The sequence below is a fragment of the Macrobrachium nipponense genome, chromosome 23 (genome assembly GCF_015104395.2).
Source record: "Macrobrachium nipponense isolate FS-2020 chromosome 23, ASM1510439v2, whole genome shotgun sequence".
NCBI lineage: Eukaryota > Metazoa > Arthropoda > Malacostraca > Decapoda > Palaemonidae > Macrobrachium > Macrobrachium nipponense.
Window position 1 is genome coordinate 63223113 of NC_061090.1, and position 107500 is coordinate 63330612.

A 107500-nucleotide genomic window follows, 5' to 3' on the forward strand; every position below is an offset into this window, starting at 1 on the left:
TAAACGTGTCATCTTTCTCAAACTTCTTCAAAGTCAGCATATATAACTGGGTCTTTGATTTGGCATGAATAAGGATACTGCCTTTTTTACCCATATCAATACACTCAAACTTTTTGAATGTATCTGCTAAATTTGAAGTAATTGTAATTTTCTTCCCTGGCAGATACTACCAACCCCACTGGAGGTTTAGGAGTTCTTTCAAAAGTGGCATTGTCATCCAAATTTGGCTGAGCCACTTGTACCCATTGTGACAGTGTATACATTCGTGTTTTTAGGGTCTTGTCAGACAATGCTCCTTTGACAGTCGATTTACAAATCTTTATATTATTAATTTTGCTGTTGGCTTTGAGTGCAGCTTCATGTTTTTCAAAACTTACCCATGCTTCCCATTTTCCTTCATTTTCATTAAAGTTCATTCTTACCTCTATTATATAACCATAGCTACTAAACAAAAGCTACTAAACACTGACGAGTTTTCAATTTATGATGACTACCCTGAGAGGTAGTACTACCACTGGTGCATTCCATATCCATGGTCAAGTTTATGTCATTGGTTGTCATCTGTGCCAAATCATCATCAAAGGGTCCACAGGTACTAGAATCCTTAAGGTTACTAGTCATAGAGCATAGGATTGAAAAAAACAGGAAAATTAAACCTGAAAATATCAAAGTCATCATCAGCCTTTCATGAAGTTAATTCTTCCACCAATGGCACAAGTGAGAACTGACTTCCAAATGTCAGCTTCCCTACCCTACCCCACAAGGGATGGTACAACATGAATAGAGTGGCGAAAGTGTAAGCCAAACCCGCTTGCTAGGACTGAGAGTATTACAAGAATACAATCATCCCCACCCTAATCATGGTATGGGCAAATCAGAAAGAATGCCGAGAGTCCTATCCCCAGAACCAGACCCCACTGGAATCCGTGGTCCAGCCCTGAAGAATAGTTCCGCCCTTGAGCTATCGACCTGATACCTCTCAGGTCTGAACATTACCTAGTAGTTGATGACCCTACCACTGTCCCCACTATTTAGCTTCAGATATAAACCCATTTACAGCTATGATATCTTTTCCTATTTGTCAAGTCCAAAAAATTTTACAGCAAGTGCAAAATCCCATGAAAATTAGTCCAAAACAGATATAGCATGCTAATATATGAGACTCTTGGACTCAAACCCGGGAACAAATTCCAGGGGTTCAAGAGCCCCCTCACCACGTCAAGGTAGTCTCACTTCGAGGGGGTAGATACTGTATGAATTAGCAGAGAGCTCTTATCAAATCTAGTAATATTACCACTTTCTATGCCACCTACATTTTGCTGTAAGTATCCACTAAACTTATAATAATTAAAATTGTCCTCATTGGCTTTTGCTACCAGCTATTTAGGAGGTTGGGGAATTCTTAATTTGACAGTACTACCATAAGGGTATATTAGATTCCATTCTGCAGGTTTATAAATATCTAGGTTTCTTTGAGCTTTATTTGTCAAGGCACCTTTAACTAATGATTTACATCTCTTCTAAGTACCAAAACTACAATTTCCTTTAAAAGCATCTTCTTGTTAGTTTTCCCTCTATATCATGAGAGTTTATATGAATCTCTGCTATACTACGAAACATATTCAAAGAAGTCGAGATATCTTCATAGTTACACTAAAGCGGAATATTTTCCACTTGAACTTTCAAATACATTACTGTATTAATGACATATGAAGAGTTTAAAGAATGGTCTTTTTTCGAGCTAGAAGTCGTCAATGGTGCCTGTGAGTCCAGTTTTCCAGGTGACATAGGTATGTATTCCGAATCCTTATTTAAGGTAGAGGGAAAAAAAATTTCATACACACACACATATATATGCTCTTATATACACATACATATAGTACTTATATGCATGCATACATATATAAATAAACAGTAATACCCCGAACTTAAGTGATTCGAGTTGCGCGAATTCACAATAGCATGAGCATTTGCGAATCCTACAGAAACACTGCAAAAACCTGCAAATGTGTTTATGCTAATTTATTATGTAAAATTTTGTTTAAAAGCTTTTCTGTATAAAATCTTTATTAAAAATGCATTATTTTCATTTTTGTACATGCATAAATATGATAAAAAGATAATTACAGCACCTTCAGTTAGTGTATATATGTACTTTTTTACAAGATGCGATACCCATTCACAAAGTTACTACACTTTTCAAAGATAGTATCCCTTCAGAAACTGTTTAATTTCTGAAATACGTACTAGTATACTACATTTAGTATAAATTTTCATGCTTTCAAGCGTAAAATCAGCATGGAAATTCTGTGTACGCTATTTATATTTTTGAAAATATATACAAAGGCAGTACGTAATTCACAGTGTTTGTCACTATATAAGACCTTCATGATCAACTAGTAAGTACTTGCATGTGTTCTATATTTCATTGAATTGTGTACCCTCGTTATAACAGACTTATGAAGTTTACCTAGAGACAGAAAGAAAACTTCTTTTACTCTGATAGAAAAAGAAAATAGCATCCCATGAATTAGGGGTGACATTAGTAAACGTATGAAAATAGATATGTATGTACGTATTAGTTACTGTAACTATATTTTTTCGCTAACCAGTTATTTCTTTTTTAAGGGTAGTGTATTAAACTAAGTTTTAAATCAAATTACAGTAACTTTAATTTCATTTAAAAGTTAGCTTAATACTTTGGGAACATGATTAGGGTCATATTTAGTGTTCAAACTCTAGAAACAAACATTGATTAGCACTTTCAGAGACCGTGCCAAACTTTCGCGAAACTTCCCCTTACGCAAGGAGGTCTGAAACGTAACCTCGCGTAAGTTCGGGGTATTACTGTATATATTCATGCACTCACATAGTTGCACATACATACAAGTATTTCCATGTACTTGGTTACATCAAGAAAGTATTGTGGATAACTCAGGTATTCACATTCTCCACCAATGACACAAGTGAGAATTGACTCCCAACAGTCCACCCCATACCCTACTCTTTCAGGATAGCACCAATGTTTTTGCGGTGGCCCAGGTATGAGCCAATCTGCCTGCTGGGAGTTCTGCCCCAACTAATGGGGATGGACTCCCCACCCTAAATGCCTTGGTGGGCTTCTGGACAAAAGTCAGGTGTCCCATCTTCAGAAAACCAGCCACTCCCTGGAGATGGTTCTGCCCTTGACACAGTAATGTGAAAATCCCAGCACTATCTATCGGGTCCAAACCATATCAAGTGGTAACTCAACCACCACAACTCCCACTATTAGCTTTAAGTGCGAACCCTTCCCAACCCGCCATCCCTTCTCAGACTCATCTAAGTGGTTAAATTAGATGAAAGTGGAAATCTCCACGCAAGTTAATGCCAAATATTTTGTAGGTGTTCCGTCAGGATCCAGCCTTCGTAAGAATGTAGGCAGGATTGTAGAGGTGAAGGAAATGGGTGAATGGTCCCTGGCACCCTCACCCAACCAAGAGAAGACCAGGACTTCCTCTGGAGAGGGAGGCTGTATGGGTCACTAGCCCAATGACGAAATCCTCACTGGTCAGAGAGAGCCATCTCACTTAAGCAAACATGGGCAGGGGCTGTCTCTTGAATGTGCCACACTCTTCCAAGAGGCCAAAACCTCTACCGATGGGGAGGGCAAAGTGAGGAATCTTCATTTGTCTCTCTGCAGGAAAAGAACCAATTACTGGGACTCTTCCAATACTTTTTACTAAGGAATGAAGCATCCTTCTTCCTCTTTGGCTTACTAGCAGTAAAAGTCGAAGGGGAGGATAAAGAAGCACAAAATGTAGACAAAGATGAAGTATATGGTGAGGTTGACTTCCTCTTGTGTTTGCTCATCTTCTTCTTCAGGTTCTCTAAGGTCAAGTTCATGGTCAAAGAACAAAAGAGAACCACCCCTACCTTCTTGGGACACATTACAGGCAGTCTCTGGTTATTGGCGAATTTGGTTAATGGTGATCTGGTTTTTCCCGTAAAATCGGCGATTTATGGCACCATAACATGCCGAGTTCCGGTTATTGGAGCCATAAGGTCCTGATAATAAAGTTATGGCATCATATCATAAAGAATAGAGGCACCATTAACCAGTTATTGGCGCCATTAACCGGATATCGGAGCCATTAACCGGGTAACAGCACCAGGCATTTTTCACTCATCAGCAGCCCCACTGAGAATGGTACCCCTGCCGATAACCGGGGATCGCCTGTACAGTGGAGGTGTAAGCAGGTACCATATACACAGGCGCAGTGAAAGAGCTAGTGGATATGGTAAACATCAAAGTTGTCATGGTCAACTCAGTCATAGTCACAGGAGTCATGGGAGTCATAGAAGCAGCAAAATGGTGATTCAATAAAACCTTCACACTGGTCTTCCTCGAGATCCCCAGGGATGGCCATACTCCAGGAGTCTCTTGGTCTCCTCCTAAATTGCAAAAATAGTCAGGATAGCAGTAGGATTTTCTTTCTGCCCTGAGGGAGAATGTCTGCACGCAGAAGACTCTCCCTCTGAATGAGCCGAAGCCTCCAACAAGGTGAAAGAGTGAATGTCCTCTCGATCTTGCTGACTCTCCACCAAACGATCTAAGAAAACAAAGAGGAGACAGCTCCCTTGGAGCTGAAACAGCAGGTGGAAGGAAGGTGCCAAAGAACTAATTCAGTGTCACTGGAGGAGCATTCCCATCCAATGACACTGAAGAGGTCTTCCTATCTTTAAACTTTACCAACTGTTCTGTTAGCCAGTCATAACACTCAGGACAGGGATCCTCTCAACTAAATAAAATATTTTCTGCAACAATAGCATATGCATGTCAATTTCTATTCTAGACAGAAAGCACTTACAGGGTTTTAATAAGGCAGTACCTGATAGCGAGTGATTTCCTTAGAGTAGAAGTAGATGGCCAAAATGATTTATGGCTTTGACCCATTTTGTATCAAACAAATCTCAAAAACAGGAAAACATATAAGAGCAAAAAACCTAAAACAACAAAGAGTATGTATAAAGTTTATAACAGCGAAGATAAGTGCGGAGAGCTGAAGAAAAGATGTTTGCATCTGACAGAAGCTGAGTAAAGTGGAGTGCAAACCAAAATGTGGGCAGGATTTCCCCCTATTCATCAACAGTTAACTACCTTGTCAGTACGTTTTTAACAGGCACTCCAACTCAGTTCCCACACTAATCCTAATGTAAAGAACAAAGGTCTGTTTATATTTGCGTAGGAACACAGTAGAATATTTTAGTGTTAAAAAATAAGACTATGAGTAAGAGGAACCTTTATTATCATTGTTATGTACATAATTTGCACAAGTCTGAAGAAAAGTAAGTACATGTAATTGTAATAGGAATTATTCCCATTCAAAACTAAATTTCAACAGAACATACACGTAAAAAGTTTGCATCAAAGAAAACTACATGGATTGATATATCATCTCTAAAATACCTACGTACTTCTGGACGAAGGGTTAATGAATGGGAAAGACGTCCATGGTCTAAGCCTGTATCGCAACCTCCTAATGCATAACGAATTAAATGGGTGGCAGCATTAGTATCAACTGGCTTTAGGCTCAAACCTCTCAGTCTTTGATCCAAAAGTTGTGAAACTTCACCAAGAGTAACTGCCTGTCTAGGAAAACAAACTGGCTGAAGTGTTTGACGTCCTGACATATATTCACCTACAAGAGTAATGCAATCTACAGCACTCATACTTTCCCATAGTCCATCTGACCCCATTATCATGAATCTGTCAAATGGCCGTAGTCTGTGGTAAGTGACCTCTGGTACACAAGTGAGATACGGTGGTGTGAGGCAATTGCGTATTATATTACCTGGCCCTACATACTGCTCTATTATATCAACCTGTACATCCCTGTCCCATTTAAACCGAAAATCTCCAAAAGCTCTGAATGGCATTAGCAATCCTAAAAGTCTCTGATCTTTTATGACGGTATCACCTTCAGAAGGAGGGTGTTCTGAGAGCACTCGATTAACCTCTGCTGAGTTTTCCCATGAATGATCATTGGTAAGGCGAAGAGCACGCCAACCCCCTATAACATCTTGTAATTGTACACCCATTACAGCACCACAGTCACCAGTATTAGCTATATGAAGATGAGGTCCATCTATATGTGCAACACATGCAACGGATCCGGAGAGAGCTACACGAAGTAAAGGCTCTAGCATCTCTGAATCCTGATTTTCTTGAACTTCACGACTAATATCTTCATCTAGCTGTTTAAAAGCTCCTATTAAAGCCTCTTCCATGCTGAAATCCTGAGTGACAGTGGTTAACAATGTACGACAATAGTTTAGCAGTGAAGCTTCATATATTTCTTGTAATCCTGACACAAAATGTGACGGATCATTAAAGACTTGAGTTAAAGGGACATGAATACCTGATTCCCATTCCGATACTAGGCGGCGCAATTCAGCACGAGGCACTAATGAGGCTGCTATGTAATCAAACAATCTCTTTGCCACTACTTGACTACATTCTGGGCCTCCATGACCATCAAATACTCCAAAAAGATATCCTGTAAAATAATTTAATTATGTTAGGAAAAGGTTTTCAATTTCAAAGCCAAAGTATGATCATGCTATAATAATATTGCACCACCATAAGTAATATATAGTTTGGATCATGTTTCTTGTTATAATGTGTATATTAATATAGAAAATTCTTTATATGAATCTTACCTACTGTTAAAGATAGATCACATCTCCCTGCCAATAGGCGAGGCGACAGTCAAACAAAGAAAAGATCAAATGGCTGCCCGAAGGAATGTTTTGTGCGTCTATCTTCCGCTACGTGTATTTTGAATGTTTTAGCTTGTCAGAATTCTTCCTGCCACCATTGTGTACAGTTGTTCTTGGCATTTCATGGTTTTGCCTGTTTGCTGTTATCATTGTATGTACAGCATATTTATTTTTTATGGAAAATGGAAAATTCTACTCACAAAATTTTGGTATGGCAATGGAAAACCCTCTGTCCCCAGTGCTAAGTAATTTATATATGGAATTTTTTGAAAAGAAAATTTTAAATAATATAATTCCACGCAATGTACCTTGGTTTAGATATGTTGACGACATAATTTGTGTATGGCCAGGGAATGAAGATGTAAATAATTTTTTTGCCAGGTTAAATCAATTAGTACCATCAATTAAATTTACTATGGAAATAGAAAAAGATGAATGCCTACCCTTTTTGGATGTCCTCATACGGAGAATTAGTAGTGGGTTTAAGTATAGTGTTTACAGAAAACCTACTAATATTTCTTCCTATGTACATTTCTATTCTGGACAAAACAATAAGGTTAAAAGATCAGTGTTTGCTTCCATGTTTTTAAGAGCACTACGGGTATGTAGCCCAGAATATATAGATGAGGAAATAGATAAGATTCGGAATACAGGCAAGAAACTGAAATATCCAGATCATGTACTAAACAATGCATTAAAAGTGGCAAAAAAAGACCATGTATCAAAATAAAAAAGAACCTTACAACAACAAAAATTTGCTTGTACTACCTTATAATAGTAATATGAAAGATATCCCACATCTCCTGAAGAATTTTGGTGTTAATGTAGTTTTTAAAAACAATAAAACAATGAAACAGGTACTTATTAAGAACTCCCCCGACAATGCTAAAGGATGTGTATATAAAATCCTGTGTAAGTCTTGTGACAACTTTTACATTGGTCAAACGGGGAAAGCACTGGAAAAAAGAATAGAACAACTAAGAAGGGGCAAAAAAGCTGGTGTGTTCTAATAATGCATTGGAAAGGAATATCATTGAATCTAGTTTTATAAAAGAAAGTTACAACAATAATATGAACATCAGTCAAGGAATGTATAAACTTGATCCTTTAATATCAAAAGAAATTTGTAAACTGTTTAAATTTTATTTTGGTTGGCTGTAGAGATATATGAAAAATAGGATTATTATATTTGTAAACACAGTAAAGGGGCAGTAGTGGTAATGAGATGTTCAACCCCGCCTCCCTGACACCTGTCAGGTGTGGACTTGTACCCTAAGCGGTAGTATCCCTTGAGAATTTATTGTAAATTTTAGCCTAATGATTTTTGAAAGCCACTCCTACCTTGACACCTGCCTGTGGGTGGATCTGCAGTCTCAAACGGTTGTGTGTATGTTCGTCAGTACTGTCTTGTAGTATATATACTCGTGAATTCTAATACTATGTATCAGTCCTTTGTCAATGGCTTGAAAATAAAGCCGAAACCGGTCAGGACCTACACCCTGTCTCTTATTTTTCACCTGTGGATATGTGTTTATATATATATATATATATAATATATATATATATAAGTATATATATATATATATATATATATATATATATATATATATATATATATATATATATATTATAACTGAATCACGAAAGTTAGGAACGTGATAAATCCATAAATAAAGATATATGCCACAGAGGAAAAATAAACGAATGAATAACTGCGAGACCTTTCGACGTTCCCACGTCCTTTACTGAGCAGAACTGACATACATGGGACAAAAGACAAAACAAGAAGATTCGTATAACTGACAGATAGGGATTATAAAGAGATTAGTACCTAGAATCTGACACACTTGGAAGGGAGTAACCTTCCCAAACAAGCATAAACAATGGGTGCGATTAAAAGTTTAAGATAAACATCTCAGATACAAGGACAAGACAATTAAAGAATTATAGGTGACATCTGTTCAGAACTTTGGTAAACAAAACCCTGTTCACAATACATATTCACAATACAGGTTAGACATACATTACAACGAAGATAACTCAAAGGCAACTAATTTTTATTTAAGTCTGTAATTATATCTTTGAGGTCATTCTTAAACATGTTACAAATACAAGGGTCTAAATGAAAAAGGCCACGACTAACATTGAAATTACAATGAAAAGTAAGTTGTATTAAAGCAGATTCTAAAAGATTTTGTGATAAGACATCTCTTGACTTTGCAATTACTGAACTACCAACCCAATTTATTCGGTGGTTGTTTTCACTTAAATGAATGAATATTGCATTAGATGTTTGCCCATTCTAAAGGAATTTTCAACACCTCTACCCCTGTAGACATCAATGTTTTTCCGTTTTCTTAGTTTTTCACTGTCTACTTTCAAGGTTTTTGTCCTATGCTTTCCTCAGTTTTGCATCACGTGCAATGGGATCTGGCTAATGATTAGCACCTAAAGTGTTGAGATCAGTAGACTGAAACCCTTACAATTAAGTACCAGTCTCTCTGGAATTTAGATGCATTTCTAAAATTTTATCTGCAGATCCTTTTAAGCCTTTGGAATGGGTCCCATTTAAGTATTTACTATGAAAACATTTTTTAAGCATTTTTGGAAGTTAATAGAGTAAGTTTATTGCAAGCACTCTCCTTAAGGCTGTTGTAAAGGGAATACTATTTTATCTTTTCGCCTTAGAACTGAGAATGATGTCGATGCTAAGTTTTTCCAAGAAATGTCAGACTTCCAATTCAACCTCATTGGTGGGAAAGAAGAGGAAAAACTTCTCTGTCCTGTTGGGGCAATTATAATTTGCTTGGATAGGTGGAAGAGACAAAGTTAACCTTTTGTTTTGTGTCTTTAGAAAACCTTGAATGCATCTGTCAAAGGTTAAGTCTGGAAGAGTAAAGTTAACCTTTTGTTTTGTGGTTTTAGAAACCTAGAGTGTCTTTGTCAAAAGTTAAGCCTGGAGGAGGCCAAATTAACCTTTTTTTTATATTTCAGAGAGCCTAAAACGTTTTTGTAAAAAAACACAAGGTTTTCTGTGACGTATTTGATTAGGCTAGTGCATGAGAACTAGACCCATACCTTTTACCTTTATTAGAAGTATATACATCAATAATGTGTGTGATTGCATCTTCATTTGGTTTTAAGACAATCTGTTGCTTGAGGATGTGATTAAGGCAGCACAGTAGAAGGGCAATTTGGTTTTTCCCGCTCACTATCTTAAGTATGCAGAATTGTGTCTGAAAATGGGAAAGCCCTTAGTATGCTACAAACTAGGTCTTTCATGAACAAAAGAAAGAGCAATCTTTAAGGTTTTATGTTTTAAATCGTGGGTTTTGATAGTGCGGGGACTAGGTGTTTCCTCATGCCTCTTTTGTTTCATTCTGGCTGAAGCGAAGCAATTTTTACTGCAAGGCTGCCCTTCACTGCACACATATGAGAGCCTTGCTCCCTGGATGGAATCCAATCTCTGGAAACAGTAAGATTAAGAAAGGAGCCCAAGATCAGGTAAGAATGCTTGGAGTTTCACACAAGAAACATTTTGGCTCGACTGGCTAAGTGGATTTTGCTTGGCTGCTCTACCCATCATCCTCTTCTCAACATGGGAATCGGCTATCTTTAACAGTAAGATAGATTTATTCTAAATAATTAAAGTTTTCTTAATAAAATCTATCATTTGGTTACTTACCTACTGTTAAAGTAGACCTACCCAGGCTCCCCACAACTTAATGGGCTGTTAAGATCTTACTAGAGCTAAAATATTTGAAACACAACTGGTGGGAACAAGTCCAGGCAGTCCCCAGTTATTGGCGGGGGTTCCGTTCCGACAGCTTGATGACAATCGAAAATTCCAGATACATTTCGGCATTTTAGCCTTAGACAACTGCCATAAAACCTGATTGCCGATAACCATGAACTGTATGTACTATATAGTTATCCAGGCAGCCATTTGATCTTTTCTTTTTTTGAATGCTGACTCGCCTATCAGCACCAAGATGTGAGCTAACTTCAACAGTAAGTATCCAAATAATACATTTTAATAAAAAATTTAAAGTACACAAGTATTAGGGATATAAATAAAATATGAAACCAAGAAAATTCCATGTTCTGTGCAGGTTTTTTAAGTATCTTGTCCAATTATCATGAAATATTTTTCTTTCTTTTTTAGATATGTACATGCTCACCAACCATGTTACCAGAGTATCATCTTTATTATAGACCTTTCCGTAAAAAGAACATTATCTTATGCAAACAGAACATAGTGGGTAATACAGTTTGGCATATCTGACGTTATCAGATTATCATCTGTTTATAGATCTTTCTATTATAAGAGTATTATTTTAAGCTGGCAAATACGATTTAATCATGAAAAATATCAGTATTATTTTAAGCTGGCAAATACGATTTAATCATGAAAAATATAATTTATAAATTCCTTACTGAAATTATATACAGTTGGGTTGACTGAAAAATGGTAAAATGCACTGAAGTATGAGGTTCGGTTGGCATGCCTGCATCGCTAAATGTTGAGCAGACCAGCTTCAATGCACAAAAACATACAACTTACATATTGCCACTTTTCTTTTTAATACTACTCTTATTTTTAATAAGTGAAATCGAATATTTTTACAAATAATATGAAGAATTCAGGTCCATCAAATAAGGAAATTGGGAATATACTACTGTATTGTTATTTTGGTGACATGTAGCGACATACATGAATGAGTTATCAGAGCTTTTGGAGGTTACACTAAATATCAGGATGTGAATAGCAGACATAAACTGAAACTGACTAGAGTAGCCACTTTTTTTTTTAATATAAGGAATAAACATAATTTCCTGTTGCTTTTCTTTAATTATGTTTGAAAGGATCTACCAATTTATCTTTGGATGTTGTTCTTTAATTGTATTCAAAAACATTCATTGAAGATTTATTACTTAATTTTCTACTAACCAAGAGTTTTACTGTTACTTTTCAATTTGACTGCTTACTCACTATCAATATTATCTACCATCCATTATTGATATCAATTATATATGGAAATAAATTACAGTTGACCTGTTATGTGGGGGGGGGATGCAAACCACAACCACCCCCCCCCTTAACAGCTAAAATCTGCAAATACTTGAAAACCCTCTAAAAATGTATATAACTGCCTATTTTGGTAGTTCAAACACCAAAAAATGCTTATGCCTAAGTATTTTAATAGTTTTATCACAAAATATGCATTAAATCACAAAAATTATATGAAAATACAGTAATTAGTGAATATTTCTATATATAAAAAAAACTGCAAATAGGCAAATTTTTATGAATAATGGTCATATATGCTCCACAGAAAAATTCACAAATAGGTGAAGGTCAAATGTATTTTTGTTTTCCTGTTTTACCTCAGCATGAGGGGTATAAATATTTTTCTCTCCAGGAGTGAATGAGTTAAGTCCTCCAGCATATGGAGTCTGAATCATGCCAAATGGACAATTCAAGAAGGCCACTCGACAGTGTAATGATTAGCTATTTAACATATACATATATGCATATTGGCTATACATGAATACATTATTGATTACTATCAAATATAACACCACACAATTATCAACAAAACTCATAATGCATATTAAAAGACACATAGGTTTTCACAGATCAGGCAAGGATCAATAAGCCAAGCCAAACATTTATAGGTTAATATTCACCATCTTTCTAAATTTTGACTATGATAAATATAGTAAAATTTAAAAAGTAATTAGTATTTTTCATTGCATACAAACCTGACATTCTTTACATAGGATTTAGCTTGTGAACGCAAGCTGGAATGGCAATTTAAACTTACTGACAAGGTAGTAAGTTACTAACAGGCAGGGGGAGCCCTACCCACCAGTTGGTCTGAAGTGCATTTTGCCTTCTGGCCCAGGTGTCCGAGTGAGGGGTGGCTGAAGTGGGCTTTTAGGGCAAATACAAATTATTTTAAAAATTTGCTATTTGTTCCTGTGCAAATACAAACCTTTATTCTTTACATATATGAAAGGAATTGGGGTACTCTCTGAACCAACTGGTAGGTTAGCCCAACCTGGAATGTTACCTTCCTGGTCCATTTAGGAGCAGGGGAATGGACTATGCACCATAGAATTTTGGTATAATTCTGTGGAATTCTCTCTCTCTCTCTCTCTCTCTCTCTCTCTCTCTCTCTCTCTCTCTCTCATCTCTCCTCTCTGCACCTCTCTCTCTCTCTCTCTTCATCTCCCGCTCTCTCCTCTCTCTCTCTCTCGTCTCTCTCTCTCTCTCTCTCTCTCTCTTTATGAAATGTGAATTATTGTATCATAGACTACTTAACAAACTGAAACTGTTAAAAGAAAATATGGCTGTGACTGAATATAGGGGTAACTTTATTAGTTTTCACACACAGGGTAGCCGTATGCCATATATGTATTTTTTTTAGGGTAATGTTGGAAGATGACTTTGAAATGATATTAGTGTTTTAGGATGATAGCTTAGGGTATATTTGGTATGTGAACTATTAAAATAGGCAGTTATAATTATTTTTTAAGGGGTCTTTGGTATTTGAAATATTAAAATCACAATTTTTGAATGTAAATTGTATTTTTCCTAACTATACAAACCTGAGGTCCTTTACATTAGGAATTGCTTTACGGCAAAGCTGGAACACAGCTGTTAAAACTCTTGAACAAGGTGGTTAGGCAGTAATTACTGTCCAGTAAGTGGGAAGACCTGCCTTGATGTAAATACTCCACTTTGCCTTTCAGCCCAGGTTTAGATTGAGGGGTGGCATGTGGTAGGCTTTAGTGTAATGGACCTCATGTTTTATATATAGTCAGGAAAAATATAATTTACTTTAAAATATATTGTGAATTGTTCCTACATGATATACAAACACTCTGTTCTTTACATTAGGAAGACTCACTTATTGAAGGGAGGAATCTGAGTGAGTCCCTAGAACTGACTGGAGTTCAGCTCACCTGGGCTACTGCACCTGGTCAAAAGAGTGAGGAGGAGTGCCCTGCCTCTGACAAACTGATTGGAACATAAGAACTGTAAGATCACGAGCCAGGCTGGGAAGAATATTAAGAGTCAGAGACATTAATGCAAAGATCCAAGAAGGGTTTGCCTTATTGCTAGTCTCCTTCTTCCCCTTGCTAGAGGAAGAAGCAGGATTGCCTCTATGATTCTAACAAGAAAAATTGAAAGGAAGTTCGATGTGTCGATTTACTGCAACAGGTGCCAGGCAGGCCAGCAAGTGTAAGTTAGAGTCCTATTCTCAACCCAAAGGAAGAGAAGTAGGACGAGGAAGTAGGCGGAGGAGAGGCCAGTCATAATTGAATCCTCCTAACCTCAAGAACCACACACCTTGGGCGAGATGCAACCTGTCCTGTTAAAGGAGCAACTTGTTGAGCAACCACCACAGGACCAAAGAAAAAGGTTCCATAGACTTGAGGGCAAAGACCCAAAGGAAAAAAGCCATGAATGTAGTTCTGATGAGCCCACATCTCTCTTCCAGTCCAACAGGAAAAATATAATTTATTTTAAGGGTATCGGCGGCCTGTAATTTTAGTGATATTAGCTCAAATTCGTGAAAACGAGTTATCATCATATTTCCATACATCTGTGTCCTGGCCGTTGCCACATGTAAGATAATATCGATACGAAGCTTTTTAAATGGTTTAAAGGCCAATTTAAAGGGCGCATCCAAGTAGAGAATCAAAGGTCTGGTTAGGGGTGGTTTTACTATTTCATTTTGCATTTATTCTTTAAGTATTTGAGTTTCTTTTCATTGCATTTTGTTTCGTATGCCGTACAATATGTTTTCCTGATAGAGATGGCAACTCTTCCCATGACTGAATAATGTGAGCCACTTGTCTCGAGAGAGAATTCTTGTATCTTTTTTATGCAATCGTGTATTTGTTATTTTCAATCAATTGCAATACTTTCTCAGACTTCTGGACATCAATTGTGTATTATATATACTACTAACATGCCAAAAAAGACGTTTAGTAAACGAAGGGAAACAAGCTCTCATAATATCAAAACTTATCTTGAAACTAAAAGTATAGAGAGCTAATATAGCTTCTCGCATGTCGCCACCAACCATGTGTGCTGAAGAGATGCCAAATACTTCCTATTACGAAGCTTTGAGGGAAATCTATTATTCCATTGCACAAATTTATCAAGATGATGATGATGATGGCACCGACGACCTTGTTTTGAATTTATCTGATAATGAGGAGGGGGAGGAGGAAGAGAATGAGCATTTTCAAGATGCACGTAATTGCTGTTTCTGACGTAGCAGGTGATGTCGGTGTTTTTCAGGAGCCAACCTAAAGAGTTTTTTATTGACAAGTTATATGACTGAAAAAGAAGACGTTCTGAGTGTAAGCAATGATGGAGAAATAGTTTCATTACCCTTGAAAGCTCTAAAAGACGCTTTTAGTTCGACGTATTGTGGGCAGTGTGACAGCAATATAACACTTGAAATTGATAAAAACAGTTTTGAAGTTGACTTGAAACTAAAGTGTATATACCAAAGTGCAAGCTAATGAAAGTGTGAAAACAGAACATATTGGTGAAACAACAGCTTCATTTATATATCAAAACATGGAACATAATATCGGCTATGCACCAAGTTCATTGCTGCCTATTATTAGAAAAACAACAGGAGAAAGCCTGAAAGGCCTTCAGATGAAAGAGAAGACCAGGAAACGAATGTCTGCTATGCATTCAAGAAAGCAAAAGAAGCAAAGAACATCAAAAGGAGTATATGAAGGAGGGGCTCATTAGCCTTCTAAAAACTTGGCAGCACAAGAGTAGAGTGGTGTTCTACGATAACCCCCCAAAAATAATATAAACTATTTTCTTTAAGTGATAAATGTTTGTTTTTTTAGAGGGAATAATATCTCTTATAAAAGAAAAGGAAACAGACGCCATGTAGGCTTTTCCAAGAAACTTTATATGCTTCTAAAAGCAAAATAAATGGTTATCAAACTTTAACTGCGTTTTTCTCAAAACATACATTTTCTACATTCAAATTCTAAAAACTCCCTTATTAATGAATGGATTTTAATAATCTAAAAAGCAATTGGAATAAAGATAGTGAGAGAACACATTGGCAAATTTTTCTTTTTTCTCTCAAAAAATTATTTTTTACCAATATCTAATACATAATTTTATGGTATTTTATTGAATTTTTTAAAAAAAATTTCAAATAGCACATATCACATGATTTTGCCGTTTTATTAGATAGGTATTAAACTTTCTGCTATTACTTTTTTCTTTAAATTGAATCATAAATAAGGAAGGAGATATACTTTAAAAAACAAATAAAAAATGCTATGTTTAGAAGAAAATATTTGTCAAAAAAACAGTTTTTATCTAATTCACCTGAAATTTTGTGTGCATCTTTAGTCAAACTAGAGGTAACACCTGTGGAGTTTGAACACCGTCACTCAAAATTAACCCCCGACCCCGCCGATACCCAAAATATATTGTGAATTGTTCCTACATGATATACAAACACTCGGTTCTTTACTTTAGGAAGACACTTATTGAAGGGAGGAATCTAAGTGAGTCCCTAGAACTGACTGGAGTTCAGCACACCTGGGCTACTGCACCTGGTCAAAAGAGTGAGGAGTGCTCTGCCTCTGACATATTGATCGGAGCATAAGAACTGCAGATTTAAGAGTCAGGCTTCTGAGCCTTTTTGAAATAAGTGAGGAATCGTAATTCGTACAAAAAAGGCTGGGAAGAATATTATGCGTCAGAAGCATTAATGCAAAGATCCAAGAAGGGTTTGCCTTATTAATAGTCTCCTTCTTCCCCTTGCTAGAGGAAGAAGCAGGATTGTTTCTATGATTCTAACAAGAAAAATTGAAAGGAAGTTCGATGTGTAGATTTACTGCATCAGGTGCCAGGCAGGCCAGCAAGTGTAAGTTAGAGTCCTATTCTCAACCCAAAGGAAGAGAAGTAGGACGAGGATGTAGGCAGAGGAGAGGCCATTCATAATTGAATCCTCCTAATCTCAAGAACCACACACCTTGGGCGAGATGCAACTTGTCCTCTTAAAGGAGCAACTTGTTGAGCAACCACCACAGGACCAAGGAAAAAGGTTCCATGAACTTAAGGGCAAAGACCCAAAGGAAGAAAGACATGAATGTGGTCCTGATGAGACCACATCTATCTTCCAGTCCAACATATTCTTTGGAATGTGAGGAAAAGACTAAGCCACTGGAACTGTGTGCTCTTGGGGAAAGCGTACAGGTGATGTTGTTACCAGCTGCAGAGAAACTCCTACTGAACACTCAAGATCAGGAGAAAGATGTATCTTTAGACACTTCTCTCTTGTTGAGTCAGTATTGAAGAAAGGTTATTGATATCCAAGTCAAAGGTGTCAAGTCTTCCACACGTACAGCAACACCTCAATTGGACAAAGTAATGATTGATCTAGATCGTCAAATACTACAAAGTCCAAGGCACAGCGGATCATGAAGGAATCGTACCTGTTGACAGATGCTGATATTTGAGATGGAGTCAAGACATGATACCTGCCTTTTGAAGGGTGATGCTGAAGACATGCAAATCGTCCATCCTCTTCATCAATGCTGGAGAGAGACGAGATGCGGTCTTGAAAAAATAACTGATGATTCTCGCTAGGGCGTGTGCACCATAACAATAGTCAAATGCCATCTACAAACCTGAGGTCCCAGTGACGACAAGACAGAGAGAAGTTTCTCATCAGTAGTTAAATCTCAACTGAGGAGAAACAATGCTACTTACATGAAAGACTAGGGTGAATGTGGACCTACGTCTTTCACAAATGAATCGGAGAGGAGTTAACTCTCGTGATTCTGATCAGATGAAATGCCCTGTAAAATACAACCAGTGAAGACGGCTCCAATCCCTGGAGTGTTACAGAGGACTGAATGAGTTATTTAGCTATTTCATTGCTGCTCAGTGAGAAGGCCTGTGCTTGCAATGAAGGCTTTAAGTCTTTTAGCTGTGAAAACATAGGGATTGTACAGCCTGAAGAACTGCTTCTTGTGTCACTAACACCAAAGGTTGGTTTTGGGAGGAACTCTTCTTTTTACCCTGGAAGCAGAGCTAGCAGGTGAGGTGACAGGCAAGGTCTTACGTCCTTCATTTTCAATTCAGGGTGAACAAATGTTAGCTGAACACCTTACAAATAGAAAAATTAAATGTATATACAAGACAAAACTGTTGAGTTTGTCTGAAAAAATTCTTCTGAGTCATCACAGTGGTCCATGGGACAGCTGGAATGGAGCAGAAGATTTACAGACTTCTGTTATACCGTGGGGGTAAACAGAAAGATGATAATGAGTTTATTGAGACATATCCCTGTCTGATGATTCTTGCAAAGATGTGTGCGGTGTACAAGACAAGAACTTAAACGAGAATCAAATACCTTAGGTCTCTGATGGTCAGACAGAAAGGTTCATACTAGTAATTCTCGACTGACGAGAAACAATACTAAGATGAACAATGTCTCCATGACACAGCCTGAGTTGCTTGGTAGTATATTCCAGATTGGAATGTGTTCAGCTTACAGAGCTATCGAGTGCACTACAGTTACCCTCGAGCATGTGTATAGTAACTGAAACAGGAGGGAAATGAAACCTTCTTGCTCAGTAAACTCTTGGGAGGCCTAAAAGGCCGCCCCAGGTTTCAGGATAATTACGAGGAGGCACTTATTGTCTTGGTCACACAACTGAAGATGACAGTCCTACAGGTATGCACTTATAACTCGATCAGTGCCTCTGATAACAGACACATGTCATGAGGAAAATATACAAGTACGTATATTTAAAGGCTCCTATTGATCGAGCACCACCCTAATTCCTTCCTTATCCTTCGAAATAGTAAAAGGAATAAGGACGGGTAGCAGACCTCCTTCACTCTCTAATGAAAAGAGCGAAAGCAAAGCTGTCCCGATGGGAGGCTTCTATGGTGACAACAGGATACGAAAAATGACTTGCTTTGGCTAAACTGGTTATCCGAAACGGGAACATTGGAGAGGTGGAAGTTTGATACTTCCTGAGTGATATCCAACCTGAACAGCTTGAGCGTATATGCGTTGCAGCCGAACTCTGGGAAGAAAACTCCGTAGAGTTCCTCTAATTTTTTTCGCCCCTCCCGGTGTAACCCACAAAGTAAACATGATATTTTTATAATAAAATAAGGTTTTGTATATATTTACCCAGTAATTATATAGCTATATGTATAGTTTCCATCGTTCGGCAGCCTAATTCAAATTTCATGGGTAGCGCTCCGATTGTTCAGTGTAGACACAACATACCATCCCCCAAAGGCAATACTAGGAACAACTTAGCAAAGCACTTCATTCTATTTCATGCATAATGTCCCTTAGAGGGAAGCCAGGTGGGCTCTGATCATATAATTACTGGATAAATATATACCAAACCTTATTTTATTATAAAAATATCATTTTTGTATATGAGACTTAACCAGTAATTACATATACAGCTGACACCACATTGAAAGGAGGTGGGGTCATGGACATATGCTACTCCAAAGCATTATGTCATGTAATGAATTTGAAAATAGAAAAGTTGCTAGCATTGAAAAAACAACGCTTGTTCCTATTAGTTATGAGAGCTATGCAGATAAACACTGACTCTGGTTGGCAGTTGTCTTAAATCCTAATGGCATGTGGGTAGAGCCAACGGTCGCCTCCTACTTAGGGGAAACTTTGCAGCGAGGGGAATGCCCCTGTGGCTAGCAAAGTATGATAGGTGCCTGCTCTTGCCCTGGACATAGCACCAAAATAAAATAACCAGAAAACACTGACAATTACACTGAAATGAGATCAAGACCCATGCACTGAGAGTAGTGGGTACTCCAGATATGCTGTAGCCCCTGACTCTCCAAACTCAGCACCTTACTATAAAGGTGAAGAGATAAAAGGAGAATATCCTGTGCTTCCTTCCTAATGCCATACCAGTCACTAAAAATGTCTCGAAGTACTGAAAATTTTTGGCATTTTTTTAAACCTACATAGAAAATATATTGAGCACAAACTGCTTACGCCTCCGGTAGCTTGATGGCAGATAAGGCCTGAAAACTAAGGAAGTAAAGGCTGTTCTTACATCCTTAGCTTTGCTGCAAAGTAGGCCAAAAAACACTTGACAACCCTGTGTCTTAAACATGAAGTCCATATAAACTAAAAGACAACACGTTTAAACAGAGGAAGAGACAGGTTCTGGGAGGAACTCTTCCCTTCACACTGACAGCAGGGTTATCAGGCTACATCTTTTAACCTCACTCCAATTCAGGGTGAACAAACTAGTAATTGAACACTTTACAAATTAGAAAAAAGAATATAGAAATAACAAAACCACAGTGTTTGTCCAAAAAATCATTCTAAATCATCGCAGTGGTCTATGGATCAATTGCGACAAAGCAGAAGACTTACAGATTTCTGTTGTACTGTGGGTAAACCAAAAGAAATAATGAGTGTAATGAGACATCTCTGTCCGATGATCCTTGCAATGGCAACTGTGGAGCACAAAATATCAACCATAAGCGAGAATCCAGAGCTAACCAGAGACTCAAGTCTGTGGTGGCTGGGCAGAGATCCGAATTAGAAGTTAACCCTCAACATAAGAAAAAAAATACTATGACGAACAAAAACTCAGTGAGAAGACAGTACTCGCAGTACTCTGCTCCTCACTCGTTTCCGAGGCCAAGTTGCCTGGTAGCACATTCCCCCTTGGAATACCTTCGTCTTACAGAGCTATCGAGTGTATGACAGATACCCTCGATCACCTACATGTAAACTGAAACTAGAGGGAAAGAAAAAACCCCTTTGTTCAGTGAAAATGCCAACCCTGTGGTGTTGCCAAAAAAATACCACTAGTCTTATCAAATTCAAAATCAAAAACTCTTGGGAGGCTCAAAAGGCTGTCCTGAGTTCCAGGAAATTAAGAGATGGTTACTATTTTTGTCTCGGTCACACACCAGAATTAACTTACAAGCATATGCCTGCACTTGAAAGGTACAAATGATAACAAACATATGTCGCAAGGAAAATACACAAGTACGTATATTTGTAGGCTCCTGTTGACCGAGCATCAGCCTAATTCTTCACTTCGAAGAGAAAAAGAATAAGAACGGGAAGCAGTCCTCCTTTGCTATCTAATGAACAGAGCTTCAGTGAAGTTATCCCAATGGGAAGCTTCTACAGCGAAAACAGGGCACCGATGATGACTGATTCATGCCGAACTGGTTGTTCTTCAAAAACGGGAACACTGGAGAGATCCAAAGATCGCAACCAGAAACACAGTCTCTTACATCCCAACTCTAGGGAGTGTACTTCGTAGAGTTCTGTAACCCAAGAAGCAGAGGGGAAAAAAAATAAACAGGATGACTATTCTTGGCCTTTCTTCTCGGAGCTGGCGGGAGCGGGCAATAACTGATGCCATCAACTTGTGGTGATGATAGCAAACCAAAGACTTAGGATAACGTATTTGCCTAAGCAAAAAAGATGCTTCCTGAAGGGAAAGCAGAGGTTTTCACCCACCAAACAAAGCATTTGCTCTCTACCTACAACTGGTTTGATTGTAGGAATGCTTGCCATTTCTCGCCACATATCTGTCTTAGTGATTGAAACTTCCTGTTCGAATGGTGGCTAAAAAAAGATCCCCTAGTGTCGAAGAAGATGAACGAAACGCCAGACTTCCAACAGCTGGTGCCAGGTCAGGCATGGAAAATGCCAAGTGAGCTGATGCAAGGGAGCAGACGCCTCACATAGCCCAGAGCGGCTGTATAAGGACTGACACTCGACAAAAAATGCCCGATACAAGCAAGATTCGAGCGGCTAGGCTCTAAAACTTCGTGTTCATCATGAGAATTGATACTATTCTGATGAGCGTCTATGACAAAAGTATTTGAGAAGGCTCAAATATACAAACGCAGGAGCAGAATTCTAACTCACTTCCTCTTCAGCAGACGAAACTGTGTCTCCACCTTTAAGAGCATTGTGAGGGCGAGCGAGTCGACACATCTGGCTGCAAACGCCTGGGAGAGGAACGGCTAATGGAAGCAAAAAGTCGCTTACGGTGCTTCCAATGTCTAGGTGCTAGCACAGGGTGTTCAATATACATAGTACTAATTAGGTAGAATAAGTAACCGTCCTTTAATCTGATGCCTACTGAGTACCACTCACTAAACGCCTTTCCAGTGGCATTCAGTTGAAACCTAATAAATCGGTCTCCCTTCAGTTGAATCAGCTGAGTTGTGAGTCGAAAAGCGACTGAGTTGAGTCAGCTGAGTCATGAGTCAAACATCAATTGTGACTGATTGATCATGGAATTTAGGGCATAGCCCAAGTGCTGGAACCTGCAAAGATAATTCAATGGTGCAAACATCGATTGTGAGTCACATCAGCCGATTTGTGAGTCGATAATCAACTGAGAGTTGGAATAGCCAAGTCGCGAGTCGAACATCGACTGTGAGATGAATCAGACGAATCACCAGTCGAAAACTGACTGAGAGTCGGATCAGCTGAGTTGCAAGTCGAACATCGATTGAGAGTCTCGAACATCGATTATGAGTCTCGAACATTGATTGTGAGTCGACTCAGCTGAGTCTCGAATCAAACATAGACTGTGAGGAGTCAGACAAACATGACTGCAAGGGTAATAAGCTTCATCAACTGAATAATATCTCTTCAGATGTCAAAAGACAAAAGAATCATGCCATTGACGCGATTTGTTGGGTGACGAACCACTGGAATAGGATGACAGCCTTTTCAACGGCGTTCGGTTGAAATCTATAAGCTCACAACAGGTTCGACCGAAGGGGGAAAACGGACCCTCCTCACTACACATCCAACAAGACGCCTTTTCAATGGCTGTCTGCCGATACCTGGAAAAAGTTACAGGTTTGACTGAGGGGGCAACTACCGGGGCAACCTCCTCGGACTCCCTTCGACTACCAGTATATCCTCTTCTAGGCAGTTGTTGGCCATGAGAAGGAGCAGGACAGTAACTTAAAGTCTAGAAGATCTGAGGGGCGAGATAGTCACCTCCTCTAACACAAATCCAGAAAGACGCCTTTCCAGTGGCTGTCTGTCGATACTTGGGACTGACAAGCAACAGGTTCGACTGAGGGAGCGACTATCTGTATGTAGCCCCCTGACCTCCCTTGGACCTCCGGTATGTCTTCTCCCAGGTGTGGGGGAGCAGGACAGTGACCTTTGTCTAGGAGAATCGAGCGACAAGTAGCCGCCTCCTCCACTGCACAGCACTTCACTGTTACATTGGTACTTCATGATAATCGAAATAAAAGCTGGCAAAGCCATGGGAAGAAAGCAATGGAGCCAGGCGTGGGAGCAAATGACGAAGATCGGATGAGTAATAGGAGAGAATTGGTGCTAGATTTGGGAGGCGAAGGGAGTTGGCAGACGGGAGGCAAGATGAGAGACACAGCGCATCTGGCAATCTTGGTTACTGATTACTTTTCATGAAAATAATCGATAAATAATCAATCACTAACTACATATTTTATATATATCACTATAGGGAATACTGGCATCAAGGCCTGAAACATTCATAATACTACATGAATAGTACATCAGCCTTTCATATATGTTAATGGGGGGATTCCCCCCCCCCATTATTCATAAGGTAAGCGTGACACGAAACGGAAGGCAAACCACACACAACATTACACACACAGCCTCTCTCTCTCTCTCTCTCTCTCTCTCTCTCTCTCTCTCTCTCTCTCTCTCTCTCTCTCTCTCTCTCTCTCTCTCTCTCTCTCTCCGGCACCGACACCTCTCTCTCTCCACCTCTTTCTCTCCATTCTAACAGGTAATGAAAATGAGAGAGTCGCATCATAACATTAACGTTTATTAACAACGAATAAATAAACTAATCAATCAAGTAATCCAGTCTTACAGAATAACTCAAAAACCCCGAAATCGTACATTGTCTAGTCACCAAAAAAGTCTACACCCCTCTGGGAATTCTTTGTCCCCCTGCATTCCAGAACCGTCTGTTTCAAAGATACAGAACACATCCCGGTAAGTACACACACAAGATTGACAATCATAGGTGAAACATTGGATATTATCATAAAAATGTCAAACAGACAACAAGCCAGTCTTCGGCTAAAGTAACTCAACACTCACCCAAACAGCCGGACACTAAAACACTATGTCACAAAAACTCCCCGGCGAATGCCACGGCATCTTTGCCTGTGACTTGAAGACCCTCTGTCAAAATCTTCCCATAGGCTTGGGTATGACACTCTTTTAACAGAAAGAGGCGCACACGCACATACGAACACACAGTTCGTTAGCGCCTCGCAACACTAGTTGCATCCAGTTTCACAAAGGCACTTTGAGAAGAGTTAATAAACTCAGTACATTGACTTGTTGAACTAAGCATTTTTATCTCACGCCACCCCTAGAATCTCATTGTCAGCTACTCTCGGGTCGTTACCTCTGCACTGTTCTCCACATTCCATAGGTCAAAGGGAACACATGGACAATATATTATTAATCAAAAACCCTAGGCCTTACAGATGCTCGGCCACCCCATATGATAGCCCCCGCCTAGCAAAATACAAAACACACTGGCCGGCTTAAAATAAAATATACGAAATAACTGCACGTCTCTGGCATTATAAAATAAAATCTGTTACTCTTATATCTCCAAATAACACTAGGCGCATTTTCTCTCATTTTTTCTGCATTTCTTGAATATCCCTCTTCGCTTGTCTGCAACTAGCTGCACAGACAGTAGACTGTAGGAAGCTGTAGGAAGACGGAATGCCTCCCTCATTGTAGAAGACTTCTCACGGCTTCTGCAGATCCCCAAAAGACACGCTGTAGAACTCTCTTGATCACCATCATGGAAATTCTTGTAATCACCCTGGGGTAAAATAACAGCAACCTCTCTCACACGGCTGGTGGACGTCTTGCTGGAGTCGGGAAACAACTTTTGGTGTTAGTATGTCAGTCAAGTCACTGGTCAATCCAAGAAAATTAACCCAGACATACTACTTCTATCAAACAATGATCTCAAAAAGTCAGAAATACTAACTGAACGTCTCCCAATTAACTCCCTTAATATGACTACTAAATCATAAGTCATTATCATAACTCTCTAAGAAAAAAAAAATATCAAGTTCTCCAACTCAATTCTCCAAACTCACACATCAGCACACACACAACTCAGAAATCACAGCAACTCCACGGACTTCTGTACTCACATTTCAAACTCGAATGTGCTCACAAGAAAAAAAAAAAAAAAAAAAAATCGTAATGAGCCCAAGGGAAAAAAAGAATCTCGTAACACCCAGACCCAAAAAATGTTCTCTCAAACTCTGATATTTGAACAACCCACAAAATCAGTAAAAATCTCCAACTTTTAACAGCAAAAACCCCTTTACTGCTCAATAATTAAATACAATGAGACTTAATGTCAAACTCCCTTTTACGTAAGTAACAACCCCAGAAAAATCACATCTCCCATCCAAAAAGAAATGCTATTTAAACTCAATCCCCAAATTACATCTCTCACAGGAAAAGGAAGAAAAATAATAAAAAAAAGGATAATCACAAGAAGATTTCCCCAATCACAAAATATATAATACATGTATAATATGCATAACTCCCGCGTTTTTCCCCAAGAAATGCTCCATGTAAAGTTATGGAATTTGCCAGAAAGCAAACTCTCACACATGCGCTTTCGTGAAATGCTATTGTCAACATTTCCAGATATTGCAAAAATTCTGATCTATCATCATCAGAGGAAAAAAGTCAGCACACGGCTCATCACATCGCTTGTCAGCAGAAAAATCGCCTGCGGACGTATGCTCTAACAGTAGCATAAAAATTGTCTAGTCAGACACATAAGTTTGGAAAACTCATGATTCTCAAAAAAACGTCTAACAGACACATTTCACAGAATTAACTCCAGGATATGACTAATGTGTTCAAAGATTTGTCTCAAAGACTTATTCTCTCAACATGACTTTACCCCATTATATGTCTCCAAAAATAATACACTTGTGAACATAAAAAATGCACACATCTCCAAATGACTCGTAATGCAGTAATGCCATTCGCCTCTAAATAGTCACGAAACCAAAAAAGAGAACAACAGAAATCTCCTCTTTGCTCAAAAAAACTCCCATAACCACAAAAAAAAGGTCACCCGCCAAAGATTAATTCCAACTCCATTATGAGACACCATATTAATAATAACACCACTCTGGTTATAAAAATATTTCCTCCATTTGGTTAAAAACCAACCCCCTTATATTTCTCTCTTATTTCTCCAATAGCCACATGTCAACAAAAAAAAAGACACCACTCCAGGAATAGAGAATAATCACCTCTATTTCGGCAAATACAAAATATTTACCTCTATTTCCCCAATAACTCCATGTGGAACAAAACAAGGCTCCAAAAAATATATCTCCAGAAAATGTGCACTCAAGGCAACTAACTCACACACTCACAAATATTGCCCCATAATCTCCTCAAAAATGTGTCTCCATTTGCAACAAAGATGGCTGCAAAATAATTGAACTAAACATAGCTCATATCACATTGGCAAATATCAAAAATGGCCAAAAATATATCTCCAATATATTATCTCAAATTATAACTCCAAAATAATATATACCTCCAATTATAACTCCAAATATATCTCAATTATAACTCCAATTCTCCAGAGAATAACTCAATGTTATAGTCAAAAACTATAAAAACTCACTCCATTTAGCATAACTGCTAAAAAAAGGGCTAAAACTCGGCAAATAAAACTATCTAGAAAATTCTAGAAAAAATCACTAATGTGCCACAACTCATTATAACAGAATTCCAAATTCACAGTGTCTTAGCCAAGACTTCTCCATATGCACTACGACATAGGCCACTAGAAAACTTATCCAAGTTTCCTATCTCTCACAAAGTTGTCACAAATACAACAAAGGTATTGTGCAAGAAAACTCACAATTTCTGGAACACAAATATCCAGAGAAAAAATGTAGTGCCATTACGTATGCATTCAAAACGTGCAAAAAATTCTCCCATATATTTCTCTATAGCATCAAATAGCTAAAACACGAACACGTTCCCGAACAATGACTCTAAGTCACGAACTGAGATATTAAAAAATATTCACACCAACTGGAGAGAAAAAATAAATTCAAATTCACCCATGATAAAGAAAACTTGTGTCAGCGATGGCTAATTTCCAAAAAAGGAGAAAAGAAAAATCAACGGCCTTGTTCACTATCTCCCGTAACTCACCAGATGTCAAGCAATTATCTGCTGAACTCATAAAAAAAAAGGAAAAAAAACTAAAATAATCTGTTGTTAGTTCCTCCCATATTCAAAAAAAGGATTTCACCTCCCTTGATAGCATTACAACGCCCAGGATTAGTATAAAAAAAATCAGTATCAGAAATATCATTATCACAAAATCACCAAAAAAATTGCTATCATCAAAATCATCAGTATCAGTACAAAAAATATCACCAATGTTAATGCTTGTCCATTCTCCAAGGAATTCAGCACAAAACTCAGCAAGAGTTCAACAAGATTCAACACAATTCACCAAGATTCAGTCAGATTCATCAAGATTCAGCAAAACTCATCCCCAGTGAATCACTGAAATATTCTCCAAAGTTACAAAAACTCAACAATTAATGAACACAAGACTTCTCCCATTAATTCATTGTAATAATTATCCTTGAATAATTATCTGTAATAATTATCAACTAATCTCCAATGAAATATCTCAAAATGTATGATAACTCTAAAATAATAGTAATTTTATATCAACCAGTCATTTTCACATTAAGTATTAAAGCCAATTGGACTCTAGTAATGTAAAAACACTGCTTTTGTTCTCCAATTAGTGATAAAGGAATAAAACAAATATTATTTACAAAAATATGAAATAGCATTTCATGTATTAAGATGTATGAATTATAAAATATCTTACCCTTCTAAATATATCTATACAGTATACAGGGAGTCCCCGGGTTACGACGGGGTTCCGTTCTTGAGACGCGTTGTAACCCAAAAATCGTCGTAAGCCGGAACATCATAAAAAATCCTAATAAAACCTTACTTTTAATGCTTTAGGTGCATTCCAAACTATGTAAACTGCATTCTTATTGCATTTTTCATCGAAAAAAGCTTCAAAAATTTATTATTTTGCATTTTTGGTGTCATATTTCTTCTGCAAGATGAGCATTGTATGCGTCGTAACCCTGGAAATAATTTCTGATGAATATAATTGAAAAGTGCCTTAACCTCGGAACGTCGTAAGCTGAACCCATCGTAACCCGGGGACTGCCTGTATATGTTTATATCACCAAACGTTTTCATATTAAGTCTCAAAGCAAATTCAACTCTAATAGTATAAAAGAAAATTTACGAATAACCGATTATTAAAAAATAAATCATTATAAAATTATCAGGAATGAAACTAATAGCAATCAGTAACCGCTTATGTGCCCCGCTAATTGACTTGAGTGGCCTGTGCTCAAGTCTAAATGACTCAAGTGGCTGCCTGTGCTCCAGTGTGCCAAGTGAGCTTGAGGCTATTGGCTTAAATGTGAAACGTTCACAATTGCGTGACGCCAGGAAATACCTCCGTATGCGGCGGCCATGTAAGCCTTCTCTCCCAAAGCCTCTTGTAGCCAAATGTTAACATCATTCTCTCCATAATACTTTCAACCTCCACATTTTCAGTTTCTGCAAAGGAAAGTGATGAATGTTGCAAGCAACGGTAAACAAAACAAAATGTATTGGCCCAATGCAAGTGTTTGGCCTAAAAGAATGTCTCAACATTCACAAATTACTTTAAAATAACTATATTTACTGGCGGCTTGTGACTAATAGCCTATGGCTGGTAAACGAAATCCCAAAAGCAAGGTATAACCTAAGGGAATTATGTAATCTTCACAAATTGCTTTTAAAGGTAATTATAAACTGGCGACTTGCACGTAGCCTAATCCCAGTAAGTACATAACAAATGCAAAGGTTTTAAGATACGAGAATGGAATAACATTCGACAATTATTTTAAGGTAATTATTTACCAGTGTCAGACTAATGACCAACGGTCGATAAACAAAATCTAAACAGAAAAGCTTGGCCTAAAGGAATGATGTAAAATCCTGCTTAAGGCAATTATTAACCAACTAATTGTGCATAGCATAAGCCCAGTAAGTAAAACTTGTATGCAAAAGCATTAGGCCTAATTGAATGGAGTTATATTCAAAAACTATTGGAGGAGAATAAAAATATCCAGCTTGTTGATAATCTGAATAAAACAAAAAAAGGACAAATTCATCCTGATCGAAGGCTACAAATGCGTTTCAGTGGTTGTGTAACTACTGAAATCCAGTGATATAACCAGAAAATAAGAACAAACGGTTGTAAGCACTCGATGTTAAGTCAAGCATCGCAGGAAATAGAATTAATTGCTCTGCTAAGTTGTTCCTAGTATTGTCGTCAGGGGATGGCATTGTATGTCTGCACTGAACAATTGTAGCACTACCCGTGAAATTTGAATCAGGCTGCCGAACATTGGAAACTATTGCTATATAATTAATTACTGGGTAAGTCTCACATACGAAACCAGCATGAGGGGCCGACTGTGTGCAATCATCAACTTGTGGTGATGATAGCAATGCAAGTCTAGGAGAGCGTCTCCGCCTTGGCAAAAACACTTCCGGAGGAGAGAGCGCTCATTTCCATTGGTTGGCAAGAACTTGCAATGTCTTTGCCATACATCCATCTTCTCCGAGGTCGAAACCTAAAGTGAAGAAGACTGCTCAGAGGACCTCCTCTCAGACTCTCCTGACATTCTGTCTTGAGAGACAGGCACATCTGCATTGAACCTGTAGCAACACTATGCTAGTGTTGACAGGCAGGTGTGAGTCACTGTATGACTCGTGCCCTTCTCTTGCCCTGTGCCAGAATCGGGACAGTGAGAAGTCTCTCAGGCACCAATTCTTGGATGCACAATCCTCCATAGAGTTTGCACATTCGGAGTGTCTAGCGAATGAGCTCCCCCTACCTCCCACACCACCCCCACCAATGCAGCACTGAACGCTATACCCAGGGGTAAGCATAACTTGTCAGGAGAGCCTACAGAAGAACCAACTGTTTCTTCTGTGTAAAGAGGCAGACCCTTCAAAGTCCTGTGACGGGGCTTCTCAGGGGGAGGAGAGGCTACCTTCTTCCTAGACTGATGAAGGGGAGGAGGCAGCAGAAGACGATGACGATGACCACAAAGATGAAGACGACACCTTTCCTCGACTACTAGAGTGTATGCCGAGATGATCCAAGGATTGATCTCGAAATACCAATCATTGTAGCCGAATTCCAAAAAAGAGAAACACTCACTTGAATTCTCCCTGTCCACCTTCTACTTCTAAGCAAAACCAAGAGGGTCCAGCAACCAGGTAAAGAATGTGCAGTCTACCTGTTCTGCTAAGAGAACCAACTGGAGGGGTAGATCGTGGACGATCATCAACCTGTGATGACTGCAGCTTGGGGAGGAAGGTGCTTATGCCATGGAAAAGAACCAACCTGAGAAAAGCAGAAAGTTCACATGGACAGTCAAGCATGCGATTAGGCCGTGCCAAATCGAGTGAGCTGAGCAGATCACAACAAAACAACTAAGATTGGTAATCATCAGCTAAGAACTATCACTTCCTCCCACATTCACTATTCTCCTTCAAGGCTGAAGCCCCTCGAGAAGTACAAAGAGGGATTCTGTAACCTGACCACGCACTTAAGAAAGTGTTGGCAAGCAGTGTCGAAACACAACACCCCTAAGTGTCTCAGCACTTTACCATGTGCCCACATCAGACTGGAGAGTGATCTCCCCTGTACTGGTAGAGACTTCTCTTGTCCACCGAGCACTTGTGATTTCAAAGAATCCAAGTGCTCAGTGAGCGCCAGAACTTCTGATGAATTCAAGCACTTGGCAAGACTCCAGACTCTTGGAAGAACAATCATCGGGAGTGTCTTGTCTCATCTGAGTGCTCGGAATTCCCAAGAATCTGAGTGCTCTGCAAGCGCTAAAAATACCAAGTAGTAATTCAAGAGCTCGGTGAGACTCCCGAGTTCCGTAAGAACAGTCATTGGCACCATCATTTCTGGCCCCCCAAGAGCTCGTGATTCCAGAGAAACTGAGCGCTCGGCAAGGGCCAGAAATTCTAATGAATTCAGGCACTTTGCACAACTCCCAAATCTCGTAAGAGTAAGAACAATCATCGGGAGTGTCTTGTCTCACCTGAGTGCTCGGCGAGACCCCCGAATCTCATAAGAACAATCAGTCTTAGAGGTAGACATCTAAGAACTGGATTACGAGTGCAATTTTTATAAAAACATGCACCTTAGGCTCCCAAAATCACGAGACCCCATAGGAAAATGCGAATTGGATCCCGCCGGAAGAGCCAAAGAGGAACTACTGCCTCCTCGGAGAGAGGCACTCCCTTAGAAGTTCCGTAGAACTTTCAAAAAGAACCTCTCATCTGCTTCTCGAGATGTCTGAACCTTCAGAATCAAGTCACCAGGTGGAAACCTGCTTAGCATTGGCAAGCACTCAGTGAGTGCTAGCGATGGTGCAGGCAGGAGGAGATGAAACACATGAATATCTCACTCTTTCTCTCACCCTGTGCCTGAACTGGGACTGTGAGAGGTCTCTGTCAGCAGTTCCGGATACTCGGGAATCTTTAGAAACATGAGCTTTCGGAACAACTCGTGAACGAGTGTCTGACACAGACTGGTGACTGGAATGCAAATCAAACCTTGCACTCCCACAGCTCCTGAAACACAAAACCCAGGGGCCTGCAAATCAATTCCCAAGCCTGAAGGTTGGGAAGAGCCGACAAGAGATCCCACAGCCCCTTAGAAATCCTGCAGGACTTCTTAGGGGGAGATGCAGTGTTCCTCTTCTTTGGCTGAAGAGGGTAATCCAGTTTCCCAGGACCTCCTTGAGGCTCAGAAAAGGAAAGTGAGGGCAGTGTAGGATGACGTTTCTTCACTCAGGGCTTCTTCTACAAGATGACAATCAGACATCAGCAGCAGTAGAGGCAGGAATCACAGGGCAGCTGGGAGTAGAATTTGTCATGAACAGCACACACACACACACAGGGAAGTGCTGCAGCATGCTAGTATCCCAGGTACACTCCTGAGGGTTAGGATAACCAACACGGTGAGATATCTAATAATCTAATGCTGTGTACTATGACTGCTAACTGTCAACCTGAATAAAAAAGAAAATATATGATCAATAAAAGGAGACTCCTCTCATTCCGAAGGGCACTGCCCTCCGAAACAAGAGAAGACCTGAGAATAAGTCCCAATCGCCAAAGGCCCCCCTTCTCACCCAACATTTGAGGTGATGAGGGCAAAGGAGAAAACACCACAAAGAATGAATACCGAGAGGGAAAAACGAGGGCAAACACATCGAAGATTTCTCCTAGAAATTCATTAATAGCGCAAGTGCAAATGTTTGTTTCAATAATTATAACAAATATACTGTCTTGCCCTTAATACCAAAGAGTGTGACGATGTAATTAGGGTGCATATTACGCCCTTGCTGCTGACCCCAAGACACACACACTCTGGGGTAAGGTGGCTTGCAAGGCCATCACAAAAAATGGGTTTGAATATTAATAAATATTAAACAGGGTTTCAATATTAATAAATATCAAACAAAGTATATTCAATAAATATAAAAATAATGCAAGAGCTCACAAAAACACATCTGCATTAGAAAATGGCTGAACACAAAGTGGATTGTTTACATCCAGGCAGGTGGGTCTCCCCGCATACTGGACAGTATTAACTGCCTAAAGACCTTGTTCAAGAGTTTTAATGGCTGTGTTCAAGCCTCACTGCAAAGCAATTCCTAATGTAAAGGACCGAGGGTTTGTATAATGTGTAGGAACAAATAGGAAGTTATCAGCATTTTTCAGAGGGGGGGGGGGTGTCAAGTATTCACGGATTTTAGCTATTTGCAGGCAGTTGTGGTCCCTCTCCCCCCCCAAAAAAAAATACCGGGGGTTGACTGTACATCATGGTGCATCAAATTTTGTCATACTTATGTAAAATTTTTCAACTCGAGCCTCTTGAGCTGAAATCCTCCCCTAATATCAGTAGCTAAAACCTATGCACACTGAACAAGAACAAAGGGGCCACTGATTGAAATTCAAGCTTCCAAAGAATTTTCAACCTCCCACTGCAGATAGCTAATTGCAGCAGTAACTGATTATGATACAGAATCAGTGATTTTTCATAGACCTGGGGGAGACACAAACCCTTCACATCTGAGTGGCATTCCACGACACTAACCACTATACCAATGGACCAGATAGATACAATACAGTAGTATTTAGAATATATTTGATTACCTGTAGTATGGAGACAACGTGCAGCTGAAAGTTTATCTTCAATTGGAGAATTAGAGGCCAGCTGATTTGAATCAACTGCTACCACTGAATATGAACTTGTAGAGCCTTCATCCGATAACCAATTCACCTCCTCTCCACCACTTATTTTAATGACGGTTTCATTTTGCCGAAGAACCTGAGACACCTGTTTAGAATACTTTGCTTTAAAAAATGAGCAAATAATATTTTAAGTGCGCTTTCTACCTACCCCAAAAAGTATGGGTAGATATGATTACTTTAACTGATGAGCTTTGAAAGAAATAAATTAAAAATATTCAAAATGTGAACTAAAGAGAATTCCTGTTTTACAAATACAAACCACAGCCTTACTAGAATGCTAAAGCCTATCATTTTAGAACAAAAAGAGGACCAATACATAATACTTTAATTATCTAGATAAATAGAAACAAGGGTCCATCGGATAATGGTGAAATCCAAATAGGGGTGAGTAAAAAATGTTACAAATTTTTTAAGTAAATTGTATTTTTCCTAACTATATAAACCTGAGGTCCTTTACACTAGGAATTACTTTCAGCATAGGCTGGAATATAGCCGTTAAATTCTTGAACAAGGTGGTTAGGCAGTAACTACTGTCTGGTAGTGGTTAGGACCACCTACCTGTATGTAAATACTCAACTTTACCTTTCAGCCTAGGTTTCAAATTGAGGGGTGGCATGAGGTGGGCATTAATGTAAAGGACCTGAGATTTGTATAGTATAGTTAGGAAAATTGCACTTTACTTTAAAAAATTGTGATTTGTTCCTAAACGATATTCAAACCCTCGTTCCTTTACATTAGGAAGACTCACTGATTGGTGGGAGGAATGTGAGTCTCTAGAACTGACTGGAGTTCAGCACACCTGGGATATTCCTCCTGGTCGTAAAAGGGAGGAGTCCCCTTCCTCTGACAACTTCATCGGAGTATAGGAGCTGCATAATCAAGAGTCAGACTTCTGGGCCTTTTTGAAATGTGAGGAATTGTAACTCATCCAAAAAAGGGCTGGGAAGAATATTTAGTCAGAGGCATTGAGGCATTAATTAAAAGTTCTGGGAAGGGTTTGCATTATTGCCAAGTCTCCTTCCTCCCCTTGCTAGAGGAAGGAGCGGGATTGCTTCTATGATTCTGATAAGAAAAATAGAAAGGAAACTTGATGTGTAAGCTACCGCCTTAAATGCCCGACCAGCAAGTGTAAGTTTGAGTCCTATCCTTAACCTGAAGGAAGAGGAGTGGAAGGACGAGGAGGGGAAGGTGGAGAGGCATCCTTCCTACCTCTAGAACTGCACCCCATAGGCGAGATGCAACTTGTCCTCTTGAAGGAGCTGGGTAAGCAACGGTCCAAGAAAAAGAGGTTCCAAGGACCTATGGGCAGACCTGAAGGAAGAAAGATATAATGTGGTCGTAATGAGACTACAGTGGACACCCCATATTTGCGTTCTCCAGATTCGCGGACTCACACATTCGCAGATTTCTCTTGGGAACGTTTCCCCGCATTATTCGCGGAAAATTCGCACATTCGCGGTATTTTTCTATGAGAAATACTATCCACAAATTCCTGGGGTCTTTTTTATCAATTTCATCATAAAATGATATTGTTATGATACAATAAAGTTTCATACATACTTACCTGGCAGATATATACTTAGCTAAGACTCCGTCGTCCCCGACAGAAATTCAAATTTCGCGCCACTCGCTACAGGTAGGTCAGGTGATCTACCGGCCTGCCCTGGGCGGCAGGACTAGGAACCATTCCCGTTTTCTATCATATTTTCTCTCTTCCACCTGTCTCCTGCGGGGAGGCTGGGTGGGCCATAAATCGTATATATCTGCCAGGTAAGTATGTATGAAACTTTATTGTATCATAACAATATCATTTTCATACAATCAACTTACCTGTCAGATATATACTTAGCTGATTGGCACCCTTTGGTGGAGGGTAAGAGACAGCTAAAATGGAATAGACAGGTAAACAACATATGTTGTAGGTATATAAAAAAAACCTTGGTTCCTACCTGATAGGTGGTAGACTTCGTGGCTGTTGCCCAGGAGTCTGCATCACCTCAAGAAACTTTAGCGAGATATATGATCTATGGCCAAGAGTTCTTGTGGGTCTGCCGATGGGGTCTTATCCGCTTACTCGGCAGAGCCTGAAAGGACTTTGTCAATGGGTGCTGATCCACTTATATGACAATACACCTTATGAAAGAGCACACAACCAATCCCGACCACCTGATCCTAACCCCCATGTTAGTAATAAAGATTGTTCCGAGTTATCCCCAAACTCTTCACAACAACCATAACTCAAAAACACAATACGCACACATACATAAATTTTCAAAAAAAATTAATACTCATCTAATAAGATATCACAAGAGTTCCTTACTGAACAATAGTGACTGGCCGCCAGTGCGACACCTAGCCCTTTTTGTTAGCAGAAAGTCTAGAACATATCTAATAGAAGGTATGTACAAACTTAAGGATCGGTGTTAGCTCCTAAACCCAGGATCGTATCCGCAGACACGAAAGGACCTAGAGAAAAACATTTCTCGTAGGTCACACGAACATCTCTCAAGTAATGAGATGCAAATACTGAGTTGCATCTCCAAAATGTCGTTTCCAAGATGTTTTTTAGTGACATATTCTTTTGAAACGAGAGAGACGTCGCTACTGCTCTCACTTCATTAGCTTTCACTCTTAAAAGTCGAAACTCTTCGTCAGGACAGATCTTATGCGCCTCTGTAATGACGTTTCTCACAAAGAATGCTAGAGCATTCTTAGACATCAGTCTTGTGGGGTCTTTTACCGCGCACGAAAGACCTTGTCTAGAGCCCCCCATCTGGTGTTTTCTCTGAAGGTAGAACTTTTAGAGCTGTTACAGGACAGAGAGATCTCTCTGCTTCTCTACCTACGAGACTTGATAAGCCTTGAACCTCGAAGGTCTTAGGCCAGGGATTCGTGGGATTCTCGTTTTTAGCTAAAAACAAAGCTTTAAACGAGCAAATGGCTGAGTCCCCCTTGAATCCTACTTTATCCTCTAGAGCATGCAGTTCACTAACTCTTTTTGCTGTAGCTAAAGATAATAGGAATAAGCATTTTCTAGTTATGTCTCAAAAAGACGCCAGATGAGGAGGTTCGAACCTTTCGGATGACAGGAATTTGAGCACTACATCTAGGTTCCAGCTAGGAGGAACCAGTTCCTTAGACTTCGTAGTCTCAAAGGATCTTATGAGATCGTGTAGATCCTTATTATCTGCCAGATCTAATCCTCTATTCCTGAAGACTGCCGAAAGCATGCTTCTGTATCCCTTTATTGTGGATACAGATAGATGAGATTCTTCCCTTAGGAACAGCAGGAAATCAGCAATCTCCGTTACAGAGGTAGTGGAGGAGGACAACTTCTTAGACTTGCACCACCTTCTAAAAACTTCCCACTTGGATTGATATACTTGTCTAGTGGAGGCTCTGCGGGCTCTCGCTATCGCGCTTGCAACTTTACGAGAAAACCCTCTCGCTCTGACAAGTCTTTCGATAGTCGAAAGGCAGTCAGAGCGAGAGCGGGGAGGTTTTGATGATACCTCTGGAAGTGTGGTTGTTTGAGAAGATCCATCCTTTTTGGGAGGGATCTGGGAAAATCTACCATCCACTCCACCACCTCTGTGTACCAATCTTGTGCCGGCCAAAAGGGGGCTATCAGGGTCATCCTTGTCCCCTTTGAAGCCACAAATTTCTTCAGAACTAGTCTCAGGATCTTGAAAGGAGGAAAAGCGTAGACGTCTACATGAGACCAGCCTAGTAGGAAGGCGTCGACTATCAGAGCTCTGGGGTCTTCTACCACCGAGCAAAAGACTTCCAGCCTTTTGGAGAGGAACGTGGCGAAGAGATCCACATGAGGAGTCCCCCAAACAGACCAGAGACCTTGACACACTTCTGAATGGAGGGTCCACTCTGTGTGAAGGACCTGGTTCCTCCTGCTGAGTCTGTCCGCCCTTACGTTCCTTTCTCCCTGAATAAATCTCGTAAGCAGGGAGATGTTCCTCTGGGACGTCCAAAGCAGAAGGTCTCTTGCAAGCTCGTAAAGGAACAAGGAGCGAGTCCCTCCTTGTTTCCGAATGTAGGCAAGTGCTGTGGTGTTGTCCACATTTACTTGAACTACTTTGTTCGACACAAAAGGTTCTAGACTCTTCAGAGCCAGGTGTACGGCAAAGAGTTCTTTGCAGTTTATGTGCCAGGACACCTGTGCTGCTTCCCAGGTGCCTGACACCTCCTTCGAGCCTAATGTTGCTCCCCAACCCTTCTCCGACACGTCAGAGTATAACACTAGGCTTGGGTTCTGAATCTTCAGGGAGATTCCCTTGTTCTCCTTCAACGGGGGCAACCACCATTCTAAGTGAGGTCTCATCTCCACTGGAATGGGAAAGGCATCTGAAAGATGTCCGGTCTTCCAACTCCAAGACCTCTTGAGGAAGAATTGAAGTGGAAGTAAATGAAGTCTTCCTAGAGGAAAGAACTGTTCGAGCGAGGAAAGGGTCCCTAGAAGGCTCAGCCATTCCCTCGCCGACGTCCGTTCTTTCCCTAAGAAGAGAGAGACTTTCTCCAAGCATTTGCGAGTCTCTCTTGCGAAGGAAATACTCGAAAACCCCGAGAATCCATCTGAATCCCCAGATAGACTAAGTTCTGTCTGGGGGTCAGCTGCGACTTCTCGAGGTTCACGAGTAATCCCAACGATTTGATCAGGTTTAGGGTCAAAGTAAGGTCCTCCAAGCACTGTCTCTCTGATCTGGCCCTGATGAGCCAGTCATCCAGATACAGAGAGATATTTACACCTTTGAGGTGAAGAAACCTCACCACATTCTTCATCAGGCTTGTGAAGACCTGAGGAGCTGTGGACAGGTAGAAACACAAGGCCCTGAACTGAAAGATCCTTCCCCCCGTCATGAAACGGAGGTACTTCTTCGATGAAGGGTGAATCGGGACGTGAAAATAGGCGTCCTGGAGATCCAGAGACACCATCCAATCTCCTTGGCGCATAGCCGCAAGGACTGAGGCCGAAGTCTCCATAGAGAACTTCTGAACAAATTTGTTCAGAGCGCTGATGTCTAGTACTGGCCTCCAGCCCCCCGAGGCCTTTGCAACCAGAAAAAGGCGATTGTAAAACCCGGGGGAGTTTTGATCCAGCACTAGTTCTATCGCTCTCTTGTCCCACATCTGATCCACCATCAGTCGAAGAGTATCCCTCAGCACAGGGTCCCTGTATCTGGCTGACAATTCCCGCGGAGTTGAAGTCAGGGGAGGACTGTCCAGGAAGGGGATAAGGTATCCCTTCCTTATCACAGACATTGATGAGGCGTCCGTGTTGATACGTGCCCAGGACTCCACAAATCCCAGGAGCCTGGCACCTACTGGTGTTTGGAGGTGAGAAGCATCACTTTCCCTTCTTAAAGGGACGGAAGGCAGATCTACCTCTCCTCTCAGGAGCCTTCCTTTTTGAGGGCGAAAGGGCTGAAGAGACGTACTCGGCCCTTTCTTCTCAACTATTGCTGCAGGTCTCTTCTTCCTAGATGACTGAAGAAGAAGGTCTTGAGTCGCCTTCTCAGTTAGTGATCGGGAAATGTCCTTCACCAACTGAGAAGGAAACAAAAAGTCAGATAAAGGAGAGTACAAAAGAGCTGCTCTCTGAGAGTGTGAGACCGCCTTGGTCAAGAAAGCACTGAAAACCGTCCTCTTCTTAATCAGTCCCGCTCCAAATAAAGAGGAGACTTCTAAGGAGCCATCTTGTACTGCCTTGTCGATGCACGACAGTATACAAAGGAGTACTTCCGGGTCGAGACCCTCAGCGTCATGCGCCTTCTTGGACATCACCCCAAGGGACCAATCTAAGAAATTGAAGACTTCCAAAACGTGGAAGAGTCCATTGAGGAGATGATCCAATTCCAAAATGCCCCAAGTCACACGGGCAGAGTTCAGTCCGTGTCTTCTAGACGCATCCACTAAGGTAGAGAAGTCTGCTTCGGCTGAGGACGGGAGAGAAAGACCCATATTCTCTCCCGTTTGGTACCAAATGCCCCTTCTGCCAGCGAGTCTCGCTGGGGGCATGCAGAAGACCGTCCTGACAAGCTCCTTCTTAGTATCCATCCAAGTATTTAGTGACTGAAGAGCCCTCTTCATACAGATAGTAGATCTCATTCTAAGGAAAGACGAGGATTTAGGCACCTTTGCGCTTGAAAACAGAGAGCGCGGAGAGGGAGCGGCGGGAGTTAATGCGTCCCCATATTCCTCAAGAAGAAGGGCTGTTAAGACTTTGTAGCTAGAAAGTCCTTCCCTACCGCGAGCCTCGTCTTCTGAATTCTCGTCTATCTCGGGGTCCAAAGGAGAATCCGCAGCAAAAACAGGAAGTCTTCTATCCGAGGGAGACAAACTCCTGATAGGAGAGGGACTAAGAGAGTGTACAGAGTCCCTCTTGACAACAGTAGGCGCCTCACGTCTGGTTGGCGCATCAAGTCTGGTAGGCGGATGGCGCTTGTAGGACGCCTCGCGCTTGGTTGGCGCCTCGTGCCTAGCTGGCTCCTCGTATCTGGATGACGCCTCGCGCCTGGCTGACTCCTCACATCTGGAAGACGCCTTGCGCTCGGCTGGCGTCCTGGCTGGCGCCAAGCGCCTGGCTGGTGCCTCGCGCTTGGATGACGCTTCGCGCCCTGTTGACGTCCTGGCTGGCATCTCGCGCCTGGCTGGCTGCACGTATCTGGAAGACGTCTCGCGTCCGGCTGGCGTCCTGGCCGGAGCTTCACGTCTGTCATAAGCTTCTCTTGCACTTGCTCTGAAATGCAAGTCCTCTTCTACATGCTTGGAAGAGGAAGCTTCATGCCTGGAAGGCGCCTCGCGCCTGGCAGGGGAAAGAGGACGAGACTTCTTGATAGGAAGAGCAATGTCCTTCTTGCGCGTCGGATCTCTAGTCAGAACTCCTACCAAGGAGGCTAGCTGCTTTTGAACAGCAAGTAGGATCCTCTTAGAAGCTTCCCCGGCGTCCTCCTCAATGGGAGGAGAGGGAGACCTCGAAGGAGAACGATCCGCTACATCCATATAGGGGGACGTCGACACAACCTTCACCTTCTTGATCGAGGAGGAAGCTTCATCAGTAAAGCGCTCTGGGCTCAAGTTCAAAGAAGGTTCTTTCCAATGCCTTTTCAGGGGCCTGGAAAGATCCGAATCCTTCCACCCTCGTTTAGGTGAAGGAGAGGGAGAAGAGGAGAAGCACTCTCGCAGGACGCTTTTCCTAAAGCGGTCTTGAGCAGTCTGATGCGAAACAGAACCTGCTGAAGGGACGTCTGACCGTTGGGGATTCTCCACGACCTCCTTAAGGCTTTGGACTTTCCTTCTCTTCTGGGCATGGGAGCTTGGAAGCGGCCTAGGCCTGGGAGCGTTGCAGAGACGATCAAACGCCCCCTCCACAACACTGGGAGCACTCACTTCACTGTACACGTCACTGTCACTATCCTTACCTTTTAGGGCCGCCATTTTGGACCTCATCTTGTGGATAGTAGCCTTCAGGTCGGCGATTTCAGAGGCCAATTCTGAATGCAAAGCCTGTGAAAATCCCGATACAGAGGGAGAATCAAAAACATTAAGATTAGGAGAGATAGACTCAATAAAAGGCTCAATAGGCCTTGAACACACACCCTTTGATGCACGCCTCACTCTATCCCTTTCTAACTTCCTCAAGTAAGAAGTTAGAGTCTTCCATTCTTCAGCATTAACAACCCCTCACATTCATGACAGGTATTAGTTGAAGAACATTCAAACCCCTACATTTACGACATACAGTGTGAGGATCAACCGAAGCCTTCGGTATCCTCACCTTGCAGCCTACATTCACACACATTCTCACACTAACACTTGAATCAGACATACTGAGAAAAATCCAAAAGCAATTCCAAATTCAGTCCACAGTAGCGAATGCCAAAAACACGATCCAGGTACGTCACCAAAAAGTCAGATGAAACGATGATCAAAAGCTTTGAAATAAGATTTCAGATCAGGAGGTAGTAACAAGAATGTTGATACCACCGGCGACAGAGAAAATATGATAGAAAACGGGAATGGTTCCTAGTCCTGCCGCCCAGGGCAGGCCGGTAGATCACCTGACCTACCTGTAGCGAGTGGCGCGAAATTTGAATTTCTGTCGGGGACGACGGAGTCTTAGCTAAGTATATATCTGACAGGTAAGTTGATTGTATGAAAATGCACTTTTTGTGATAACAGTTAAAAAAACCAGGTATGAAAATTTTGAGTGTTTTTTCTTGAGTTTTAACTAATGAAATAGGAGGTTTTAAGCATTTTTATAGGGGTTCCAAACATTCGCGGGTCCTAACTATTCACGGGGGGGTCTGGTACACATCCCCCGCGAATACGGGGCGGGGGGGGGACCACTGTATATATCTTCCAATCCAACATAATTTTCAAGGTAATGAAAAATGACAATTTGTCGAAAATTGCATTTTTCCTAACTATACAAACCTGAGGTCCTTTAACAATAGGAAGTAGCTAGCGGCAGCTGGAACGGTCGTAAGCTTCGAACAAGGGGAGAACGGTAGTTAACTGCTTGTCCGACAGTCGCGCGGGAGGTAAACAAATCACTTTTGCTTTTGGCCCATGCAAAATACGCAGAGTGAGGGGTGGCATGAGGAGGGACTATATGTAAAGGACCTCAGGTTTGTATAGTTAGGAAAAATGCAATTTTCGACAAATTGTCATTTGTTCCAATACGTAATACAAACCATCGGTCCTTTAACAATAGGAAGACTCACTTCTTGGTGGGAGGAATCTGAGTCTTTGATGAACAGACTGGTGTTCGTCCATCCCTGGAATGCCTCCCTGGTCGTAAGAGTGAGGGAGGGATCCAAGCCTCTGTCCTATTGATCGGGGTGTGGGCCGAGTACTAAGAGAGAGGCAAGCGTATCTCTTCGTACCAGCAAGCAAGAACTTGTTCCTGTTTTCAAGAGGCAACATAAAGTATGGGTTTGTCTCAAGCTGGCATCCACTTCCTAACCCTTGTTGGAGGAAGTGGTGGATATACGCTCCTATCCCTAGTGAAAGGGATAGGATGGGGCTCTGTTGAGTAGCTCACCTGCATCTTGTCCTTATCCAGCAGGGTGACGACCGTGTCCCTCTAACCACAGGTAGAGGGGAAGAAAAAAGATGGGAAGAGGAGCCAGTCACACTCTCATTCACTCATCCTTTCTTACGGTCACACCAGGACTCGATGCTGTTCAGCCTGCGAGGGTCTGGGTTCGCTACACAACGTGTTGAGCAGCCACCACGGGTCCCAAGGAAAAAGATCCAAGGACCTGTGGGCAATATCCCGAAGGTAGAAGGAGGGGCATGTGGTCTGGTTGGACCAGACCCCTGCCTTCAGTACCTGCGCCACGGAGAAGTTCTTGCGGACAAGGCAGCATCTCCTTCGCATCGAAGGCGGTGAAGTCCATTAGGGAGGGGATTGTGAACGACTCGAACCAATCGTCAGGGACCGAAGGGTTCTGAGTCTTCGCTACGAAGTTCGGTACGAAATCGAGCGTCACGGATCCCCATCCCCTGGATGCTTGACTTCGCAGGAGAAGTCATGCAGTTCCTCAGAGGAAAAGAAGGGAATAGTCGCATGACCTATCCCTCTTCTCTACTTCGGTGATGTCCAGTACCCATACTGGTCTGTCCGTTTGCTACGAAGTCTCTCGCATCCTCCTATCCCCATGCAGCGAAGTTCTCGGTAGTGGATAGGACACCGACACTCCATGGTGGGTGTCGATGGTAAGGGTACTGTGACAAGCTATTAAAACGAAGTAATGATTGCTCTGTAACAACCGAACTAAGTCAACAGCGTAGTTCGTAACTGACTCGGGCGCTATGACAGCTGCCGACTGACTGCGTTCGGTAGGAGGCAAGTTGTCCAAGCATCCGAGTAAGTCACATGACCTTCGCCTTTAAAGGGTTATGCCGAGAGACCAAACAATTAATGTATTTCTTTGTCACCAATGCCGGACAGCGAGGTGATGATTCTCTTAAGGCATGTGCCCAACAGGCGAAAGTCAATTGCCTTCTAGAGACCGAGGTCCCTGAAGGCAAAACATCTCATAGTTGTTGAATCTCAGCTAAGGAGAAACAACACTATGTACCGTTGAAGACGGTATGCAACCTACGTCTTCACAGACGAATCGAGAGAAGGATTCTCAAGATTCATAACCTGTGCTTACAAATGACTGAAAACGCTAACCGCTATTTCATTGCTGTCCGGTGAGAAGTCGTAGTTGCAATGAAAGCGGGGCGTTCTTCAGTAATGAAAACACAGGGGAAAGCCGCCTGAAGAACTGCTTCTCATGGGCTGAACATTTGGAAGTAGAGCTGTCAGGTCGGAGAGTAGGCGATGTCTTCTGACAGATCTGTTAATTCGGGTTGAACAATGAACAATTGTACACCTACGAATACGAGATATTTTGAAGACAAACTCAGATGTCTGCAAAATCATTCGCATTATCCCAGTGCGATGCAGCGGAAGACTTGTACAGACTTCTGTTACCGTGCGGTAAACAGAAAGATGAAAGAGTCCTAGAGATATCTCTGTTGAAAATTCTCGCAATGTCGAAGGCGATGGAATCTAGCGTCACATCAGTAGATGGTCCTTCATTATTGCGAGAATCCCCGTTAATCAGAGACCTAAGTCCATGATTGTTGGGCAGAGATACGGTTCGGTAGTCAATCAAAGCAGGGGAGAGAGAGACATAACTGACCGTGCATCTCGGAGGCCCAGCTGATACTGAGCTGCTATCAGGCAGTTCAATACGCAGTAGCTGAGCCTGGGCTCTCGCTGACTCGTCATCCTGAGTTGCCAGGTAATCCATTATTCCACGAAGGAATGCGTTCGGCTAGAACCACCGAGCATAAAAGATATGCTCGAGCAATTATATTTAGGCGAAACGAATTTCGGTAAATATAAAAGTTGAAATGGTGTTGTCGTGACAAAACCATAAGTATATAAAATTGAAACTGAAACCTCCTGGGAGGTTGCAGGCAACCCCGAGTTGCAGTTCAATTAGAATACTTCTCGTCTAAGTCGCAATCCGTAGATTAACTAGGATATGCGCCTACCCCTCGGACAATTCAACTGCTTAGCAGAATCATGTCGCGAGGTTAATATACGTAGTATATTTGTAGGATTCTGAACAACGATCTCCATCCTAAATTCTTTCCTTCAAGAAAACAAAATAAGGATTGGAGATCGACCACCTTCGATCTCTATCAAAGAGTGAAGGAGAAGTCTTCCTCGAAGGAAAGCTTCAATGGTGAACAGAATACTAAGACGATAGTTCAAGCCAAACTGGATATTCCCGTCCGTTCTTCTCTATTCCAGGTTGGTCGCCTACTGTGAGATAGTCTTCTTTCAGCAGCAGTCTTCTTCCCAATGCTAGAAATTCCAGGAATTCGAGCATAGACGAGGTTCCCGATTATCGTGTAACATATCGGGGATTCTCGTCTCGCTCACTTTGGACCGTGGTCTCGCCTAAGTGTTTGGAGATCGTAAAAAACTCGAACACTCTGAATACACTAGAAATTCCGTAGAATTCTAAGCAGTCTGCGAACCCCCCACCGAATTCGTCAAACGATATCGGCTGGTGGTCCTCTCGATTCCCGTAGAAATCGAGAATGGGGCAGGATCCCTCCTCAACGACCGGGGCTTACGTCAGGTAGGACCCGAAGGTCCCCCCCGGTAGCGCAGTCCCCAACGTGGGATCCTACAGAGAAATCTCTGTAGGATCCCTCCCCTTTCCCTCGTAGCCGTAAGGAGAGAGGGAATGGGGGAGGAATTGGATACTCGCTCGCCTTCCCAGTGGAACTAGCAGTTGGAGAAGAGTAGGAGCAGCCATCGCCGCTCAGAGTCTGGGAAAACGTATCGTCAGGAGAAAACGTTTTCCCGAGGAGGGTTACGAACTCTCACTGTAGGTAAGGGTCTGCCGCCACTGTGAACGTCGTCTGGGTGGGGCTGATCGACACCTGACAGGAGAGAGCCGATACCGTCCTCCGACTCATTCCAGTCCTCGTCGAGGTCGAAACCTCTCAGGAGGACCGAAGGAGTATTTAAATACGGTGTCCGAAGACACGTAGAAACGCCGCTGTCGCAGTAGAGGAGGTGGAAGTAGCTTGATCGACCGGCCAGAACTGAGAGAGCCTTCTTGTCCGGAGACGAGAGACTCTGGTTCAAGACAGAATCAGCAAGCTCCGATCGCGGCAGACCCACCGTCGGTTTGGGTTCCCTCTCGGGCCCCAAAACGACTCTAGCAGAGACGTGGGCTCTGCTGGTGGGAGCGGCAATCCTTCCCCGAGGTCGTTGCGCTGACGAATCAGCGCCATAACCTCGACAAAGTTCCTCTGGATCTCAGAAGTCATAGCATCTTGCAGAGTAGGACCGTCAAGCCCCTCGAACAAGAGCATTCCGAGAACCTCCCCCTTAAGGAGGAGGAACTGCGATAGACCCCTCTCAGATTCCTCCTGCCACTTGCGCGTACGTCCTGGTCGGTCCGAAGATCGTACCTGGTACTTACGGCGTCGTGACGGGATCGTGCGGGGTATGCCCCTCACGATCACCCCGCTGTGCCTCGCTCTTCCTGGTGCAAACCGAGGAAGTTGCAGGCACGGGAGAGGAAGACATGACGCTCCTCTTTCGCTCGCTGGCAGAACCAGCGGGCTTGGAGGGCTGCAGGCGATCGCCACTTTGCAGGCCTAGTCGAGCCGTTTCCCAGGGAAACGGCTGGACCGAGAACAGCGGCCCCTATCCGCCCGGTCCCTGTGGGAGCGGCGGTCAGGTGACCTGCTAGGCTCGCTGTCGCGGTGAGACCGGTGAGCGTCCTCTCGGCGCGTCAAGCCGCTGGTACCAGCCGAGGCTGGTACCGACGGCCGTGGGGACCCCTTCCTCGCCTCAGCGCGTGGCCGGTCGGAGACCGTCACGTCAGCCCGAGCAGCCGGCTGGTCGCTGCGAGAGCGTCCGCTGGCCTGGCGAGAGTCGTCTGCACGACTCTCGCCAGTCTTCTGCTCCGCGCTTCGGTCTTGACGGCGAGCGAGCTCAGGCGTCAAGACTTTGGCTGGACGGTCTCCCGCGGGAGACCGTCCACTCGGTACTTCTCGCGAACGAGAAGCCGAGGCGGATCCTGGTTTAGCAGCGAGAAGCTAGAACCAGGCGAGGAAGTGCCAGCCGAAGCTGGTACTCCTCTGGTCCCCGTCTTCTTCTCCTTGGTAGAAGAAGAGACGGGCCCTTTTTTTTTTTTCCCGAGGGAGCAGGAGGACCAGCAGAAGAGCTCCCCGAATCGCCGGAGCGAGACGGGCCCTTAGAAGGTCCCGAAGGAGCCTTCTTAGGGGGGAAAACCCGGGTTACCAGCTGGTCGCTGCAAGAGCGGCCGCTGGCCTGGCGAGAGTCACCTGAGCGGCTCTCACCAGCCTTCTGCTCCGTGCCGCCGAAACTTGCCTGCACGGTCTCCCGAGGGAGAACGTACACTCGGGATCTCTCGCGAACGAGAGACCGACCCGGAACCTGGCGTAGCGGCATCGCCGCTAACACCAGGCGAGGAAGTACCAGCGCTAACCAGTACTCCTCTGGTCCCCGTCTATCTCTTCCTTATGGAAGGGGAGACGGGCCCCGCTCCCGAAGGAGCAGGAAGACCAGCAGAAGGACCCCCCGTCCCACCAGGGTGGGACGGGCCCTTAGAAGTTCCCGAAGGAGACTTCTTAGGGGGGAAGGCAGCCTTCTTCTTCTTCGGCTTATGGGCCTTAGAAGTCGAAGGGAAGAGGCAGCAGCAGACGATGAAGACGAAGATGACACCTTCCTCTTCTTCCTCTTCTTCGTCAGCTCACGCAGGACAGTCGTCAGGTCCTCCATCCAGGCCGGAGCCGGGGCTATTGCCGAAGCAACACGGCCCGACTGCACCTGTCCGGAAGGACCTGGGACTGGGGTAGACACCGTAGGCAGGACCAGCATGGACAGGCTCAGGAACCAGGAGCGACAGGAACAGCAACCAGCTCAGGAGCGGCAGGAACAGCGGCAGCGGTAGACCCAGAAGGGACAGCCAAGCCAGCAGCGGGAATCACATCAGCGGCAGGTACGGCAGGCCCAGCGATCGCCTCGTAGAATCATCGGCAGCCAGCGGGAACCTGGGTACTGGCGGCCGGTCCAGGGGCGAGCTGCTGGAACAGCGGAAGTCTGGGGGAGGCAACACGAAGAAAACAGGCGGCGGCGGCGGCAACCCCCCCTCGGTACGACGGCGTCACCGACACAGCATGGGGAATGTAGACCAGGCGGGGGGGGAGCAGCATAAGCGGCCGTGGTAGTAGTGGAGACCGCCCCAGACCTCGCTAGACGCTGCAGCAGCCCGTGGATGCTAGGCACGCCCTGCCGCCGCGGTGGTCCATACCTGTCCAAGGTCGTCTCCCACGGATGTAGCACCTGCGGTAGCACAGATAGATTAGTAAGAGGGGTTCCCTCACGCACGGGGGGAAGACATGCCCCACCCCGAACGCAAGGAAGACCCCAAATACAAAATACAACGAGGAAGCTGAGCGGGGGGCAGGAAAGAAGACGAAGAATCGGATACCAAGGGAGTCGCGGGAGAGCTTTCCGACGACTTCCTGGCAGACCTTCGCTTCCCCTACCCCCGCACAGCAGTGAAAAGTAATATGAAAATGAAACAGAATACTGCCCTTGCGATTCACTTCATAGAACTTAAAGGGGAAAAGATCAATTCCCGGGTAAGAGCGGAAACTTGATCCAAATAATATGATGCTATCATAAAATATATATGAAAATGAAACAGAATACTGCACTTGCGATTTCACTTTCACAGAAAATAATCGTAAGGATCAATTCCTGGGTAAGAGCGAAAATTGATCCAAATTAAATTTTATGCAAATAAATAAATGAAAATGAAAAGAATACTGCAATTGCGAATCCACTTTCATTGCATTCTATCATACAAAATAAAAGGCTCGTGCCGAGCGCAATCACGCTCTCGGTAACGAACGCACAGGGCAAAAATATAATGAAAAGAGTACTTACATTTTTCAATTACACACTTTCGCCCAAAATACATGACTCGGCGCGAGCGCCCCCGCCCTCGGCACCGAGACATAATTCAAGGGTTCAATTCATGAAAAGAGAGGAAATCGCCGCATCTACGGCGATAGCTCCATGTTGGTTCATAATTAAGTAATGAAAATGAAAACAGTGTACTTACAGTTTCATTTTCAAGTCAAACAAACCATTAGTAGAAAACACAATATAAACAAAGCATACGACGATGAAGCGGGCAGAGAGCGATGACGAACACGTCCTTCACACCCGCGGCCGAAAGCAAAAGTGATTTGTTTACCTCCCAGTCGCGCGCGTCGGACAAGCAGTTAACTACCGTTCTCCCCTTGTTCGAAGCTTACGACCGTTCCAGCTGCCGCTAGCTACTTCCTATTGTTAAAGGACCGATGGTTTGTATTACGTATCGGAACAAATGCCAAGCCACAGGTACTGCTCATTCTCAGAGAGAATGTACAGTGGACGTATCCAACAGCACATGAGTTCCCCACGATCTTGTAGTACTTGGAGGGAAACGTGTCGTTAGACACTTCTGCATTGGAAGTTAGCAGTGGATAAAGGTATCAACACTCAATGAAGGGTGGCAATCCTTGTAGGGACAGCAAGACACCAATAGAACAAGGTAATGACTGACCTGGATCAACCAAAACAAAGTCCAAAGCGCAGGAGATCATGAGAGATTCAGACACGTCAACAGATGTCGAATGATTGCGCATCCGAGACGGAGTCATGACATGACACCTGCATTTTGAAGGGTGATGTTGAGAACAAACCATGCAAATCGTCTATCTTCCTCACAAATGATGTTGAGACACGAGATGATGATTCTTGCAAGGTACGTATGCATCAGATGAGAGTCAAATGCCTTCTAAAGACTGCGGTCCCTGTGATGGCAATACAGAGAAGTTTCTCATCAGTTGTTGAATCTCAACTAAGGAGAAACAATACTTAGTGAATGACTAAGGTGAATGTGGACCTGTGTCTTCACCATTGAATTGGAGAGAACTGAATTTTCACAATTTTCATCACAGAAAAGGTCCCGTTGATGACACCAACCAGTGAATATGGCTTTAATCCTTGGTGTTTTACAGAGGAGTGAAAAAAGTTATTCTGCTATTTCACTGCTGCTCAGCGAGAAAGTGGGTGCTTACAATGAAGGTGAAGAGTCTTTCGGTAATGAAAATATCACAATTTGTTGTAAAATGTATTTTTCCTAACTATATAAAACTGAGGTCCTTTAATACAGTGGACCCCCCGTATTCGCGTTCCCCAGATTCGCGAACTCACACATTCGCGGATTTCTCTTGGGAACGTTTCCCTGCATTATTCGCAGAAAATTCGCACATTCGCGGTATTTTTCTATGATAAATATCCACAATTTCCTGTTTTTTTGATGAATTTCATCATAAAATGCACTTTTTGTGATAAAACTATTAAAAAACCAAGCATAAAAATTTTTTAGTGGGTTTTTCTTGAGTTTTAACTAACAAAATAGGCTGTTTTTAGCATTTTTATAGGGGTTTCAAACATTCGCGGGTTCTAATTATTCACGGGGGGGTCTGGTACGCATCCCCCGCGAATACTGGGGGACCACTGTATATGGAATGTACTTCAGCGCAGCTGGAACCGGTCGTAAGCTTTCGAACAAGGTGGTTCGGTAGTTAACTGTCTGTCCGGTAGTCGGGAGTCCCGCCCAACTGGGAGGTAAACATTCACTTTGCTTTAGGCCCAAGAACAGAGTGAGGGGTGGCATGAGGTGGGACTATGTGTAAAGGACCTCAGGTTTGTATAGTTAGGAAAAATATAATTTACGACAAATTGTGATTTGTTTCGACACGGAATACAAACCCTCGGGGTGGAATCTGAGTCTTATGAACAGACTGGTGTTCGTCCAACCTTGGTTCCCTCCCTGGTCGTAAGAGCAGAGGGAGGGATCCTAGCCTCTGCCCAACTGATCAGGGTGTGCACCACAGGATCAGTGGTCAGACCTCTGGACCAAATTCATAAGAGGGAGGCAAGCATGCCTCTTATGAATAGCAAGCAAAAACTAGTTCCTACGCAAGAGCCAAATATAAGGTCTTAGGTTTGTCTCTTGTTGGCATCCACTCCCACCCTTGTAAGGGGAGTGGCGGATAACCGCTCCTATCCCTAATGAAAGGGATAGGACGGAGCTCAGTCACGTAGCTTACCTGCATCGGCCTCCTGTCAAGCGTAGTGACGACCGCAACCCTCTACCCACAGGTAGAGGAGGGAAAAGAGGAGGAAGAGAAGCCAGTCACACTCTCATTCACTCTTCCATTCACGCAGTCTCACAAGGATGCAATGCTATCTTGTCCGGCGAGGGAGCTGGGTAAGCTACACAACTTGTTGGAAAAAGTGTCCAAGGACCTGTGGGTGATATCCTGAAGGTAGAAAGATGTGAAGGTGGTCTGGTTGGCCCAAACCCCTGCCTTCAGCACCTGTGCCACAGAGAAGTTCTCGCGGAACGCAAGGGTTGGACCAATACCTCTGACTTCGTGGGCTCTCAGAAGAAGGGTACCGGTGTTGTCACTCCTATCCGAAGCGTACGCCTTCCTGATAACCTCACAAAGCCAGAAAGAGTGTTCTTGGATACTTCCTTCTTGGTAACCCAGGTGCTAACGAAGAGGCATCGACACTCAGGCCTGAGGTGGCGAGTTCTCTTCAGCTAGGGCCGTAGCGCCCTCACAGGACAAAGCAGCATCTCATTCGCATCGTTGTTGGTGAAGTCCTTCAGGGAGGGGATCGTGAATGACTCGGGCAAGTTGTCAGGGACAGAAGGGTTCTGAGTCTTCGCTACGAAGTCCGGGACAAAATCAAGCGTCACCGATCCCGATCCCCTCGTGTGCTTTACATCGAAGGAAAGACCATGCAGTTCCCCTACTCTCTTCACCGATGCCAGGGCCAGCAGAAAGACGGTCTTGAGGGTCAGATCCCTCTCTAACAACTCTCGGAGTGGCTCGAAGGGTCTTCGAGTCAAACTCCTATGGACGAGAGTCATGTCCCACCCCAGGGGCCTGAGTTCCCTGGGTGGGCAAGACCTCTCGAAGCTCTTCATGAGGAGGGAGATTTCCATGGAGGTGGAAATGTCCACTCCCCGCAGCTTAAGGACTAGGGCCAGGGCGGCTCTACAGCCTTTAACTGGGGAGACGGAGAGGAGCTTCTCTTGGCGAAGGAAGACGAGGAAATCCACTACCTGCTGAAGAGTGGCTCTGAGTGGAGAGACACCCTGTCCACGACACCAACCACAGAAGACGGACCACTTCCCCTGGTACACCGCTGCAAAGGACTGCCTGAGGTACCCAGCCATCTCTGTTGCTGCTCGATGAGAAAAGCCGCTCGCTCGCAAGAGATGATGGATAACAGCCAGCCGTGAAGACACAGGGACCGAACCCCTCAGTGGTACCGTTCCACGTGTGGTTGGCACAGGAGGTTGTGCCAGGGGGGAATCTCTCTCGGTGCCTCGGCGAGAAGAGCCAGCAGGTCCGGATACCAAATGGTCTGAGGCCATTTGGGTTCCACCAGAATCATCCGAAGATTCGCGGTGACCAGCACCCTGCTGATCACCTTGCGAATCAGACAGAACAGGGGAAAGGCGTAGATGAAGAGGTTGTCCCACGGGTGATGAAGAGCGTCATCTGCAGCTGCCCATGGGTCCAGCACAACTGAGAAGAAAACCTCGAGTTTCCTGTTGTGCCGGGTGGCGAACAGATCCACGACTGGACGCCCCCACAGGTCGAAGAGCCTTTCCGCCACGTCTGGGTGAAGGGACCATTCGGTCCCAATCACCTGATTCCGACCGCTGAGCTTGTCTGCCACTACGTTCCTCTTGCCTGGAATGTATCTGGCTGACAGCTCTACAGAGTGAGATACGGCCCACTCGTGCACCTGCATCGTCAACTGATGCAACGGGAGGGACACTAGGCCCCCGTTTGTTGACGTATGCCACTACCGTGGTGTTGTCGCTCATCAACACCACAGAGTGACCCATCACTCGTTTCTGGAACTCTTGGAGAGCGAGGAATGCTGCCTTGAGCTCCAGGACGTTGATGTGAAGGTGATTGTTGTGATGATCCCACACACCTGCAGCCAGCAACTCCTCCAGGTGTGCGCCCCATCCCTCGTTTGACGCGTCTGAGAACAGCAACATCTACGGAGGGGGCGGGGGAGTGCGGAGAGGCACTCTTCTTACGAGGTTCCTGTCGTCTAGCCACCAGGCTAGGTCCTGCCTCACCTCCTCCCTGAGAGGGACGGGGAGGTATGGCGGGTCTCTTTATTGTGACCAACACTCTTTTAGTCTCCATTGAAGAGACTGCAGGTGAAGACGCCCGTGAGGGACTAACTTCTCGAGAGACAACAGGTGACCAATCACAACCTGCCACTGCTGAGCTGGCTGCTCCTGTCGAGACAGGAACCATCCGGCTGCCTCCCTGAACCTGCTGATCCATGAGTCTGAGGGGAACACTCGCCTTGCTTCTGAGTCGATCAGCATGCCCTAGTACTTCATCCTCAGCTTGGGCTCGAGATCTGACTTCTGCAGGTTCACCAAGATACCGAGCTTGCGGCAGAACTCAAGGAGTCGATCCCTGTCCTGTAGCAACTGCGGGAGCTCGCCAGGACTAGCCAAACATCGAGATACCTCAGAAGACATATCCCTACCGAATGGGCCCAAGCCGACACCAGTGTGAACACTCACGTGAACACCTGTGGGGCAATTGAGAGACCGAAGCAAAATGCTCTGAATTGGTACACTGTCCCGTCGAGGATGAAGCGGAGGTACTTCCTGGAGGACTGGTGGATGGGTATCTGGAAATACGCATCCTTCAGGTCCACAGAAAGCATGAAGTCATTCTCCCTGACGGAATCGAGCACGGAGCGTGTCGTTTCTATCGTGAACCGAGTCTGGCGAACGAATCGGTTCAAGGGAGAGAGATCTATCACAGGGTGCCAGCCCCCGATGACTCCTCCACCAGGAAAATTCGGCTGTAGAAGCCCGGCGACTGATCCCATACGATCTCCACAGCTCGTTTGCTCAGCATGACATCTACCTCTTGCCGAAGCGCTACGTCCCTGGCAGAACCGGGAACGTACGTCTGCAGATGGACCGGGTTGGAGGTGAGAGGTGGCTGTGACTCAAAGGGTAGTAGATATCCCACCAGAAGGACATCCACTATCCAGGTTTCGGCTCTGTAGCGCTGCAAAGTTGCCCAATGGCTCACCAGGCAACACCCCCCACTTCCAACAGCAGGGGAGGGGAATGCCGTCCCTAGCGTTTCCCCTTCTTCGACTTCTTCTTCCCAGATCCTCTTTGGGAAAAGGAGGACTGGGAGGAGGGCTGAAGGTCACTCCTTACAGCAGAAGTTGAAGGCTGGGTCTTTCCACTCGGCCTCGACGAGGAAGTCGTCTTGGCCATAGAGGAAGTGCTGGCCGAGCTACGAGGCTTGGCCGCAGTGGCTCGAGGCTGCCCAGTCGCCTTCGGGACTGCCTGGTGGACTAAGTGGTCACTGTCCTCAGTGCGCCGCTGTTCCACCACAGCGTCCACCATCTCTCTAGGAAAGAGAGAGGAGGAACCCAGCAATGGTCCGTTCCTCAGACCCAACGCTGCCCTGCGCCCTGCCGACCTGGTCACTCAAGTGAAGACTGCGTCCCGACGTCTCAGAACCAGGTTGGCCCACAGGTTGGCCGTCTGGTGGACCAGGTAGGAGATAGCCCTACCTCCAGACTGACACAATCTCCCGAAAGCTGGGTCTCCTTTGGGAGTGATGTTTCCTGAGGAGGCCGCGACCCTGGACACCATGAGAGACCACAGGTCCAGTCAGGAGACTGCTTGGAAGGCTGCCATGGCAGTCGCTTCCAAAGCCAGTGCCTCTTGCTGGTTCTCAGCCAACAGGTGTTGAAGAGAGACCACCAGTGTTAGCATAGCTAGCTCCGGGTTAACCTGTTTGGGCGGCAGCGGGTCCTCCGATGGCACGTAGAACCGCCTCTGTCATGGTAGAGGAGGTGGAGGCAGCTTGTCCAACCTGCCAGACCTAAGCGATCCCTTCTGTCCAGAGACAAGAGTTCACCTGGCCCAACACACCGTCGACCAAGGCTGATCGGGGCAGACCCACCATCGTCCTGGATTCCCTCTTGGGCCCCCAGAATGACTCCAGCCTCGATAAAGGCTCGGATGGAGGGAGCACCAGTCCTTCGCGGTTGTTGTGCTGACAAATCAGAGCAATGACCTCCGCAAACGACCTCTGGATCTCAGGAGTGATCGCTTCCTGTGGCGATGGACCGTTATGTCCATTCAGGGAGAACCCATCCCGAGATCCTCCTCCTTCCACAGGAGGAACCACAGCAGACCCCTCTTGGTCTCCTCCAACCACTTGGGTGTACGATCTGGTCGGTCCCAAGACCTTGCCAGGTTCGTAGGCCCTCGCGGTGGGACTGTGAGAAGCACATTCCTCGTGGTCGCTCCTGATTGCCTTGCTCCTCCCGGTGTAGCCCGAGGACGTTGAAGGGATAGGAGAGGTAGACCTGACGCTCCCCCCCTTGCCTGCCAGCGGAGCCGGTGCGCTGGGGGACTGCAGGCGATCGCCAACATGCGGTGAAGATCGAGCTGCACTCCTAGTCGCGTGGTCTCCTTGGGGAGAACCGCTGGACCGAGAACGGTAGCGACGGTCCCGAGCGTCAGGAGAGCTGCAACCTGTCAACCTATCCGTCCGGTCCCAGTGTGAGCGACAGTCAGGAGACCGGTAGAGTACACTGTCGCAGTGGGAGCGTGGCCCGTCCTCACAGCGCATCACGGTACCTGGTCCAACCGAGGCTGGTCCCCTGGTAACTGGGGGGACCTCTTCCTCACCTCAGCCCGAGTACAGTCCGTAGGGACCGTCATGTCAACCCGGGAACCGGGAGATCGCCACGCAAGCGATCATCGGTCTGGCGGGAGTCGCCTGAGCGACTGCCACCAGGCTTCCGCTCTGTGCCTGGGTCCTGGCGGCGAGCAGGCTCAGCTGCCTGGACCCTGGCTGCACGGTCACCTGTAGGTGACCATATACTAGGTACCCCTCGTGAACGAGGGGCCGAGACGGTTCCCAGTGCCGAGGCAGAGCCTCTGGCGCCAGGAGAAGAGGTATCGGTGGTAGCCAATACCTCTCCGGTCCCTGTCTTCTTCTTCCTTGCGGAAGGAGAGACGGGCCCCGTTCCCGAAGGAACAGGAGGACCAGCGGAAGCCACAACTGTCCTACCGAAGTGCGACAGACCCTTAGAGGTCTCTGAGCAAGACTTCTTAGGGGGGAGGAGGCAACCTTCTTCTTCCTTGGCTGTGGGGCCTTGGAAGTCGAAGGGGAAGAGGCGGCTGCAGACGACGACACCTCCTCTTCTTCGTCAACTTCCACGGCCCAGCTGCACCTGTCCGGAGGAACCTGCGGTGGGAGCAGCAACACCAAGGGCTGGAGCGACGATGGCAGGAACTGGAACCTGGGCAGCGACAACAGGAACTGGTGGTAAGTCGAGCGGAGAACTCTTGGGGCACCAAAAGTCAGGGGCTGGGCGAGGGTAGCAAAACCAGGCGGTGGGGTCGTCTCCTTCCTCGGGAAGCATGGCAGCGGGGCCTGGATCGCAGCTGTAGGGGACACCATCGCCACGTGCTGGGTATAGACCAGGTGGGGAGGAGCAGCATACCCAGGCATCTACTCCGTTGTCGTCATCGACGTCTCTGGTCCATGCATCACCGGCCTGGAAATCTGAGTCCAAGCGAGTACCAGACCTGCTTGAGATCGCCACCCGCAACAACAGACATTCCTGAGGAGGCAAGAGTCGGGTTAGTGGGGGTGGGGGGTGTATCCAGCCTGCCGCGGGGGGGGGGGGGGGGGGGGGGGGGGGGGGGGGGGGGGGGGGGGAGGAATATTCTCACCTTGAGTACACCTGGATGTCGGGGTGCTGCGCCCCCTCTTCCACACTCGAGAGATCGAGCGACGAAGCGGAACATGACACGTCCCCCGAAGGGGAAGGAGCCATACGCAAGAGCTGAGATGGAGGAAGGAAAGAAGAAGACGTGTCTGTAACCAATGGTGTCGCTGGAGAGTCGTACGAAGATGCCTTGGCCAGCTTACGTGCCTTCCTCCTCCCCTCGTATCTCTCCCACTGCTCCTCTGACCAAGATATACACAAATTACACGTGTCGGCACGAGAGCATTCTCGCCCTCGACACCAAGTACACAAATCGTGAGGGTCAACATCCTCGAATGATCTGAGGGCCCCAAACCTATGGCCCTCCATGCCAGGGCACAATCTGCAGCTGACTGGGGGGCGGGGGGGTGGGGGTCTCTCTGTCTCGTGGCCACTCATTCCGACACAAGATAGCAATACACACAATAATGAAAAAAAAAGCAACAATAGTACTTACAATCACTCCAAGTACTAAGAAACACCATACACACAAAATGGGCTTTGTAAAGCAAAGGTGAAAGCAAACAACAATGGTGGGCAGAGAGGCGAACACACGTCTTGCTCCGTCGGCGGCCGAAAGCAAAGTGGGTGTTTACCTCACAGTCGGTTGGGACTCCCGAATATCGGACAAGCAGATAACTACCAAACCACCTTGTTCGAAAGCTCATGACTAGTTCCAGCTGCGCTGAAGAACATTCCATCTGTTAAAGGACCAAGGGTTTGTATTACGTGTCGGAACAAACCATAATACTCTGAGAATACCAAAAATTCCAAGGAATTTGAGCATTCAGCAAGAATCCCGATTATCGTAGTAACAATTATCAGGAATTTTCATGTCGCCCAAGTGTTTGTAGATCGTAGAAGACCAAAACACTAGGTGACTGCTAGATATTCCAAAGAACTTTGAGCTTGGTGAGACACCTGAATTTCGTCAAACGATCATCGGGGTGGGGACCCTCCTCAACTCCCGTAGATCTCGAGGAGGAATGGGCATAAAAACCAGTACTACATGCGAGCATTTAAGACTGGAATGAGAGTACAATTCAATGGAATATACAATCGAGGCTCCCAAAATGCAAGAACCCATAGGGCACTGCGAATTGAAATCCGTCCAAAGGACAGAAAAAGCCATGGAGACATAGTCTCCAGATTTGACATAAGACCCTTCATCAAAGACGTGGGCGTACGTCTGGTAGGACCCTAAGGTCCCTCCAGGAACGTAGGCCCCCGACACTGAATCGTACAGAGCACTCTGCAGGATCCCTCCTATTCACCTCACCCCTCCCAGCATAGCCATTGGAAGTAGAGGGAATAAGGGAGGAAGACTGGACGTTCTCGCTCACCTTGCTAGCGGAACTAGCAGGAGAATCTAGTCACAGGCAGCCATCAACCTGCGGTGTTGGCTGCAACGAAAGTCTAGGAAAGCTTTATAGTCTGGAGAAAACGCTTTGCCGAGGAGGGTTACGAAACTCTTGTACGGCAGGTGAAGTGCTTGCTGCTACCGAGACCGGTCAGTCACGGTCGCCTGGGTGGGGTTGAGCATGCACCTGACTGGAGAAAGCCAATACCGTCCTCTGAAGGGTCCAAGTCCTCGTCAAGGCCAAAATCTCTAAAGAGAACCAAATGGGGGACCCCCTACTGGTCTCTGCATGCACGGTCCCGAGGGACCGTCATGTCAACCCTGGGAACCAAGTAATCAGCACAAGAGCGATCACCAGCAAGGCGAGGGTCACCTAAGCGACTCGCTCCTTTTTTCCATCCCATGCTCGAGTCACGACGGTGAGCCGACTCAACATCGTCAACTCTGGATGCATGTGAATCTGAAGATTTACATGCACTCTGGGACTCATGAACGAGCGCCCGAAACGGAACTAGTCTTAGGGGCAGAGCCTCTAGGACTTGCAGCAGAAGTGCGAACCAAAGTTTGCACTTCTACAGCTCCCGACATGCTAGGCCCTGGGGAAAGCGTGACGGTTCCTGTTCCCAAAGGAACGGAAGAGCCAGTGGAAGACCCAACTGCTACCTCAGTTTGAAGAGGCAGACCCTTAGAAGTCCCGTGACGAGATTTCTTAAGGGGGAGACTACCTTTTTCTTCTGCAGGGAGCCTTAGAAGTCAAAGGGATGGAGGCTGATGAAAAATATGATGATTCCAAAGAGGAAGATGACGACACTTGACGAGCTCTCTTCCTCTTCAACTTCTCCAAATTCTGCAAGACTTCTTCTACAGGATGAGGTATATTTACCAGCAGGAATAGAGTTACTAATCACAGGGCAGTGGCCAAGGCTTTGTCCAGTGATGTAACTCCAGGATAGCAGTGATTTCCAGCAGGGGATCAGTACACACACTCAAGGACCAAAATCACAACATGCTACGAGTCACAGGTACAATTCCAAGGTTAGGATAACCAACACATAGAGATATCCAACTATCTACTGCTGTAATCACTATCACCACTGTTAGCCTGTAAAAGAAAGATAATATGATTTAAAGTAATAAAGATAGTCCTCTCGCATCCAAGGGCACCGCCCTCAGAATAAGAGGAGATATGCCAAACACCAACACCACACACCCCCTCTTCTATCTTTGTCCGATAGCTAGTGAAAGGACGAAGGAGAAGAGGAATTACCAGAAGAAACACAGGACAAACCTCCGAAGTTCCCCTCAGTAATTTCCAAAGCGTAATGTTAAAGGGCAAAATATGTACTTATAAAGATGTTGGCATACCATTGCTGCCAACCCTTAACACAAAGTAAAAAGGCGGCTATCAAGGCTATCACAAAAAGTGGGTTTGCATATTAATTATTAAATTCAATTAATTATTAATATCAAACACAGTATGTATATACATATTTATTCAAAAAATAAAAAATTAAAGATCCCACCAGGAAAATAATTAGGCACAGGATATTGGTACAGCAGCCATATACTGATCTTGACAGATATTGGTACGGCTGTGAATTGTGCATACGTCAATTTCAGACTTCCTGCCATACAAATAACATAGACTGGTGGGGGTACATCAGATTCTGTCTGTGGTGCCTTATTATGCTCTTGAATTGCTATAGGTACGGCAGTTAGCCGTATCCGTTTACCATTTTGCTAATCATGCAGCAGTTACAGTACACTGTTGCTAAGAGTTATAGGTACGGCGCTAGAAGATCAGCGACGGTGCTAATAATAGTTGAACTGAATTGCTTCACTGACCATGTTCAATTCAAAATGTCAAAGTGAAGCACCATACTATTATCATCAAAGCGCCAAAACATTTTGACAGTAAATGGAAACATAAAAAATCTTAAACATACTTATATTTTGACTATATACATGAAAAATAAAAATAAACTAAACTATCTGTGTACTTCAAATCTTCTTTGAATCTCCTCTGAACCGTGTAGTAAAACATCAGTGTTTGCCGTAAAAACAGATGTTTTCAGGTTTCAATGAGCTGAAAAAGGCAATAAATGTCTAAGAGTCAAACTTCCAGAAACTGTATATCCGTAGGTCACGAACGAGCGAATCGTCCCTGAAAAGAGCTCCGAAGAGGAGATTCAAAGAAGATTTGAAGTACAAAGAAAGCGTGCTCTGCTGTATTCATGGTGGTAAGGAAAACAACCAAAGTTAATCCTCTGGCAAACGGCCTAATCAAACATAAGTAATCATCCAAATCAGGTCTATATTAACAGCATGTTTCCCATATTGGACGCACTTTACTATCTAGGCCTCAAATCTTTGAATCTCCTTTTCAGAGCTCTTTTCAGGGCTGATTCAAACATTCGTGACCTACGGACATACAATTTCTGGAAGTTTGGCTCTTCATAGACTTCTATTGCCTTTTTCATCTCATTGAAACCTAAAAACATCTGTTTTTTTGGCAAAAACTGATGTTTTATTACACAGTTCAGAGGAGATTCAAAGAAGATTTGATGTACACAGATAACCTGAAAACACATGTTTTTTTGGCAAAAACTGATGTATTATTACACGGTTCATGTTGTTCGGTTGCCATTTTCTTGCTGTCACTGATATACCTGAGGCGGTAAACAATTGTTCGCACATGCGCAATTCACAGCCGTACCAATATATATCGCAATCAGGATACGGCTGCCATACCAATGTGAAGTTCGAAATGATTAACGGCTAGTCAGCAAAAGCTCACAAAAATACGTGTTTATCAGCAAACAGTCGAAAGCAAAATGACAATTTGTCCAAAATTGCATTTTTCCTAACTATACAAACCTGAGGTCCTTTTACAATAGGAAGGTACTAGCGGCAGCTGGATAGGTCGTAAGCTTTCGAACAAGGGGTTCGGTAGTTAACTGCTTGTCCGACAGGCCGCGCTGTGTGGCGCGACTGGGAGGTAAACAAATCACTTTTGCTTTGGCCCAAGCAAAACTGCAGAGTGAGGGGTGGCATGTAAAAGGACATCATTTGTTTGTATAGTTAGGAAAACTGCAATTTTGGACAAATTGTCATTTGTTCCGACACGGCATACAAACCTTCGGTCCTTTTACAATAGGAAGACTCACTTCTTGGTGGGAGGAATCTGAGTCTTTTGTGAACAGACTGGTGTTCGCCCAACCTTGGAATGCCTCCCTGGTCGTAAGAGCGAGGGAGGGATCCAAGCCTCTGTCCGATTGATCGGGGTGTGCACCGCAGGATCAATGGTCAGACCTCTGGACCAAGTACTAAGAGAGAGGCAAGCGTATCTCTTCGTACCAGCAAACAAGAACAAGTTCCTATTTGCAAGAGGCAACATAAAGTTATGGTTTGTCTCTTGTTGGCATCCACTTCCCACCCCCTTGTAGGAGGAAGTGGTGGATATTCGCTCCCATCCCTAGTGAAAGGGATAGGATGGGGCTCTGTCGAGTAGCTCACCTGCATCTCGTCCTTATCCAGCAAGGTGATGACCGTATCCCTCTACCCACAGGTAGAGGGGGAGAAAAAGATAGGAAGAGAAGCCAGTCACTCTCTCATCCACTTATCTATTCTTACAGTCACACCAGGACTCGATGCTGTTCAGCCTGCTAGGGTCTGGGTTAGCTACACAACGTGTTGAGCGCCACCACGAGTCCCAAGGAAAACGATCCAAGGACCTGTGGGCTATATCCAAAAGGTAGAAGGAGGTGCCAGTGGTCTGGTTGTACCAGACCCCTGCCTTCAGTACCTGCGCCACGGAGAAGTTCTTGTGTAACTCGAGGGAGTGTACTTCTAGGTCATCTTGGTGCTGACGAAGTCTTCAACACTCAGCCTGGGATGTCGAGTTTCTTCGGAAAGCGCGGTCGCGCTTTCACAGGACAAAGCAGCATCTCCTTCGCATCGAAGGCGGTGAAGTCCATTAGGGAGGGGATTGTGAAAGACTAACCGATCGTCAGGAACCGAAGGGTTCTGAGTCTTCGCTACGAAGTCGGTACGAAATCGAGCGTCACGAATCCCCATCCCCTGGATGCTTGACTTCGCAGGAAAAGTCATGCAATTACCTCAGAGGAAAAGAAGGGAATGGTCGTATGACCTATCCCTCTTCTCGACTTCGGTGATGTCCTGTACCCATACTGGTCTATCCGTCTGCAGCGAAGTGTCTCACATTCTCCTATCCCCATGCAGTGAAGTTCTTCTTCTCGGTAGTGGATAGGACACCGACACTCAATGGTGGGTGTCGATGGTATGGGTACTGTGACAAGCCGTTAGGACGAAGAAAAGACTGTTATGGAACAACCGAACTAAGTCCACAGCGAAGTTCGTAACTGACTTGGGCGCTCTGACAGCTGCCGATTGACTGCGTTCGGTAGGAGGCAAGTTGTCCAAGCACCCGAGCAAGTCACGTGACCTCGCCTTAAAGTGTTTAGGCCTAGAGACTAAACAAATAATTTGTTCGTCACTGATGCCAGAAGGCGAGGTGATGATTCTCTTAAGGCATGTGCCAACAGGCGAAAGTCAATTGCCTTCTAGAGACCGAGGTCCCTGATGGCAAGATATCTCATAGTACAGTGGGGCATCGCTTATTACACGGATCAGTATTCACGGATCCAGTTAATCACGGGTTTTTTCTTGGACCGTTTCTCATGTTACATCACTGGTATGAATCGCTGCATCACGGGTTTGTTGTGTTGCGTATGCGATGTTTTTCGGTAGGCTAACCCTCGGCCGTGGTCCGATAACTACCAACATTCATTTAAAGACTCATATAATTGATATTAACTGACAATAAAGGTAATAAACCATTCTCACCTAATATATTATTGTCCTATCTTCGAAATAAATAGCCTATTCAAGGTTTATGTACAACGTTCATTGGTAGGCTAAGCGTAGTTGCAGTGCGATAACCACCAACACAAACATTCACATTATGATATTAATTGACAATTGAAAGGTAATAAAATATTCTTACCATATCTATTATAGTCATATCTTCATAATAAATAGCCTATTCGAAGAATAATTCCACATCATTGCACTCAACTTATCGTCGGAGTGCCCAGCCACAAAATGTAAGCATACCTTTAAGTACGAAAATGGTTTATGTATACGGTTTGCGTTCAAAGCGACATTTTTTTGTTTTGATAAACTTTTAGAAATTTTAATAGTAGTGGTAGTGTAATTACAGTAGTAATAACATTAAGGCTAAAATTAATTCGAACTTCATTGTTATTTTGGCAGTATTCGTATATAACTTCTCTGAACAATGAATCATAACAAACGCTATTTGTCATAGATTATCGTAATATTGCTGTTTGTTATTGGCGACGAAGCGTAAACGAAATACATAAAAAGGATTTTGACGTAAGGAAAAATCTATTTCTGGGCTCAGCTCGTGTCGCTTTGCGCGAATATCCTTTAATCTATTATTTCTAGGGTGAAATGTACTAACACATACCAGAGAATAAATAAAATAAAGAAAAAAGGTCAGTATGACTGAATCGCTCACCCCTCTAGGAGGGTGTCGGTATGAACACTAGGCGAGTGAGACCACTACCACGAGCCAAATGCCAATAGAAATCTCCCACTACAAAACATCCAAGAGGGGAGCCGTCCACAGAGGGAGCAGCTCGTACTACTACTACACCATCCCATGCTTGCGACTGCTGCGCCTCTAGTGGCCATCCTTTAAAAGTTAGCGCCAGGAGCCACACGTGATAATTTTCTCTCTGTGTTTTTTGTGCCCCTTTCGTGGATTTTTGCTATAATGGAGCGTGCAGCTATCGCAGCAGCTAAGTTAAGTACTCAGTATTTACGTTCTTCATAATAAAAAGGCTATTCGTGAGTAATTCCATATCAGTGAAATCAATTTTATCTATGCGAGGCGGCCAGCCAGCTGACAAAATGTACGTACGATATGAAAATCAAATTATGGTAGCGTTCACAGCAAGATTTCTTTCGAAATTTTTATAGTACTATTCATGCTACGACAGTATAATGTTTGGAATATACGTAACATTAATTTTCAATACAAAATAAATCATCGTTATTTTGGTAGTGAATAATAGTTTAGAATTATCATACATACACTGCATTGTTATGGGTTTGTGCCAGTGATAAACACCAAAATAACGTTCTCCTTTAAGTCTACGCGTTTAGGAAAAACATGATGAATAGAATAACGAACTTTGCGGACTTCGTTCAACTTTGATATTTTTAACGATACAATAACTATCATTTGTACTACTAAAACCATCTTCACATAAGTAATTTTTCGTAAGATATGTGTTGTTACAAAAGCTAGCTTATACATAAAAGGCTTTTATAATTTAAGTCACCATATACATATGTACCCAAACTCATTGTGGGGAAATTTACTACTGTTTCCTCTGGATATTGAAATACTTTAGCATCATTCAAACACTTTAATAATATAATGCATAAATACTAGGTCTATACATATTTACATCGTATACAATACTACATACAGTTATATACAAATACTTTTTTTATATACAAAGTTAACAGTTATATACACATACTTTTTATATACAAAATTAATCATAGAGTAGTGATCAGACGACAGCTGTGCACTGGACTACGTACGTACTACTTGGAAGATAAAACAAACAAAAATTTTGTTGTTGTTAGTCGCCGGGATAGATTAACATTTTTCCAGAGATTAAAGAGCTGAATTTTGTTTTGAAGGTATGTCAACCGCGTTAGTAAATAGATATCATCTTCTAAGGAATTTTTTTTTTCTCTTCTTTTTGCGGAAGAATCTTCAAGCCATTTTGCATTCAAAGTAATGAGAAGGAATCATTCTATTCTTCATGAAATCAGTAAAATACTTACACTAATAATAAAAACTAAAACTACGTACTGTATGCAAAACACATACATCATCGTTAGCTTCGTGTGTGTAAACGTTCATTCTAAGAAATTACAGAGTAGTATAACAACACCTGATTGGTTGGTTGGTAGCCATGGAGATCTGTTTATCCAATGACTGCCCTCTGCTTCTGTTTCTTTTATTTATGACATACGCCATGGATGGCACTAGGTTTGAACGTTACCATGTTCGTGATTTTCTGACTGCTGACGGCAAAAATTACTCAATAATTTGTTTTCTTTATATAATTATTCCTTCGTGAAAACAATAATATAATATCGCGGTTGACACCTTCAAAAAAAACAAAATTCAGCTTTTTAATCTCTGGAAAAATGTTAATCTATCCCGGCGACTAACAACAACAAAATTTTTGTTCGTTTTATCTTCCAAGTAGTACGTACGTATCCGTGCACAGCTGTCGTCTGATCACTATTCATATTATTAACTTTGTATATAAAAGTATGTGTATATAACTGTTAACTTTGTATATAAAACGTATGGTGTTATAAAGAACTGTATGTAGTATTTGTATACGATGTAAATATGTATAGCCTAGTATTTATGCATTATATTATTAAAGTGTTTGAATGATGCTAAAGTATTTCAATATCCGAGGAAAACAGTAGTAAATTTCCCACAATGAGTTTGGGTGCATATGTATATCTAAGATGACTTAAATTATAAAAGCCTTTTATGTATAAGCTAGCTTTTGCAACAACATATCTTACGAAAAATTACTTATGTGAAGATGGTTTTAGTAGTACAAATGATAGTTATTGTATCGTTAAAAAATATCAAAGTGAACGAAGTCGCAAAGTCGATTCTATGTCATGTTTTTAACTTTAACGTATAGTGGTATGAAAACACCAGTGTGTCGTAGCGATGCGTCATCAATATAGTGGTATGAAAATACCACATGGTGTTGTAGCGATACGTAATCACAAAGTACAAATCCTTTTCCCGGACCATCCTCAGAATTTTACGACTCTTCAACTTCAAGATCGATATTGGTAAAACAACTATATTATATAGTCATACTTTATTGTTAAAATTCACTAAGTTGAACCTGCAACAAAAACATTATTATATTTTGATTGTTATGTACATATATTTTTTGTGTTTTACGGAATGTTTGTTTTGAAATAATACCTATTAGTGAACATATGGTATTAATTGTCCCACTATTTTATTATAGGTGATCTTAATTATCTCACATTCATTTAACAGTATTATATTAATATTTATTTAAATAAACTGTAATTAATAAATAACATAATGAAAAACATAAAAAAGGGAAAAAATGTTTTTGCTGCAGTAGTGGTGTTTGTTTTGATTATGCATCTGACCTCACATTTCCGAAATCTGAAAAATTCCAAAAACCGAAACATCGGAATGTGTGTGTACTGCACATTTTTTAAACACGCACACAATGTCTACACATTTACTGCAAATTACAGTACGTACGTATTTATTCCTGAGAGAGAGAGAGAGAGAGTAGAAGAGAGCGAGAGAGAGAGAGAGAGAGAGAGAGAGAGAGATGATTAAGGACTCCAAGGCGTGTTATTTTTACAATTATTTTATTATCTTGGGATTTTTTTAATCTTGAGATTTTCTATTCAATTCTCGAGATTAATAAGAAAATTACCGTAAATTGACTAGCATCCAGCACACATCTGAATGACTCGGCCATTAGCAGGCTAAACCACCAACCTTATGAACTTGCATGATACATGAGATACATGACAAAACACAAAACCACTGTTTATTGGTGAAAATTAGGGGGTTGCACGATATGGGAGATTGCACGTTATTCGAGTATATACGGTATGTGATTTTTTTTAGCCTTTTATGGAACAAAATCTAGCAAGAAATTGCCATTCCCAGTTGGCAACACTGGCCTACAAACGTTTGTTTGTTGTTGTTATGAAATGTGGTGTGCGCGCGTTCTTTAAATTGTACCCATATAAACGAGTTAATTATGTGGCATCCAAAAGCCCTGATTCTTTTACTCTTATGGGAAAGACGCCTAAAGGTCAGATGAAGGTTTTTACGTGGAATATACTAGTATTAACGTGTTGTGACGAAGGGAAGAGATGTTTCGCTGCATACTGTTGGTAGCATTATCGTTATTACTAGTATATTACTGGATTGCACTGCAAAATCGTCGCCATCTTTTATCAACATAGATTGTTGGTGAGTACCCATATGATTTACATATTTTGATAGTTCTCTTACCACTCATCCTCTCTTCCTTGTAAAAAAAAAAAAAAAAGAGGCCCACCATGCGTATGTAGGCTTCTAGCTGTAATCCCTAGGCTAGTAGGCTACATACCTATGTCAGTAGTACTATACTACATTTATTTTTTAAGGCTAATTTTGTACAATAACTTTAAAACTGTCTTGAATTAGTTTTAGGTGATAGTTGAAAACATATTTGGTGTTTGAACTAAAGTAGGCAGTTATAAACATTGGAATAGTGGTCTTGGGTGGGTTAACTATTAAAGTAGGCAGTTTTAAGCAATTTTGAGGGGGTATCAGGATAACACGGGTATTTACTTATCACGGGGGGTTCTAGGCCCTATCCCCCGTGGATAACGAGGCCCCACTGTATAGTTGATTATCAGCTAAGGAGAAACAACACTATGTGTCGTTGAAGACGAAGGTGTACAGAAAATGCAACCTACGTCTTCACAGCTGAACCGAGAGAAGGATTCTCAAGATTCTGAACCTGTGCTACAAAGACTGAGAACGCTAACGCTATTCATTGCTGTCCGGTGAGGATCGTAGTTGCAATAAAAGCGGAGCGCTTTCAGTAATGAAGAACACAGGGAAATACTGCCTGAAGAACTGCTTCTCATGGGCTGAACATTTGGAAGTAGAGCTGTCAGGTCGGAGAGTAGGCGATGTCTTCTGACACATCTGTTAAATTCGGGCGAACATGAATCATTGCACACCTACGAATACGAGATATTTTGAAGACAAACTCAGATGTCTGCAAAAATCATTCGCATTATCGCGGTGCGATGCAGCGGGAGACTAGTACAGACTTCTGTTACCGTGCGGTAAACAGAAAGATGAAAGAGTCCAAGAGATATCTCTGTTGAAAATTCTCGCAATGTCGAAGGCGATGAAATCGAGCGTCACAGCAGTAGATGGTCCTTCATTATTGCGAGAATCCCCGTTAATCAGAGACCTAAGTCCATGATTGTTGGGTTAGAGATACGGTTTGGTAGTCAATCAAACCAGGGGACAGAGAGACGTAACCGACCGTGCATCTCGGAGACCTAGCTGATACTGAGCTGTTATCAGGCAGTTCAATACGCAGTAGATCTCTTCCGTGACTCGTCATCCTGAGTTGCCAGTTAATCCCTTCCACGAAGGAATGCGTTCGGCTAGAACCATCAAGCATAAAGAATACGCTCGAGCAATTATATTTAAACGAAACGGATTTCGGTAAATACAAAAGCTGATTTGGTGTTGTCGTGACAATACCAAGTATCTAAAATCGAAACTGATAACTGCTGGGAGGTTGCAGGCAACCCCGAGTTGCAGTTCAATTAAGATACAATTCGTCTCGGTCACAAACCGTAGAGTTAACTACGGTATGCGCTACCCCCGGACAATTCAACTGTTAAAAGAATCATGTCGCGAGGGTAATATACGTAGTATATTTGTAGGTTCTGCTACCAACGACCTCCATCCTAAATTCTTTTACCCTCGAGGAATGAGAATAAGGATTGGAGATCGACCGCCTTCGTTCTCTAGTCAAGAGAGTGAGGGAAAAGTCTTTCCACAAGGAAAGCTTCAATGGTGAACAGAATACCGAAGACGATAGTTCAAGCCAAACTGGAAGTTCCCGTTCGTTCTTCTCTATTCCAGGTTAATCACCTACTGTGAGATACTCTTCTTTCAGCAGCAGTCTTCTTCCAAATGCTAGAAATTACAGGAATTCGAGCATAAGCGAGGTTCCCGATTATCGTGTAACAATTATCGGGGATTCTCGCTCACTTTGGACCGTGGTCTCGCCTAAGTGTTTGGAGATCGTAAAAAACTCGAACACTCTGAGTGCGCTAGAAATTCTGTAGAATTCTAAGCACTCTGCGAAACCCCCACCGAATTCGTCAAACGATATCGGCTGGTGGTCCTCTCGATTCCCGTAGAAATCGAGAAAGGGGCAGGATCCCTCCTCAACGACCGGGGCTTACGTCAGGTAGGACCCGAAGGTCCCCCCGGTAGCGCAGCCCCTAACGTGGGATCTTACAGAGAAATCTCTGTAGGATCCCTCCCCTTTCCCTCGTAGCCGTAAGGAGAGAGGGAATGGGGGAGGAATTGGATACTGGCTCGCCTTCCCAGCGGAACTAGCAGTTGGAGAAGAAAAGGAGCAGCCATCGCCGTAAGGCGATGGCCTCTCAGAGCCTGGGAAAACGTATCGTCAGGAGAAAACGTTTTCCCGAGGAGGGTTACGAACTCATACTGTAGGTAAGGGTCTGCCGCCACTGTGAACGTCGTCTGGGTGGGGCTGATCGACACCTGACAGGAGAGAGCCGATACCGTCCTCCGACTCATATCAGTCCTCGTCGAGGTCGAAACCTCTCAGGAGGACCGAAGGGGTATTCAAATACTGTGTCCGAAGACACGTAGACACGCCTCTGTCGCAGTAGAGGAGGTGAAGTAGCTTGTTCGACCGGCCAGAACTGAGAGAGCCTTCTTGTCCGGAGACGAGAGACTACCTGGTTCAACACAGTCGGCAAGCTCCGATCGCGGCAGACCCACCGTCGATTTGGGTTCCCTCTCGGGCCCCAAAACGACTCGAGCCGAGACGTGGCTCTGCTGGTGGGAGCGGCAATCCTTCCCTGAGGTCGTTGTGCTGACGAATCAGCGCCATAACCTCGGCAAAGTTCCTCTGGATCTCGGAAGTCACAGCATCTTGCAGAGTAGGACCGTTAAGCCCTTCGAACAAGAGCATATTCCGAGAACCTTCCTCCTAAGAAGGGGGAACAGCGACAGCCCTCTCGGTCTCCTCCAGCCACTTGCGCATACGTCCTGGCCGGTCCAAGAACCGTGCCTGGCACGTAGGGCGTCGTGGTGGGATCATGAGGGGCGCACCCCTCACGATCACTCCTCAATACCTCGCTCCTCCCGGTGTACCCGAGGAGGTTGAAGGTACGGGAGAGGCAGGCCTGACGCTCCCTCCTAGCTCGCTGGCAGAACCAGCAGGCTTGGAGGGCTGCAGGCTGCAGGCCTGGTCGAACCGTCTCGTTGTGGAGAACGGTTGGACTGAGCACAGCGGCCCCGATCTCGAGTGTCAGAAGAGCTGGTGCTGGTTGCCGTACCCGACTCTCTGTGAGAGCGATGGTCAGGCAACCTGCAGGCTCCACTGTCACAGTGAGACCGGTGCTTGTCCTCACGGCACGTCACGTCGCTGGTTCCAGCCGTGGCTGGCACCGGCGAACGGGGGGACCTCTTCCCAGCCTCAGCCCGTGGCGGTCGTGGACCGTCACGTCATCCCGGGTAGCCAGCTTGGTCCGTCCGGCGAGAGCGAGAGCTGGTCTGGCTGTCACCAGTCTTCCGCTCCGTGCCGTGAACCTGACGCTGAGCGGGCTCAGAGTCGCTTGTAGGCGACCGTACACTCGGTACCTCCCGCGAACGAGAGGCCGAGACGGACCCTGATGCAGTGGCAGAACCACTGACACCAGGCGAGGAAGTACCAGTGTTAGCCGGTACCCCTCTGGTCCCCGTAGTCTTCTTCCTTGCGGAAGAAGAGACGGGCCCCGCTCCCGAAGGAGCAGGAGGACCAGCGGAAGGAACCCTCCCGTCCCACCGAGGTGAGACGGGTCCCGAGAAGCTCCCGAGGGAGACTTCTTAGGAGGGAGGAGGCAACCTTCTTCTTCCTCGGCTGTGAAGCCTTAGAAGTCGAAGGGGAAGAGGCGGCAGCCGACGACGATGAAGGCGACGTTCCTCCTCTTCTTCGTCAGCTTCCTCAGGACAGACGTAAGATCTGCCATCCAGGGCGGAGCCGGGGCTGCTGTAGCCGAAGCCACAGGGCCCGGAGGACGCACCTGTACAGACAGACCAAAGTCTGGTGTAGTACCACCACGAACAGGGACAACGTCAGCAGGTATTGGCATCTCAGGAACAGCAGGCACAGCCAGCACAGCATCGGCAGGGACAGCCAGCGCAGCAACGGCAGGGACAGCCAGCGCAGCAACGGCAGGGACAGCCAGCGCAGCAACTGCATGGACAGTCAGTACAGAATCGGCAGGTACGGCAGGCAGCACCGGAAACACAGGAGGTGGAGCAGCAGCCAGCAACATCCTGGTACCGGCGGCAGGTCCAGGGGCGAGCTCTAGGGCAGCGGAAGTGTGGTCGCGGCAGCGCGGCAACCACGAGCGGGGGGGCACGCCCCCCTCTCGGTACGGCGAACGGCACTTCACAGCGGCTGTAGGCAAGACTGTTACCACGTGAGGCGAGTACACCAGTGAGGAGGGACGTCGTCACCTGGAGTCGATATCGTTGTCGTGGTCACCACTCCATGGGTGACCGCAGCAGGCCCAGACATAGAACCGCAGCCCCTGGACACTAGGCACGCCCTGCAAATCGAAGGACGCCCATACCTCACCAAGGTCCACCCTCGTGGCAATAGCACCTGCGGAAATAACAGTAGTAGTGATTAGTGGGGGGGAAGTCCCCTCGCGCGGGGGGTGAGCCCCACACCGAACGAGCGGAAGACCCCGAATACAATTGATATCGGGCACCGAGCGCCCTCCCCCGCGCTCCGACGTATCGGGCGAGGAGAAAACCCCGATAACCTCACCCCCCGTAGGGGAAGGGCCATCTGGGGTGGGAGCCTGAGCGGAGGGGGGGGGGTGGGGGGGGGGGGGATTCTCGTATCCCACCCCACCCGACACCAGCACCCATGTACCCAACAATAATAATAAGAGCCCGAGAGCAATCGTGCCCTCGGCACCGAATGCAAGGGCATAAGGATCAATTCCCTGACTGAGCGGAACTTGAACCAAAATAAATATTGATGCAATCAATAATAAAAGGAATAACATGAAAAAGAATCTTGCATTACGATTCACTTCACAATGAATAAGGGCTCGGAGCGAGCGCATTTGCGCCCTCGGTACCGAGCGCAAGGGTAAAAGGATCCATTCCCGATTATGAATGGAAACCTTGATCCATAATGAATTGATGCAATCAAAATATATATGAAAAATGAAAAAATAAAAGAATACTGCGCTTGCGATTTCACTTCATACAAAATAAAAAGGGGAAGGATCAATTCCCGGGAAATAGCGGAAACATTGATCCAAGTAAATAATGCAATCTCAATAAAATATGAAAATGAAAAAGAACTGCACTTGCAATTTCACTTCATTCAAATAAAAAGGGGAAAGGATCAATTTCCGGGTAAGAGCGGAAACTGATCCAAATGAGTATTGCTACAATCAAATAAATATATGAAAAGAAAAAAGAATACTGTACTTGCGATTCCACTTCAATACAGAATAAGTTTTCGTGCCGAGCGCATTCGCTCGGCAACGAGCATACAGGTCAAAAAAATATAAATGAAAAGGGCACTTACTTACAATTTTCATCTACACCATTTCCAACCAAAATATAAGCTCGGAGCGAGCGCTCTCCCGCCCTCGGCAACCGGAGCATACACAATACGAGGATCATTTCTGGGAAAAATGAATTCCCGCACTTACGCCCTTCAGTCCCGGCACTCGGGTAATCGGAGGGCGTGGAGAAACCAAGATCCTTTAATTCACAATTGAATTCAATGGAAATAAATATGAAATGATTGTACTTACAATTCAGTTTCACTAGATAAATAGAAAAAGAAAAACACAACCATGCGAAAGCAACGACGATGAAGCAGGCAGAGAGCGATGATACACGTCTACACGCCAGCAGGCCGAAAGCAAAAGTGATTTGTTTACCTCCCAGTCGTGCGCGCGCGCCTGTCGGACAAGCAGTTAACTACCGAACCCCTTGTTCGAAAGCTTACGACCTATCCAGCTGCCGCTAGTACCTTCCTATTGTAAAAGGACCGAAGGTTTGTATGCCGTGTCGGAACAAGTGGAGTGTTTACATCCAGACAGGAGGGCCTACCCGCCTACCAGACGGTAGCTAGTTACTGCCAAACCACCTTGTTCAAGAATTTAACGGACGTAATTCCAGCCTATGCTGAAAGTAATTCCTTATGTAAAGGACCGAGGGTTTGTATACCTATCGTGTAGGATATACAAAATTTCTATTTAACATTGCACATGAATATTGATGATTTTGACCTAGTACCACCATTAAGGGGTGGCCTAGGCCAATCCACATGTTTGAGTTACAGGGTTATGATAGTAGGCCAGGTAAGGGCACGGCAAGCTGAGTAAGGTTAGTTTAGGTCAGGAAACGATATTCTAGGTTAGGTCAGAACCAGAACTGAAGCACGTGTCCGAACAGGTCTTTAGTCACTGAGTTACAACAGTGGGGGAGTCCGGGGAGGAGAAGCCTTCCAGCCAGGTCAAGGTATGGCGCCCAAAGTAAAATAAAGTTAGGTTAGGTTGGGTTAGGTCAGGTCAGGTCAGGCCACAATGTTGTAGGTAGTGGCCCCTAGCCCTGATCCCTTTGGTTACTCTGTATATTCATTACCTTATACCTAGGTAGTAGGTACTACCTAGCCTAGGTACCTAGCAACACTCGTAGGATCCATTTCAGCAACCCTCATCTTCGTCCTCCCTTCCCTTTTCTTGGCATTGCCCACCTTTCTTCGGTGATAGCTACTATCTCGCAAATGAATAAGAAGTTTGGCTACTTACCTCTTGGGGTGATAAGCGTGGGTAATGTTTACTTCCATATATCACACTTGTACTGAAATGGCAGGGGAAGTCTCTCATGGAAACCCTTAGTAGGGACAATGACTGCCGTCTTACATTTGATTGTCGCATACTATCTCTAAATATCCTTTGTAATACTTTTGCCATTATGTAAATGTAATCTTAAGCTTCTTGCACAACGTTCAACTATAAAGGCCACATAGTAATTAAAGAACCGTCCGTTGGCTAGCTCATAGTGACCCAAGCAGTAGTATGTATTTGTTTACATTCAACAGCAGACGATAATATTCACAAGGCTGCCAACATAATCACCGCACAACATGTGCAAACTTTATTAATTATGGAAATGTATAGTTCAATCAGCCCTAACTTCTATCGGATATGTTGGGAAAACAAACTTCTAGTCAAACCAGTTCGACAAAAAGTATTCATAACATCTTTAATCTCACAACATTAGTGATGATGATGATAGATTAAGCCAACTTTATGGTGGCACTGGCTCTTGCTCTTCAGCAGCCCGTAACTGTGAAATTAACAATGTAAATGTAAACACAACTATATTCGGCTCAATTTAACCACTGGGCCGGAAATGAAAGGCATTAGTAGGAGAAAAGTGTTATAGCAGTGAGTCCCAGCAAGTAAGAGGACGTGGGAATGGAAAGATCATATCCGAGGGATAGGATGATAAAAAAAAAAAAATGAAAAGGCCAAGTTTGCCGGTCCCGGTATTATTATTATTATTATTATTATTATTATTATTATTATTATTATTATTATTATTATTATTATTAAGAAAGGAGTTTTACCAGCCCAATGAGTCAAACTTGACTCTCACAGGGCTGGCCCGAAAAAAATCGGGATACAAAGAATTATAAATTTATCAAATTTATTGAATTTATATATATATATATATATATATATATATATATATATATATATATATATATATATATATATATATATATATATATATCTTCAGATATGCTAAATCTAAGTGAAAATTGAATGTATATATATATATATAATATATATATCTATATATATATATATATACTATATACATATGGTATTCATTGACCTTGAAAAGGCTTATGACCGAGTCCCGAGACAAGAGGTATGGAGGAGCCTGAGGGAGCAAGATGGTGCCAGAGAAGTATGTGCGATTGATACAAGAGATGTACCGGAATGTATTTACCAGAGTGAGGAGCAGTGTTGGGGAGACAGAAGGTTTGAGGTGAGAGTAGGATTACACCAGGGGTCGGCTCTGAGCCCATTTATCTTTAACATAGTGATGGATGTTATAATAGAGGAAGTAAGGGAGACAGTACCATGGAACATATTGTATGCGGATGATATTGTTCTGTGTGCAGAGAGCAGGGAAGATCTGGAAGTGAAATTGGAAAGATGGAGACAAGTACTGGAGGACAGAGGAATGAGAATAAGTAGATCCAAGACAGAATATATGTGTACCACCACTGAGGGGTATGATAGAGAAAGTATTCAGCTTGGTGGAGAGCAAATAAGGAGAGTTGATAAGTTTAAGTATTTGGGATCTTTTGTTAACGCTGGAGGAAGTATGGAAGAAGAAGTAAAACATCGGGTACAGGCAGGCTGGAACAACTGGAGAGCGGCCTCAGGGGAGTTCTTTGTGACAAAAGAGTGCCGCTTAGGTTAAAAGGAAGATTTCACAAGACGGTGGTAAGAAACAGCAATGCTGTATGGTACGGAAACAGCAAGCATGAGAAAAGCAGAGCAGAAGAAGATGGATGTGGCAGAATGAGAATGCTTAGGTGGATGTCTGGGGTAACAAGAGTGGATAGGATCAGAAATGACTACATAAGGGGGTCAACTAAGGTGGTGGAAGTATCAAAGAAAGTGCAGGAGGGGAGGCTGAGATGGTATGGACACCTGTTGAGGAGAGATGAGGACCACGCTGGGAGACATACTATGGGGGTGGAGGTGCAAGGAGAAAAAGAAAAGAGGGAGACCAAGAAAGAGATGGAAGGACTGTGTGAGAGGAGACTTAAATGAGAAGGGAATTGATGAGGCAGAAGCACAAGATAGAAATGGATGGAAACGGCTCATCCGAAACGGCGACCCCATATAAAAATGGGAACAAGCTGGGAAGAAGAAGAAGAAGAAGATATATATATATATATATATATATATATATTATATATATATATATATATGTATATATATATATATATATATAATATATATATATATATATATATATATATATATAATGAAATCTAAGCGATAAAAAGAATTAACTATATATTAAATCTACGTAATTTAGTAAGAATTAGTAATAAAATAAAATCTTAGGTAAAAACTTAAATTCTATCAATTAAACGTGTATTCCTTAAAACAAGTTAAAATTCTAAAAACAGAAAAACTACTTGATTCAGTTAAAATGTCAGAAAACGTTTTTCGACCAAAACATAGATCTTTCTCTCTCTCTCGCTTAAAAACCCGACAAACCGAAAATATATGTTTAATATTAAAAAAAAAAAAAAAAGTATCCATGGGAACAGTGCCGTGAGGTGTACACATTAAAAATCCATTGGTCAATCTCGTATGGCCTATTCTTAATCGAGTCAATATTACCTGTTTTTTTTTTTTTTTTTTTTTTTTTGTCGTATTGATTAGATGACTCCCATGGAGAAACAGTTGACTTTGATTGTCTTAATTTATTATTCTGAGATACGTTGCTCCACAATCTTTGCCACTTTTTCATTGTAGATATTTTTAATAATGTTATGTAATCTCTAACGGGGAGATTAATATCCCGTTTGAGGCAGGTTGACGGCTGTTTTAGCAGCAGTATCCGCTCTTTCATTTCCAGTAACTCCTACATGAACCGGGACCCAACATAATTCGATATCTACCCCTTCAAGATAAAAATTGTTTAAAAGTTCTTTAATCTTTAATACCAACAGGTTCTTATGTGAATAGCTTTTGAGGGCTTCTATGGCACTTCGTGAATCCGAGTAGACGATAAATCTTAAATTTAGTCTTTCTTCATGTGCTTTAACCATGGCTAGTAAAATGGCATATAGCTCGGAGGTGAATACTGACGACTCGTTTGGCAATGATAACTGGCTCGTTTTGTTCAAAGACAGTGCAGCGCTGCCTACACCCACTGAAGATTTAGAGCCATCAGTGTATATGGCGTAGTTAGCCTTTCCTTTGGATATGCTCTATGGCAATTTGTTTGATAAATAAAAATTACGAGAGCATATTCTTGTTTTTTTCATGATCCAAGGTGGGGGAAAGAGAGATGGTTGAATGATGTTCATTTTGATATTTGTTGACTGCAACAGCCTATGTGCTCTAATTGGGAATGGTGGCTCATGATTATTTATAAAAATATCACTCTGAAAAAAAGAGCTTTTTTGTAGGAGAACTTGTAGACAGAATATTCAATGCACTTCGCATTGTTACAAAATTTTGATGCAACGACAAAGGGTGTTCTCCAATTTCACATAAAACCGAGAGATTTTGGGATGATCTAAACGCTCCACTACAAATTCTCAGACCTCGAGTATGTATTGGCTCTAAAGACTTCAGAGTTGCTTCAGATCCTGATCCATATATTGGGCTTCCATTGTCTATTCTTGATAAGACTAATGCCTTATATATCATCAGTACAGTTGATCTCCTTGCACCCTACATTGTGTGAGATAATTTCATCATTAAGTTAAGAGCACTTACATTTAGTATTTAATGCAAGACCTACATGTGCTTTCCAATTCAAATGAGTATCGAAAACTAGTCCAAAAATTTTACCTTATCCTAGAAATGGATTTGTACATTGCCCAAAGTAAGAATTATATCTTGATTCTGTTTCCATCTACTCTTCCAATAAAAGTTATTGCTTGAGTTTTTTTTTTTTTTTTTTTTTTTTTTTTTTTTTTTTTTTTTTTGCCGACGAAAGTCTGAAACCAACAGACGCAGTCCAAGCTTGTATTTTTCGAGTGGCATTATTTAGAATTCTTTGCAAATGACGAAGATTGTTGGATGAGTAGTAAATTGCAAAGTGGTCCACATAAAGACTACTTTGCACTCCCTGTGGCATTTGATCAACTATATCGTTAGTTGCCAACGCAAAAAGTGTTCCACTTAAAACACTGCCTTGGGGTACACCATAGTCAAGCTTAAAAGATTCAGAGTAAATATTGTCAATAGGAGTTTGAAATGTTCTTCCATCTATAACATTTCTGATAAAAATAGGAAGATGTCCTCGGAAACCGTTATGTTAGTATCGAGTACCTCCATGTTGTATCATATGCCTTCTGAATGTCAAAAAATAGGGCTATTGTGATCTGTTTTCGTTCAAAACCTCTACGTACATAATTTTCTAGGTGTGAAAGAGAGTCCAAGGTGGATCGTTCCGATTGTGAGCCAAATTGAGAATTCGATAAAACTATTACGACGAAAACACAAATTCAATCTATAATTAACCATTTTTTCCAGTAATTTAGAAACACAACTGGTTAGTGAAATTGGTCTGTAATTATCTGGATTACCAGGATTTTTTCCTGCCTTAGCTATTGGTATTACTTTTGCATGTTTCCATGCCTTTGGAAATAGATGTTTGATCCAAAGATGATTGTAGAAATGCAATAGTTAGGCCTTGGCTAAAGGGGCAAGATTTCTTATCATATCAAAATTTACATTATCTTTTCTAGGGTTTGTTGAGCTACAATTTGATAATGCAAAGTCCAAACTCCTCATCAGTAAATCTTTTATTGTAGTAAATATCTTCCACAGTATCAAAATTCAATGGTATTGTTTCTTCTCTTCTTTTAATGGCTCGAAAGTGGGCATCTAAATTATCAATACTGCTTATGTTTTCAATATTACGGCCGATAATATTAGAGATTGCCTGAGTATCATGTATAAATGAGCCATTATGCATTAATGCGTGTCTTGCTGGTCTGCTGTAAGAACCGTTAATCTTCCTAAATTTCTGCCACACCTTCTGCATAGAAGTATTATCTGATATGCTTGACACGTATTTTTGCCATAAAATTATCTTGCCTTAAATTACTTCCTTCCTAAATTTAGCAGAAATCTTATTAAAATATGGTTCCAATACACTAATTTCTATGGATATGTCAACCAATTTGTTTACCGTATTCCCTATAATTAGGGGACCAGTACTCAAATGTTTGAATCTTTTATTTAGGGTTTCTAATTTTCTAATAATTGCATGTTTTTCGTTTATCAGTTGGGTTAATGTGTCTGACCAACATGGGACCGAATGTTTCAACTGTCGAGTGCCAGTCGGAGGCATCGATTTACCAGCCGCTTGTGTGATAAAATTCACAAAGTCGTCATTTGTTTTATCATGATCCTGGGAATAATCAAAGGGAAGCACTTGCCTAGTGTAAAACTTGAACTTATCCCAGTCAGCTTTATTTGTATTATACCGTTGGATCGGAGAAGTTGGTGTATGTCCTAATATGGTAATCAAAATAGGAAAATGGTCACTGTTAAACAGGTCATCTAGGACATTCCATTCAAACCTATCAACAATACTATTGGAACAAAGAGTTAAATCTATTGACGAATAGGTGCCATGAGTTTTTGAGTAGTAAGTGCTACTCTCTGCCTCATTTAATATACAGAGGTTGTGATCATTCATCATCTGTTCAACCTTTGAACCATTTGTGTCAACATCAGCACAATTGGTATCCCAAATGGGATTGTGGGAATTAAAGTCTCCTAATAATAGGAAATTCTCTTGCCTTTTCGGGAATACTTTAGGTAGATTTTGCAAATTATAGTTACAAGAAGGTTGATTGTACATATTATAAATATTAAAGGAGTTATTATCTAAATGTAATCTAACTCCAGATAATTGAAATTCTGAGGTTCTAAAGGACATGACATCGTAAGTTACTCTGTTATGAATATAGATTGCAGTTCCTAATGTATTAGCATAAGGAACTGAATGAGATGCTAAATTGTAATTTCCTATTGAATGAACGGTATCATTTGTATGCTGTAAGCATATTGCAATAGGATTATAATATTTCAATAGTCTTTGAATTTCCCCTTGATGTAAACAGGTTTTAAGACCATTAACATTCCATTGGATTACGTATGAATTGTACATTAAGCTTAGCAGTGGAGATGGAATATCACTAGATAGAGCATTGTTTCTGCTTATTTTGCCGGGAATGGGTTTCTGTTTAACTGCAGTAGCAGTATTTATTGCCGGTCCCGGTAAAATAGACAAACATGCTTTTTAAGCTTATTTAACCGGGCCTGGTAAAATAGACAAATATGCTTTTTAACTTTAAAACAATCTATTAAAAGGCAATTTCTTAAAATGGTACGTGACAAGAATTCATCGAACAAGCTAATGAGCAAATATATTTTTAAAAAGTATAGCTGTTGAGTAATTCTATCATACAAACAAACTTTAAAACTATTTACCTAATAGGCAATTTCTTAAATTAGTACTTGACAAGAATTCATCTAACAAGCAAATGAGCAAATATACTTAGAAAAAGCAGTTGTTGAGCAATTCTATCATACAAACAAACTTTAAAAGAATCTATCTAAAAGGAGCAAATACATTTAAACTTTAGTGTAGCATATTTATTATTTAACTCTTGACCTTTGAACATTTACATTCATGATTGCCCACAACATGTAAAATTTTGACATTCTGCATTCTGAATATTTGTAAAACTAAATGAACATTTTGTTTCTCAGAGGTGTAGGGAGATAACGCTTTTAATGACAGTTAATATGAATTTTCAAAGAGTAAACATCAATGTCATGACGTTTTTCAAAGGGCTGAATGGTGCATAATGAATTTCGTTTTCCAAATTATTTACATAAAAAAAGAGAACTGAGGGAACTTCAATGTTTTAATTATAACTTTTTGGCCAAGCCAATTATTCCTGATACATTTTAGCAAATTTACTGAAACATACACGAAAAAAGGGGGTTGTTACTCTGAAATGGGTAGGGATACACTATATATAGACAGTTGTGGAATGCTTGCAAAATAGGACATAGCTTTTCTAATGATAGCATTATGATAGTACAATGCAAAACATGGTGAAAACTATTTTTTCTACGCCCACAATTACTTTCTTCAGTGCGCATTGCAAAACATCAGCTTTTATTCTTTTAGTGTTAATTTGTACAACTTATTTGAATAAAGACTTTACCTGTTCACCATAAAATCAAATGCACTTGTTGCAGCTTCTCAACTGTCAAAGGCTGAACCGGCAATAGTTCAGCCTTTACGTATAATGAAAATATGGTTTCAAGTGAGTTTCAGCCACCATCAGTATCACTATTTTGTCACTGGGTAGTAATGATTTACATTTACTCTTAATGTACATCAGAAAATTTAAGTAATTTTGTTCTGAAGCTGAGCAAAGCTGTTTGGATAAACACTCTCCTGATGGTACAGTAACTTTAAGGGGAACTACTATATAACAAGAACACAATATTACCAGCTATGATGAATAATCAAATTTATTCAGCCATTAACTACTGCTGTTTAAATACGAGCTTCAGCACAGGCAAGTGTTTGAATGACTGCCCATCCAAAATTATTGGCAAAAATGAAATAACTAGTTTTATAACAGCAATGCTATTGCAGTGGTGAAAATACATTCAGGAGTATTAGCTCTCTGGAGTTATTGAATATCTGCTTGATGATATTTGTAGGAATCTTGAAATCTCCATTGACATACTTCACCACATGAAAAATAACAATTTGTCGGAAATTGTATTTTTCCTAACTATACAAACCTGAGGTCCTTTAACAATAGGAAGGTACTTAGCGGCAGCTAAACCGGTCGTAAGCTTCGAACAAGGGTGTTTGGTAGTTAACTACTTGTCTGGCAGTTGGCGGTCAGCTCGACTGCGAGGAGAGGAGTCACTTTGCTTTAGGCCCAGGAAACGCAGAGTGAGGGGTGGCATGAGGTGGGACTATATGTAAAGGACCTCAGGTTTGTATAGTTAGGAAAAATACAATTTCCGACAAATTGTTATTTGTTCCGATACGTATACAAACCCTCGGTCCTTTAACAATAGGAAGACTCACTTCTTGGTGGGTGGAATCTGAGTCTTATGAACAGACTGGTGTCCGTCCTACCTTGGCTTCCCTCCCTGGTTGTAAGAGCAAAGGGAGGGATCCTAGCCTCTGCCCAGCTGATCGGGGTGTGCACCGCAGGATCAGTGGTCAGACTTCTGGACCAGATTTATAAGAGAGAGGCAAGCGTACCTCTTATGAATAGCAAAAGGCAAGAACTAGTTCCTACTTCAAGAGCAAAAATGAAGTCATGGGTTTGTCTCTTGTTGGCTTCCACTCCCACCCCTTGTTGGGGAGTGGTGGATAAACACTCCTATCCCTACTGAAAGGGATAGAATGGAGCTCGGTTGTGTAGCTTACCTGCATCGGCCTCCTGTTCAGCGTAGTGACGACCGTAGCCCTCTGCCCACAGGTAGAGGAGAAGAACGAAGGAGGAAGAGAAGCCAGTCACACTCTCTTTCACTCGCCCATTCATGCAGTCACACAATGATGTGATGCTGTTCTGTCTGCTCGGGTGCTGGGTAGACTACACAACTTGTTGAGCAGCCACCACGGGTCCCAAGGAAAAAGTGTCCAAGGACCGGTGGGTGATATCCTGAAGGTAGAAAGAAGTGAAGGTGGTCTGGTTGGCCCAAACCCCTGCCTACAGAACCTGCGCCAGGGAGAAGTTCTTGCGGAACTCAAGGGTTGGACCAATACCTCTGACTTCGTGGGCTCTCGGACGAAGGGTATGGGTGTCGTCACTACCATCTGTGTCGTACGCCCTCCTGATCACCTCACGCAGCCAGAAAGAAAGAGTGTTCTTGGAAACTTCTTTCTTGGTAACCCCGGTGCTAACGAAGAGGCGTCGACACTCAGGCCTGAGGTGCCGAGTTCTCTTCAGATAGCACTGTAGCGCCCACACAGGACAAAGCAGCATCTCATGCATTATCGTCAGGGGCCGAAGAATTCTGAGTCTTGGCTATGAAGTTTGGGATGAAATCGAGCATCACAGATCCCCATCCCCTGGAATGCTTGACGTCGAAGGAAAGACCATGAAGTTCCTCTGCTCTCTTCGCCGATGCCAAGGCCAGCAGGAAGAGGGTCTTGAGGGTCAGATCCCTGTCAGATGATTCTTAGAGTGGCTCGAAGGGTCTACGAGTCAAACTCCTAAGGACGAGAGTCACATCCCACCCCCGGGGGCCTGAATTCCCTGGGTGGGCAAGACCTCTCGAAGCTCTTCATCAGGAGGGAGATCTCGAAAGAAGAGATGTCCACACCTCGCAGTTTAAGGACTAGGGCCCAGGGGGCAGCTCTGTATCCTTTAACTACAGAGACGGAGAGGAGCTTCTCTCGGCAAAGGAAGACGAGGAAATCCGCTACCTGTGGATTTCCACAGAAGACAGACCACTGCCCCTGGTAGACAGCTGCAGAAGACTGTCGGAGGTATCCAGCCATCTCTGTTGCTGCGCTGCGAGAAAAGCCTCTCGCTCGCAAGAGATGGTGGATAACAGCCAGCCGTGAAGACAGGAACTCGACAGACCGGTGGTACCGTTCTATGTGTGGCTGAACGAGAAGGTTGTGCCAGGAGGGAATCTCTCTCGGCGCTTCGGCAAGCAGAGCCAGCGGGTCCGGGTACCAAACAGCCTGAGGCCACCAGGATCATCCGAAGGTTCGCGGTGATCAGCGCCCTGCTGATCACTTTTCAAATCAGATAGAATGGGGGAAAGGCGTAGACAAAGAGGTTGTCCCACGGATGTTGAAGAGCGTCCTCTGTAGCTGCCCATGGGTCCAGCGCAACCGAGTAGAAAACCTGGAGTTTTCTGTTGTGCCGGGTGGCGAACAGATCCACGACTGGACGCCCCCACAGGTTGAAGAGCCTTTCTGCCACGTCTGGATGAAGTGACCATTCGGTTCCTATCACCTGATCCCGACGGCTGAGCTTGTCGGCTACCACATTCCTCTTGCCTGGAATGTAGTGGGCTCTACTGAGTGTGCTGCGGCCCACTCGTGCACCTGCAACATCAGCTGGTGCAGCGGGAGGGACACTAGGCCCACCTGCTTGTTGATGTACGCCACTACCATGGTGTTGTCGCTCATCAACACCACCGAGTGTCCCACCAGACGGTCCCGGAACTCTTTGAGAGCGAGGAACGCTGCCTTGAGCTCCAGGACATTGATGTGAAGGTGCTTGTCATTATGGTCCCACTCGCCTGCAGTCAGCAACTCCTCCAGGTGTGCGCCCCATCCCTCGGTCGATGTGTCTGAGAACAGCAACATCTCCTGGGGGCGGGGAGTGCAAAGAGGCACTCCTCTTACAAGGTTCCCGTCGGTCGTCCAGCCGCCAGATTAGGTCTCTGCACTGTAGCGCTGCCATGTTGCCCAATGGCTCGCCAGGCACACACCCCCTACTTCCGGCAGCAGGTGAGGGGGAACGCCGTCCCTAGCGTTTCCCTCCTCTCTTCGACTTCTTCTTCCCAGATCCTTCTCGAGAGAAGGACTGGGAGGAGGGCTGGTTGTGGTCACTCCTTACAGCAGAAGTCGAAGGTAGAGTCTCTCTCTTGGCTTCGACGAGGCGACCATCTTGGCCGCAGAGAAAGCGCTAGCTAAACTCTTGGGCTTAGCCGCAGTCGTCCGAGGTTGCCCAACCACCTTGGAGACTGCCTGGTGGACAAGACAGTCACTGTCGTCAGTGCACCGCTGTTCCACCACAGCATCCACCATCTCTCTGGGGAAGAGAGAGGAGGAACTCCGCACCGGTCCGTTGCGAAGACCCAGAGCTGCCTCATGCCCAGCCGCCCTGGTCACACGGGTGAGAACAGCGTCTCTACACTGAAGAACCAGGTTGGCCCACAGGTTAGCCATCTGGTGGGCCAGGTAGGCAATGGCCCTACCTCCAGACTGGCACAGTCTCACAAAAGCCGGGTCCCTTTCACGAGTGATGTTCCCCAAGGAGGCCGCGGCTTTCGACACTGTGAGGGACCACAGGTTGATCCAGGAGACTGCTTGGAATGCCGCCATTGCAGTAGATTCCAAGTCAAGTGCCTCTTGCTGCAAGAACCAAAAGTTCTCCGACAGGAGCTGCGGCAGGGACACCCCCTGGAGTTAGCCTAGCTAGCTCCGGGTTAACCTGCTTGGGCGGCAGAGGGTCCTCTGAAGGCACATAGGTGGAGGAAGGAGCTTGGCAGACCTACGGACAAAGCGAACCCTCCTGTCCGGAGACGAGAGTGCCCACTTGGCTCAGTACACTGTCAGCCAAGGCCGATTGCGGCAGACCCACCGTTGTCCTGGGTTCCTTCTTAGGTCCCCAGAACAACTCCAAGCCCGATGTGGGCTCGGAAGGTGGGAGCGGCGATCCTTCCCCAAGGTCGTTGTGCTGATGAATCGGCGCAATAACCTCAGCGAACGACCTCTGGATCTCAGGAGTGACTGTATCCTGTGGAGACAGACCGTCAAGCCCGTCCAGCGAGAATGCCTCCCGAGACCCTCGTCCTTCTACAGGAGGAACCACGACAGACCCCTCCTGGTCTCCTCCTGCCACTTGCGCATACGATCTGATTGGTCCGAGGACCGTGCCAGGTTCGTAGGGCCTCGTGGCGGGATCGTGAGGAGCGCGCCCCTCGCGATCACTCCTGATTGCCTCGCTCTTCCCAGTGAAGCCCGAGGAAGTTGAAGGGATCGGAGAAGCAGACCTGATGCTCACCCGCCCGAGCCCAACGGCAGAACCAGTGTACTGAGGGGGCTGCAGGGCGATCACCAACCCGCGGTGGCGATCGAGCTGCAGGCCTGGTCGAGCGGCTCTCCCGGGGAGAGCGGCTGGACCGAGAACAGCGGCGACGGTCCCGAGCATCAGAAGAGCTGCTGCTGGTCCCCCTCTCCACCCAGTCCCGGTAGGAGCGGCAGTCAGGGGACCTGCAGAGTCCGCTGTCGCGGTGGGAGCGAGGCCTGTCCTCACAGCGCGTCACGCCACCTGGACCTGCCGAGGCTGGTTCAGGCGACCGAGGGGACCGCTTCCTCGCCTCAGCCCGCGAGCAGTCTGGGACCGTCGCGTCAACCCTGGGTACCAGCGTATCGCTGCGAGAGCGATCGCTGGTCTGGTGAGAGTCGCCTGAGTGACCCCCGCCAGTCTTCCACTCTGTGCCTGGATCCTGGCACTGAGCGGACTTGGTTGCCTGGGTCTTGGCTGTACGGTCACCTCGGTGACTCTCGCGAACGAGAGGCCGAGACGGTACCTGGCATCGGGGCAGAACCTCTGGCGCCAGGCGAGGAGGTACTGGTGTTAGCTGGCACTTCTCCGGTCCCCGTCTTCTTCTTCCTTGCAGAAGGAGAGACGGGCCCCGTTCCTGAAGGAACAGGAGGACCGGCGGAAGTCCCAACCGTCCCACCGGAGTGGGACGGACCCTTAGAAGTCTCAGAGCGAGCCTTCTTAGGGGCAACCTTCTTCTTCTTCGGCTGTGGGGCCTTAGAAGTTGAAGGGGAAGCGGTGACAGACGACGATGACGAAGACGATGACGACACCTTCCTCCTCTTCTTCTTCTTTGTCAGCTTCCTCAGCACCACCGTTAGGTCTTCCATCCAGGACGGAGTCGGGGCAGTTGCCGAAGCAACAGGATCCTACTGCACCTGTCGAAGGACCTGGGGTGGAAGCAGCAACATCACAGCCAGGAACGACGGCGGCAGGAACGGGTACTGGGACTGGAGTGGCAGCATACTCAGGAACAGGAGGCGGGGCAGGAACCGGCAGCATCCTCTGCACAGGAGGCAGGTCCAGAGGAGAGTTCTTGGGACACCAGAAGTCCGGGGCTGCAGCAGGAGCGGCAAAACCAGGTGGCGGCATCACAGCGGGCATCGTAACCTCCGGCAGCGGTGCCTGCACAGCAGCTGTCAGGGTCACCATGGCTACGTGCTGAGTATACACCAGGTGCGGCGGAGCAACGTAGCCCGGCGTGGACACCGTGAGAATCCTCCTCCAAGGGGAAGGAGCCATACGAGGGAGCTGAGATGGAGGGAGAAAAGAGGAAGACGTGTCCATAACCAAGAGCGTAGCCAGAGAACCCTCCTCCGACTCCTTGGCCGGCTTACGCGACTTCTTCCTCCCCCCATAGTGCTCCCACTGCTCCTCCAACCAAAATACACAAATATCACATGTCTCAGTGCGAGAGCATTCTCGCCCTCTACACCGAGTACAAAACTCATGAGGATCAACCTCAACAGATGATCGGAAGGCCCCACACTTACGGCCCTCCACACCAGGGCACAATCTGCGGCTGATGGGGGGGCAAGGGGGTCTTTCCGGCTCTTGGGAATCCATATTCACTTGCAATATTCACTGAGAATGAAATACAAAACACAGATACGTACTTACGCAGGCTTTGTACATTCACACTGAGTAAAAGGGAAAGATAAACAGCCTTCACGAAGTGAAGAAAACAGAGCATATGACTGAAGCGGGCAGAGAGACGAGCAGCACGTCCATCCACTAGCGCAGCCGAAAGCAAAGTGACTCCTCTCCTCGCAGTCGAGCTGACCGCCAACTGCTGGACAAGTAGTTAACTACCAAACCCCCTTGTTCAAAGCTTACGACTGGTTCAGCTGCCGCTAAGTACCTTCCTATTGTTAAAGGACCGAGGGTTTGTATATGTATCGGAACAAATGCATGTACTGTGCAGTTAGCCTTAATTGTAGGTGGCATTGGGGCATACTGGATGATATTTCTTTAATCTGTACTCAAGTTTTACCTGTGGAAGAAGAAACATGGTCTTTTAATATTTTTATGTGTATATATAAGCACTGAAAACCTAGTAATGGAATGAGGATAGGTTAGGTTAGGTTATTGAAATTTCTAATGTAGGATCCTGTTTTCAACCTGTAACCCTTAGAATACTATGGCAGTCTAATTTATGCACCTTAACCCATCTAGGCCCAAAAGGTTTGTCCCTTACCTTTGACTACTGTCAACGGTAACTTGTTGTTTGGTATAGCTACACTGGGAGTTCTTTGACTTATGCTAGCTTATATTGGACTCTGCTAGGTATTGGTTGACATGACTTCCAACTAAAATTCAATTTAGATTAAACCAGTCTTTCTTTATATTGCACTGACCTTGTTGCTCACAAATCCTATCCAAAATGCAGAAGACTATTTATATTGCAGTCAAAAGTCATCCAGAGACAAAAGTCAAATAGGTAGGTAGTATGCACTTGTTGCAGTGAACTTATTGCTGAGTTTATCTGCTTACCACTGTAAGTTCGTCCAGTAAAGTACACAAGATGTATCCATGGCTCGCTACCTCATGATGCCATATAAGTTATATGTTCCAGCTCATAAATAAAACAGTGGAACCACAAAAAACCTCGTGTCCAAGTGATGTAAGGGATGGAAGATCGAGAGTCGAGTGAGTCGCCACTGTCACCGTCACTCGCCAGTCACTCGCCAGTCTCGGAGAGTCAGACCACCACGGTCAACGTCATCACGTCATGACGTCACATCGAACAAGCCTTCTATCTCGGTGGTCTTGATATTAGTCTATTTTACCGGAACTGGTAAAATAATCATAAAAGCATGTTTGGCTATTTTACCAGAACCGGCAAAATAGCCTCTTCCAAAAAAAAGGGGGGGGGGCGGGATACAGGGATCCTTGTTGCCTTCTATGGACCGCATATTAAGGTCGCTGTAGAAGGGGAAAGCAAGGGTGTAGGAAGGGGTTAGGAGGTAAATGATGATAATGAGTAGTGAAGTTGAAAGTTATCTTATACATTTGACTGCTGTATGCCATCAGGACCAGCTAATATAGTGGTCCTTAGGTGAGATTATAGAAGGAACTTAATGAATATGAGGAAAAGGTGATTTAGGCAGTTTGATTACCTGGTAGGAGGATATGAGCAGAGAAAATCTGAAAGCGTTGTTTCACTGTTTTCAGATATATGTATCACCATTTTGCTGCTGGTTAAAGAGACCTCTGTGGAATTCTGCTTGAGGGGAAGAGTTTCCGGGCAGTGTAGCAGATAGTGCTCTAGTGGTTGAGCTACTACCTGTTTGCAGTGCTTACATACTCTGTTTACTGGAATTGCCAGGTGCATGGGTAACCAAGTCGTAGACGGCTGATGATGACAGCTAATTTCATGGAGGTATTTCTGGAAAGGGAGAGACTTTGTAATTTAGTGCATTCAGTATACAGTAAGGAAAATGCTTTTGCAATGCTTTTGTACACTCGGCAAGGAAAGTCAGGATACAGTTTTCATTAGCTTTTGTTCATCAAATTTCCCATTTGTTTTTACTGAAAAGACACATCTCGCTAAATTTACTCTAGAATATGAAAATACATTACAAATTATATCATACATGTTAAAACTGCCAAACAAAACTGTTCATATTCTTAAAAACACGATATATGTTCGAAGTAATTGGAATTTCTCAGATGGCTTCGTTCATAGAGATCTGGTAGATAGAATGTGAATTTCTGATTGTAGTACTATGTATCACAACAACAATATTTAGGATTCATTCTCCTTCATGAACGGGAATATTATTGCATCATCATTCGTAAGTGGTGAATGCAATTATTTTAGTTTCTACAAATTTATGTTTGCATCCCAAAGCGTTTAAAGTTTGCTGATGTCAATTGTCGTGAAAAATTAGTGCACAAATTTTTTGAGACGTATCTTCTGCCTCTCCATATGTTCCCCTTTGTAACGAAAAGATTATTTGTCAAGCATATGGGAGATTGGCGGCTGTAGAGAAATGGTTCCCTTTTGAATGTGTGCATTTGTTGGTCATTGCCTCTCCTCCCTCATTGTTTAATGGCAAAATTCATGTTGTTTTGTAAATTATATGAAAAACAAAGGAATATCTCCTCACAAAAATTGATTTGATAAAAATGACTAACCCAATCCGCACGGCTATAAAAACCCCTTGGACGCCGCTCTCGCTTTCTCTTCATCAATTAACTTGGTATAGTTAGCAACACGTTTGGGTCTTGATCGAGGCGTGCGGGTGTGAGGCGATGAGGCTGATGGTGATTGACCAACATTGCACAAAGTAAGTAATTGTTCTTTTTTGTAGCCATCGATGGGTTAATTGTGTTTAATCATTATTGAAGATGTTCAGATTCTTATAACAAAGGTATTGACACTTGTTTTGTTGAGAAAGTGTGAACTGAATTTGTGAAATTCTTACTGTTTCTTGAGTGGTTGTGTGGCCATATTGAATTTGTCCAAGTGTGGTGTGCCGAGGCACCTAAATTCCGTTCATGTACTTTGCTTTGTTAATTGATAAATGAATTTCTTTTTATAATAAAAATGGTTAATATCAGGCGTGTTTCACCTGTCGAGTTGTCCTTGTATACGGGCTGGAAACCTTCCATTGGTAGGGCTATCAGCCGATAACATCGGGCACAAGCCTAGTGAAAGTCGCCATAACATTCGCGACATTTGTGGTCCTTTAACAACCAGATAGCCCTAAGGATCCAGTCTCCGAGCAACGGCAGCTTGATTATGGTATTTAACGTGCTAATTCTTTGTCATTCGCAGCTGCTTTCGTAACTTCCGCGTAACAAAGATACACATTACTGTAGGCTAGGTGCTGTCCGACGGAGCCTAGTTTGTTTGTTGCCCACGTTAGGGGCTATTTTGATGCAAGAGCCTGTGCTGTGCAAGGTTAGCATACTCGTTGTGTTCGTGTTCATGTGTGAGACGTATTTTCAGTTATATTTCTTTGTGTCATTAAAATAATCTGCCGCGAGTGGACAGAAAGTGATTAGGAATTGTAACTTTTGGAATTCCTAGAGTAACTCAAAATGGCAGACGCCTCCATGACCCAAATCAAGTCCCATGTAGGCTTTCTGACCAGCGCAATCAGTCGTGCCAATGTGAATCTGGTAAATTCATTAACTGTTAATGTTTATCAGAATTTGTTGGAAAGAATCGAAGCTGATGAAAAGAATTACGAGTTTTGTTTGTGTCACATACAATTAAATTAGAATCGTCTTTAGAGAATAAAGTTATTAGTGTTCTGGAAGACGCAGGCCAAGTTATAACCTTGTTATTGAGTCGTATCGGTATGTTGACTAGCGTAACGCAGCCAACAACACGCTTACCATATCTCAAAGAGCTACCCTTACCCACGTTCAAAAGTGAAAAAAGCGAATTTGCCACGTTTACTGAATTGTTTGATGCTCATGTGCATAATAGACCCAATTTAGACAATGTTGCTAAATATACCTATTTGTTAGGTACATTAGAAGGAGAGCCGCTCAAGGTCGTTCAGTCCTTGAGCGTAACAGCTGCAAATTACCAAGTTGCCTGCGATTTGCTTGAGAGATGTTGCGGCAACTAGCAGCAAACACTAGTCACTCTGCATAGAAGGCTAGCTGATCTTTTTGTACCAAAATGCAATTATGTTGAACTGAAGCATTTCCGCATAGAGTTAACTGTTTTGATTAAACAGATCAAACGTTTGAGGGGATCCCCGTTAGATCATGGCATGTTATTAAGTCTTGTCAATCAGAAGTTGTCGCAAGAACAAGTCTATTCAAAATTAGTTGATTATCTGCATAAGTGTGACTTTACACTGAACGAGTTGTTTGAAGCGCTCGATTTTCTTATAAGATCGATGGAGGATGATGTGTTACAAAGGGGAGCGGAATTGTCAACCACCCGTAAGAAGGGGAATGAAGTGAACATTAACCATGCAACCGCTTGCCAGTTCTGCATCGGCAATCACTCCACGTCTTTTTGTGTAAAGTACTCTACCGTGGCGGCTAAAATACGTCAGTTAATCTTGAATAAGAAATGTTTCAACTGCTTAGCGTCTGGTCATGCCAGTGAGCAATGTAACATAAAATGTAATTGCAAGTTATGTGATGGCCAACATCACAGTTTGATTTGTGAGAAAGACAATGCGCAACCCAGATCCATCACGCCCACACACAATCCTAGTTATCAGTCCTCCTCACAAACATCACAAGTAGTCTCGCCGCCTATAAAGAACCGAGGCACCAGCCGTAAGATAAATCAAAGAATGCAATCAAAAGCCAAAGACGAGAAACCGTGTGTAACTGCTAAGATGGTCAAGGACGAGTCTTCAACCGAGTTACCAGCTACCTTATTGCCAACCGCTACAGCTATCTTGCATTCACGTAGCAAACCCCTTTCCACTGGAGTATTTTTGGATACCAGTAGCCAATGCAGTTTCATTTCAAGTTGGCTTCCAAAGAAAATAGAATTGCCAGTTATTAAACGCGTTTCACTGAATATTGCACCGTTCGGCTCGCAGATTGTAAACAGCGAGTACGATGTTGCTTCTTGTAGAATACACGTAGGTGCTAGAGTAATCCGCACTAAGCTCGTTGTTCACGATGATGTAAATACTCCCATACATAATGTTGGCCTTTCTAATGTAAAAGCGCATTTGAGCGCAAAGGTTGCACTATGGCTGATGATAAAATTAATGACGATCTTCTTACTAATGTTAATATCCTGGTTGGAGCAGATTACTTTAGCTTGTTCGTTCTCGGTATGGACAAGGTTGATGGACTAAGTTTGTTTGTGACACACAACGGCATAATGCCATATGGTCACGTACCACAGTGGGCCATGGATGGGATAAATGCATCTGTTGTTCGCACATTACGAGCATGTCAAGCCACCCGAGAGATCGATGTCGATATGTGGTGGAGATTGAATACCGTTGGAATCGCTCCCCACAAACAGTACACCTCAGAGCATGCTGCTATGTAAAAAGTCCAGAGTAATATTGTAAGTACAGAACGAGGATACCAGTAAGTTTACCACTCAATTGAATGTGTTGGAAATGCAATTTCTGAAAGACCCTGAGTACCGAAGAGGCTATGAGAATGTCCTTCAGATGTATCTCGATGCTGGATTAATTTCTGAAGTCACTGAATCAAAGATTGAGGGATACTACTTGCCCCACTTTGGGGTTAAGAAGCAGAGTCTCATCATGACTCCTTTGCATATTGTGTTCAACGCCTCCTCTAAAGTCAAGGGAGAACTGTCATTAAATGATTGCCTTTTTTCAGATCCCAACTTAGTTAAAATGATATATGATTTGCTCCTCAAGTTTTGACGCGATCCCTATGCGTTAATATAAAGTATATTGAAAGCTTTCCACAGAGTATTGCTACATCCCAATGATACTAAATATGCACGGTTTCTGTGGCGACGAGAACCGACACGAGCGGCCATTTACGCCTTTAATGTTGTGGTTTTTGGCATAACCAGTATAGCCCCTATCTCTTACAACAAGTGCTTCAAACCCATCTCCGCGAACGGGGATGGGAAGATATCATTAAATCCTTCTATGTCGATAATTATCTGCAGATATTTGTAGCCAGGAAACTAATGGAAAGAGAATATTGCCAGGTCAAATCTTTGCTAGACGAGGCCCACATGCCTTTAACGGGTATGGCAAGTAATTGTCAAGAACTTGATCAGCAGATTGGTTGCAAGGAACCCGATGAGATCAATGTTTTGGCAATGAATTGGGATAGAAGGGAGGATAAGTTGAGTCTAAAGCCAAAGAATGTCCAGAGTTGTAGGAATAGTTCCCATCCTCTTAGCCAATTTTGGCCCCCTAGGGCTAGTCAGTCCCCTTTTTGTACGGGGAAAAATTCTCCTTCAAGAATTGTGGGAAGCCGGGGTAGGCTGGGATGATGTGCTGTCAGATGATCACCAAATAGAACCTAGCAAACTACTCACTGAATTCAATAATGTCCACACTTGTAAGCTTCAGAGGGGAATTGTGCATAAAGGTAGTGAATTACATCTGTTTACTGACGTGTCAAGCAAAGCTTACGGCACTGTAGCCTATGTCAGACACAGATCCGAACAAGTTAGGCTCTTAACTTCCAAAATGCGAGTCACACCTCGCAAGCAAGCAAAATTAACCATGCCAAAATTAGAACTATTAGCACTATTATTAGGATCTAGATTGGGAAAGCATCTTTGTAAGTTATTTAGCTTTATCAATGTCACTCTCTGGACTGACAGCAAGTAGGTAGCGGCACGGGAAGTAAAAACACGTTAATTTCTAATGGAGTTGGGGAGATTATTTTGATCCAACAGGAGTGTGGCATCGAGATGAAGTACGTCCCCACGAAGCAGAATCCAGCTGACATTTTGACCAGAGGTTCAACATTGGACGATTTGAAAGTCAACCGCCTATGGCATGAAGAACCGTGCTATCTATGCTGTGAGGGCACCCCTGAACCATGTGTTGAAGAGGAAGAATCTCCGAAATGACAAAATGCGATCATGGCTGCCCTGAGGGGCTCAGGGAAGAAGGAACCTTAACTCCGCCCACTGAATTGTGGAAATTGCAAGGGAGTAACATAGACTTTACACGACTTATGAAAGTCATGTCTCTAGTATTGAAATTTGGGCTCTATCAAGCAGACCCTTTCTTGAAATTAGTTCACTCAGAATAAAGACATCACCTTCCTACGGTGTGAAGTAGGTTAGAGAATGGCGTGCCTGTACGCATGCACATCAATAATTTTATCAAACAATTAACCTTACTCATGTGTAATGGCATAGTTTTCACACGAAATAGATTAGTTAATGTTACTAATACAAAGAATGAGCTAGTACTGTTGCCCTCCAAGGGTACTTTAGTATCATTGTGTCTCACCCATCTTCATGTAACTCACATGCATTGTGGAGTTAGTGTTTGAATGACTTTTCTGGCAGGAATGTTGGAGCCAGGGATTGAGGGCTACTGCCAAAAAAGTAGTGGGGAGATGCAGAGCATGCATATTAGCCTTCAGGCCTCTTCTCCAACAACCACTACTTCCACCCCTCCTGACCAACAGAGCACTTATGATATGTCCTTCGAGAAGGTAGGAGTAGACCACACGGGCCCCATACCCATATAAGGAGTGGGGCACATTCTCAGCATTACCTGCTTGGCCAGCCTGGCTGTATATCTTGATTACTGTAATGGCCTGGATGCCCATACATTTGTTCTACGATGCTTCGCGGCCACCCATGGTGCTCCTTCAACTGTACAGCGACAATGCTATGACCTTCAGGGCCGCAAGCACCTTTCTCCAAGAGGTGTGCAACGAGGATGTTACAAGAGCATTCCTGCACCGCACAGGAATCCAGTGGGTTTTTCAGACCCCCGATCTCCCTGGAAAGGGGGATTCTTTGAAAGACTGATTGGGGTTGTAAAGAGGATGCTTGCTACAACGTTACGAAGAAATCTGTTCACCGAGGAACAACTCAGAACCCTAATCAAAGAAGCTGAAGCTGTGGTCAACAACCACCCCTTGATGTACTCAGGAGACATGCATGAGGATGAGACCCTCACACCATCACACTTCATACGTGGAGATGTTGCTCGCTTGTTGCCGCCCGTGGTTCCTCACGAGGATATGCATATGACACTGACAACACAACAGTTACGTCACCAATATTTCAGGTTGACAGAGGCCCTCAACCGCTTTAGAAAGTACTGGAGGGAAGGATACCTGAAATCTCTGCAAGAATGTCATGACCTGCGAGGTGCCCCCGCCCCCCCACCCCAACTGTGCTACATGCAGGCGACCTCGTGCTGGTAAAAACGGACCAGCGCAAATGCAGTCAGAATCTTTGAGTTGTATCCAGACGAGAACAGAGTCGTCTGGTCCCTGAAAGTCCTGTTTGAGGGTGAGGAAAATATGCGTGCAACACAACACATCGTCCCACTTGAGATGAACCCACACGACGATGAGTGACGAGAAGATGATGTCCAGGAGCAATGAAAGTGAAGGAAACGTAAGTGATGGTGAGCCAGGGATAGACGATATGGATGGAGAAAATCGACAGACTGATGAACTCTACGAGAGTGGTCATGAAGTAAATGAGGTTAGGAGTGAAATGTGTGAGACTGTACATGTTGCAGGTATCCGAATGAAAAGGAAGACTGCAGAAGAACAGAAGAAAAGGATGTTGGAGTGGGTAAAAGACAATTTGATTTAGTGTAGTGTATGTTTCTGTCAAGGGTAAAGAGGTGAACTCTGAAAGTGTGTGCATTGGAAAAGAGTTGTGAAGGAGTTAGGGCTGAGATTCTCTTCTATGTTCCGTTTTCTGTAGAGTCGTTGCATGCGAGCTGGCACAGCGGTCCATGACGACCTCATCAGAACACCTTGTATGTGTGTTGATTTGTTAGCCTTGTCTTGTGCATATTGTAACTCTTGCATTTCATGGGAAAAGTTCCCACCATGTGTAACCTTTATTTAAGTGTTTTTGGCATCTGTGTTGGAACAACAAACATTTGAATTTGTAGATCGTAACGATCTTATTGTGTGAGTAATCATCCGTTACTGTTCTTGCCTTAATTGGCTAGTCTCGTGACATATTTCCATACTTTATAATTACTGAATCACCTGTATGTAACTGCATCAGCAAATTGATTTTTCTGTCATTGATAATGACCCCCTTATAAGTATGCTCTGAGATGAGCACTAAGAGTTTACCTTTATCATTGATCAAGCTATGCTTGAGTCTTGATATTGAGTTTATTTTTTCTATTGATGCTTGTGATATGTGGTTATTGCCCTTGCATGATTGCAGTCATGATTCGGATTACGCTGCTTGCCTGTTGATGCCATGATACTGTTCAAATTGCATTGTGATGTAATTTTTCTGCAATTTTCATGAACTACATTGCTTTGTAGTATATTTTGCTAGGAGAGTGACCATATAGTGTTTGTTTTGCATTTATTGTATTGAATTGTAAGTTGATAACTTAAGAGAAATGGCTCAGTTCAAGGTTCAGGAGTTTTTAGCAGCCCCTTTCATCCAAGTGTTATCTGAAACCACTCTGACTAAAGCACAGTGGAGCGCTTTAGCAGTGGCATGTGGTGGTTGGTTATGTGTCTACTAGTATGGTAAAGGCACAAATAAGATGTATTGCTACGGAATCATTAATAGATTCTGGTAGACTTGGCTCAATAGTTGTTGAATGTAGCACATGCTGATCTTATAAATAAGCAAGCAGAAAAGAAAGAAAAGTGATGCAGAGTTAGAGCTTACACGCATTGAAGTAGAAGAGAATTTGATTAAGCTGAAAATGCTGCTTGAAAGAGAGAGAATAGACAGGGAAAAACAAGAAAGAAGAGAAAGAGAAGAAGAAAAAGCAGCAGAAGAGAAAAGAGAAAGGATATAAGAGGAAAGAGAAGTTGCAAGACATGAAAAGGAGATGGAATTGATAAGAGCTAGATCCACAATACCTGTAACACCGTCTAACCCTAACCTAGGTAATCATTACCCTGTATTTGATGTAGTAAGGGTACAGAAGTTAATTCCTAAGTTTACTGAAGAAGCTCCAGATAAGTTTTTTGATCACTTTTAGAAAGTGGCTTCAGGTATGGGATGGCCAGAAGATAAATGGTCAGTTTTGCTACAAAGTGTCTTAATTGGTAAAGGGACAAGTGCTTATCTAGCCTTAACAGCTAATCGGTGTAAAGACTACAAGGTACTTAAACACAATGTGCTACAAGTTTACCAGATGACCCCAGAGTTCTACAGTGAAAGATTCAGAAATTTAAGAAAAGATGAGAAGGGAGCCTTCTTAGATTATGCGTACAAAGTGAGAAGGTGTTTTAAATGTTGGTTAGAAGCTGCTAAAGTTAAAACTTTTGAAGAGTTAGAAGAATTACTTGTCCTTGAACAATATCTTAGGGGAATTCCTGAACATATAAGAGCCTATTTGATAGAGAGAGGTTAAGAAACTTGACAAAGCTGCTACACTGAGTGAAGATTACAATATAATTAGTAGCAAACGCAATTACAATGTCAAGTACCAGAGTTTACAATGCCCAGGTTTTAAGTCTCATCCAAATATCAGGAACAAATTTAATGGGAAATCTACAAGTGATAATATCGAGAGTACACAAGTTAATGTGAAATCCTCATCCAGTTTTTAAGACAGTTACAGAAACCTAATGTTGTCTATTTCAAGTGTGAAGGAGCAGGACACCTCAGACAAGAGTGTTACGGGAATCAACAGCTGTGAAAGCCAGTTGATTAAGTAGTGAAAGGTGACCAGGTGAAACAAACTACGAAGAGCAGTGTGGGAAAGAATCAAACTCCAGAGAAGAATGAAACTAAACAAGCTGAATGTTTAACAACCAGTGGAAATGTAACCTCAAGCAGTGAGTGGCTTAGCAGTGTGGATGCTTTCAAGCCATATATCTATGAGGGTATGCTGTCAACTCAAGAGGGAGTGTACAGGTACCAGTCAAGATATTACGTGATACAGGGAGTAACCATAGTGTGGTAGTTCGTGGTGCTCACCCTCAGTTGGAGAAGAGTCTCACAGGAGATTCAGTTATTTTGAAGGGTATAGGAGGAGAGGAAGTAACTCCTATATGCCGCTTACACCTGTCATGTGAATTGGTGACAGGATATGTCAATTTTGCCGTAAAGGACTCACTGGCTGTGGAAGATGTACATGTTCTGTTGGGGAATGAAGTTGGTGGTGTACCATTTATTCCTTGTCCTGTAGTGACAGACAAACCGTTGAGGATTAGTCCTACGGTAGAGTTGGAGAAGAATAACCCCCACCTGTTTCCTAGTTGTGTAACTACCAGAAGTATGAGGAGGACTACGACTGCAAGTGAAGAAACTGAGGATTTACACACCCAAGAAGGATCAAGTGATGGATCTTTGTGCTCAGAAGAATTGTTCCAGGCAGTGATGCGTCCCCTAGTGCTGACCAAGAGGAGATTTCCCATGATGAAGAAGACGACGACGACAAAGAAGAACCTGTTGTTCCTGAAGAGACTCTGAGAAGTCAAAGTGTTCCTGAAGACAGTAGTGAAACTACAGTGGCTGAGTTAGCAGATATTGAGAATTCAACCCTTACACTTGGTCAAGTGACAAGAGAGAAGCTAATGGACTTACAGAAGAAGGATGCATCGTTAGCTGATTTGGTCTTCAGAGTTGTTGAGCGAGAAGAGATGCAACAAACTCCTACCTGTTATTATCTGAAGGAATGTTTGCTGATGAGGAAGTATAGACCTACAGATATACCAGGAGATGCTGTATGGGGCGAATATCATCAAATTTTGATTCCATATCCATTGAGGAAGCAAGTGGTAGCAGTAGCTCATGAGTCTGGACATATGGGAATCAGGAAGACTGTGGAGAAGATCATGAAATATTTTTTCTGGCCTGGACTTCACAAAGATGTCAGCAGGTTCTGTCATGAGTGTCATACCTGCCAGATAGCTGGAAAACCGAATGAAACCATCCAGTAAGGCCCCTTACAATCTATAGAAGTTAGAGGAGAACCCTTTAGCAAAGTGATTATAGACATGGTTGGACCGCTGCCGAAGACAAAGAAAGGAAATGAGTATTAGTTAACATTAATGTGTCCTGTGACAAGATATCCAGAGGCAATCCCTGTTAGAAACATATCTGCTAAGATAATTGCTGAAAAAATTGTGGAGTTTTTCTCAAAGTTTGGTATACCAGAAATAGTACAAACTGACAGAGGAACAAACTTTACTTCAAAGTTATTCCAGGATGTGATGAATTTGTTAGGAGTGAAACAACAGTTATCCACTGCTTATCATCCAGAGACTCAAGGGGCCTTAGAAAGGTTCCACCAGGCATGGAAAAGCATGCCGACAAAGTATTGTTCTGAGTCAGGGAGAGAATGGGATGTTGGTTTACAATTAATGTTGTTTGAAGTTAGGAGTGTTTATCAAGAAAGTATGGGATGTTCACCTAATGAGATGATTTTTGGTAGAGAAGTGAGAGGACCGTTGAAGATTCTCGCATAAAATTGGGAAGAAAATCAAGAGGAAAGGTAAGGCACGTATGTAAAGAACTTAAGGAAAAGGTTGAAAGAGACTAGAAAATTCTCTTTAGAAAATTTGAAAGTTAGTTAAGAGAAAATGCAAAGGAGATAAAGACTAAGCTAAGAAGTTTTAGTGTTGGTCAACAAGTGTTAGTAATCTTACCTGTCAAGAGATTTCCCCTCACCAATAAATTTCATGGTCCTTACAAGATAATTCAGAAGTTGAGTGATGGAACTTATGTGATTGAAACACCAGAAAGAAGAAGACAAAGGAAGATACACGTGAACCTCTTGAAACCTCATTTCTCAGAAACTAAAACAGACACTGTGTCAATAACACAAACAACTTCATCTACAGAAGACAATGATGGCTACGAACTGGGAGCTGAAAGCAAGATGAATAATTCTTCAATTTTGGAAAATTTGGAGGATAAGTTGAAACATCTGAGAGTTGAACAAGGTGAAGACCTAACTAAGTGAAGTGATTAGAAGTTTCCCAGAAAGTTTACAATGAACCCATGGGAGATCTCAAGGCTATGAAGGTAAACTTCTGCCTCGACAGATTTTCTTGCCAAGGTCGACTTAAGTAGGGAATACTAGGAGATACCGATGGAAGAAGTGTTACAGGAGGATAAGATAGAATAGAATATAGAATTTAGGCCAAAGGCCAAGTGATGAGATCATTCAGCACTGAAACAGAAATTGACAGTAAAAAGGTTTGAAAGGTGTAACAGGAAGAACATATCACAGTTATATTAGGAATCAGTCGTTAGGAGAGGTTGGAGTGTAAAATGGAAGAAAGAGAATATGAACGGAGGTATAGTAAAAAGAGTGAAAGTTGTAGCTAAAGCCAAAGGGATGCGGCAGAGAACTTTAAGTAATGCCTGCAGCGCTAGCCCCTAATGGGGGTGTTAAATAGAGTGCCAGCCCGGACCATTGAGATGCAACGAACGAGATACCAAATGTAACCCCTGCTAGTATTTAGCAGTAGACTTGTAAACTGTGAAACTGACCGTATGCCAAAAAATATATGGGTGGGTTACTTAACAATCACCCTAATTGCTTATTAGATGTTGGGTCTAGATCCAGTATATGAGATAGGCCCTACTAGATAAAACTAATACATAGTATATAAATGAATTCTCCTGATTATGAAATGACCAGTGACGGACATACTTGGTTTGTTTTAGCGAAGCATTAATACCTTCTTTTGATTTCAACTGACTTGCATACTAATGAAATCGTGGATATATTTAAGTTGTGTATTGCCAGTTTTAGGAATGTATATCATTGTTATTATAGTACGTCTTTTAATCTTTTCGGTTGGCGTAAAACTCGTCAAACATAATACTCCTGGCTGAGGAAGGACACAGAGGATCTTTTTCTTAATCAAAGTTATTCCGAACATTTCCATTCTCTCAAGAAGATTATGAATAAATGTAAGAGCAAACTAGACCCTCCCCCCAAAAAATAACAATCATCACTTAGCATAAATGTAAAGAAAATAAGAGAAATGAAAAATAAGAACGTAACAAGGTAAGGGAAGTTAGCCTACCCTGTCTACAGGTAACAGGAGGCTTTGCACAGCTGACAGATTTGCACTTTCTGTTGTCGGAGACGGATTATAAATCATATTAGCAATGGTAGATACACTGAACAGACGTGAGGATATAATATGATGTTAGTGCCTGTCTACAGAATATAATGAACAATGTCAAAAAAATTAGTTCACAGTTTTTTCGCGATGAAAAACTCCACCCTTAACTTTCCCTCCAATTTTCCCCCAGTGGCGGCAGAAATGTGATGGTTTAAATTTCGCAAATGTTTTTTAATCGATTTATTATTTCACTTAATTTTCCTTCATCACAAACAAGTATTTGCTGTTGTGCTTTTTTATTTAGTAGTTTGCAGAGTAAGTCGCATGGTGGAAAAGTTGAAATAAAACTATAGAAAATGACTATACTCGGTTTTTTTCCATCTGTCCACCTGCCTGTGGTGCTCGCGCTTGGTAAAACTGCATCCCAGGCTTTAAATAGATATGCTATGTGTAAGTTTTAGGTAAATAAAAGGATATCTGGGTGTACATTTGCAACTGAAAAGTGTTTTAATAATTTACTATATGTGAATTACACCGTTAATATTCGAAATAGGATAGTTATTATTGCTGAATGTAAACTGCCTTTTCGGGGTGGTGAGTGGAACAGCCAGACGCAGTGCTTCTCTCGCTGTTCACTACAGAAAGATGTTAACTTTATTGGACCACACCTACTCAGCTACTAAGCTACGTGTTACTTTATTGCACGTAAGTATATCAGTATATACTTTTAATTTCTATAAAGTTCATTTTAGCCAGATACGATATGATGTAACTTGGTTTAGCATCTGTTTAATGGAATTTGTGTCTGGCTGCTCTATTCGCCACCCTGAAAGGGCAGCTTACATTTAACAATAATGACAATATCGTATTTCGAATATTAACAGTGTAATTCGCATACAGTAAATTATTGAAACACTTTTCACTTGCAAATGTACACCCAGATATCCTTTTATTTACCTAAATCTTACACATAGCGTAACTATTTAAAGCCCAGGACGCAAGGTAGTGTTACCATGCGAGAACACCACAGGCAGGTGGACAGATGGAAAAAACCGAGTATAGTTGGCAGTGCTATAAAAGTGCGAACATGAATTCGATCACCCTTTCTTCACTAAAGACCTTAGGACTTGAGAGTAGGTTGGGTCTGGGGGCCGTCCACCTAATGTCAGTTTCCACCAAGCGACCGTAACTGTCAGTACTTATAGAGAAATATTCAATACTTAGGTAGGGCATTTGATTAACATGTTATTTAGTTATCAGTGATCTCTGTGCCGAGGAGATTTTCGTGTTATTGTCAATGCGATAAATTTTGTGTTACCTGTGTGACCATGAGGTCACCCTTTTTCTTTCAGTCCTGATACCATACTGGCTGGAGCTACCTGAATTGTGTAAATATTTAGATATAAGTGTAGTAATGAGAGTAGGTACATTTTTCTAATAAGATTTGTAAATTAACATCATAGTTCTTTCGTTCTTGTGTACAGACTGGTGACTTTCCTTGTTGGTAAATCTATTGCCCCCTAACAGCACCCCTAAACAGTCGCCGAAGAAACTTCGCGACATTTTTTTGGTCCTTTGAACGATGATAGATTTAAGTAGCCAGTTCCCAAGCAATGGCGAATGAGCTATGTTGTTTAATGTACTTGGTTAGGGCACTCACAATTACCTTCGCACCTCCAGTCGATCGAGGGGGTGGAAATTGAGATTCACCGGAGACCAGGCGGGATAATAGCTAGCCTAGCATTTGAAACATTGCCCTTCTGGCATAGGTGATATCCCCTCATTGTCGCATATCTAGGGGGTAACGATTTGGCCCACGAATCTGCGCTAGAAGTCTGGGGTAGGCTGAAGGCTTTCCTAGACAGAATAAGAGAAATAACTGTAACAGTAGCTGTGTGCAACGGAGAAGAGAGGGAATAAACGGAAGCGAATTGTTTCGGTATTGTCCCCAATGAATATAATGCTACATGACCGGTTTTTCCGCCGCTGGTCTTTTCGCCGCCGGTCTTTTTGCCGCAGGCCTTTTCGCCGTCAGCACTTTTTGCCGTGAGAATTTTTGGCCGCAGAATTGAAAAAAAAGCCCATTAACCACCTGAAAGAAAAAAAAAAAAAACGAAAAGGGTAGAGAACAAAATGAGCCATTTAAATAATTACGTTACAAGTAGTTTCAATACTGTAAGTATTTCAAAACAGCAAAAAATACGTTACGTTTTCTTCACTGGAGACCTCACGTTTATATTTCATTATTACTGAAGCCCTTCTATAATGGCGTATACTGTTAAAACTAACCAGGGAGGGAAAAGTTAGTAGACGAAAATAATTTCGTTTATCGAATAGACAGAGCTAACGGAAACAAGAAGTATTGGAAGTGTGAAGTTAAAATATGTAAGGCGAGAGTCCACACAGGAATTGAAAGTGAAGGTGATATAGAAATATACAAAAAAGTAGGTGATCATAGCCATCCAGCAAACCCATCAAAACCAGCAGTGTATGCTTCCTTAGCCAAAATAAAAGAGAGCGCATCTGAATCACAATCATCTGAGGTCAATAATTGCCAATGCTTCTGCGCATTTAGACGATGTTGCATGTTACCTAATGCCCTCAAATGCACTTTTATCAAGAAATATCAGGAAATGGATGAGCAAGAATGAACAGGCTCCGCCTATCCCACATGCAAGATGTGGCTATGTAATTTCTGATTCTTTGCAATGTCTCGATAGGATAGTGGTGAAAAATTTTTACTATACGACAGTGGAGAAGACGACGTGGACAGAATCTTGGTTTTCGGGACAAATTCGGGTTTAGATGATTTGGAAAGATACAAAGATTGGGCTTGTGACGGTACATTCAAGTGTAGCCCTGAGATCTATTACCAGATATACTCGTTACATGTTCTTCTAGAAAACGTTAGTGTACCCGAATATTTGCTTTACCAACAAAAGCCAGGATACATACGAAAAATTTTTCCATGTTCTAATGGATTTGCGTGCAACCTTGCAACCCAACACATTGATGATTGATTTTGAGAGAGCAAGTTACGAAAGTTTCTGTCTTTCCTAGTGCAAACGTAACCGGATGCTTATTCCATTTAGCCAAAAATATATTTAGAAAAGTAGTTGATTTTGGCCATAAAGTGCGTTACCAAACACTTTGGTGAAATACTTTGCAGCACTTGCTTTTCTGCCTCCTAGCGACGTCATTGACGGGTTTGAGGAACTAGTCGACAATGACGATTTGCCTCAAGACCTGATATCATATTTCGAAACCAATTACATTGGTGGTGTAAGAGGCAGAGGTCCTCGTCGACGGAGAGTTGCTCCAACATTTCCAGTGGAACTGTGGAAGGTTTATGAAAGGACATTGAACAATTTACTTAACACCAACAACAGCGTTGAAGGGTTCCATAACGCAATGCAAAGTTCGGTAATAAATACTCGCCCAAATATTTGGAAATTACTCACAATTTTAAAACAGGAAGAGTATCTGGCTAGGAAGAAAAGAACTGACATCGAACGAGGCGAAGCACCGTACAAGAAGAAAACTTACAAAGATGTTTATTTACGAATACACAGGCTTATAACTTTATATAATTCTGAACGTAAACTTTATTACTTACGGCGTATCGCAATGAATATGCATTCTTTTTGATATTGAAAAGAAAATTAAACTTTTTATTTCCTTTTTAAATATGATGCTACTGTACAATGAAATATCAATGTTGAATTGCACCTTCAATTTTGAAATGAATAAACTTTGTTCTTTTGATTAATAAATGAATAAAATTTGTACTTTATAATCTTTATTTAGTTTCCTTTTCAGTAAGAATTAGTACCTAAAACTTATGAAATATAATATTTATTGCTATATGGATAAGAGAGAGAGAGAGAGAGGATTTAATATTATGGCCACTGGCAGTTTAAACACTGCTAGTTTAAAATATCAAAGTATTGAAGCTAGTTGTAATGTATTTTTTTTAAAGCTTGTTGTTTTGAAATGTTTATAGTATTGAAACTACTTGTAACGTAATTATTTAAATGAATAGATGAAAAGAGATGATTATCAAGATAGAGAGAGAGAGTGTGTGTCTTGGGTCATTTTGTTTCTTTACTCTTTTCGTTGTTCTTTTTTGTTTCTATAATGGGCATTTCTTTTTTCAATTCTGCGGCAAAAGGACCAGGGGCGAAAATTCCGGCGGCGAAAAGACCTAGAACCATAATGCTAGAGTAAGAGCCCTTAATACTCAGGCTCGGAGGCATTGAACTAGACATAGAGGTCATAGTGTTATTTACCAATAAACCCTGTAAGTTATAGATAGGGAAGAACGTCTGATAGAGTTAATTTCGACACGCATGTGTGAAGTACATTTAGTAACCGTATCATGAGACTGATTCGTAGCGAGAAAGCCCGTCAGAGCGATCAGGAGAACTAAGTATATTCTAAGTTGTAATGAACTAACGTAACATAAAGTAAGAAAACGACGCCATTTTTTCGTCCCATTTGCCAATTTGAGAACTGGAATAAATCTTTCCAAATAACTGTATCTTCCCATAACCATAAAATGGCGGCCGCTTTAGAGACATAAGTTGACTCTCTCATGGTCCTCCTGACTGCCATGATGATGCGAGCACAAGGGAACCTTATGGACTCTCATAACGTTCCCATATATCAAAATTTGCTAGATCGTATCCAAGCAGTTGAGCAGCAGCTCAAGGAACTGTACTTGAAGAGAGCAGTCAAGTTCGAACCCGCACTGGAAAGTAAGATACTAAAAACTGCATGAAGCCAGTCAAATGATCCTCCTTCTCATCAATAGAATCAGTACATATTTTTGGCCATTGAAAGTGGGCAATGTTCAAGTTCATCAGCGCACTGATTTGGATGATGTAGCCAAATTCACCTATTTGTTAGGGTCTTTAGTAGGAGAGCCATTCAAGGTAGATCAGACCTTGAACGTAACTGCAGCCAAAAATGGGGTGGTACACGATTTGTTAAACAAATACTAAGGTAACCAGCATCAGGCATTGGTCATTCTACACCGGCAGTTATCAAATATCTTTGACCTTAAAAACTTCTGTATTGAGCTTACAGTACTAATTGAACAAATTAAACGTCTTACTGGTTCCGCGATGGATCAAGGTTTGTTAATCAGTCTCATTAACCAAAAATTGTCACAAGGTCAGGCATATCTGAAAGTCGTAGAATACCTGTGGAAATGTGATTTTTCCTTGGATGAACTCTTTGAAGCATTAGATTTTTTCATATGCTCTATAGAAGACGACTCGTTACAGCGAGGCGAAGGTGTTTCACCGACAGCACGTACGAAGGGGTTGGAAACCAACGCCCCTCGGATGGTGACGTGTCCATTATGCAATAATAATAATTCAGCTTACAATTATTTAAAGTTTTCAAATGTTGCATCCAAGAAACGCCCACTTATTTTGAGCAAGAAATGTTTTAATTCTTTTGCTTCTGGTCACACGAGTAAACGTGCAGTAGCACACGCAAGTGCAAATTGTGTAAGAGACGCCATTATAGTTTGATCTGCGAGAGAGAGAGAGTAATTAGCCCAGATCCATTGTGCACACTGTCAACCATTCCAATTCCTCGGCCACACCATCTCATGTTATCTCAACCTGTTAAAAGTCACTCATCTCACAATAACATAAACAATCGACTCCCGCCTAACGTAAAGAAACAAAAGCCTTGTGTTAACACTAAAGTCGTTAAAAATCAACCTTCTGACAAACTACGAGCCACCTTGTTGCCCAATGCTACCGCAATGATATACAGTCGTGATCAACAGCACAATACACGCATGTTTCTTGGCATTGGTAGTCAGAGAAGCTTTATTTCAAATTGGTTGGCTAAGGAATTGAAGTTACCTGTGGTAAAACGCATTGTCTTAAACATTGCACCCTTTGGTTCTCAAATTGTAAAGGGAGAATTTGACGTTATTTCTTGCTGTGTTCATATGGGACCAAGAGTCATTAGAGTAAAGTTAGTTGTTCATGATGATGTTAATACCCCCATTCACAATGTGGATTTGCCAACGTAAAAAGCCATTTTTAGAACAAGGGATGTGTGATGACAGACGATGATACAAGAAACGACACTCTTTGGAACATCAATCAGCCATTCGCCTTTATTGAGTGGAAGCTTACGACTTCGTTGCCATGGCAACGCCAGAAGACAGGGATAAATGAAGTCATTTGTGTGTTGTTGTTATATATGCACGCTGCTGCGTATGTTTTAGCCACAAAAACATTTGTAATTAGTGTTTTGTCTCTAAGAAGACCTCTCCCTAGGAATTCTTTCTTGAGGAAACTTTGAACCAGAAACTATTATTCTCATTGAATATGCTGACAAAATTTAGGTTAGAATAGAACTTAAAGGATTCACAACGCTTGCTACGAATCCCAATGTTTGGGGCTTTGAAACGAGAGAAATTTGCTAATTTTTGGATCGAAAATGACAAAGTAATCCTTATGGGAATCAATTAAAGTCTTCATTGCATTTATTCTCGTAAAGACTAGTTCGTCCTTTGCCCATAATTGCATGTTAAAACCTCAATGAATGTTGGTAATCCTGC

The 107500-nt window shown here is 43.3% G+C and overlaps 1 protein-coding gene across 1 annotated transcript; it reads right to left on the minus strand.

Moving 5' to 3' along the window:
- Positions 1–5271: 5271 nt before the first annotated feature.
- LOC135201328 (pyruvate dehydrogenase [acetyl-transferring]-phosphatase 1, mitochondrial-like) lies at positions 5272–73746 on the minus strand. Its single transcript, XM_064230183.1, has 3 exons — positions 73436–73746; positions 33204–33387; positions 5272–6539 (listed from the first exon to the last, which is right to left on the minus strand). The coding sequence occupies exons 1-3, from the start codon at positions 73598–73600 to the stop codon at positions 5371–5373; spliced, it is 1518 nt and encodes a 505-aa protein (XP_064086253.1). The 5' UTR covers positions 73601–73746; the 3' UTR covers positions 5272–5370.
- Positions 73747–107500: the final 33754 nt, after the last annotated feature.

Excerpts from the sequence above, each read along its gene's own strand:
- LOC135201328 (XM_064230183.1), bottom strand. The coding sequence starts at position 73,600 with ATGGCAAAAGTATTACAAAGGATATTTAGAGATAGTATGCGACAATCA. Across the intron at positions 33,388-73,435 it reads CACGCTTATCACCCCAAGAG|GTGTCTCAGGTTCTTCGGCA; the intron begins GTAAGTAGCCAA and ends TATTCTAAACAG. Across the intron at positions 6,540-33,203 it reads ACGTTGTCTCCATACTACAG|GATATCTTTTTGGAGTATTT; the intron begins GTAATCAAATAT and ends ATTATTTTACAG.